This window comes from Adiantum capillus-veneris, chromosome 17, assembly GCF_014529385.1.
Source record: "Adiantum capillus-veneris isolate H3 chromosome 17, ASM1452938v2, whole genome shotgun sequence".
NCBI classification, from domain to species: Eukaryota; Viridiplantae; Streptophyta; class Polypodiopsida; order Polypodiales; family Pteridaceae; genus Adiantum; species Adiantum capillus-veneris.
This window is the reverse complement of record NC_140947.1, coordinates 47,453,396-47,597,574: the sequence shown is the minus strand read 5'-3', so window position 1 is coordinate 47,597,574 and position 144,179 is coordinate 47,453,396. Positions and strand designations below refer to the sequence as shown.

The following is a 144,179-nucleotide window of genomic DNA, read 5'->3' as shown; positions in this document are numbered from 1 at the left end:
TTGGACATGGTATGGCTCCATACAACCTGTTGGAAGACATGCGAGGTAAGGGTCCTGATATCTCATGGCCTCAGTTTCTTGCATTATGCCCACAAGTTAGGAGGGATTTAACAAAGGCAGTTAGCACTAGGAGAAAGGTAAAAGAGAGTTTTCCTATTGTAAAAATTGCACATGCTGAAATGAACGAGGATATTACACCTGTGCTAGATTGTTACATAAAAAGAAGATTGGTTAGGAAAGGTCTAGTGGATGGGGGTGCACAAATTTGCATCATGACAGAAGGGCTCATGCAAAGACTAGGCATGCACATCCATGAGACAACTGGAATCAAAGTGAAAATGGCAAACAATAGCAAGGCTAGGTGCGTAGGCATTTGTAAAAATGTTTTTGTGGAGGCCTTTGGCATTAAGAAGGCAGTGGATTTTTATGTTATGTCGACCAAGGGAAGTGGTTATCCATTTATCCTAGGAAGACCATGGCTAATGAAAATGCGAGCTTTGCAGGATTGGGAGAGTGGGAAATTAATTTGCAGGAATGACAATCATAAGAAGGTTGTCTTTGACATGATGGAGCAACGCCAAGAGGAGCTCCATGAAGAATCATCTCAAAGTGAGACGGAAGAAGGTTGGACCGATAGCACTTCAGAAGAAGAAAGTAGTAGCAGCATTACTGAAGAGGAGTCTTCCATCGAAGTCATGGGGGTAAGGTTTAAGCCAAGCAACCAAGAGACCTCTTGTCGAGGTTTGGAAGAGGTAGGTTCCCAAGAGAACCAAAAGGTGGAAGATGAAGGAATGTTAGAAGGTATGTTGTCTACAACACTTACAAAGGATGAAAGAGAGGAGTTCAAATGTGTGCTAAGGAAATTTCCGAGGCTTTTTGCTAAAGACTACACTGATGTGCGTGGAGTAGATGTTGTTCAACACAAGATTGAGTTGAAGCCAGAGGCCACACCTAAGGCTCAAAAGCTACGAAGGCTAGGAGTCATTAAGGAGTAGGCTCTACTCAAGGAGGTAAGAAAGCTTCTAGCAGCAGGTTTCATTTATCCAGTGGAGAATTCAGAGTGGGTCTCTCCTGTTGTTGTCACTCCTAAGAAAAATGGCAAGTGGAGGGTGTGTGTGGATTACCGTCCCCTCAATGAGGCAACAAAAAGAGATCACTTTCCCCTCTCATTCCAGGATGAGATACTAAATGAGGTAGCTGGTCATGAGAAGTACACTGTGTGCGATGGTTACTCAGGTTACTTTCAAATAGGGATTGCATTGGAGGATCAATTGAAAACAACCTTTATCACTCCTTGGGGTTGTTATGCTTTTAGAGTCATGCCATTTGGTCTGACAAATGCTCCTGCAACATTCCAACGTTTCATGAATATGGTGTTTCAAGCATTCTTTGGAAAGTCAATTAGGGTGTTCATTGATGATTTCTGTATTTATAGCTCAAAATCATTGCATCTACAAAGGGTAGAAGAAGGTTTAAAGAAGCTCTATGACATGGGAGGTCAACTCAACCCCGATAAGTGCCATATAGGTGAGGATGAAGTAATCTTGCTTGGTCATAAAGTTTCTTACAAAGGCATTGAAGTGGATCCTTCAAAGGCAAAGGCTCTTATTGAGCTACCATCGCCCAAGAGTCTTAAGGAGGTCATCTCATTCATTCAAAAGGTGAAGTATATGTCACGCTTCATTCACTTAGCCTCGGAGTTGCTTCATCCTTTGCAAAAGTTGACACAACAAGTAGAATTTGCATGGTCTGATGAGCTTGAAGAGTATTTTTGTAACATTAAAGTCATTTTGTCAGAGCTACCAACACTCATGCCTCCTTGTTGGGAGTACACATTCTTTGTTAGCTCTAGTGTTGGAAGGGAAACAATTGGTGTTGTGTTGCTACAACAAGATCCCCACAGTACAAGGATGCGACCCATCTACTTTGCTAGTAGGGTCATGAATGCTTTGGAGAGAGACTACACAGAAGCAGAACTCATGATGCTTTCTCTCATGTTTGCGGTGAGAAAGTTTAGATCCTACCTGCTACCAAAACCTTTTGTAATTCTCACTGCAGAGAATTTGTTCCCTTGGGTGTCATCTCAAATGAATCTTAGTACTAGGATCTCAAAGTGGATTATGGAGTTGCAAGAGTTTCAATACTCTTTCAAGGTAGAAGATAGTGTGCGTGCACAATTGGCAGGGATTCTCACTTATAGGGTGCATGAAAAGGAGATTAAGGTGCTTGAAGTAAAGACCCTACCATTGCCACCACCAAAAAGTATTCCTAATGCTTTTACCTTGTTCTTTGATGGAGCTTTTCGTCGAGCCACAGGAAAAGCATGGGGAGGGCTAGTGTTGCTCAACCCAAGTGGAGAGGTGGTCATGAAAGAGAAGTTCAATCTACCAAGTTCAGCTAGCAACAATGAAGCAGAATACAACACACTAATTCATGGTTTGAAGATGTGCATTGGCCAAGGGATACAACGCCTCATGGTAAAGGGAGATGCACTTCTCATTGTTAAACAGATTTTAGGTATTTGGGCATGCAAGAATGAAAGCTTACGGACAAAAGTTCATGCCATTCATAGATTGTTTAATCAATTTGAAGAAGTGCAACTATATCATATTCCTAGGAAACAGAATGAAGATGCCGATTTACTTGCACAACAAGTAGTTACATGTGTTGAGAAAGAAGTGCAGGTCATCATGGTGGCAGCAACTGTCAAGCAACAGAGATACTAGGGATTGGAGTCATTGACTCCCATTATTAGCTACATTTTGGAGGGCGAGTTTCCACAAGACTTCACGAAGGCTCAAAAGAGGAGACTCATGAAGAAGGCAAGCGCATATCTCTTCCTAGAAGGCTCCCTCTATCAAAGAGGGAGGGATAAAGTATGCAGAAGAGTACCAACTATTGAGAAAATTCCAGCCATTCTAAAAGGTTTGCATGAAGAAGCATGTGGTGGTCATTTTGCCCAAGAATTAACTGTGAAGAAGATTTTGCTTGCGGGGTATGTTTGGCCAAGTCTGCATGTGGATGTCCAACATTGGTGTAAAAGTTGTCACAATTGTCAGGTAAATGGGAATAGAAGATTGGTGTATGGTCCAAGGCAAATCGTGCTTGCAAATGGACCCTTTGAAAAGTGGGGCATTGATGCTATGGATCCATTGCCTAGGACTAAAAATGGGAAATCGTATATCTTGGTGGCCATAGACTACATGACGAGATGGGTAGAAGCACAAAGTGTGGCAAAGGTAAATGAGAGGACAGTGAGCAAATTTTTCTACACTCACATTTGTTGTATATTTGGCACACCTTTGGAGATTGTTTCTGATAATGGTCCAGGGTTTAGAAAGGTCTTGCTCACAGAAGTATGTGAAGAACTTCACATTCTACATCGTCACAGTACACCCTACTATCCCCAATCAAATGGTTTGGTAGAAAAAGCTAATGGTGTCATTGCAGGCATCATTAGAAAGATGGTGAAAAACAAGACAAAGTTGTGGGATGACTTCTTGGATGGTGCCTTGTGGGCGTATCGAACCACATATAGGGAAGCCATGGAGTTCACACCATTTCACTTGGTCTATGGTCAAGAGGCTTTACAGCCAATTGAGCTAAACATTCCAACAATGCGACTTCATGGCAAATCAGCACAAGATGATCAAGAAGCATGGATGGATCGACTTCTTACCTTAGCTGAGCTTGAGTGGAAAAGAGAAGCAGCATACGAGTGCTATAAGAGGAAAGCCACACAGACAAAGGAGAAGCTTGACAAGAAACTGAAGGACAAAGGCATCAAAGAAGGAGATCTTGTGCTAAGGTATGACAATCGACTCGATAATCGTTTTGATGCCAAATTTGAAACAAAATGGCAAGGGCCATACATAGTCAAGAAGGCTTTCAATTCAAGTTACTATCAGCTTATGGACTTGAATGGTAAAGAGCACTCCAGGAAAGTAAACGGGTATCGCTTGAAGCCCTATTTGAGTCGCCTTCTACCAAAGGATCTACCAAAGATCTGTCAAAAGGCCACTGTCTCATGTAAGTATTGTTACATGAAGCATGAGTGTAACTCTAGCCAAAATTCTGAGGGGCCAAACAATAAAAATCTCGTCAAGGACTCTGAAGCACTCTCTTTGGAAAAGATGCTCTATGATGGTACATGAATATACCATCATCCAGGGGGAGGGCTAATGATAGCCGTTTTTTCGGCTCTTTGTAATTGCCACAGTGAGTTACCTCACCCTACCAAAATCACCCAAACACTGTGGCTATCCCTACCATTTCACTGTACATAGGCGTGCGTGAGTCACGGGACTTTTCCCATATCTTCTTAAAAAACCCTCAATTAGCTAGTCATTGGGCTAGTTGAGCCAAAAAAATAAAATAAAATAAAAAATATAAGTATATTATGGCCCATGCGTATGTAAATATTTTTTTGTATATAGGGCCTAAATAAAAGATTTTTTCATAATTATTTTGGTATTTATTTAAATATTTCTACCTAGGTGTGTGCTATTTATGCTCTGTACATTGCCTCACCATTACCACAATTTTTTCTTACCATTTTTCATACTCTTTATTCCATATAGAAATATTTTCATGTAAGCTTCTCTTATATTTGGTGTAACTCCACCCCAACAAAAATCCAAAAAAACTAGTTTTATTTATGTGTATATTTTTTCACTATTGTGATTTTTCCCTTCCTACATCTATTTTGTTTTTTTCCTAAAAACTTAGAACACCAAAAATATTTAGCTTTTTATGATAGCCTCATAATGAGAGAGATTTCTTTTGACCCCTTTATATTTTTTCCACTTATATTATTTATATTTGACATGTACATATTTTAGACCCCTCAATATTTGATTTTCTTAGTTGTACTATTCACTTATATCATGATCTCAACAATATCTTCAATTATAGACCTACCAAATAAGGTCAAGGGTAGGTGGCATGCATACATGCACTATGGAGGGCTCACTCTTGGAGGTATTCAAAAGAATCATCCAAAGAAGGACCCCACAAGGACCTTGTGCAGTGGAAAAAAACGATCGGTTTTGCTGAATTTTTAAAATTCACTTGCTCTCCGAATTTGAAAAGGTGATACAAACAAAAGTTGTAGCTCGTGGGCTGAACTTTTGCCTCAAATTTTTTCATATTTTTTTGAGCTACGAGCTGTGAGCTATGATTTTATTAGTGGACCCCAGTTTTCCCATGCTATGCAGCCACACTCTCTCTTCCACTTTATCATTTTCCTCTTTCACACACACTTCTCCACTCATCATCCCCACCTCTCTCACCACTCCTCTCTGCACCCTACTCACCTTCTCCTCAACCTTGAAGAATAAGAGAAACCATGGTGAACTCATACCTCCCACACACAATTCCATTCCAAAATTGACCACCTAGTCTCATTTTTCCTCCTCCAATTTACCCATATCTATCAAAAAAACCACAAAATTCAGCCTCTTCTCTTAAAAGACAGCATCATGGTGGTTGATTACTCAGCTTCAATTACCTTGTCTCTCAAGGAAGGTCAAGAGTGGAGAAAAAATGTACCGTCAAAGCTAGTGGACCGTCAACAAGCGTCAAAATTGGCCCTACTCAAGACACTTGGAGCATAAACCTTGTAAGAAATCCACCTTTTCTTACCTCTTAAGATTTTTTCTTCCTTATTTGTATCCTACATGGATACTCCCATTGTAAATATCCAATTCCATTTGTAAATTAATACTAACTCTACTAACACTAACCCACTATGAAAAGTCCTATCACCTCCATTTCTCTCCTCTCTCTTTCCCCACCAACTTCTTGATAATTCCAAGCAAAAGAAATTAGATAAATGGCTGAAAATCTAACCCAACCATGGTTAGAGGAGTAACCCTAGCCTTCAAAATTGCTATAAAAGGAGGGTGTGGCTAGCACAAAAGGGGGAGCCATAAGCAAGAGCACTATGCTATAGCTTGAGAAGCCAAGCTCAACCTCTCTAGAAGGAGCTCTTGAGTGGAAGCTCATTGTCTTATGCATGTGCATGTGTTGTAATAGGGGATTAGCAAGGAAACTCTATGCCATTGTAAGAGAGAGAGTGATCATTCAATTGAGAGTAGGAAATCTATCATTTCTCCTACTAGTGTAAACCCAACATTTGTTGAATCAAGGAGGGTGGATTTGGACTAAGCTTGGATACTTTGTCTCCCTTCCAACGTGAAGTAATGGACAACAATGATGTGTAAGTGTCTTGGTGTTTTTTGTTAAGTTCTTGATAGCTTGTCTCTGGTGTTGTCATCAATCTAGCCATAAATCCCACATACTGTAAGAGGGCGACAGGGTGGAGAGGACTCCCCTGGCTTTAAGACAGTGATTGGGGTGGCTTTTCTTGTGATGTGTTGTGGTGAAATTTATGCAAGCTATGTTGAACAAATACTAATCTCACTTTGATTTGTCATGACAGATTTGTAAGAAGGCATTAGTGCAACAAGCACCCCCTTCCCCCTTCTCTCTCTTTCTTACACATATATATATTTATGTTTTCTTGATCATTAACGATACACTTCAAAGCAGCCCGAGCACCATCTTTCTCTCTCTCTCTCTCTCTCTCTCTCTCTCTCTCTCTCTCTCTCTCTCTCTCTCTCTCTCTCTCTCTCTCTCGTGTTTTAGTGTGTGAGAGTGTTCCATTGGTGTTAGGGTTAGTGTAAATTCCTTGCTTGTTTGTGGGTTGCTCTAACGATTCTCCTCTTTTGCGTCCTAGTTCGCTCTTAAACTAGGTGGTGCCCCTTGTGTAGTTGGGATTTGGCTGGGGGTTTGTTATTTTGGTTTGTGTTGTGTTGTGCCCCAGCCCCATTGAGCAGCACGGGAGCCTTGAAGGGTGTCTAGAGGTTGCTCTTCTTATTGCCCGCCCCGGACCGCTTCACTACCTATCCCAACTAGCTCGTTTAGCCGTTTAGTCCACACCCAGCAGTTAAGGATTCCATAATATTTTATTTTGTCATCTTCTTACTTTGACTTTGTATCAGATTCATCACATTTTAAATTTCTTGTCTTAGTTCTCATAGGTCACTTTGGCCTTTCGAAGACGTTAATATAACATTTCATTTCATTTCTCTCTTTAATTTTTTTTTTTTAGTTTTAATTTTCTAAGCATACATTAATTCTCTCTCTCTCTCTCTCTCTCTCTCTCTCTCTCTCTCTCTCTCTCTCTCTCTCTCTCTTTGATTACCTACACACACACACACACATTTCTCTCTCTCTCTCTCTCTCTCTCTCTCTCTCTCTCTCTCTCTCTCTCTCTTTCCTACACACACACACACACACACGATGTAGAGGTAGAGAGAGAGAGAGAGAGAGAGCAAGAGAGAGGGGTTGGGGAGGTTGGAGATGGACATAATACCTGCACAGCAGGTTTCGGCCAAGATCCGAGCAGGTGAAAATGGCCCCTGCGCGCGGGTTTTGCTTTTTTCCCCCATTTTTTTTGGCATCGATATACGCGTCGCTATACGCGTCGCAAATAAAGCCTTTCCACGCGTATATCGACGCACATTGCGACGCGTATAGCGACACCCACTAATGTCGTCGATATACGCGTGGAAAAGCATGGCCGTTGATATAGGCGCGTCGATATCTTCATTTAGTGTTGTAGTGAAATATGTGATATTTTTGTAGCTAATAGTATTTCCTCAACAACCCATTGAAGTTACTCGGAAAAATTCTTTGATCATGTGGAAAATTTTCTAAAGTCATTTGGACTTGATTGACCTTGCTATTTTGGTGTTTTTGCTAAAATACACAAGTATATCCTTTTTGGAGGCTTGCCATGCCCAAATTGTAAAGAGTTTTATCCATTACTAATTTTGCCCTTATAGAATTGTCTTTCAGCTTTAAGCTCAAGTAAGCAAGATAAAAAGGGACATATTGAGCAAGAGAGTTGAATTTTTTCCCAGGAACTTGAAAGGGAACTTTTGTGTCTGCTAGGTTACCAAACTAATATTAATCATCCTCCATGTTGTTATTATTCCTCCGTGGTTTTCCCCTTCTTGGTCACTTGAAAGTGGTATGTGAAGCATGGCTTCCTTCCTACTTATGGTTGTGTTTGTGATAAGATGTGTTCCCAATTAAATAGATGCATAACCTCACACTAGAGTCATATTCTTATGTATTTTTCTAAAAATTTTGTGTATACACATCCTTTTCGTAACTAACATCCAACTGATTTTGATTGATTCTAGTATTACACCCTTTTTAATTTTTTGTGTACTGCATGAGAGATGGCCCCATCAAGGGAGAGAACACAAAGTTCCAATGCAAGGTGCTTGAAGTTACAGTGAACCCTCAACCTGTGGCATTGATTAATGAACTTATTAATGACCATTCTCAATCGCAAATCATCATCACATCCTCTCCTATCTTGGTAAGTCAAATTGTCACTTTTTGCATTGTTCATATATGAATTAACTCTTAGTACGATAACCTAAGATGTCCCAAAAAGAACCAAGAATGTGATTATCATTATGAGAGGCAAAGCATGTGTTTTCTAAATCAAGTTGAGAGAGTTGTTTGGAAACTATTGTTTGATCTAAGGCAAACCTTTTTTATCACTACAATTTATTCCTTGAAGAGGAAGTTATTGATAAGGCATCTTCTTGCCAAATGGATCCCATGGTTAGCAACAAAGGAAATACCATGCTAAGCAAAGAATAAGCTATGGTTACTAGCACTTGCATCTTGCGAATGAGCAAGTATCCCTAGCGGTTAAGCAAAAGGGAAAGATTTGGCCGTCTTTGTGGTTAGTGAATAAGAAGACCTTTTGCAAAGGCTCTATTGGTTAATCCGAGAAAGTCTCTGGGTAGAGGCAAACTCATAATATTGGATTATTTTTGTTAAACGATATGACTATTTTCTTTAGACCTTGTTTTGAGAAATAATTTTTTGGGTGATATTTGAAGGGTTGCATGAACAATATCATGATCGGAATCAATATTGTAACCCTAATTGTATATGTAAATCGTTGCGGTAGTAATAAAAACAAGAGGAAGGGTGAGTGCAATGTGGAAAGTAGGAGACTAGTATCCAATTGGAACTATGTCTATGAATGGGTGGACCTGATTATTTGGGTACTTTTCACAAGTATGACTCTTATTTAAGGATAAGTCTTATTCCATATCTAGGATTTTATGGATGGCGGCCATGCCTCTTAAATGTGGAGAAGAATGAGTCATTTATAGATTGTAAGTATGCTGAGATTTTAGTCTTGTGAAATAGGATTTAGCTCTCATCATAACCTTTAGATTATTCTAGAAGCTAGGATAGGCTGTACAAGAATAGCTGGAGAAGGGGAAGGCAATGAAGCTTTGCACAGATTACTGGAAAAGAATCAACATAGCCTCTATGTTCGAAAAGTCGACATAGCCAAAATGCTTAAGCTTTACATCTACAAAAAATATATACAAAGTTCTCCAAACAGAAATCTCCCAAAAAGCCCCCAATATTTTCCTCATAGTTCCTTTTTATAGATAATGTCCCATTTCACATTTAGTGTCAAACCATTTTATGCTTTGGCCATCCCATTTATCCCCCTTTTTTTTTCTAAAATAGCTTTTGTCCTTATAAGTTGTCTCATGTGCTTGTTTCCCCGACATCTAGTCTTCTGGAGATTTTGAATTACTAGTCTAATGGTGTCCAGTTACATTTATATGAAGTGTGTGTAGGGTGACGATGCCTAAGGGGGATGATAGTGCAACAACAAAGCCATGGCAGTAAGGGTGTGCAATTGAAGAGAACAAGAGAAGGAGAGTAGAGGAGGATAAGGTTGCACAACTAGATCAAATAAAAGAGAGAGATTCATTTAGGATTTTAATGCCTTATATAGGCTTACATAGTGTTCACACTGACTGGACATTAGAGAGACAAAGTTGTAGGGCAACGATGCCTATGGGGGATGATAGTGTAGCAAAGCCATGGCATGAAGGGCATGCAGTTGAAGAGAATGAGAGAGAGCATACGAGGATAAGGTTGCATAATTGGAGAAAATAGAAGAGAGAGATTCATTTAGGATTTTAATGCCTTATATAGTCTTACATAGTGTTCACACTTACTGGAAATTAGTGATACAAAGCTCACCCAACAATCCTCCCCTTGAGCTTTGTAGCACTCACACAATAGCCTTCCCTCAAACACAAAAGAGGATAGAGGTACACAATTCCCTTTCCCTAGACACAAAAGGGTATGCACACAAAACCATCCCTAGAACAAAGTAGGGCATGCAACAAAGATCCCCTAAACACAAGGTGAGTTCACACAAATGCTCCCCTACAACACAATTCTAGGTTGGCAAATACCTTCCCTACACACACAAGGGTAAGTGCAAACATCTCCCATACACAAGGTGAGACACACATGCTTCCATATACAAATGAGGGTTTGACCAGATGTTGGGATTGTTGATCATATTTTGACTCGATTGGTAACCTGATGCTAATTTGAGTTTGAGGAGATCTCTATAAATGCTACTTTTGAATAGATAGCTAATATGATGATGAATGTGAAGATTGCATGGTGCTTGCAAAGTGCGAGTTTGTGAGAGCACAATAGAGCGCACATGCTTTGGATGGATCACAAAGTGAGGATAACACAACCTCATGCTCCTTATTCTATATTGTGTATTAAAGAATAAGGTTAGAATAGTGATGGGTTAGTAATGGGTCCGGCAAGTTTTCCTGAACCCAAAAAATCTCCCACATGAAGGCCAACGTGGCCTATGTATGTACAACTTGTACAATTGTGAAGCATTCTAGTGGCTTCACCTGCAAACCGCTATAAGGCTAGGCTCTTTGTGAGAGCATCTGGAGGGTTGTCATCCGTATGAACCTTGACTATCTTGATGCATTAGCTAGCCAGTATGTCTCATATCACATTACACCTAACCTTTATATGTTTTGACTTGGAGTGAAACATGGGGTTATTTGCTAATGCAATAGTACTCTGATTATCACAATGCAGCATTGGAGTTTGATAAATACAAAGGTCTCCCACTAGACAAGCTAACAATATAGCTTCCTTGCTAGCACCAAAAACTACAACATACTCTACCTATGTGGTGGAAGATGAAGTGTGATCCTAAAGACATGATCTCCATGCCATGCCTACTCCATCAAATAGGAATACATAGCCAGACATGGATCTTTGACTATCTGCACAACCCACATAGTCCACATTCGTGTAACCCAATATGGATGCATCGAACTTCCCAAAGCATAAGAACTTTCTTTTTGTACCCTTAAGGTATCTCAAAATGTGCTTTAGTGCTTCCCATTGCTTCTTGCTAGGATTTGCCGCATAAATCTGCTAACCACTCCCACTGCAAATGCAATGTCTAGTTTATTGGCTACCATGGTGTACATAAAATTTCATATTGTTGAAGAATATGGCACCTTAGCCATTTTTGCTTTCTCATCATCAAATTAAGATCATAATTCTTGCTAAGTTTTGCATGTGCGTGTACTCAATGTAGCATGCCCCCCTGCATATTGAAACATTGCAAGGCCTTGTGGATATCCTGTGGATATATGTTTCCTCAGATATCTCCAATATTCCACTGTTTCTATCACTCTTGATATGCATACGAACAAAGTGACTTGCATCTCCCAAATCCTTCATAGAAAATTGCAACCTCGTCTTTAGAATTCTTGGAAATGAGCATATCATCGACCTAAAGTATCAAGATAATAAGCAAACCATTGTTCAACTTTTGGGTATACAAGCAATGATCTTCTTGGCTCCACGCATAACCTATGATTACATGTATCAAATTTTTGGTACCACTGCCTTGAGCCTTGCTTTAGGCCATACAATGTCGTATGCAGTCTACCACCAATTCTACCCTTGGTAGGATTTTCAAGTTTGAGTTCAAGTCCCTTTGCTTGTTTCATGTAGACATGATCCCCATGAAGAAAATCCATCTTCACGTCTATATATACAAGTTCCATATCCTCAATGGCTACTAGGCCAAGCGTGTTACCATACATATGTGGTAGTGATGTGTGTGAACACTCTTAGAACCACCGGGGCATTTTTTCCCTCACTAGGAGGTTTTTTCCACGTACATTGTATATACACCCATCACTCTAGGGCTAACTTATCTTTCATTTTGTGCACTAAGAAATATTAATTTCTGTTGCATGCCTTGAGCTCCTTCGTCTTCTCCAAGATGTGTGTGTTTCCTTGCAACCCTATTTCCAACAATTGGTATCAGAGCAGGTTGCATCCTCCAGCACTTAGTTGCCAACATTGCCAGCACACACCTGTTCAATTTCTCAAATATTAGTGAGCTTTGGTGAGGGTCAACAATTTGACACATAGTGCGGGCAAGCTCGTAGAGCTTGATCTCCTCAAAATTTCCATTCCGACTCATTTTCGCCTCTGTTTCCACTACAAGCAATACTGTGTAGGCAATTTTTTCCTTTTGTGCAAATTTTTTGTCAATGCCAATTTCTGCATAAGAGGTCCCTTACAATCTTCTTTGAGTTGTGCTACATGGCGTGTTGGTATCGCTTTGTTTCTCCTCTTTTTGGGCAGTTTTCACATTAAGGTGCAGACACTCGCCATGGCTGACAACAACACAGAGGTCTTCAAGATGTTTGTTGTAGATGATAAATTGGATGGGTATAATTACCCAATGTGGGCTTACGTGATGAAACATGTTTTTGTGTCAAAGGGCATTTGGAATGTTGTGCAAGGCATTAATGTACATCCTGGTTTTGTGAATACACGCAATGTTGAGGATATTGTAGGTTTTGGTGGCAGGGTTGTTGCTGCCAGAGCTGTTTTGCCTATGGTTGAGTAGTTTCGTTGGGATGTTAGAGATGCATAGTCTTATGCATTGATTGTGTTATCTGTGAAGCGCACTATTACTCCTTACATTTTTTCAACTAAATCTACAAAATTGGCTTGGGATATTCTTGTTGGTCTTTATGCAAGCCGTGATGAGGCTAAAATTGCATTGATGCGTAAAGAATTGGAATCAAAAGATTATGCATGAGAAAGATAACATGGAAACTTTCCTTGCTAGTATCAAGGATGTTAATGAGAAACTCATCCCTGCAGGCGAAGTCATTTTTGACAGTTCCCTTGTGCAAACTATTCTTGATGCTTTGCCAAATTCTTATCAGACTTTTGCTAGTACTTCGAGACTTATGACCCAAGGAAATGGTGATGTTTTCAAGTTTGAAGCATTATGCACATTGTTACTGCAAGAGTCACTTTCAAGAAAGAATAGGGCTAAACAACGTGCAATTGAACAATCTTTTGTTGTTGCTCAAAGAAAAAGTGGTAACAGTAATGTGGCCACTTCTCATGGTCCTTCTGTGAGTGGAAAATCACTTGTTTCAAATGCTTCTACTGACAACACCTTGTCTGGGAATTTTGGTGAAAAGGGCAAAAAGAAGATGTGTTGCCATTATTTTAAGGCTAATGATCACTTGATCAAGCAGTGTGCTAAATTGAAGGCAAAAGAGGTCAAGAAGAAATAGGCTAGTTCCACTACAAGTGTATCTATTGTAGAGTCTTCTGTGAAAGGAGATTGTGACGTTGATGAGATGCAGAATGGGCTTTTAATGCAGAGTGCACTTATGATCCTTTTGTCCATGAAGCATGTATGGTCAATTGCTACAGATTCTATACTTTGATAGTGGTGCTACAAAGCACATTACCTTTCATTGTGACTTGTTTATCTCTCTCAAGGGTGTCCCTCATGGGAATACAATCACTTGTGATGATTGCTGTGAATGGCAGTTCTTTCATACTTGTTGATGCACTTTATATACCTGGGATCTGTATCTGCACTTGCTAGACTTAGTCTTGTTGTCAAATTTGTGGATGGCAAATGTACAATTCATTATCTCATTTTTGGTGATAAAATTGTTGCATCTGGCATTTTATGTCATGGGCTAGATAAGCTCACTTTGTATGACAAGTGTGGGCAAAATTTACCAAATGTAGTTGTGAATTCAAGACTATTTTAGATGCAAAACTTTGGCATGCACATTTTGGATATCCGAATTTTGTCAGTTTGTTGCGTATACAAAAATCTGATATGGTTGCTTCTTTGCTGCCTCTTGAAGCACCTGTGAAGCATGTTTGTGAAGGTTGTATTTTGGGTAAGATGCAGTGTTTGAAGTTCCAAAGGATGGTTCATTAAGGGCTACATGCAGATTGCAGCTTGTGCATAGTGATGTTTGTGGGCCTATGCAAAATCCATCCTTAGGCAATTACCTATACTTTGTGACTTTGATTGATGATTACTCCAGGCATGCATGGGTCTATCCACTTAAATCTAAGTATGTGCTTCAAGCATTTTTTGGCTATGGCTGAAAATGTCTCTAAATGTACTATGGGCACCCTCTATTCAGATCGAGGGGAGCAGTATATGTCTCATGAGTTTAATGCATTTTTGGCTAGTCGTGGGATAAAACACCAATGTACAATGCCATATACACCTCAGCAAAATGGTGTTGCTGAAAGGAAAAACAAGTCACTTACAGAGATGGCACGATGCATGGTCAAAAGTCAAGCTTTTCCATATTTGTTTTGGCTTGAGGCCATCATGTGTGCTACTTATTTACTTAACAGGTGTCCTACAAAAGCTTTGCAATCTATGAATCCTTATGAAGCATGGCATGATAGGAAGCCATCTATGGATCACATGCACATTTTTTGTTGTTTGGCTTATGCTTTGGTACCACAAATGCAACACAAAAAATTGGATGTTAAAGTTGTCAAATGCATTTTTGTTGGTTACAGTATTGAAAGCAAAGGTTACAGGTTGTACCATCTGCAAACAAAGCATATCTTGGTTTCACAGGATGTTGTGTTTGTGGAAGATTCTGTTCAGCCTTTGATGTCATGTACTAGAGACAATAATGTAAGATCACAGGACATTTATGACAATTTGTTGCCCCTTTTCAGTAGTGAAAACCTCAGGGGGTGCACTATGTATTCATGTTAATGTATAACGTGAGTTCGAAAGGAGGGTTTTTAAAATGCAAAAGTTTTATGCAATTTAACACAGATACATTTTATTCATTCAGACATGTTAAAAGAGGGATTTTTTTAATATCCCTTGAACGTACGTTATATAGGGGGTACTGAACAGTGAACCCCCCAAGGTGAAAACTTATTGTAAATTCCAATGAGGCAAATGTACAGCCTATGGGGGTTTCCAAAAATTTTATGGATCAACCAATCTATGATGCAGATGTACATGATGTACTTGATGTGGAAAGGACTGAGAATCAGCAGGCTAGAGGTATGCCAAAATGGCTAGCATACTTTGCGTGACAATAAATTGGATGCACCTTTGTCTAGCTATACTTGTTTAGGTTGTTCCTATTCATCTTATGCATCATATTGTTATGCTTTGGTTGTTTCTAGCTTGTGTGATGTAGAGAAACCTCTATCTTTTGATGAAGCACATAATTTTGAAAATTGGATGGCTACCATGCAATCAAAACATGACACACTTATAGAAAATGACACATGGACTTTATGTGATTTTCCTCTTGGAAAAAAGGCCATTGGTACAAAGTGGGTTTACAAGTTGAAACGTATGCCGGATGGTGAGATTGATTGCTATAAGGCTCAGCTTGTTGCAAAGGGTTATGCACAACAGAATGGTATAGATTATGAAGAGACTTTTGCTCCCACTTGTCGTATGACTACTGTGTGTTTTCTATGTGCATTAGCATCCCATTTTATATGGTATGTACACCGCTTTCTTGAAAGGTTATATATTTGAGAAAATTTATGTAACGCAGCCTCGCGGTTTTGTCAAAAAAGGACAAGAGGACAAAGTGTGAAAATGTAAGAAAGGTTGTATGGGTTGAACTAGTCTCCTCATGCTTGGTATGAGAAATCTGGCACTCATTTGGTTAAACAAGGCTTTTGTAAACAGTCCAACGGAAAGCACTTTGTATGTAAAGCATGAGGGTGATGTACTTCTCATATGGTTGTTCTATATGTAGATGATTTGTTGATCACTCGTCTGAATGTGACACATATTGCTGAATTTAAGGCCGATTTGAATGCTACTTTCAAGATGAAAGATTTGTAATTGTTGCATCATTACTTGGGTATACAGTTTAAGTAGTGTGATGGTGGTATTGCCTTGTGTCAAACAAGTTACATAGAATCATTACTATGTAAATTTGGACTTGAGGACTGCAAGCCTATTGCTACTTCCATGGAAACAGGTTTGAAATTGATTTTTCATGTTGCTAGTGATCCTATCAATGTCACTATTTACAAAACTATTGTTGGGTGCCTTATTTGTGTATGCAACATGAGGCATGATATCCAGTTTGTAGTCTCACAGGTCAACAAACTTATGCATAGACCAGGGTCTAAGCATTGGCAAACTATCAAGAGGATTTTTTGCTACTTGAGTGGCTCTTTGTACCTTGGGTTCTTTTATCCCAAGGGGGAATCATTGCTACCAGATTTACATGCTTTTTCGGGCTCATACGGGGCTTGTTATTTTGACACATGAGTGTCCAAAAGTGAATTTTGTTTCAAGCTCGACAGTTCATGCATATCATGGTTGAGCAAGAAGCAACCTATTGTGGACACTTCCAGTTGTGGGGTTGAGTGTAGGGCAATGTTCATAGCTACGGTTAAATGTGTATGGCTTAGACGCCTTATGTTTGATATGGGTATTGGATAGGACACTGCCAACATCATCTACATTGATAGTCAGAGCACATTGGCAGTTGCGAGGAACCCAACTTTTTATGCTTGCACAAATCACATTGAGGTGCATTATCACTATGTCAGGGAGAGACTCTCACCAGGAGAGATCAACTTGTCTTATGTGCCAACATAGGACAACCTTGCATATCTATTCACAAAGGCATTGCCTCGTGAGAAGTTCAAAGCTTTTTTCAAATCTTTGGGCTTACTCCCCTTTGTGGATTGATCATGCACTCAGGGCATGTCACTTCCCTATAAACTATGTGCCACCTCTCGTTCATCGCATCACTCCCAAGGGGGATTTGTTACCATACATATGTGGTAGTGATGTGAGAATCCCCAAAGATTGCACCCTTCTTTCATCAACCATTTTGACCTCAAAAGGTGTTGTCTTCCATTTCATGAGATTCAACTTCTTATAGACTGACTCAGGGAGAATGTTAACTCATGAACCTCCATCTCTACCAGCACATCAGAAAGGTAAACCTTCCCAATGGAAATATTTATTACAGGTGCTTTGTAGTCTACATTCACTGGAGCTACATCTCCATAATCAATCTGGGCCAAATCAATTTGACCGCCTTTTCCCTTCTACTTTCCTTCCTTTCCTTTGATTTGACTTGCCAATTTTCTGATTTTTTAAAAACTAAAATCAGGAACTAATTTCAGTAGTTGCCCCGTCTTCATTGAAATGGGTGCTTCCAACAAAGTTTCCAAAATATCATGTGATAATCAGGTGACTCCTTGGAATTATTTGCCTTTTCTAAGGAATTTACTTTTCCCCCTTTGGGGAATCTCCTGCCTAGATTTTCTGACATTGCCAGCATTGTCCTTGTTGGTCATGCATGGATTTGCAAATTCTTCAGTGTCCTAATTTTACTGAATTTCCTTTAGTACCCCCATTTTGATATTATCCCGGGCTTCCCAATTAATGGGTCCTTCATGACTATTCTCTTGCTCTTCTTGTTTTTCCTTCAATTTGCCTATTGACCTTTTAATTACTAGGCTTTCCACCTCTACATGCTTCTCCAAAACTTTCTCAATCTTGATGCATGCAAAGCAATCACATTGAAAGCAATGTAGGGGGTCACCTTCTGCTTTTTTTGGTTCCACTGAGACCAAGGTGTCTTCAGAATCTAATTTATCATTGTTTTTCCTTCCTTTGCTCTTTTGCTTCTTTAGCTTAGCATCTTTCTTTTTCTTTGAACCCGTTTTCTTCTTTGCACTCCATGTATCTTCTTCATTCTCATTAGTGCTGAATCTTCATCTAAATCAGTACCTGAATCTTCATCCTCATCCTCATTTGAGCCTTTCTCTTTTGAATCTGAATCCTGATTATATTTCTTCTACTTGATTTTCTTTTGTTCACTTGCTCCATGCCTCCTTTCAACTCTCATTGTTGCATCTACTAGATTACCAAAGTCCTATTGTTTTGAGCAAGGGGTAATTACCTACAGCATTACTCTTGAGTTGCTTCCTTAGTCCACTACGAAAATAGTCCCCTAACTACTCCCAAGATGGACTCTGGTTTGCTTGCAATCTGTTTATCGGGTTCTTGAATTGTTGTGCATAGTCTTCTACCAATAAATCCTTTTGTTTGATTTTCCTTATCTTTTTCAAGACATCTTCAGGGGTTTTTTCAACCCTGAATCTTGCCTAGAATCTAGTTTTCAAATTTTCATAATCTGGAAAAGTATTAATACCACAATACATGAACCATGTATGGCCTTTCCCTACAGTGTGCCTGCAAAATGCTCCTTCTTAATTGCATCATTATACAATACATCATATCCACTTACAGACAACCTAGTCTCAAACTCCCCCACATGGATGTCAGCATCTTGGGATTCTTTCCCATTGAATTTTGTTGCCCCTACTTTAGGGTTGGGTGGTGGTTGAGCCATTATTGGTGGTTAAGGGGGTGTTTGACCTTCCAATGTGTTGAATGTCAGTGTTGGTAATGGGGGGTTGTTGAAATGGGTGTGGTTGAAACTTCAATTGCCTCCTTGACCTCAAAAATTGATGGACCACCTGAACTACTTTAGGGATAACATCCCTTGAATACCCACCTGATCTCTGAATTTGAGCTTCAAGACAAGCATCCCACTTCTGTTCTAAAATCTGGTGACATAAGTAGAAACTGGTGGTTGGCCCCTTGAACCACTCATGCATTTCTTCTTCTTGTTGTTGTTCTATGAGATCTCAAATATTTAATAACTTGCCTTTTGTAGTAGAAAGACAGGTACTCAGGAGCATTTTTGCAAACCCCAAAGGGTACCCAAATGACCCTGTACAAATGAATTTTCAGAGCTATAGTAAGTTTCAAGTCATCTGGTAATGAATCAAAATATGTCTCCAAAAAGACTTTGTTATACTCTTCTATTTCTTCCTCTTCTATAACCCAATTAGAGAATTCCCTCAAAAACTCCTCAGGCTCCACCATCATCAGCCCCAATCAGTCCCATTGCCCAATTAGCCCTTTTGAATATGCTCCACAATCATTGGGATTGCCAAGTGTTTGTGGGGCTTCTAACAATTGTCAAAAGATGTACATACATCTTTCACAGCCATCTCATGAATGAAACATACTAACAATCCATTCCCAGTACAGGTACATGAATCATGCAAAGAACATGCCACTACAGGCGTACTGAAAACGGTAAACAGAGAGAAAACAAAGAATAATCATGTCATAAGGCCTCAATTCTCATCTTTTCCTTCATTCCATGTCCAAAACGTTACATTCATTTGGGATTTAACCCGTTTCCTAATCTGAAGAGGTTTTTTAACCCTTTTTACATTACATTACTGCTACTAGTTGAAAATAAGAAACTAGTTAATTTTGGCTTTAACAAAACACACACACACACACATGTCACTTTCGTCCATGGTTTACCCTGGCCACCAGTGTTGCCCCCTCTCGGGAACCGTCGACAAGCAGGCTTCATGATTGTGTGGTAAGGTGTTGACCCCCACTACTTTCACACATGTAGTGAAGTTTTGTTGAAAATTTTAAAAGAATAAAGCATTTGATTCAATTCTTTAAAAAAATTCAAGTAATTATGTTTCCTCACTAGCTACTAGACTTGCTACTAGCCCCAAAAATAGGTAGCTAGTGTACCACCTATTCATGCATGTATCCTCAACTCTCGTGATACACTGAAGTGTTTTGTTTCCCCATAAGATATTTAAGTTTATTTTATGTCGATAGAAAAAAAAAATGAGATTTTGTTCATTATGTAGGTAGGAGATGACATGAATAGCTTGCCCTAAAACCTCTGTTCTCAAAATTATAAAATAAAAGTAGGTCTTACCCTAGAAGAATCTTTTAGCTCTCCTTTGGGGCCTAGCCTCTGCCTACATTAAACCTATGGTTGAACTTACCACTCAACCCTACTATGTGGTCATTCCCAAACTTTGAAACTACTGTTCAAATTTTCCACCCCTATCCTCTAAAGGACTTCCCACTTCATGCTTAAAATCTATATTGAACCTCATAATTTTTTGCTTTATTCCTTTTCCCTCCATTTACCCTCTGGTTACCTAATCTAACTACCTATCCTCAGCCTAACTACTAGCTAAGGGGGGATTTTTTTGTTTTTTCCTTGTATTCTCTGGAAGCTCTAAATTCAACCATATCCATAACCTCGGTGTAAAACCCCAATTGGATTTATACACTTGCCTAAATATTAATGGCGTAAGTGGGACTTCTCCCTTGGAGTTACTTTGGCTTAAGGTCAGTGGCTTTGGTGAAAGTACACCCTAAAACATGTTCTCATTGGAGTTCTTACCCCCTGGCCTATGTGGGTACTGGCCTTTTAATTTTCACGCCCTCCGAGCACGAGGCGCCCATCTGCAAAACTCGTGCCAAGCCTACTACACAATATGGTACTCCCTTCTCTTTCTCTTTCTTCCATGTGCCTCTGCTGTATACCCCTATTAGTTGGACTATGTAGCTATGGTCTTGGTCTCTAAACAGATCCTGTAAGCTAAACCTGGGGGATATTCTGTGCACAACAGACGTGATTAACCTCCATTTGCTACTATATATTGAGGTGAGGGTTGAATCTTTCCCTCACTTAGCCTTGAATCTTGTTATGTCTTGCATTCTGTTGAGTGAGGGTCATGGTGTGTCCATTGGAATGTTGTCTGCAATATGGAAATTATGGAGAAATGTGAAAATTCTCAGGTTGGTGTCGATATATTATTTTTTTGGTTTTGCAACTCTAAGTTGGTACTCTTCCAAACACCGAACTTATGTGGTGATATACTTAGACATGCTAGCTGGTGGCCGAACTGTTTTGCCTTTCTTATTAGCATTATGCTTAGTATAGTGTGCTAGTTATTATTTTTGTTGAAAACTTTGTGTTAAAACCAGTTTTGTCTCCTAAATGTTTATTCCATGAGATTGATTGAGCAATGTTTGGCTCTTTCTCATCGGGGCTATTTTTTCGGGGGTTTTTTTTTTTAAAGTTGAATATGTGTTGGTTCGTAATATCTAGTTGATATGGAGTTGCCTAGCTTTCCTAATTCATAGCCTTTTGATTTTAATTGGTTACATAACCCTGGGGTTTTTTGGGGCCACAGCGGTGTTGGGGATAGATTTGTGCAGTTAGTGAGCCGCGATCAACACTGGGTTGCTTGCTGTGGGATCAAGTGAGAGAAACAACAAAAAATGATATCTCGGAGTTGCAAACGATGGTGCAACCAAAGTTGGTCGACCATAGAAGATGGCATGGGCAGGTATGTGCAGGCTAGCAGAAGCATGGAAAAGGGCTAGAGCAGCTAGAAAGATCATGGTCAGACATGTAGCAGCGGATATGTATGGCTGATGCGGTTAACAAGCCAAGAAAGGCTCCAAAAAGGGTTAATTTGAGGAGCAGGTGAAGGAGTTTCAAGGTGCAATCTTTGGGCATAGAAATGTAGTGCTTGAGGTGCTGAAGGAGCAGGTCTAGACAGCTCGTCAAACAGAGCTAGGGAGCCCAAGATATTGGATTTTGAAGGTGCAGTGCATTGCAGATCCTTGCCGGATAGGGCAGCTGGGGGCACGTGGCCCAAGTGGATGTCATTGTATAGACGCGTAGTACTTGAGTTATAGGGCATACCCGTCTTTTCAGATTGCAGATCAAAGCTATGGATTGTAGGCTATTGCCATTTGAAGTTTATTGGGGGCCAGGTTGGTGCCCACCTCTAACCGCTTGGGGAATCGTGCCATCTGGTGTTTTCAAGGCCTCAATATAGTTTGAGAAGGTGCTATTTAGTATATGGAGCTAACATGAACTGACATCTCATCAAACGGAGGCCGGAGCGGAAAGTTGTAGCAGTTGGAAGTCGGGGTGCAATTGCTCGGAGTTGGCTACACATGATTTTCTCACTTTTGCGGCCTCGGTTTGGGGTCTTGGGGAATCTTGAAGTGCGGAAATTTCGTGAAGAAGAAAATCCAATCATGTGAGCTTTCGCCTGAATTTTGCGGCTCGATAATCGGATCGTTAGGTGACAGTTGGCAGGCAGGGTAAGCAGGGAAAAAATTGGATTATAAGGGGGGTTTTATAAAAGTACTTTTACCTTTTTTGAAGGCTTGATTGGAGCTCACGGGAGGGTGCCACGTGGCACCATAAGTCCCACATGGGGGGCTACAGCTCGTAAATGGAGGATATATAACCCAAAGGGGGTCTTCCATTTGGTATCAAGTAGGAGAGAGCTCCCTTGGTGCTCTTGTGATGGTGGAAAGTCTATAGTCTCTGCGCGGTGGCGCTCAGGGGCTGAGCCCGGTGGTTTTTGGTTGCGCCGGTGGCACGCTAGCGCATGGGAACATCAGGTGGCTCTGGGTGAGCGGCAGTGTGTGATGGCATGGCACCCACAAAGGTTCGATCCCATGGCCCTTTAGGGGTCCCTTTTGGAAGCATAAAGTCAACCTCCCCCCACTAGCAATATTGCTAGTGGTGAGGAGAGAGGATGTGTCCTGGGGCAGTCAAGGAAGAGAGAGGGAGAGAGTGCAAAGGCGGCCTAAGGGGCAGTCTCGCAGTCAAAGATTAGGCAGAGAGGGAGAACGATGGCAGTCCCGCGCCAGTAGAGAGAGAGAGAGAGAGAGAGAGAGAGAGAGAGAGAGAGAGAGAGAGAGAGAGAGAGAGAGAGAGAGAGAGAGAGAGAGAGAGAGAGAGAGAGAGAGAGAGTTCAAAGAGGCCCAAAGGGCAAGTTCAAAAGGCAAGCGGGCGGCCGAGCCGGGTGAACAAAGGGCAAAGGAAGGTGCACCATGCAATTGTTTCCAAAGGAAGTGAACTTAGTGTGTGCAATGCACGGAAGATACTAATGTGAGCTCACGTGGAAGTGTACGAGCTAAAGAAGCTCTCATTTTTTCTTTTTTTGGGTCTCTTAGACACCCCTATAAAAGGATGTAAACATGAATTTTTGCGGGCTTTTGGGCCATTTGAGCTTTTTTGCTCTTGGAGCTTTTGCCAATGCGCCTTTTTGCCATTGTTTTTTTGTCGAGGGTTGTGCTGGCAGAGAATTGGTTGTACATGGTTGTGTATATGCAAGGAAGCCATCATTGATTTCTCTTGGTGTCATTCCCCCTTCCCCCTTTTCTTCTTTGCTTGTGTGCGTGTGTTTCCGGGCATGTGTCGGCGTGTGTGCCCCCCCAAGGTTTGTCATGCAAAGGGAGATAGAGAGAGGTTGTGTGAGTGTGAAAGGCTGTGAATTGGATAGAGCGGAATGGTTGGGTCTGTTTGGTGCATTGCAGAGCATGTGTGCATATGGTCATGTGCAGGCAGTGGTTTGCTTGCGGGTAGTGTCGAGTTTTGAAGGTGAACTCTAGTGGATTGGGGTGTTGTGTATACCCTGGGCTATAGTGAGGCATTGTGGGTGTGTTCCCCTTTCCCCCTCTCCATCTTCTGGTGCCCCCATGGAGGAGCTGTCTGATGCTCCGCTTTGAGGTTTAAAGCGGTGTTTTTTAGCCGACAAAGCGGTTGGCTGATGGTCAAGGTGTTTGGTGGCAGAATTTGAAGGTGGCAGAGATGGTGGAGCCAAGTTTTGGCCCCATATTTACGGGGGTTGAAGATCCCGAGGATTGGTTAGCGATTTCGAGTTACAGATGCTGTCGATGCATATGTTGACGAATGCGGAAAAGCTATAGACGGTGCTGTTGCTGATGCATGGACGAGCCAAGATTTGGTTCGATGGTTTAAAGAGCAGTGATTGAGGATCATGGCAAAGGTTGCAAAGTCATTTTTTGGAGCGGTTTTGAGAGGTGATTACTGTAGAGGAAGCTGGTGCAAAGTTGACGGCGGTACGCCAGGATGTAAGGAATTTCCCATTTTTCTTGAGCAATTTGAAGCTTGTTGGAAGCAGTTAGAGGTTGCTACTCGGGTAAAGATCAATCAATATTTGAAGTTGTCGATGTTGCTAGAGTGCTTGTATCAAAGGATTAGAGAAAAGGTCAAGGACGGTGCAAATACCTATGAAGACATGGTCTATCTGGCCAAGATGAAGAGCACAAAGGTAAAGTGGAAGCTGGAATTGGGCGTGTTGAAGCCAGCAGATTGTGTGCCTGTTGTGGAGGTAGCGAAGTGTTCTTTGGTTCCGACCAAAGGCGGGCGGTTCCAATTGTTCAAAGTGCAGAGCCTCTTGAGGTAAGGCCTATGGTTGGTTATGTTCCTCATAGATTTCCAATTTGTGATGTGCATGTGCCAAGGGTGAACGAGCTTGTCAACATTGAGAAGCTCCATGTTGAAGCGAACCAAGATGTAGAAGTGGTAGCAGATGTGGAGGTTCCAGTGCGGAGTAAAGAGGTAAAGCCTGTTCTTGTGGAAAGTTTGCATGAAAAGTAATAAAATACAATCGGGTTGTAGATACCAAGGGTTCAGAAGCTGATAGAAAAAGCGAGCAAACTTAGCAAGATGACCGAGCATTTGTGGAGCAGCAAGCGGATGAAGATGCAGATACGGAGTCTGTATATGATGCCGGTGATGATGAAGATACAAGCTCGAGTTGTTGGGAGACAAGTGGGAGACAACAGAGGTGGATAGAGTGGATGAGTCCACATCCTATGGCGAGGATATCGAGTGTGTGGCCAAAGAGGATTCTGTGTTGCCAAAGATGGTAGAAATTTTGATGCAATAGACATGTCCACTGGTGGATAAAGGAGAATCCCAGGCAGTGGCTTTGCTTCCATTGAAGGTATGTGAGCTATGGTTGATGAATATGATGGTAGATACAGCTATGTGATGGATGGTTTAGCAAGTGCAGGGGTCTATGGTTGAGGTCTCCACTTTATTTGGTTGGGAGGGAGGGTCAAACATGTGCTCGAGCTTGGTGTCAGGTACATGTTTTTTGGATGGTGATATGCTTGATGCTTCTTGGTATGGAGTGGCTGCTTGTTTGCTGAGGGATGCATGGAGAGTTGAAGGTAGGCTATGGGCAGCCTACACACATGATGGTCTATGTGCTGGGGTACGACACAATGGTGAGCAGTTTACAGATGGGTGGAAGACACCAATGGCAGGTGTTTGATCCAGGCGAAATCTATGTGATGCAGGGGGTGGGGCAACCCACTTGAAGGTTTGGCAGTGGGCAAAATAAGACTATGTATATATAATTTTGGTTTTCTCATAGTGTGTGCCAAGTTTTGCAATTAGAAGTGGAATAAAGCTCTTGTTTGGTTGAGCATAAATGCTCCACTATAGGGGCTAGGCAATGATGGTGCAACCAAAGTTGGTCGACCATAGAAGATGGCATGGACAGGTATGTGCAGGCTAGCAGAAGCATGGAAAAGGGCTAGCGTATCTAGAAAGATCATGGGCAGACAAGTAGCAGCAGGTATGTATGGTTGATGCGGTTTATAGGCCAAGAAGGTCTCCATAAGGGTCTAATTTGAGGAGCAAGTGAAGGAGTTTCAAGGTGCAATCTTTGGGCATAGAAATGTACAGCTTGAGGTGTTGAAGGAGCAGGTCCAGACCGCTCGTCAAATAGAGCTACAGAGCCCAAGATATTGGAGTTTGAAGGTGCAGTGCATTGCAGATACTTGTCGAGAATGGCAGCTGAGGACAGGTGGCCCAAGTGGATGTTAGTGTATGTCGACGCATAGTGCTCAGGTTATGGTGCATACCCATATTTTCAGATTGCAAATCGGAGCTATGGATTGCAGGTTATGGCCATTTGAAGTTTTACCGGGGACCAGGTTGGTGCCCACCTAACCGCTTGGGGAATATGTGCCATCTGGTGTTTTCAGGGCCTTGACAGAGTTTGAGAAGGTGTTATGCAGTGTATGGAGCTAACAAGAACTGACTACTCATCAAATGGAGCCCGAAGCGGAAAGTTCTAGCAATTGGAAGTCGGGGTACAGTTGCTCGGAGTTGGCTACATATGATTTTCTCACTTTTTGTGGCCTCGGTTCCGGGCCTCGGGGAATCTTCAAGTGCGGCAAGGGCGCAAAGAAGCAAAGACAATCATGTGAGATTTCGGCCCGATTTTGCGACCCAACCATCGGATTGTTAAGTGACAGTTGGCAAGCAGAGTAAGCAGGGAAAAAATTGGATTGTATGGGGGGTTTTATAAAAAGTATTTTTGACTTTTTTTGAAGGCTTGGAGGGAGCTCACAGGAGGGTACCACGTGGCAGCTATAAGTCCCACATGGGAAGCTGCAGCTCGTAAATGAAGGATATATAACCCAAAGGGGGTCTCCCATTTGGTATCACATAAGAGAGAGCTCCCTTGGTGCTCTGGCGATAGTGGAAAGTCTACGGTCTCTGCGCTCGAGGGCTGAGCCCGATGGTTTTTGGCTGCGCTGGTGGCGTGCTGGCGCATGGCAGCGTCAGGTGGCTCTGCGTGAGCGTCAGTGTGTGATGATGTGTCAACCACAAGGGTTTGATCCTACGGCACTTTAGGGGTCCCTTTTGGAAACATAAAATCAACCTCCCTACACTAGCGATATCGCTAGTGGTGAGGGGAGGGGATGTGTCCCGCGGCGGTCAAGGAAGAGAGAGGGAGAGAGTTCAAAGGTGGCCTAAAGGGCAGTCCCCATGTAAAGAAGAGGCAGAGAGGGAGAAGGAGGGTAGTCCAAGGCCAGTGGAGAGAGAGAGAGAGAGAGAGAGAGAGAGAGAGAGAGAGAGAGAGAGAGAGAGAGAGAGAGAGAGAGAGAGAGAGAGAGAGAGAGAGAGAGAGAGAGAGAGAGAGTTCAACAAGGCCCAAAGGGCAAACTCAAAAAGCAAGCGGGCGGCTGAGTCGGGCAGACAAAGGGCAAAGGAAGGTGCACCATGCAAAGGAAGTGAACCTAGTGTGTGCAATTCAAGGAAGATACTAATGCAAGGAAGGGCAAAGAAAGGTGCACCATGCAAAGGAAGTGAACCTAGTGTGTGCAATGCAAGGAAGATACTAATGTGAGCTCAAGTGGAAGTGTACGAGCTAGAGAAGCTCTCATTTTTTCTTTTTTTTGGGTCTTTTAGCCACCCCTATAAAAGGATTTAAACGTGAATTTTTGAGGCTTTTGGGCCATTTGAGCTTTTTTGCTCTTGGAGCTTTTGTCAGTGCGGCTTTTTGCCATTGTTTTTTTGCCGAGAGCTGTGCTCGCAGGGAATTGGTTGGAAATGGTTGTGTATATGCAAGGAAGCCATCATTGCTGTCTCTTGGCATCATTCCCGCTTCCCCCTTCTCTTCTCTACTTGTGTGTGTGTGTGTTTTTGGGCATGTGTCAGCGTGTGTGTCCCCTTGAGGTTTGTCATGCAAAGGGAGATAATGATAGCCGGAAATGACATGCCATATGGGGTGGCCTCTACACCACACATAGCCTGAACATCCCAAGCATCATCTCAAGGTAGAAGTAATCCTATAACTAGAGAGGGGACAGCACCTAGCATAAGTGCGGCTAGGACGCACACATACATGACCTAGGGTAGCAAAAGTGAGATACCCTTTAGGTAACCAACATGAAATGGTGATACAGAAAACGTCCACATGTAGAAAATGCCTAGTCAACAGTCAGGAGTGTGTGTACGAGAGAGGTATGTGACAAGGTCGGAATGGAGCATATTGACTGACTGGAGAGGCCGCACATGATGGAGCACAAGCAGAGTGATATACAAGAGATGAAACATCCCGTGAATGTGGGAAAACAAAACTAAGGAGAACAGAGAATGGACCCCAAAGGTCAAAACAACATTGCACACTTTTATTGGTGATGGTGATACTTACAAATGGTGGTCTTGACTGTTACAAACCTGGCTCTTGGCACTAGGGATGCATGATGGAATGCGAGCGCCATATGGTACATGGCGAATTTGGAGTTAGCGGGAGGTTAGTTGAGGGAAAACATCAAGACAATGCAACCACCGACAACGTCAATCAACAGCATCGAGAGCGGCCCGGGGTGGAATGGTGTCGGTGCATTCAATCCTAGCATGCTCATGCTACTTTGCGGGGGAATAGTGACTGCCTTATGTGCATGGAGTGGTCGTGACTAGTAACTCAACCATGGTGTGGTGGAGAGTAGGGGGAATGGTGATGTTGGCAATGCTAAAATGCTCATGCTTGAAACAAAACATGATGCCATGAGCTCCCTAGCTTGGGAGGTGCATTATGTGCTTAGTAGTGCTTAAAATGTAGAGTGCATGGAGCTAGTGTGTTACTCCTTCACTTGTGCCTTCTTTTTTGTGCTTAGCGGAGGCCTCTTTATATAGGCTTGAGAGGTGGTCCTTACCTAATGGTCCTTGCAAATATCCATTGGTTGCTGTAGGGAGCCTAGATGCCTCTCTAGTAAGAGAGATAGAGAGGGAGAGAAGGTAGAGATAGAGAGAGAGGAAAGAGTGAGATGGGGAGAGTTTTTTTACAATCCACTAGCCACTAGCTAGATTATTAGGGAAGAGTGGAGTTCGGGGCATTTACAAGGGTTTTGTTGATGGTTCGGGTGGCCGGTGCAAGGTTTAATGCTGCTAGATTTGGTATTTGTTGTGTGAAGCCAAGATGCTACATGTCACTTCCTCTCGGTGCCGGCCGGGGCGTGCCTTTGACGCCTTTTCTTGTTTCGGTGTCGGCGATGCGCGACTTGGTCTTCTTCTTTTTGTTGATGACGTCGATTCCTTCGGTTTTCTTTTTCTTTGATGTGTGCGTATAGCGTGCGTGTGTTTTTTCGAATATGTGCGTGTGTATGTGGGGTTGTGTGAGTGTGTGTGTTCGGCGGCAAGAGTGTGTGTGTGTGTGTGAACAGTAGCATAATAAGATTTATATTTACATATATATATTTAATGGTGCTCTACGCAGGGAACCAGAGAGAGAGAGAAAACAAGAATGAGAGAGAGGGAGGGAGCAGGCAGGGGAGTGTGTGTGTGTGTGTGTAAGGGGGGTGTGTGTATTTAGAGAGAGAGAGAGTGGCTCTGTGATGGTGCGCCCGCATGGGCCTGCGAGAGAGAGAGGGCGGGATGGTGAGTGAGCCAGGGGAGGGGAGTGTGTGAGGGGGTGTGTGTGTGTGTGGTGTGTGAATAAGAGAGAGAGAGAGAGAGAGAGAATGGCTCTGAGATGTTGCATCGGCATGGTCCGAGAGCGAGAGAGAGAGAGAGAGAGAGAGAGAGAGAGAGAGAGAGAGAGAGAGAGGGGGGGGGGGGGGGGGGGGGGGGGGGGGAGAGATGGGCTCACGGGCTCGCATGGCCAAGTCGACAGAGAGCGAGATGGGGGGTTTGTGGTCAATGGGTGGGGTTTGGGTTATGAGAGAGAGAGAGAGAGAGAGAGAGAGAGAGAGAGAGAGAGAGAGAGAGAGAGAGAGAGAGAGAGAGAGAGAGAGAGAGAGAGAGAGAGTCATGTGGCCCCGTCGATGGAAGGAAAACATGAGGGGAGAGAGGGAGGGGAGAGTGAGGTCGAGGGAGTGTGGACGCGAGGGAAGAGGGAGGGGTGAGGTATGGCTGCCCGCTGGTGGAATATGGACGAGCGAGAGAGGTAAGAGAGAGAGATAGTGTGGAAAATAATGAAAGAGAGAGAGGGAGACTTTGTAAAAGCATGGCAGCCCGTCATGGAAGAAAAGAGATGGCGGTTTGTTTTATGCGCCCTGCAGGGCTTGGTGGAAGAGAAAAAGATGAGAAGGGAATGTGTGGTCCCAAAAGAAGACGCACGGCCTACTTCACACGCGTGGGTTGGTGGCGGCAATAATAATACAAAAAGACTTTTTTTTTTGTTGTTTTTTAACCTCCAACTCCTCGAATGGGTTGATTCATGCGGTATGGATTCGAAAAACCGGCCAACTTTAGTTTCTTTGGCCGGGCTAGAGGGCGGTGCGGCTAAACCAGTATCATTAGCCTTCCCCCTAAGGTTAGGGCATTTATGCCTCTAACTCATTTGTTTGATCAGTGTCATCGGAGGTGGAGGTTGATGGTGTATCCTCATCAGGGATGTCGATAGGTGGAGTCTGATCAAATCGTAGAAAATAAGGTTTGAGCTGCCAATCATTTACTCTGGTTTTATGAAGCTTACCATCAGCTTCCATAAGCTGGTAACTCCCATTGGCATACTTTTTCCTGATGATGAAAGAGCCTTCTTATCTTTGTGTGTGTCGAAGCGATTATCGTAGCGGAGCACCAACATGCCCTTCTTTAGATCTTTGCACCTAAGATGCTAGTTGAAGGCTAAGCCGTCTGTGCTCTGCCTGTGCCGCATAACAATTGATTGCTTCTTCTCTGTCCAGATGTAGTCTTTCCAAGTCGAGGATGTGATCTCTCAAATGCATGTTGGGCCGTGAAGCTGGCTTGCCATCACTCTGAGACTTGCTAGTTGCACCTCAATAGGTAAGATTGCCTCCTTGCCAAATACCAAATGATATGGGGTGAAGCCCAAATATGTACGGAATGAGGTTCTGTAGGCCCACAAAGTTGGGAGTAGATACTTATCCCAATCTCCAGGCTGATTGTTAACTTGCTTGGTGATAATTTTACAAACCATTCCATCACTTTCTCAACTAGGCCATTATATTGAGGGTGATATGGTGAGGACTGCCTCCTTGTAATGCCAAGTTTTTGCATTAACTCTCCTACCAAGTCTGCTCTGAAACCTGGCCCTCTATCAGAGATGATTTCTAATGGTGTGCCAAACCTGCAACATATGTGCTCATAGACAAACTTAGCTACCTCTACAGCTGTGATCCTAGTTGTGGCTGTAACTTCTGCCCATCTAGTCATGTTGTCGACTCCCATGATGATGTAGAACTTCCCTGAGTTGGCCCTAAGCAATGTTCCTATGGCATCTATACCCCATTTTTCAAATGCTCCATATGAAAGGATAGGTGTCTGTGGTTCAGGCATGAGTGACCTGGTGCTGGCCTTTTGACACAACTTGCATGTCTTACACCAATGGTGTACATCACGGTTGAGGCTAGGCCATATAAACCCAGCCTGCAAGATTTTCCTACTTGTTATATCTAGGGCAAAGTGACCACCACAAACACGATCATGACAACTGGCAATTACTCCCGTAATTTCATTAGAGAGAGGTACCTTCCTGAGTATTTGGTCCTTACCCTTACAATACAAACCGTCATCGATAAGCCGATACCTTGTGGCCTTCCTGGTAAGCCATTGCTTGTGTCCTTTTGTTAAATCTAGTGGACATTCCCCTGTTTCCAAAAAATGCATGATGTTGGGTAAGGCGTCACTACCTTGAAATAGAGGGAGCTTTAGCTTTATAGCCCCAACCATCACTTCCTGCAGTCTTTCGCTTGCTAAGGCATCGGCTTCATGGTTTTGAGCCCTTGGGATGTGGTGTAGTTGAACTGCTTCAAACTTACCCAACAGAGTTTTTACACAGCTTAAGTGAGTCCTCAAGCTAGGATTCCTACATGTCCATACTCCATTTACTTGCCTTACCAAAAGTAGAGCATACCCAAATACATTAAGGCGCCTTACCCCTTGTGAAATGCACCATTGTAACCCCTTGGTTAGTGCTGCATACTCAGCTTCATTGTTAGAATGTGATTCCAACAAATGGCCAAGCAAAAATACCTTGATACCTTTGTCATCAAAGACCACTATGCCTACAGGTTGCTTTGTCAGATGCTCGCTTGTAGGCTCCATCAAAGCAGAGAGAGTGTGCTCTTTCTACCACCGGTGGCTCTGGAAGTGATTGAATTCCTTCCCCTTTTGATTGCTTTACCTTCTTCTCAAAGTTTTGGTAGGTCATGAGTCCCCCCAAGCTTGCCCTTGTCGTGCTTTCTACCTGTACCATGTAGTCAAACTCTTGCAGACGAACTAGCCATTTAGTAATCCTAGCAGAAACATCCATGTGTTGTACAACATAGGGAAACATCTCATCCATGGTTAAAATCACAAATTGCCTAGGCAACAAATATGACATAAACTTTGTAGTTGCAAATCTAAGAGCTAGGACTAGGTGTTCCACATGGGTGAAACCTTTCTCTGCCGCTGTCATCATTCGACTGGAGAAGTAGATTGGCCTCATGAAAGATGTTGTTGTATCCTTCTGGAGTAGCACAGCCCCCAAGGAGTCATCGCCCACACTTGAGGTGACATAGAATTTTTCATTCCACTTAGGTGGTGAGATAGTTGGTAGGGTGGCTAAGACCTCCTGTACCTTGTTGTAGTGATGTTTGCTCTCCTTGTCCCAGGTGAAAGTTGATCGTTGAGTGAGTTGTTGCAGTGGTAGAACAAGTTGTGATAGTAGATGTATGAATCTACTCAAGTACCTCACCTTCTGTTAAAAAGAGACCAATTGACGTGTGGTTGTTGGTGAAGGTAGGGCTATGAGTGCGGCAGCTTACTTGGATTGGCGTTGATACCTTTTGCTGAAATTTCATGGCCTAAAAGAATGACTCTACTTTCCCCAATGTGGCACTTGTCTACATTTAATTGCCCACCTAGGCTTTGCAACCTTGTCAAACCCTCAGTTACCTTTTCTAAGTGTGAAATGCGAGGGCTATATATACATAAATCATCAATGAACACTCTTATGGATGTTCCAAAGAACGGTTGAAAGACATATGTGACACATCTTTGGAATGTGGCAGGTGCATTTGTGACTTTGGAATGTGGCAGGTGCATTTGTGAGACCAAATGGCATAACTTTGTATGCAAAACAATCCCATGGCATAATGAAAGTGTTTTTTAGCTGAACTTCCAAGGCTATGCGTATTTGAAAATACCCGGAATAACCATCACACACGGTGTAGCATTCAAAACCTGCCACTTCATTCAGAACTTCATCCAAGAAAGGGAGAAGAAAGTGGTCTCTCTTTGTAGCTGCATTTGGTGGTTTGTAGTCAATGCAGACCCTCCACTTACCATTCTTCTTAGGCGTCACTACTACGGGTGACACCCACTCTAAGTTTCTACAGGATAGATGAACCCTGCTTCTAATATCTTTTTTACCTTGGTAAGGAGTGTCTTTTCTTGTATGACTCCCAGCTGTCGTAGCTTTTGCACAACTTGTTTTACCCATTCCTTCAGCTTAATATGATGTTCCACTACTGTAATACCTGTGATTCTTTCATAGTTGTCAATGAAAAGGTCAGGAAATCCCATCAACATTTGCAAAAATTTATCTTTCTCTTCAATTGTTAACTCCATAGACAGCATACCCTTCAACCTACTTTCTCCTAGGCCAGGTGATTTACTTTCCTCTTCATTGCTTTGCCCTTCTGGTGAGGGTCGCCAGTTGTGCTTACCCTTTGTAGATCCTTCATGATGATACCCATCACATTGATGGAACTATTGCTTTTGTTGGTGGATGTGGTCTCCTCCTCAGAAGTGGAAGACTCACTAGTGGTTTCATCTGTTGATGTCTCTAGGTCCATTTGCTTCTGCTTGCCAGTCTTCATGTCATAGTAGATTGTCTTCCCTTTCTTACCAATCATGTGTAGAAGGCCAGTGCCCCAGTCTTGTTTTGCCTTCATGGCCATCAACCATGGCCTTCCCAAGATTAATGGATAGCCCTCCCCCTTAGTAGGCATCACAAAAACATCTACTTCTACCTCAGTGTTGAAAGCTTTTATCTTCACAGCACTTACCACACCTGCACATTTTACTTTTGCATTGTTTTCCATCTTTGACTTGCATGGAGAAGGCCTGTCAACCTCAAGCCAGAGCCGAAGCATCATAGTTTCACTCATCACACAAATTTGTGCACCTCCATCAATGTAGGTGTTTCCAACCCTCTTACCCTTTATGTTGACATCGACAATTGGAAGGATGTCATCCATGTTGCAACACGAAATTGCACCGGCTACCTTTGCTTTGGAGCACCTTGTACTTACCATTTTGGACCATTGCCGCCTTAACTTTGGTGCAAGATGTAGTAGATGTGGCCATGTAATCTTTGGTCCTTGCTCTGCCACATCAAATGTTAGATCATAGGGCCTAGAACTCTCCCCTAACTGGAAGTCGATGATGCCTATTTTCCGTTGTGGCCTTGATGGCCTCTTGCTAGTCTCTCCTTTCATGCTTCTCTCATCATCAGATTGTGTAGCTTTCTCCCTCCTAGCTCTCTTTATAGTCATGGCTTCAAATGGTTCTACAAAGCTTACCTTCTCCTTACCCTTATCCCTCTCCTTTACTCTGGGTGGATCCACTACTACGGCCTTTCCTTTCTCTTCTAACCTTATGATGTTTACAAGGCGATCAGGTGGTGGTGTCGGTGGAAGAGGTGGAATGGGTGCTTGTGGTGGTGCCTGGGGTGGATGTAGAATTTGTGTTGGTCGGGCTGGTGCTCGGGGTGGGGGTGTTCTCTCTCTCCAAGTCTTTGGAGGAACATAAGCAACATCTCCAGGGGGTGACAATTGGTTTCTCCTACCTCCTCTATTATAGTTTTGTCGCGGTTTGGGATAGTAGTGCATACCGTGACCATCTTCTCCGCAGTTGTAGCAGTGATACTCCCTGTTTTATCGTCGTGCTCTTCCCAGGTCTTGATCTCTTTCTTGGTTCCTTCCTTGTTGTATCAAGTGGACAGACAAATTCTGCAATTGGTCAGTAATGTGGGCCAACATATCTTGTTGGTCATCTCTTACCCCAGGAGCCGGTGGTGATGGAGGAATGGTGGTTGTCATGGTTGTTGGTCGACGTGATGTTTCTGCTTCAGTTGACTCGGTTTCTTTGGTTTTCATCCGTAGCTTCTTGTCCTTAAGGCGAGCAATCTTGATGGGTAACTCGTATGTAGCCGGGAATCTACCCTTCACCTTTTCCTTGAGAAGCGGCCATAAGCCATGCGTGAACCGGTCCTTTTTGAGGAAATCGGGTGCAGCTTCCCCTCTTGCTAGTGACTCAACCCACTGTTCCCACAAATCCACAAACTTGGACTCATAGGTGGCATATTCTAAAAGACCCTCCTGCTTCAAGTCTCTCAACTTGTCCCACAGCTTCTCAGAAGTGGTACCTCCCCCAAAGCGCCTCTTAAAAGTAGTTTTTAAGGGCTCCCAGTCATCCTTAGTTGCTTGTGGAAGTGCGTTGTACCACAACTTAACTTCTAGCTTCATGAGATGCTTAAAGATTCTAATCCGAGATTCATTTGTATCTTTGTTGCTTACTACACATGCTACTTCAAAGTCATCTAGGAAATCTGTTACCAAATCCTCCCTCTTCTTTCCTTTAAATGTTGGAAATGCTACACTGCCATGATTAGTGAGAGAGAGAGCTAGAAAGACACACTGCGTAGCTTGCAACCAAAAGGTTTTTTTTTTTTCTTTACAAGGGGACGTGTATACCCTTTTTATACTAGAACATAGATTAAAATCTCAAATGGTACATTGCCTTGTACCAAAGGTAAGACAAATGGCTGATCTGATGCCAGAACATCAAAGAAGCGCTCCCACCCAACATGGTGTCGATGATGTGCTGGTAGTGAGCCTTCCAATCCAGTATTACCTTGATTGAGCGTACTCGTATCGGAATGTGTGATCTGCCTTGAGGTAAGTTGTATTGATTCATGTGAAGCTTAGAGGTGCTTAGTCACTGTCCAAGCTTGTGGGAGAGGGTGGTGTTCTTTCCTGAAACAAGCTCAGTAGATCCCTAGTCTCTATAGTGAGAGCGTGAGCATGTGCTTCCATTATCTGTGCTGCAGCATCATGTGCGACTTGGAAACTGACTGTGATAATTACCTCGGTGACTTGAGTTACCCGATTCTCGAAGTAGAATAGTGTTGATTCTCTATTGTGTAGAGCTCCCTCCATCTTATTGTTGCAGGTTGGTTGTAGGTTGCAGACATGTTCTCGACTTCCTCCTTCTTCTCCTTGGCACTTGGCCTATGTATATCCACTGAGTCTGGTGTGTTGGTTGACTCTCCCACTGTAAATCGATTACCGTTACGCCTGGCACTCGAGCTTCGATGGAGATGCGAAGTCCGTCTAGTTGTGCTTGGACCTCTTCTTCTTCTATCGTCCAGTTTAGCGAACTCTGCTAACCATTCATGCATCCACAAAAGTTTAGGGGTTTCAGTCCTGTAAACTGGAGGATTTCATGAAAGGATCCTCGGTGGGGGCGCCAAGAAAATGATAGCCGGAAATGACATGCCATATGGGGTGGCCTCTACACCACACATAGCCTGAACATCCCCAAGCATCATCTCAAGGTAGAAGTAATCCTATAACTAGAGAGGGGACACCACCTAGCATAAGTGCGTCTAGGACGCAGACATACATGACCTAGGGTAGCAAAAGTGAGATGCCCTCTAGGTAACCAACATGAAATGGTGATACAGCAAACGTCCACATGCAGAAAATACCTAGTCAATAGTCAGGAGTGTGTGTACGAGAGAGGTATGTGACAAGGTCGGAATGGAGCATACTGACTGACTGGAGTGGCCGCACGTGATGGAGCACAAGCAGAGTGATATACAAAAGATGAAACATGCCATGAATGTGGGAAAACAAAACTAAGGAGAACAGAGAATGGACCCCAAAGATCAAGACAACATTGCAAACTTTTATTGGTGATGATGATACTTACAAATGGTGGTCTTGACTGTTACAAACCTGGCTCTTGGCACTAGGGATGCATGATGGAATGCGAACACCATATGGTGCATGGCGAAGTTGGAGTTAGCGGGAGGTTAGTACGTTAGCGTGAGGTTAGTTGAGGGAAAACATCAAGACGATGCAACCACCGACGACGTCAATCACCAGCATCGAGAGCGGCCAGGGTTGGAATGGTGTTGGTGCATTCAATCCTAGCGTGCTCATGCTGCTTTGCGGGGGAATAGTGACTGCCTTATGTGCATGGAGTAGTCGTGACTAGTAACTCAACCATGGTGTGGTGGAGAGTGGAGGGAATGGTGATGTTGACAATGCTAAAATGCTCATGCTTGCAACAAAACATGATGCCATGAGCTCCCTAGCTTGGGAGGTGCATTATGTGCTTAGTAGTGCTTAAAATGTAGAGTGCATGGAGCTAGTGTGTTCCTCCTTCACTTGTGCCTTCTTTTTTGTGCTTAGCGGAGGCCTCTTTATATAGGCTTGAGAGGTGGTCCTTACCTAATGGTCCTTGCAAATATCCATTGGTCGCTGTAGGGAGCCTAGATGCCTCTCTAGTAAGAGAGATAGAGAGGGAGAGAAGGTAGAGATAGAGAGAGAGGAAAGAGTGGGATGGGGAGGGTTTTGTTGATGGTTCGGGTGGCCGGTGCGAGGTTTAATGCTGCTAGATTTGGTATTTGTTGCGTGAAGCCGAGATGCTACATGTCACTTCCTCTCGATGCCGGCCGGGGTGTGCCTTTGGAGCCTTTTCTTGTTTCGGTGTCGGCGATGCGCAACTTGGTCTTCTTCTTTTTGTTGATGATGTCGATTCCTTCGGTTTTCTTTTTCTTTGATGTGTGCGTATAGCGTGCGTGTGTTTTTTTCGAATATGTGTGTGTGTATGTGGGGTTGTGTGAGTGTGTGTAAGTGTGTGTGTTCGGCGGCAAGAGTGTGTGTGTGTGTGTGTGAACAATAGCATAATAAGATTTATATATATATATATATTTTTTTTTTTTTAATGGTGTTGTACGCAACGAAACAGAGAGCGAGAGAAAACAAGAATGAGAGAGACGGACGGAGCGGGTGCTCGGAGAGGGAAGGGGAGAGTGTGTGTGTGTAAGGGGGGTGTGTGTGTTTAGAGAGAGAGAGAGAGAGAGAGAGAGAGAGAGAGAGAGAGAGCAGCTCTGTGATGCTACACCCGCAAGGGCCTGCAAGAGAGAGAGGGCGGGATGGTGAGCGAGCCAGGGGAGGGGAGTGTGTGCGAGGGTGTGTGTGTGTGTGGTGTGAACAAGAGAGAGAGAGAGAGAGAGAGAGAGAGAGAGAGAGAGAGAGAGAGAGAGAGAGAGAGAGAGAGAGAGAGAGAGAGAGAGAGAGAGAACGGCTCTGAGATGCTGCGCCCGCATGGGCCGAGAGCGCGAGAGAGAGAGAGAGGGAGATAGGCTCACTGGCTCGCTTGGCCAAGTCGACAGAGAGCGAGAGGGGGGGGTTTGTGGTCAACCGGTGGGGTTTGGGTTGAGAGAGAGAGAGAGAGAGAGCGAGAGGGGGGGGTTTGTGGTCAACCGGTGGGGTTTGGGTTGAGAGAGAGAGAGAGAGAGAGAGAGAGAGAGAGAGAGAGAGAGAGAGAGAGAGAGAGAGAGAATGATATCATGCGCCTGCATGGGCTGCACACACACACACACACACAGACTTGGAGAGTGAGAGAGAGAGAGAATGAAAAAAGAGAGAGAGTGTGTCATGTGGCCCACCGGTGGAAGGAAAACAGGAGGGGAGAGAGGGAGGGGAGAGTGAGGTCGAGGGAGTGTGGACGAGAGGGAAGAGGGAGGGGTGAGGTATGGCGGCCCGTCGGTGGAATATGGACAAGCGAGAGAGGTAAGAGAGACAGAGATAGTGTGGAAAATAATGAAAGAGAGAGAGGGAGACTTTGTACAAGCACGGCGGCCCGCCATGGAAGAAAAGAGATGGCGGTTTGTTTTATGCGCCATGTGGGGCTTGCTGGAAGAGAGAGAGGAAATAAAAGATGAGAGGGGAATGTGTGTTGGCAAAAGGAGACGCGGCGGCCTACTTCACGCACATGGGTTGGTGGCGGTAATAATAATACAAAAAAACATTTTTTTGTTGTTTTTTTACCTCCGGCTCCCCGAATGGGTTGATTCATGCGGCTTGGATTGGAAAAACCGGCCAACTTCAGTTTCTTTGGCCGGGCTAGAGGGCGGTGCGGCTAAACCACTATCAATAGAGAAAGGTTGTGTGTGTGTGGAAGGCTGCCAATTGGACAGAGCGGAATGGTTGGGTTTGTTTGGTGCATTGGAGAGCGTGTGTGCGTATGGTCGTGTGAAGGAGGTGGTTTTCTTGCGGGTAGTGTCGAGTTTTGAAGGTGAACTCTAGTGGATTGGGGCGTTGTGTATACCCTGAGCTATAATGAGGCACTAGAAGATGGAGAGGGGGAAAGGGGAACACACTCAGCACACAACACAATGCCTCACTATAGCCCAAGGTATACACATCGCCCCAATCTACTAGAGTTCAGCTTCAAAACTCGACACTACCGACAAGCAAACCATCACTTGCACACGACCATATGCACACACGCTTTGCAATGCACCAAACAAACCCAACCATTCCACTCTGCCCAATTCACAACCTTCCACACACGCACAGCCTCTCTCTATCTCTCTTTGCACGACAAACCTCAGGGGGACACACACGCCCGAAAACACACGCACACAAGCAGAGAAGAGAAGGGGGAATGACGCGAAGAAACAACAATGATGGCTTCCTTGCATATACACAACCATGTACAACCAATTTGTTGTAACCCTCGACAAAAAAACAATGGCCAAAAGCCGCACTGGGAAAAGCTCCAAGAGCAAAAAGCTCAAATGGCCCAAAAGCCCTACAAAATTCACGTTTACATCCTTTTATAGGGGTGGCTAAAAGACCCAAAAAAAGAAAAAATGAGAGCTTCTCTAGCTCGTACACTTCCACTTGAGCTCACATTAGTATCTTCCTTGCATTGCACACACTAGGTTCACTTCCTTTGGAAACAATTGCATGGTGCACCTTCCTTTACCCTTTGTTCGCCCGGTTCGGCCGCCCGCTTTGGGCCTCTTTGAACTCTCTCTCTCTCTCTCTCTCTCTCTCTCTCTCTCTCTCTCTCTCTCTCTCTCTCTCTCTCTCTCTCTCTCTCTCTCTCTCTCTCTCTCTCTCTCTCTACTGGTGTGGGACTGCCCTCCTTCTCCCTCTCTGCCTCTTCTTTGAGTGCGGGACTGCCCCTTAGGCCGCCACCTTTGAACTCTGTCCCTTTCTCTTCCTTGACTGCCGCGGGACACATCCCCTCTCCTCACCACTAGCGATATCGCTAGTGAGGGGAGGTTGACTTTTAAGATTCCAAAAGGGACCCCTAAAGGGCCACGGGATCGAACCCTTGCGGGTGCCACATCCTCACATAGTGCCGCTCACCCAGGCCACCTGACGTCACCATGCGCCAGCGTGCCACCGGCGCAGCCAAAAACTACCGGGCTCAGCCCCCGAGCGCCACCGCGTAGAGACCGCATACTTTCCACCATCTCCAGAGCACCAAGGGAGCTCTCTCCTACGTGATACCAAATGGGAGACCCCCTTTGGGTTATATATCCTTCATTTACGAGCTGCAGCCCCCCATGTGGGACTTATAGCCACCATGTGGCACGCTCCCGTGAGCTCCCTCCAAGCCTTCAAAAAAAGTCAAAAATACTTTTTATAAAACCCCCCATATAATCTAATTTTTTCCCTGCTTACCCTGCCTGCCATTTGTCACCTGACGATCCAATTGCCGGGCCGCAAAATTTGGCGGAAAGCTCACATGATTGGCTTTGCTTCTTCATGACCTTGCCGCACTTCAAGATTCCCCGAGACCCCAAATTGAGGCCACAAAAAGTGAGAAAATCATATGTAGCCAGCTCCGAGCAACTGCACCCCGACTTCCAACTGCTACAACTTTCCTCTCCGGGCTCCGTTTGACGAGCAGACAGTTCTTGTTAGCTCCATACACTACATAGCACCTTCTCAAAATCTGTCGAGGCCCTGAAAACACCAGATGGCACAATTCCCCAAGAGGTCAAGTGGGCACCAACCCGATCCCTGGTAAAACTTCAAATGGCCATAACCTGCAATCCATAGCTCCGATCTGCAATCTGAAAAGACGGATATGCACCATAACTGGAGCACCATGCGTCTATATACTGACATCCACTTGGGCTACCTGTTCCTAGCTGTCCTGCCCGACAAGGGTCTGCAATGCACTGCACCTTCAAACTCTAATATCTTGGGCTCCGTAGCTCTGTTTGACGAGCCGTCTGGACCTACTCCTTCAACACCTCAAGCTCTACATTTATATGCCCAAAGATTGCACCTTGAAACTCCTTCACTTGTTCCTCAAATTAGCCCCTTCTGGAGCCCTTCTTGGCCTGTAAACCGCTTTAGCCATACATATCCGCTGCTACCTGTCTGCCCATGATCTTTCAATGTGCTCTAGCCCTTTGCCATGCTTCTGCTAGCCTACACAAACCTACCCATGCCATCTTCTATGGTCGACCAACTTTGGCTGCACCAACGACACTTTAGAACTCTTTTTTTTATAAAATTACTATCAACTGAAAAACCAGCTAGGTGCAAGCTATAATAAAAAACCAAAGAACCTTGTAGACTGCTTGAACACAAGCAAAAGAACAACAAAAGCAGTGCCCTTTGTTGACAGAGCGCCGGGAACCTGTATCTCGCCTTGCTCCTCCTTCAATGTGGCACTAATTGCTTCTTGTCTTCCCCTGCTCCTTTGTATTCAAGTTTGCATGAAAACTGCTCAACCTAGCAGCCAACGATGACGAGCACAATCTACCCTTGTTAAAAGTGTTTGGAATCCAGTGAGAAAGTTAAATTTTTCCACTACCCCTTGGTAGGTTACGGGCTTCTTTCCTTTAAAGTAAAAATTTGCTAAGCTCAAATCATGAGTCTCAACACCTATGGAGTGATTGTGTATTAGCTAGGTCATACCCCTAAAAATACCACTCCTAGAGACATAATCAATGTTGCAACTAAGCAAAAGATCCCCTGCAGTTGGAATCGTATTCACAACTAAGTCATGAGAGAATCTTCTTCCTCCATGAACAAAGGAGAGATGTGAAATACCCCTAAAGAAAATAGTCATACTAGATTTTCTCAGACATAAGAGATTACCTACGTGAAGGCTCTCTTAATGTATTAATGTCTTCCCATGAATCAATTGCTTGATAGCTAGGTCATGCCTACTTGCTACCCATAGAAGCCGTCCTTGGGATCGACTGCATCTTGTGCATAGAGCCAATGATGTAAAGTGCTCACCACCACTGTATACATATGCAACAATCAGAAGCCCATCTTACTAGCCTCAAACCTTCTTGGACAAAGTAGCTGATGCTATTGCAAAAGCATAAACAATGATGGAATGGATGTACTGTCATCTTATTCGCATGCCATGCATGCATATCAAAAAAATAGATTGATAAGCCCTTGGCTTCAATGGCAGTCTCAACCTTGTGGGCTATGTTATACGTGCCTTGCACGATTACACGGGCATGGATAGATCACATTGTGAAACTTAAACTGTGAGATTATATCCACTTAGTTCCAAATATGTGTGCCATTATCATGCTAGCAAGCGCATTGAAATAGTCAAGGTTCATACATATGACAACCCTAGAGACACTCTCACAAAGAGCCTACCCTCTGAGCGGTTTGCACATTACATGGAGATGATGGGTGTAGGGTAAATCCATAGGATTGCTTCACAATTATATAGATGTACATACAGAGGCCACTTGGGCCACGTTGGCCTTCAAGTGGGAGATTGTTGTGTTCAAGCCAACTAGCCGGACACCAATCTCACACTGATAGTACTAACCTTATATATTCTTTTGATTATATGAAACAATAAGGAGTAGTGAGGAATTCTAATTCTAAACGAGAGCACCATGCACTCTTCACGTTCCCTTACTGAAGGAAAGACTAGAAAGATCAACCAAAAATATATTTTGTATCATACCCTCCATGTGCAATCATGGTGGGTGATAGAGTCTATCTATGACTGCACTTCAAATCTACCACAACATGTCATCATCCTCATGACTAGAAAGAGAGATTAAGAAATTTTATGAAAATATCTCACATAACAGTCAACAAGGTTTGATCCCAATAATGAAATGATTCATGATGTAGGTTCATTTCTTTCAAAGGATTTCAAACTAGGGATTTGAACCAACCAACCCTAGGCACAAAAGGTGAATTTCTCTAAGTGAGGCCGAAATCACATGGTTAAATACATGGCTCATCAACAACATAAACATACAAAACCATTAGAAAATATCTAGACAAGAAAATGGCTTACCCAACGGGGTGGCATGCTCTCCAATTTGGTGTCAACTATACATACATGCACTTGAGTTCAACTACATCAAACACATGCTAGACGATCCTTACAAAAGACACATGGTGTCATAAAATATAATAACTAACTTTAACAAAGGATTTTCTCATATTTAACTGATAATTTAATATGGGAAGATAAAAGGGGAACAAGATTTAGGATATAGATATGTGCTTCTAGACCTATCTCAACAGGGGACCAAAAAGAGAAATGGTTGCATCTCATTAGGGGTCCAAAAGGAGACGGTCTACCAAAGAGCAATGTGCAATAAGTGCTTCTAGATTTACCTCAACAAGGGACCAAGAGGAGAGATGGTTACATCTCAATAGGGGTCCAAAAGGAGGTAGTGTAAAGTGCATCCAATGGAACTTAAAAGACCTTAGGGTTAACTTCATTAAAGACATTTAAAAGTAGTGTTAAAAAATCCGTTGACCTTACGCAAGCTAGGGCTTACCTTGAGGTGGGAATCTTACCCAAGCATGAGGTGCTTGTCGGCTTGCTAACTGAAGTGTTTACAGTGTTTGTGGGAACCTTGCCCAAGCTTGAGGTGATTCTCATGCTTAAATGACTAAGGTTCTTGAAGGGTTCAATTCAAAGATAAACTCTCAAGAGGCATAAACTGTTTCCATGTTTAATTGACTAAGTGCTTGAAGTGTTCAATTCAAACCAAATGACCTAAGAAGCATAAAAGACACATGTCAAAATCCTCCACATGTGGCCCTCATGATGTGCTTGAATCCTACTGGATAGGCTTTAAAAGGGTCCAATGAGAATTTAGATGCATAAAAATAAATAATTAAGTTCTTTCTCTCAAAGAGGAAAAAGAGGACACATGTCCAAATGATATAATTAAATAATACGAGAGAGACAAGGAGAGAGAGAGAGACACACACACACACACACACACACACACACACACACACACACACACACACAGAGAGGTGTGGAACAAGCATGAGAGAGGGGTATACTCTCTCACACACATACACTCTCTCTCTCTCTCTCTCTCTCTCTCTCTCTCTCATTGTGTGGAGTGCAAAGTGCAAGAGCTTCATCTCCTCTCCAAGCTTGTTGAGAAGTGGAGAGCCTACACCAACACTCTTGGCTATGGAATGCAAATCCAACCAAGAGTCATGCTTCAATGCTTAAGCTTGCCATCTTCTTCATCTTCATTACTATGCTATTATGCTATGCTAAGCAAGAAGAGTGATGATGAGTGAGGAACTATTTATTTCTCCTATGAATGATTCTTCTTCCTCTTCCCTACCCTCATTCCCCGCTAGCTCTCTCCACATTCGAAGGTGTTTGAGGCCTTGAGATAGTTAATGCTTTTTGCAAAGTTTATGTTATGCTCGTGATGCATGAAGATTTTCATCTTCATAGCATCACCAAGGTCACAAGGAACACAAAGATTGTGTTGTACCAAGTCTCTCTTGATGGGAGAATCTATAAGACAAACACCTTTTGGAGGGGGGACTGGCTCCAAGTAAATCCGGTGCACAACTATTTTCATGTTCTCTAATACTCTCTCTCTTGAAAAAGTATTGTTCATGCCAAGTTAATTAAGTACTATGTTCATGTTGCTACCATCAATTAAGTTCACCCTCTATGTTTTCAAAGTGATCTCACAAAAATGCTCACTTTAATTCTCTTAATTATGCTATTTTGAAAATTCATAGGCCATTTCCATTACACATGGTACGGCATCTCAAGAACTCCTTTAAAAACTTTGATGTAATTATCTGGATAGACAACAATTGTCTTGATCATTTTCCATTGGAGGAGAAAATATACCCACAAGAACTTTTAATTGAGTCAACAACATGGACAATTGTCAAGTTCCTAAGCTTATAGCTCACATGCAACAAAGGAGAACTCTCCAAATCCTTAGGACAAAGAATCAAACTTACCAACAGGCACATAAGGTTATTCTACCTCAAATAAAACCTATCCTTTTTTGCAACTCATCAACCCACAAAGCCACCAACTACATCAAAACATTAGTTCATCCCTTTTGCCAAAAAGGATTTGAACATGCCTTGCTACGGAGGTTCATTAAAAGATACTCAAGAAGGTTCTATGAATGTAGCTATGCATGTAGTTCCCAAGATATATTAAGGTAGGCAAATATTGGTGGCACTAGGACCCCTATTCAGGGGCCTAGTGCCCCCAATAGTTGGGAAACCCTAGCGTGGGAAGAGTGGTGGGCCACCTACACATGGGGACAATTCCCTCGAAAAAATCACTCTAGCCCACTAGAACTTTGAAAACTACACTAAGAGGGCCCCTCGCTCTCAACTCGTAGCGATTTAGGAAGCATGCATGTTAACCGTCATCATAAAGCATTAAGAAGAAATATATTGTATATCTTACAAAATTGCAAGCCATACAACAAGTAAGGGTTATGATAAAGGTCTCTCCCTAAAAAAGAAAACCCTATCTTGAACCCACCTCGATATTGTGAGAAGGTGAGCATGGAGACTAAAGAATTAGTATTCCAAGAATTCACAAAAGTGGAGCATTACTATTTAAAGGTACTAGCAAAGGATATAAGGACTTGCAAGCTTACAAACAAGCTCTTTGGCTCTACACAACATCATCAAGGTTAGGCATGGAGCAACACACTCAGGTCACTCTTATTCCATGCTTTCCACAGAGGGTGTACATCAAGAACAAGTGGAATTTGTGTAGACACCTCCTCGGCAACAATCTAACATTATTGTGGTTTTTGTGTGATGGTGGCAGGTAAAAGGGACTTTCCTTGCTTGATGGTGAGTGCATGGTCGCTTTGAATCACTTGCTGTATGCTCTTTTGTAAAACCCACAAATGGTTGTAATCATTTGGCAGTAAAGTTCAAAAAGCACCATTGGTCATTTGTATTTTATTTTCACTCTTCCCCTTTGGACCTCCTTGCATATTTCTTCTTTGATTTCCTCCCCCCCCCCCCCCTCTCTCTCTCTCTCTCTCTCTCTTTTCGAGGGGCCTAGGGTAGAGGGGCCAATTGGGAGAACTAGTCTTGCTTGGTGGGCCTTGCTATATAACATCTATAGAATATAACGTGACATATGCAAATTGACTATTAGTAGCTGGCACTACGGCATTGCGTGAAAGGGATATACACTTGAAAAATGCTATAATGTTTATGGGAGGAGAGAAAGTTAAGTGCATCAATTATTAGAGATTATAGGGGTGGGTACAATCGAGATTATATCCAAGCAAGTTTATACTACTATGTCTACATATGAATGTTTTTTCTAGTATACATGCTACATGTAAATTCTTGCAAACGGCATGTATTTCAAAAAGAATTTTTTCATTGAATGGTTGGTAGCTCAACACGTCAGCTCAAATTTTTGAAGGTGGATTTCGAGTGTGTTTTGCCTTTCTTCTTTTATAGTTGTTTGTGTTTTGCCTTTCTTCTTTTGTAGTTATTCCTAGTACAATGAATGAGGAAAATGATACATGTAAGTTCACCTTTTGTGTTCTGTGTTACGACATCGACAATGCATGTTGCACCGTTTTCCGCACCGATTGTCAAGTTGATATTTTTAGTGATCATATAGTTTACGCAAATTGCGATTGAATCCAGCTGTTTGTGTTTTGCCTTTCTTCTTTTGTAGTTATTCCCAGTACAATGAATGAGGAAAATGATACATGTAAGTTCACCTTTTGTGTTCTGTGTTACGGCATCGACAATGCATGTTGCACCATTTTTCGCACCGATTGTCAAGTCGATATTTTCAGTGATCATGTAGTTTACGCAAATTGCGATCGAATCCAGCTCATTGAACTTAGGGTCTAGGAGCCACTACTAAAGGACATTTATGTTACCTGCGTTCGTCTTCATTTTAAGTTTTGTGATGTCAATTTGATTGTATAATTTATTCAAGGCAAGGTTGTTATAGCGTTGGACGCTCGACATGTGAGTACAGATTATCGTAGTAGAGTGTAGTCATGCACATATGCTTCATCTATAGTACATGCACCCAAGGTACAATTGATCTTATCTACGACTGGTTTTCTTTCACAAAAAATGGTGAAGAAGTGAAGCAATTCAGGGTCCGTTGCATGTCTTATAGGCATGACATCTTGTACAAAGTTGCATGTAGCCAGTGGACCGAGCTTGTGATATGGCAAGAAAGGAGCTCCGAAGCAGTAACTGCTATGCGTTGAAATCCACACCACCAACATTCCCAGCTTCGTATGCATCTGTTGAAGAGCAACGCTGCAGTATATTGTTGTTGGCTAATCTCAACTACGGCCGCATTGGCTGCCGCCTGCACGCGGTTTTGAAAGAGAATCTCTTTACAAGCAGCAATATTGGCCATATTGTCTGTAAAATTTCTGCTATCCCACCCAGATGTTGAATGGCTAGCAGTGAACTACTGTTGGAGGCTAATAGGTGCTAACATATTGGTATGCTTGTCTCCAGAAATGCCATTACTCCGTAGTCCTTGTCCTCGACTTCTCCAGCATCAAAGCTCTTTTGTGTGGAAAGAAGAATTAGCTTCTGCTTCTGCTCTTTGACTATTCTTTTGATTCTGGTCAGCAGCGTAGGCATGATTGACTACTTGACTTCCGATGCAATGCTGTTGCATCTCCTTGGAGCTACACATTAACCAACTCCCACGGACACCATATTCTACGTTGAATTGGTCATGAGAGATGTTTCTGTTTGTCTGCAGATAGTTCTGAAATACTTGCCTCATCAAATTTTCAAATAGGCTATCAACAGAGTTGGACGAGGAGTGTGACTGAAGTCAACAACTCATTAGCCCATGACTTGCACTAGTGGCAATATTCCCCAATGCCTTTCCCTCGACATTGAGCTGTCTGCCACTAATCCCTTCTCACTCTCTGCTAAAAGTGCAAGCAGCTAGCACTGAAGCCATTGGCTTAATTACTTGAGGATAACGATCATAAGCTTCGGTGTGGCGATCCAAACTAAGCTTTTCTGCCTTCATGTCCACTTTGACGTTTATTCTTTCCATTTCTTCGGCCTCTTCCGTCTGCATCACCAATGCCCTGATGGCATCGGCAAAAAAATGTGTTGAACGGGCCTGCAAAGGCAATGAGTTTTGGTGGTTCGACTCCAGATTAGGCCAACTGATCATCGATTGAAATCTGATTTATCTTCTGTTTCAGTAGCACTAGAACAGACCTCTGCCATTGGTTGATTGCACAAAATATTTGATCTTTGAGAATGCTCATCACGTAGGCAAGCATCCGAAGTACCCTCCAGCTTGATGATCTACGAAATGTAACCAGGGTTTGAAAGGTCTCTGGTACTCCTCGTTACAATTGCCTCTTCCAGCCAGCCACTCAGACCCGACATCGCATCTTGTCTGTGACAATTTTAACGGCCCACCTCGGCATCACGAGAGAGAGAGAGAGAGAGAGAGAGAGAGAGAGAGAGAGAGAGAGATCAAATCATATTTATTTAAAACGTTGCCTTGCCCCACCGCTTGTTCTTTTTTTATTTTCTAATGCCACCTGGCCTTATGTGGGCTCAAAGAGCTGCAAAAGGACCTTTGGCTCACCAAGTAAAGAGTTCAAAATTGGGACTGTACAACCAAGAGGCTATGTGTTCAAGGCTCACCGTTGAACACATAAGCAAGATGAAAATCTACAACGCCCTTAATCCTCTCACCGTAGATCCCACCCTGTCACTTAGTCTCAAGGGTTTACTAGCCAAAAAGGGTGTGAATTTAAAACGGGGTAAACTCTCATCAGGATGGTGCGAGCGCGGTGCCTGCAGCGATGCCAAATCCCCGCTGGTGTCCTCACTTCACCATCCCCTGCTAGCCTTAACTCCAACCGCCTTGCTGTCCATGTAAGAGAGAGAGAGAGAGAGAGAGAGAGAGAGAGAGAGAGAGGTTTCATTAGTGTCCTTGAATGTCAAATATGACCTATGGGACCAAAAGAAACATATGGGGTGTTGAGAGCTGATGAGTGGCTCTCGATGCTCAAGAACTGTGGGAATGTGCATCACAATTGAGAGTCTAAATTGTGGCTAGGAGAGAAATGTGTGTAGGGAGAGCTCATGGCTGAAAATGTGGGGAAAGCAAGCTCTGATGTGACGAAAATCTGAGTACTTAAGTAGGGTGTGATACTTAGAAGTTAGACTCACAAGCTTTTTGGGACATAAAGTGCATAGTCGATGGAACTCCTCTACAAAATGCCAAATTGGTCTAAGAGAGAAACAAAATGTATCATAGTCCAAGAGACAATCCAATTTGGACAATAGTTTGTGCCTCCAAACGTGATGTGTCCACAAGAGTGGCTGGCATTGTCATCACTCTCTGAATTGTTCCCAATGTAACCAATAGGCATGATATGAGTTATTTGTACCTAGATTGGGAACATACATGGTCGCAATGTAGCCTTTGTCATCATTGCGTCTTTAGTGGACATATGTCCCTATGTCAAAGTGCAGTAGAGGGAAAGGCGACATGGGAGCACAAAAGAGCGCATGAAGAGGAGAGGATGTCAACTTTCTCTTTAGGAATGATATGTAAATTTTGCCATTATGAGGAGTTGTAGACACTGAGAACTCTTTGGAGAGTCTCTAATATTGTTAAGGCCACTCCATAAGGAATCATGAAAGCAAAGCATGTTGAGAAATTCAATGGCCAAGGTTTTCATATTGCCAACCAAGATGAGAGAGGGTTTTCGATAAAGAAGAGTCTTTGGTGAACTGTGAGGCAAGTTAGATCCTACCCAAACTAGGGTGTCACGTGACACATCCAACCCTATGTGTCCGTGGATAAGCTACAGCATGATCAGGGTTCAGTTCAGTCAAGTCGGTCTAGAATAGGAAGTGATCTGACACTTTTGTGAGTCTGTTTGTAGACCGTGCATGTCCAGACACTTAGATTAGATCATAGTTTTTTCATGCGGCAACCATGCGTCTCACTCGAGCGGGTATGGAAGCCCGATATAAGCCCGATTCAAACCCCCCGAAGATTCCATACGTGGAATACCATACGGCACTAAAAAATTAGTGTATATATATATATCTCATAACAAATAGCAATTAAAATTAAAACACTAAACTCTAAAGAGTAGCCCAAAGCCACATAATGCATTAAAACATCATAGAAACTTGAAAATATAGAATCTAGCTAAATCAAGGAGTCAGGAGCCGAGAAACAGATCAAGATCTCTGATCAATAGATACATCAAATGATCAATGAATCATGATCATACTAGATGGCAAAATATGGAGCCTCCAAAACCAACAAGACTGTGTACTGAGTACTCCAAAATTCAAATGACAAAACATAAATAGAGCCTAGAGGGTGGAGTCCAGCCGCTCCATGCTAAATAGTGAATCCAAAACATAAGTAGACTGTAGAGCTAAGAGGAGTCAGGACCGAGGCTAGAGCAAAATGCAATGAGCTCTAACTCTCATCAAAGGCCACCTCCTCATCATCATCCTCATCATCATCATCACCCTCATCATCCTCATCCTCATCCTCATCCTCATCCCAAGCCTCATCCTCAGCAACAGAGCATGAAGTCCCAATATCAGTGGGCATGCTAATCGGAAGAGACTCCATAACATCAGCAGTGCTCTGTGCAATAGCCTCCTGAATCTCCTGCAACTCAAGCAAGCGATCCTCATCCTTCTCTTTGTTAAGCATCTCCAATGTCACCTCCATTCTCTCATAGCCGTGCTCTTTGATCTTGTATAAGAGCCTCAAGTTGGTGTGTATGTAGACAAGCTTCTCGGTATGAGCAGGAAGTAACCTATTTCTTCTCTTGGTGTGAATGAGAGAGAAGGTGCTCCAATTTCTCTCACATGGAGAGGCACATGTCCCTTGAGAAAGCACCTTAAGTGCAAGAGTCTGCAATGTGGGCGTGCAAGCCCCAAAAGTCTCCCACCATTTTACACCCTCTTGCATTCTCTTTGGATCCTTTGCAATAGGATGAGCAAATGACTTTCTTTCAGTGAGGAAAGTGTCCAACTCATCAATGAGGGTACCCTGCATGGTCAAATCACCCTTGGTATACCTATCCAAAAATGTCATCCACCCGTCATGAACCTCACTATCATTGAATTGCCCTCTTCCTCGCCATATAGGATGCAACAAGTATCCCACAGCATGCAATGGTGTGTGCATCATATTCCATCTATCAACGCATAGGTCCTTGATTTCTTGCATCCTTGCCGCATCAATATCTTGCATGTTTTGAATTTGCACAACCATGCGATCCGTAAGCTCATACACAAGCCCCATGGTGGCTCCTTCCCTATCAGCCAAACGAAGTATCTTCAAGATGGGAGCACAAATCTTCAAAATCAACTTGGCCTCTTGCCAAAAGGATGCATTAAACACAATGTCCGAGACCACTATGGCCTTTGCAGTCCTGGATGTCTTCATTTTCACAAATTTTGCATCAATCATAAGCCTACGCATACCTTGCATACATCTCTCATCCACAAGACTAGCCAACATGATGAAGTAGTAGGCAAATCGAGTGGCCGATGGCTTCAACAATTCCTTCTTGCTAAGCATTCGAAACAATGCCAAGACAGTGAACTTCCTTGTGACAAATGTGACAACCTTTTGTTGCATCTTCAAGAATTTTTGCAATCCAAGGGAGCTTCCCAATATCCTCAAACAAGAGGTCCAAGCAATGGCATGCACACCTCGTGAAAAAAATGTGTTTCCATTTCTCTTCCACCATTTGCCCGGCCCCAACACAATTAGTTGCATTGTCCATGCATACCTGCACAACATTGGAGGGCCCTACCCCAATAATCACATCCTTAAGCTGCTTGAAAATAAATTCTGATGTCTTTGTCTCCCCAGATGTGTCCACAGATTTCAAAAACACAGAACCATGTATAAAGCATGCAAGAAAGTTAATGATAGACCTGCGTCTAGTGTCAGACCATCCATCACATACAATTGTGCATCCATGTTTTTTCCATTTCTCGCGCACACCCATGATCTCATGACCAATGCATTTGACCTCATCATTTAACTCTGTGGTGCGCAAAGCATTGTATGTGGGAGGCACATACGATGGACCAACTTGTCCAATTGCCTTGACCATTTCCAAAAAGAAAGGACTCCGCACTTTCCATTCAGGAATGTCCTCTGCATAAAAAAACCTGCGCAAGGCTTGATCTGCTTGCTTGCGTGCTTGCAAGCTAAATGCACTTGCCAAGGGCCCTTGTGCAACCTTCCTCTTCTTGCTCGAGGACCCCACATTTGATTTGGAAGCCGAAGTCCCATTGGCACTTACATGAGCACTCCCTGATGCATGTATACTCATTGAGCCTGAGGCAGAGGCATTAGCTCCCAAATCATCCACCAAGGCATCTACAAATGCATTTGGGTCCTTCCCATCATTCTGTACATCTACATGCAATCTTGTGACCACCTCTTTGACGTCCTCTGGCACCAGTCCACATGGGCCTACACCATAGCCAGAGAGGGACAATAAATGTGCACGAATACGGGAGGGACCGCCGTCCCAAGTATGCCCACAATACTTGCATTTACATGTAAATTGCCCTTTCTTTTGAGGCTTCAATTGTTCTACATACTGCCATTCGGGACGCTTCACTCGGCCCATATGGATTCTGCAAACTTGCAAGGTGCACACTGCAAAGTTGCAAACCTTGACAAAGTGGAGGCCTCACGAGTAACGGACGGCGTAGGTGAAGAATCAGCCGCGCGCAGGAGAGTGTGTGGGCACTGGGTAGGGCTCCCGGCTCGCGATCTCGAGTCCTCTCGGCTCTCAAGCTTTGATGGGGGCTCTCTCTGCACAAACGGGATGGCTGCAGGTTTTTCACAATTCGCGCAGAGGCGTTTTGGGCCACATTTGACAAATCGGGGGTTTTTTTGCCAGCGCGTCAAAAATCCCCTGCTCGCGTCCGAGAAACTGAACCATGCGGCAACCATGCGCGCACGCGTGAGGAAGCCCGATTTGGCAATCGGACGCGCCTGGAAAAAACTATGGATTAGATGCATATCCTATGGTTGCACATAGCATGACCATCAGATTCCAGTCAGATTCCATCAATAGCATTTTTACAGTGCATAGACCTATTTTCCCTATTTTTGACATTTTTCACTTATTATTTTGAAGTGACTTTTGTTGGAAAGTAGGTAGGGCAAATTTACTAAGTTTGTATAAGTAGAAACCTAGCGTTAGCACTTTCTGGCAGAAGAGGCAGCAGGAGCACCTTGCTCAACAGGCAACTTCTCAGCAAGACCAACCCCTGGCGTTTTCTCTCAACAGAAGGCGTAGCGTTTTTGCACCAGATCAGCCAGCATTTTTACACTTGCAGATTCCCGGCGACAGTAGACAGCAGATCAGCCCTAGCGTTAGCAGATTTCTCCGCAAGGTCAGTTTTCACAACCCTAGCGTTTCTGGTTTGCAGATCAACCTCAGCGTTTTTGCAGATCATCGCGACAGAATCAGCCATAGGACCAATGTTTTCAGTTTTCAGCCTTTAGCACTCACAGAACAAGTTCCGAACCTCGCAGATCTCACCTCCCCGCAGTAGTTCCTCGCCGCACGTTGGGATTCATCGAAGTTTACAGTTTCAGCCCGGAAAACGCAGATTTCAGCATCTGCATTTTCAGCGCTTCGTCGTCGCATCGTTGTCATCGACATCGTCCCTGATATAGAGTCAGAATTCAGCAGATAGAGATTTGCAGATTTCAGCCCTTAGCGTTTTCAGATTTCAGCCCGTCTCGTCGTTGTCCTCATCGTCGGCAAGTCAAAGCATTGTAGAGATTTGTGCAATCATAAGTAGACCGCTCTCGCCATAGAGAGTGGGGCCTTCGGAGGAGGATTTTACGTCTTTGGTGTCGTATTCTCTTCTCTATCTCTCAGTCTCATACACTTTCACGCACAGTGTCCATTCACTTTGTTTGTGTCCATTGCACTCTCTCACTAAAGAAATGGAAGGCTCTCCCTTTCGTAAGAACAAAGGAACCTTGAGCACAGTTCGGAGCACTCATCTTGAGCAAGGTTCAACATTCATTTCGCTGCACCTTACATTGGTATCAGAGCTTTGGCAGTGTTCTGTATCACTCAAGGAAAGAACCACAAGAACCACATGATTTTTTTTTTGCTTGTTGAGGTCGCACGAACCCAAGTTCACTTGGGCGTGTCGATTCCTAATCGTGTTTTTGAAGAGTGACAGGAAACCCAAGAAAGAAGGGCTTGTCCAGCCTCCCCTTGTGCCTCTTTTCACTCATTGAGAGCGGATTGTGCACTTAGCGGCCGGCCAATCGACGCGAGGTGGGAAAAAGCAACCTTGGTGTGAGCGCAAGGCCGCCAAGGGATGCGTACGCTGAAAAGAGCAGAACTCGGGTGAAGAGAAGATCCGTCTCTAACACAGATTGCAAGCGAAAGAAGAACCTCAAGACACGCAAGAACCTCAAGAACTCAAGAACCCCAAGAACCAAGACCCCCAAGAACCCAAGTTCCTCGCGAACTTAAGAACCCAAGACCACAAGAACCCATAAGAACCCACGACTTCAGTGGATGGTCATCACTCGTAGCGGAATGGATACTTCGCTTGGAGGTGATGAGCATGAGAGAGGCGAAGAAGAATTTTCCCTACCAGGAGGTTTTTCCGACCCTCCCCCTTCCCCATCTACGCCAAGGATTGCACTAACTCCTATGGAGGAGTTGAAGCAGTTGTTTATGGAAAGAAAGTTAAAACGCGAAGAAAGAAAAGCAGAAAGAGAAGCAGAAAGAAAGGCCTACGAAGAAAGCATGGTAGCCATAGATCGTAACTACGAAGAAAGCGTGGCAGCCATAGAGCGTAAGTACGACTTGGAAGCCAAAGAAAGTCAAGCCAGATTGGATCGCGAGAACCACGAAAGACAAGCAACATTTGATCGCGAGACCAAAGCAAGACAAGAACAGAGCGACCAACACATGAAAGAGTTCTTGCGACTCTTTTCTATTGTGCAGGCACAGTTTGCACAGATTCGGGAAAAGGAGACTCTCTCAGTTTCTTCTTCTCCAAAGCATGACACACATGATTTGCATGATGATGATTTGAATGACAATGATAAGCATGATGATTTGGATGACAAGGACAAGCATGATGATTTGCATGATGATCAAGATGTGATTTCTCACAAGTATGATGATTTGCATAATCAAGATGTGATTTCTCACAAGCATGATGAGTTGCATGAAGATGATGTGATTGTTCACAAGGATGATGTGTTAGTTGATACTTTCTCTAGTGAAGCTAACATCATTGCAGATTCGATTAATCACGAAGAACCGATCTTGGCTCTCGAGCCTAGATCCAAAGAACCCTCACAAGAAGTACTATGTGTCCATATGATTAGTCAGCACGCATTTTACGAGTGTTTCATTCGTTACCGCTTCTTGTATTTTAGTCAGCGTCTTTATGTGGTCCCTTTTCCTAGGCATGACATATTGTACGTTGAGCACGTTTCACTCATGAATGAGCACGGATGTATGCGGATTTTTCATGAAAAGCTGAAAAGTATGCACTCAAGGAAGTCACATTCCATGTCTCTTCCTTGGCACGACACAGTTGTAGAAAGAGCACATGAAAGTATGAGCACCAAGCATGGCCATTCCCATTGTGTTTTGCCACAGTTGATTGATTTAGATCAGCACGATAAGATTCAATCTCATTGTTTGCATGTGTGTGGTGAACGGGTTAGCACTCCGTCTATTTGTTCATCTACATTGCATGCACAGTCTTTGAGGAAGAAGAGATTTTTTCCAGTCACTTTACATGGAATAGGTATGTTCATGGTTTTGTGTTGGAAATGGTTTTAGGAATTTTCAGCCATGGAGATTCTTGAAGAAGAAAGAAGCATGACTCTAGACGAAGTTGAAGCATCGGTATCGCCTGACCCACGCATTAGAGTAGGCCGGCGAAGAATCCTTCCTAGGATTCCGGATGTTATTGGCGATCTTCCTCGACGTGATACAGTTCGGTACCAGTACCTCACTTTGAAAAGGAGGGGATGTCACGTGATACATCAAACCCTATGTGTCCATGGACAAGCTACAGCATGATCAGGGTTCAGTTCAGTCAAGTCAGTCTAGAATAGGAAGTGATCTGGCACTTTGGTGAGTCTGTTCGCAGACCGTGCATGTCCAGACACTTAGATTAGATGCATATCCTCTTGTTGCACACAGCATGACCATCAGATTCCAGTGAGATTCCATCAGTAGCATTTTTACAATGCATAGACCTATTTTCCCTATTTTTGACATTTTTCACTTATTATTTTTAAGTGACTTGTGTTGGAAATTAGGTAGGACAAATTTACTAAGTTTGTATAAGTAGAAACCTAGCGCTAGCAGTTTCTGGCAGAAGAGGCAGCAAGAGCACCTTGCTCAGCAGGCAACTTCTCAGCAAGACCAACCCCCGCGACAACTCTGCCGTTTTCTCTCAACAGAAGGCCTAGCGTTTTTGCACAAGATCAGCCAGCGTTTTTGCACTTGCAGATTCCCAACGACAGTAGACAGCAGATCAGCCCTAGCGTTAGCAGATTTTCCCGCAAGGTCAGTTTTCAGCCCTAGCGTTTTTGGTTTGCAGATCAACTTCAGCGTTTTTGCAGATCATCGCGACAGAATCAGCCATAGGAGACCAACGTTTTCAGTTTTCAGCCTTTAGCACTCGCAGAATAAGTTTCTAACCTCGCAGATCTCACCTTCCTACAGCGCCGCACGTTGGGATCCATCGAAGTTTACAGTTTCAGCCCGGAAAACGCAGATTTCAGCATCTGCGTTTTCAGCGCGTCGTTGTTGCATCGTTGTCATCGACATCGTCCCCGACATAGAGTCAGAATTCAGCAGATAGAGATTTGCAGATTTCAGCCTTTAGCGTTTTCAAATTTCAGCCCGTCTCGTCGTCGTCCTCATCATCGGCAAGTCCAAGCATTGTAGAGATTTGTGCAATCATAAGTAGACCGCTCTCGCCATAGAGAGTAGGGCCTTCGGAGGAGGGTTTTACACCGTCTCTGGTGTCGTATTCTCTTCTCTATCTCTCAGTCTCATACACTTTCACGCACAGTGTCCATTCACTTTGTTTGTGTCCATTGCACTCTCTCACTAAAGAAACGGAAGGCTCTCCCTTCCATAAGAACAAAGGAACCTTGAGCACAGCTCGGAGCACTCATCTTGAGCAAGGTTCAACATTCATTCCGCTGCACCTTACATAGGGCATGTTCATTCTCAATGCCCTTCTAATTGGTTGCAAAGGATGAGCAGGCTTTAGAGATAATTATCACATGATTGCACACAAATTATGTTTGCTTAGTTGATGAATGCACTAGTGCACATGAAGCTTGGGATGTAGAACTTTGGGGCTAAAACTAAATGAAGCAGAGTAAAACTAAAGAAATATCTATACAAATTAACCATGGAGAGTGATGTGGACATTGCTAGCCTTGTCAACAGGCTCAAGAGCATTTACACAACTTGTAAGAGAGGGGAGAGAGACGGTGTTAGTGTGGGTGTGTAGGCGGACTGCATCTTACTTAGGGATTCAACACAAAGATGTGATGAGGTGGATCCATTACATGCTATATAGGACAATGTAGGGGGTGTATAGTCCCATGCGTCAAAGTCGACGATGCGGAAGCGGAGAGAGAGAGAGAGAGAGAGAGAGAGAGAGAGAGAGAGAGAGAGAGAGAGAGAGAGAGAGTCTTCTGAACCAATCAACCTTGGCAATGAATAACTGAATTGTGTATACAATGGAGGCAAGGGGTTGCTTATATAGCAATCCTAGTAAATTGCCCTACCCAAGACTTTGACAAATAAGTAAAATAAATACCTAAAAGCCAAACTAAATAATGGGATCACATTGGGCAATTCACTTGAGATGCCTAACCTTTAACACCCTCTCTGCAGCTCGTAGTGGATATCAATAGTGAGACCAAGTCGATGAAGAAGCTACCATGGACACCCCAGCACCGGCCGGGATACGAGGTGTTGCTCTCCTCAACTTTGTACCTGAAAGTAATGCCATCTTGAGCATCGGTTGCCTTTGTAGAAACTTTGAACCGTAGACCACACTACGTGAACACATCACATCCAAAATATAAAACTCCAAGATAATGAACTGTTGGAACACATCCTGTCCATAATCTGACCAACAACAATGAATTGGCACGCCCATCCATAGTGTTCTAGACGTTTGATTGGTTCCCTGCTAGATGCATGTGCATTGAACTCCGACCTACGGGTCCAAACACCAATAACATGAACTCCAACACAAGGGTTCAAATTAATTATCGGGAGCATTGCTTGCCCCTCTCTGCCACTCACAAGCCTCTCTCTGGCTGAAGCTAGTGGTGACACCTATCATTTGACTAGAAATCTGACATCGTGGCCATTGTGGCCACTGCCACGAGTGCCATGTCGATCTCCTTTGCCAAATCCTTATTACCGTAATCTCTGTCCAGCTTGCCTTTGTCCTCGTCTTCTTGTTAGTTCTTGCTTTTGCCTTTGGCTTCAAACTCTCGAGCCAAACAAAGCATCAAATCACAATTATGACTGTGGTTCATACCTCCCGGTTACCGAGGCAACTAACTGAGTACTGGTATTGCCATCCTTGTCCAATTGACCTTTGCCGATGTCCTCTAGCGAACTCCTCCATTTGCTTTTGACTTCACAAACTCAAGCCAAACATTTTGTCGAGTTTCTTGAGAACTGTGCCGTTGCACATCCGCTAAATGGATTGTTGACGATCTGTTATCCATAGCTTTTGGTTGTCTTTGGTCAATGTCGTCGCGGGTGCTCAAGCAAGGGGAGGCCATTTGAAGTTGTAGAATCTGGAAAATGTATATCCTTCTCGCACTCCAAGAGGGGGCCGTACAAAACTCCACCAAGCCGTTTCGCCAAATTTGCCCTCTCTGGAGCTCCAAGATCCTCGCCTCCAAGGACCGCAAGATGGGCACCAAGCCACTCCCAAAACTGCTCCCAATTTCTCTCCAAAGGAGAACAAAAAACGTTGCATTTTGAAATGCAAGCCGTTGATCTCCTATTGAGCTGGCAGGTACAAAACGCAAGAGACTTCCCTTCTGCCTTCCGCGCTTCAAAACGCACGCAGGGAACTGTCGCCATGGGGAGAGGGCCAGTCAGGGCAGTAGCGTTTCAAAACACTGGAATTGGGGAGGAGGTCGCCTGTCAGAGGGGGCGTTTCAAAACGCGAACGGCAGCAGAGGGAGGGCAAATCCGGCACGCAGGGGAGGGGCCTCCTGAGAGCAGCGTTTTAAAACGCCTGGAGACAACAACAGTGGGATACTTCTCCGGGTTCTTCTCTTCTTTGGGCTTCTCACAAAGGCCTTCAAGGAGCACACATCTCTGATACCATGTCAAAGTCGACGATGCGGAAGCGTAGAGACCAAGGGGAGTGAGCACGAGAGAGAGAGAGAGAGAGAGAGAGAGAGAGAGAGAGAGAGAGAGAGAGAGAGAGAGAGAGAGAGAGAGAGAGAGAGAGAGAGAGAGAGAGAGAGTCAGTCTCCTAAACCAATAAACCTTGGCAATGAATAACTGAATTGTGTATACAATGGAGCCAAGGGGTTGCTTATATAGCAATTTTAGTAAATTGCCCTATCCAAGACTTTGACAAATAAGTAAATAAATACCTAAAAGCCAAACTAAATAATGGGATCACATTGGGCAGTTCACTTGAGATGCCTAAACTTTAACACCATGGAGCTTAGAAGGATGCTTTATAATGGCATGATACTTGGGTGTGGATAGAGCATTTGACAGATTCATGCAGACACCACACAACCAATTGGACTTCATTTGATTGTATCATGGTTATTGTATATCCTATGGTTGTATGTGTATATTTTCCATTGATACCATTGTATATGTTTGAGAGTTTTTCCCATATTTTTGTATTGTGACCTATGGTTGATTCTATGTAATACGAAAGAGTACAAGCCGTATTTTTTCGTAGAGAGTATTTTTTCGTAGAGAGAGAGAGAGAGAGAGAGAGAGAGAGAGAGAGAGAGAGAGAGAGAGAGAGAGAGAGAGAGAGATGTTGCTTGCCTTGCGGCCAATCTCTATCAGAACAAATGCCTCCACAATTTACTAAGGCTTGCCTGCAACGGCGAGCAAACCTCCTCTTGAGACCGGGCAACGAATGGATCTCAGATCTATCGTGATAGATCTGAAGCTTCTAGCATGTACCGCCCATTGAACGGGCACAGGCAGCCAAGCAGGCGTACAACCATGCGTGTAGGAGCTCAAGATGGAGGGGAAGGGAAGCGCTAGAGAGAGATGGAGAGATTGCAAGCCAAAAATGCTAGAGAGAAAGAGATCGTAGGTGATGGAAAAACGCTAGATAGAGAGGTTGCACACCACACAAACGCTAGAGAGAGCATGTGTCGAAATGTTGGAACTCTGCAATGGTCACAACATGCCAGTAATACAAGGGGGGGAGGCTGCCTATATAAGGCAATTGGGAAATTGCCCTACTTGCCTGGCAAAAAATCCCACGACCCCAAAAAGCTTGAAAAATGCTAATAAACATGTCAACTCACTGAAAGTGACCTAGTACACTTATTTAGTAGCCTAATTACGGAGAACTGTAGACTTTGACCTCGAGAAACCCTAGGAATGGGGTCGTGCCTCATGACAGCCTATCGAGGGAGCGACACTGTGGAGTGCACACTGCATCGCTGAGAAAGGTACGTCTACCTCAATATGCCCGGGCATAGCCACAAAACAACCCTCACTCCCTAATCTACGGGAGATACTGGATCCACCATTTGATAGGAATCTGAACTCTAATACCCAATGTACTCTAGTCGAATAGAGCCATCCTTGGTCTTCTCACGAACAAAATGGTACTGTTTCTTTATATGCTTGGTCCGGGCAACACCGGATTCCTCGCGATGTCTATACGACTCTTGTTGTGAGAGTACATGATGGTCGCCTGCTGGGGAAATGCCATATCCGAAAGTAGCCTCCATAACCACACCGACTCACATGTAGCATTGCAAACAACCCTGTACTCTGCCTTTGTGGAAGATATGGTAACTGTAGGCTGTTTCTTTCTTGCTGCTCCATGAAACTGCTCCTGAGCCAAAAGAAAGGTGTAACTTGTAGTTGACCATCGTCCATCTTGATCTCCATCCCAATTTGAATCACTGCATCCTTGTAGAATGACCTTGGAGTTTGTACCTCCAGCCGCATAGTGAATGCGTTATGTCTTGGTCGCCTTTAAATACCGTAGAGTCCAAATGTAAGGTACACAAGGAGGCAGCACCTCAGCAGGAGCCCTAGAGTTTTCTCAAGAAGAAGAAGACCCAGATCAGCCTGGAGTTTTCAGATTTCAGCAGATAGCCCAACGTTTTCAGTTTTCAGCCTTGACGCCGTCGTCGTCGACACCATTGTCGTCGTCGCCATCGTCATCGTCGTCGAAGTCCCTATCTTAACGATGACACCATCGCCATCGTCATCGCGGATCCCTATCTTGACAACGACACCTTCATCATCATCGTCGCAACCCTGAACTTGACGACGATACCATCGTCACAGTCACCATCGTCGTCGTCGTTGACATCATCGTCGTCGACATAGACCAGCAATACCTGTCGTCTCGACATCAGTGGCTTTGACATAGACCCCGTCGTCGACATCACCGTCTCCGACACAGTACCGTTGTCGACTTCGTCATGTCGACAAAGACCCTTAGTACCTCGTCGCCGACTTCATCGTCTTCGACATAGACCTCGTCGTCGACCTCCCCGTCTTCGACATAGAATCCGCAGTACCTGTCGTCGACATCATCGTTTTTGACATAGTCCCCTTCAGTACCTCAGTACCTGTCACAAGACGGGCACCACGTGCCAATAGAAAATAACAGACTGAACAGACTTTTAGCACTTCAATAACGAGAACTGAAAGAGAGACGACACGCGACACGGAGTGGCGGAATTCCACCCCAGAGAGTATTGGCCCCAAACCTTGGCGCCCTTTTGGTATTTCTTTATATTGCATCAACACAGTACAAGCCGATACTCCAGACTCTGCACCTTCTCTAGGAAGCTTACCAGAGAATGAGCCCTAACCTCATATTTAAAGGCACTAGGCTCCAAAAGTAGTTTACAGTGAAAAGCCTTCAAACTCAAAAGCATCTGGTGCAAAAGCAATGCCAAAAAGTTGCCAGCGTAAATCACGTAATTTCCGTACAACAGTCATCGCAAAATGCGGAAATCCGTACAGCCTGCCACGTCATCATGTTAGCGCAATTATTGGAATTTCCGTACAGCTGCCACGTCATCAGTTGCTACGTCAGTCTTCTTTGTGTATGTGGATCCCGCTTTATTTTAATCCTTTATGTCACTTGGGGCCCCATCGGACGGGGTCCCCATAAGTCGGTAGGACTTGTTCTTCTGTTACTTGTTCTTCTTAGGGTTTAGGCCCCTTGACCGGCATCTGTCAGTGGGCTCCATTCTTCAGGCTTTGACATGTCAGCAGTTTGTGACATCTCCCCTTCTTGAAAGAGGGTAATCGTCCGCGATTACAGCATATCTGCAAAACAACTCAAGTTAGCTCAAAAATTTCTGAGGGACATTCCGAGGGACAATCAATTTGCTCTTTCTGTTAAGGGGTTAGCTTCTCCTTTCGGCTCTTTTGATCAAGGAGTTAGCTTCTCCTTTTGGCTCTTTTGATCAAGGAGTTAGCTTCTCTTTTTGTCCAGATCGGAACTCTTGATATTCCAGCGTAGTAAAATTAGCCATCACACCCAGACCATACTGATCTTCCACGGGTGTCTTGATGCACTAAAATTACATACCAAGGCAATCTCATCCAATTAGGAATATTCAGTGGTTGACACATCACAATGCAACACAAATGCTCACATATGCATGTTACAAGACATAGAAACATAAAGCCGCTGATGAACACTCCCCCCGCAAATAACCATCCAGGCCCGGGCCATGAGCTATTCAACACATCACTCCTCCCATAAATAACCTAAAAAGGTCCGGGCCATGAGATATAGAGGCCTTTTACAACCAAACGCCCCCTAGACCGCAGCCTGCGTCGTTTGGAGGTGCTGAGAGTAACCACTGCTCAGACTTCTTAATACCCCCCCTCGTAACTAACCATGCAGGTCCGGGCCATGAGTAACAACAACAATACTCCCCCCGTAAATAACCACAAGGGTCCGGGCCATGAGTAAAAACAACACTTTTCAATCATTCAATACCCCTTCCGCAAATAACCACAAGGGTCCGGGCCATGAGTATGAACAAGCATTCTCAAACATCTTTTCTCACCCTCCACCCGGGAGTATAATCACCAATTGTTGAAACCAGTATTAAAACCGGAGTCAAACATTTCAAATCGGCACCAAGACAGGTTCAAAACAGATACCATCTGTAAGGTGCAACGGAAGTGAATGTTGAACTTTGCTCAAGATGAGTGCTCCGAACTATGCTCAAGGGTTCCTTTTACTTACGGAAGGGAGAGCCTTCCGTTCCTTTAATGAGAGAGTGCAATTGACACAAACAAAGTGGATGAACACTGTGAATGAAGGTGCATGAGACTGAGAGATAGAGAAGAGAATACGACACTAGAGACGTTGTAAAACCCTCCTCCGAAGGCCCCACTGTCACGTGACACATCCAACCCTATGTGTCCATGGACAAGCTACAGCATGATCAGGGTTCAGTCAGTCCAATCAGTCTAGATTAGAAGTGATCTGGCACTTTTTGTGAGTCTATTCGTAGACTGTGCATGCCCAGTCACTTAGTATAGATGCATATCCTCTGGTTCCCACACAACATGATCATCAGTATTTCCATCAGAATCCATTAGAATCAGTTAGGGGATTTTTCCAGTGATTTTAGCCTATTTTCCCTATTTTTGACATTTGTCACTTATTAATTTAAGTGACTTTCCAACAAAAGTAGGTAGGGCAATTTTGCTAAGAAAATATATAAGCAAACCCAAGTTAGCACTCAATGGCAGAAGAGCCAACAGGAGCACCGCTCAACAGACACCTTCTCAGCAGGACCCCAAAGGCTTCTAGCTTTTTTGCTCCACAGCAGATTGGCTAGCGTTTTTGGACAAGACACAACAGATCAGCCAACGTTTTGCCCTTGCAGATCCCTGGCGACAAGACCACAGCAGATCAGCCTAGCGTTTTTGCATCTACAGAACCTCGGCGACAAAAACACCATTTTCAGCCCTAGCGTTTTTGCATCTGCCAGCAACTTCAGCGTTTTGCAGATCTATTGCGACAGAATCAGCCCTAGGACCAGTGTTTTCAGTCTTCAGCAGTTAGACTTCGCAGATCAAGTCCCGAACCTTGCAAATCTCACCTTTCCGTAGCAGTTCCTTGCCGCACGGTCAGTTTCCGCAAGGTTTACAGTTTCAGCCCGGAAAACACAGATTTCAGCATCTGCGTTTTTAGCGCTTCGTCATTGTCATCGCAGTCTTGGACTTGACGACGACACCATCATCGTCGTCATAGTCACCATTGTCGTCGTCGTCGTCGTCGTCGTCATAGACCAGCAGAACTAGTCGTCGACATCATCGTCTTCGACATAGACCCCGTCGTCGACATCACCGTCTTCGACACAGAACCGTCGTCGACATCACCGTCTTCGACACAGCTTTATCGTCGACTTCATCGTCATCGACAAAGACCCTTAGTACCTCGTCGTCGACATAGACCTCGTCATCGACCTCCCCATCTTCGACATAGAACCGGCAGTACCCGTCGTCGACATCATCGTCTTCGGCATAGAACCTCAATACCCCTTGAGTACCTTAGTACCCAATACCCAACATAAGTAGTGTCCGTACCCATTAGCATCAGCATCTCAGCATTTAGTCATTATAGCAGCATTGTGTAAGAATAAAGAAAGTACTTGCTCTGGCAACAGAGCAAGGGGGCCCTTGAGGGTTGGGACCCGACATCCCTGTGTTGTCTCTTTTCTCTCCCTCGTCGTCTCTCTTTCTTTCAGCTTAGTTCAGTTCTTTCAAGTGAAGTAAAGTGTCCCTTGTGGTTGTGTGCGGAGTACTAGATCCGAGCAAAATCCTTATTCTCTTCCGCTGCACGTGACACCCACTCTCTATGGCGAGAGCGGTCTACTTATGATTGCACAAATCTCTACAATGCTTGGACTTGCCAACGATGTCGACGACGATGAGGACGACGACGAGACTGACTGAAATCTGAAAATGCTAAGGGCTGAAATCTGCAAATCTTTATCTGCTGAATTCTGACTCTATGTCGATGGCGACGATGCGACGATGACGCGCTGAAATAGCAGATGCTGAAATCTGCGTTTTCTGGGCTGAAACTGTAAACTTTGCGGAATCTGACCGTGCGGCGAGGATCTGCTGCGCGAAGGTGAGATCTGCGAGGTTCGGGACTTCTTCTGCGATGTCTGACTGCTGAAAACTGAAAACGCTGGTTCTAGGCTGAATCTGTCGCGAAGATCTGCAAAAACACTGAGGTTGATCTGCAAACCAAAAACGCTAGGGCTGAAAACTAACCTTGCGGGGAAATCTGCTAACACTAGGAAATTTGCTGTGTTGTTGTGGGAATCTGCTAACGCTAGGGCTGATCTGTTGTCTACTGTCGTCGGGAATCTGCAAGTGCAAAAACGCTGGCTGATCTGGTGCAAAAACGCTAGGCCTTTTGTTGAGAGAAAACGCCAGAGTTGTCGAGGGGGCTGGTCTTGCTGAGAAGTTGCCTGTTGAGCAAGGTGCTCCTGCTGCCTCTTCTGCCAGAAAGTGCTAGCACTAGGTTTTTATTTATACAAACTTAACAAAATTGCCCTATCTACTTTCCAACAAAAGTCACTTAATAAATAAGTGAAAAATGTCAAAAATAGGGAAAATAGGTCTATGCACTGTAAAAATGCTCTTGATGGGATCTGATGGGAATTTGATGGTCATGCTGTGTGCAACCAGAGGATATACATCTAATCTAAGTGTCTGGACATGCACTGTCTGCGAACAGACTCACAAAAGTGCCAGATCACTTCCTATTCTAACTGACTGACTGAACTGAACCCTGATCATGCTGTAGCTTGTCCATGGACACATAGGGTTGGATGTGTCACGTGACATCCCCTCCTTTTCAAAGTGAGGTACTGGTACCGAACTGTATGGCGTCGAGGGAGATCGCCAATAGCATCCGGAATCCTGGAAGGGACTCTTCGCCCGCCCACTCTGATGTGTGGGTCGTGCGGTACTTGAACTTCATAAAGGTCTACAATTGTCACGTGACACATCCAATCCTATGTGTCCGTGGACAAGCTACAACATGATCAGGGTTCAGTCAGTCAAGTCAGTCTAGATTAGAAGTGATCTCGCACTTTTGTGAGTCTATTCGTAGACCGTGCATGCCCAGTCACTTAGTGTAGATGCATATCCTCTGGTTGCACACAGCATGATCATAAGCATTCCCATCAGAATCCATTAGAATCCTTCAAGGGAATTTTCCAGTGCATTTAGCCTATTTTACCTATTTCTGACATTTTTCACTTATTATTTTTAAGTGACTTTTGTTGGACAATAGGTAGGGCAAATTGAGTAAGTTTGTATATAAGCAAACCTAAACTAGCACTAAATGGCAGAAGAGGCAACAGGAGCCAAGCTCAGTAGGCAACTTCTCCAAGAAGAACTTGGTGGATTTCCTCCAAGCAAGAAGAACCATTAGACCCTTGCCCCTAGCGTTTTCTCATCAGCAGATCATCGCCAGAAGCAAGCTCAGGCCTAGCGTTTTGCATCAGCCTCATCGCCAACAGGAACTCAGACCTAGCGTTTTCTGCAAACTCCCATACCTAGCATTTTTGTAGAGCTTTCCCTAGCGTTTTTGTAGATCATAGCGTTTGCAGTTTTGCAGCGTTTTTAGCCACAACAGTGCAGCGTTTTCAGCAATGAAAGACCTGCAAGTTCAGCCCTAGAAGAGTAGCAGATTCTGCCCGGAAAGACCATCAGTTTTCAGCCTTAAGAACCTCAGTTTTCAACCCTAAACCTGCAGAATTTCAGCGACAAAGACCCACAGAAACAGCCCCCAAAATCAGCGTTTTTGGACTAACCGCAGATTTCAGCCCATAGCGTTTTTGGATAGCAATAGAAAGATTGCAGATTTCAGCCCTTAGGTCGGTCTCGTCATCACTGTCGTCATCGCCGACATAGCCTAGACTTGCATCAGTCCCATGCATTCAGTTTGTACCAGTTTGTGCAATCATAAGTAGACCACTCTCGCCGACGAGAGTGGGGCCTTCGGAGGAGGGTTTTACAACGTCTCTGGTGTCGTATCTCTCATCTCTCTCTATCTCTCAGTCTCATACACTATAAGAACAAAAGGAACCTTGAGCACAGTTCGGAGCACTCATCTTTAGCAAAGCGCAAACATTCATTCCGCTGCACCTAACATTGGTATCAGAGCTTTGGCAGTGTTCTGTATCAATCAAGGAAAGAATCACAAGAATTTTTTTGCTTGTTGCGGTCGCACGAACAAGTTCGCTTGAGCGTGTCGATTCCTAATCGTGTTTTTGAAGAGTGACAGGAATCCCAAGAAGGAAGGGCTTGTCCAGCCTCCCCTTGTGTCTCTTTTCACTCATTGAGAGCGGACCGTGCACTTAGCGGCTGCCCAATCGACGTGAGGTGGGAAAAAGCAACCTTGGTGTGAGCGCAAGGCCGTCAAGGGGTGTGCCCGCAGAAAAGAGCAGAACTCGGGTGAAGAGAAGATTCTTCTCGAACACGGTTTGCAAGCGAAAGAAAACCTCAAGACCCTCAAGAACCCAAGAACCCAAGACCCTCAAGAACCCAAGTCCCTCGTGGACTTAAGAACCAAAGATCATAGTGCATGGTCGTCACCCGAAGCGGAATGGATACTTCACATACAGGTGATGAGCATGAGAGAGGCGACGAAGAGTTTTCCCCACCAAGAGATTTTTCCGACCCTCCTCCTTCGCCATCTACGCCACAAAGTGTACCAAACCCTATGGAGGCAATGGTCAAGTATATAAAAGATTGCAGATTTCAGCCCTAGTGTCGGCCTCGTCATCCCCATCGTCGTCGTCAACATAGCCTAGACTTGCATCAGTCACATGCATTCCCATTGTACCAGATTGTGCAATCATAAGTAGACCACTCTCGCCGACGAGAGGGGTTGGATGGACATGATGGCTAAACAAGAAGAGACGCGCATGAACATGATGGCCCAACAACAAGAAGCGAATCGAATTGCATTGGCACAACAAGAAGCAAATCGCATTGCTTTAGAACGCGAGCGCGATGAACGAAACGAAAGAAAAGCAGAAAGAAAGGCCGAGCGTGAAGCTCAAAGAGTGGCCTTGGAGATCGAGCGTGAGGCTCAAAAAGAACTACGCACTCAAGAATTGGTTCGACAAGTACTTGCCTCAAAGTCCGAACCAGCCAAAGATCGTGGGAGTTCCTCAAGTGGCGCAAGCCACGATACGGATTCCAACCATCCAGTCACAGAGAAGTTGACTTTCAGTAAGTATGATGGTAAGATGGATGCTACGGTTATTTATTCTTGGTTGCATCAATTTAATGCTTATTTTGTGACAACTAAGAAGACAAGAAATAGCAAAGTTTTGACGGCAGCCATGTACCTTGCCGGTGATGCCATCAATTGGTACCACGCATGGCAAGAGGCACAGTTAGCCGCGCACCTAGAGGAAGCCGACGAATTCACGCCCCTTTCTTTCAATTGGGTTGATTTCCAAGACAAGCTCAAGGCGTGGTTTATGCCACCTCAGTACCTCGCACGATTGAAGGACGATTGGCGCGCTCTCAAGCAAAATGGTATGCCGGTTATGTGTTTCTCTAATCGCGTTTTGCAGCTAGGTACTCAATTACGCAAGTCGGATGATTAGCGCAAAGAGACATTTCTTTATGGATCGGACGAGTATATCAAGTACGATGTCGAGGTGCTCGATCCAATCGACCTCAACAAGGCGGTAGCGATTGCTTTCGCACAAGAGATGAATCACAACAAGGGAAAGCCTAAGGAGAACAAGACTTCCACAAGTACCTCGCAGACTTCTCAGAACCCTCAGAACGGTAAGAATGGTAACTCTTCTAACCAATCTTCCAACAGTGTCTCAAAAAAGAATTCTTCCAATGAATCTAAGGATAAAGCTAACACAATTGCTAAACCTAAGCTTACTCCAGATGAAAAGGTAGCTGTCACCAGCGTGTGACTACTATCTATCCTTTTTGTTGATTTCTTTCTTATTATCTATTTACTTTCACTTTTTGGAAACACCCCTCGGGAAATCTAACTGCCCTGCATTGCATAGCTAGTGTGGAACTGTCCAGAGGGAGTCCGGGCCTGAGGGCAAGAGAGCACTAAGGTTGGACAAGGACTATGGTTAGCCAAGTGGGGTCATTGACTAGCCAAAGTGGAATCCTTTGCTACAGAGGCTACATTTCAGTTTTGGATGTGGCCACAGTGTACAAAGAGGGTCGGATGACCTAGAAAGATATAATGGCAGCATCTCCTAAAATTTAGGGAACTGCTATTTTGGGACCTGAAAATGTCTTCGCGTCATTACGTGCAGTTTGACATGGGGATCATTTTGTTACTCTGTGGCCAAGTCAACAGAGGCTGCAGGTGAGATATTTTTAGACCCGAGGGTCTAAAGCGGGAAAATGCACAAATGAGTGACACTTGGCACTTTGAGGCCAGTTTACTACTTATAGAGAAGGCAAAAACGTGATTTATAGTTGGGAGGCTCATTTTGCAAGTCTCTGTCACAGGTTAAGAGCTATGGAGTGCTTGCTTTCCCTCTTATGCACAGTGCGGTGCCAGGAGTGATGCCCTGCACGCTACGCACTGCCCTCTCTCTCCCCTTTGGCAGTATGTTATGCCCCTCTAGTGGGCTTTTCATTTGACCAATGTACAGTTGTGTGGGTTCATGCGCGATTGCCGAGGCAAGAGCCTCTTGCACAGGTACTGGATTAGCTAGCGGCTAATCCCCCCGCAGGTACAGGTGAATTCGGAGAGGTTTCACGCCAGAAATCTCGTCCGATTCAAAGGGCAAGTAGCCCTACAGGTGCGGGAGCTCGAGGACTTGCTAGGGATGCGACCGGCACGCGAAACGGAGCCCGAAACAGTGAATTACAGCCTGCTGTGTATTTTTGCAGGTTTAGGGTTTTGGCCCTAAACGGACCCTAATACCCCCAGGAGGTTCGGGGACGCAAGGGGACCGCTGTACAGGCGATCTGGAGCATTTTCAGGGCTGAAAACAGAGAATTCAGCGTGCTGCAGATTCTCGCCAGGTTTTGCAAAGTGCCCGTATGCGTCGGGAAAGTCAGTCAATGCGTGGGAATACTGACCGTGAAAGGTTCTAGTACAGTTATGTTGCCGAAATCGGGCTGGAACAGTGGAAATTCAGCCGAGTTTGTGCGGGGCAGCTTGTAGGAACCACAGCGTTTATTCCCTCTTTTGAACAATAAAGAAATACCGAAAGGGGCGCCTAAGTTAGGGGCCAATCTGGTGTCCGTCTACTCATACAGGTGCAATCTAGCAGCCTGTATCCCTCTCCCCTTTGTTGTGTCTTGAAAGTACAGGTAAAATAGACGACTAATAATGGGTGAAAGCTAAATCAAGGTTTAAAGTAAAGTCTACCGCCCTTTTTGGATTGAACAGGCCGGTTTCATGGTTCCATCGACGGGATTAAATCACTTTTTCCCATAGAAGTGAGCCTTGGGCAGTTTTGGGCTTGAAGACACAGGGATCATAGACCAGACACAGGGAATTGCAATTATGGCTGACAGACCAGATGATGTGACTGAAGAGGTTTCCTCTTCACAGGGTCAACAGACACATGAAGTGGGTGAGTCCTCAAGACCACCACAGACTGATGATGATATATTCAGGACCCAGTTGGCTACTGCTGTGGCTATGTTCACACAAGTAATGCAGAACCCAAGGTTTTTAGCCTTTCTGCAACCTCCTGTTCCGTCTCAGCAAGTTGGGTCACTGGATCATATTCAAAAGCCTGTTAAGGCTCGAGCACAGGTGATTCATACCGCACAGTCAATGGAAACACCTGTACACTTGACGGAGAACATGCAGTCTCCACAACGTATGCCTAAGGTGCAAGAACAGGTGGCTGAGATGCCAGTTTTTCAAGCTGTACCAATTCAGCCCGCCACCTTTCAGCAGCCTATAGCTGGTTCTAATGGGCAGGGAAGCAACTTACAGGCTATGCAACAGGTCTTCCCACCACCTTCAGTACACCCTGGCTATTTTGGAGGTGGATCGGTATTTCAGAGCATGGCTGGTCATGCACCTGGAAATCAGTTTTATACGCCAGGAACAGTGTTTGCGGGTGCTCAAACGATGATGCCTAACCCCATGTACAGTGTCATGGGTATGCAACCAGGGTTTCAAAGCACTCAGGGACAATTTGGGATGCCACAAGCAAATTTTGGTATGGCTGGAATTACAAATCAGCAGCCAAATATGGCATTTCCAGGTCAAGTTAATAGCGGCCAAGGAACACAGATGAACCCTAATAGTGTTCCCATGTTTCAGTCACTTCCATATGACAATTTAACGCCGCTGGAGAGGCCAACTCCGTACAAAGAAGGTGGCAAAGGAGTGTCATTCACGACCTTTACAGGGTTTGATGACAGGAAGAAGGCTCTTTCATTCCTCCAGCAGTTTGACAAGGCCTATGCAGGGGGAAACTTTACAGAGGCTTCAAAGGTCCGCAAGGCAGCCACTTTCTTGACAGGGAATGCGGGACAATGGTGGACAACTTTATTGCTTCAAGGGCAAGCTCCGTCCACATGGATTTACTTCAAGCAGATTTTTGCAGCAGCATGGTTATCTGATGATTTCGAAGCAGATGTCATGACAGAATGGCACCAGCTAAATGCTGCCACTTGCAGAAATCTGGATGATTACAATCGGAAGTTTTGGAAAGCTCTACTTCCAGTAACTTCCTATAGGTTTGTGCCATTGACAGAACAGATAGAAAAATACTGTTGTGGCCTACCCAAAGGATTGAGAAAATACTGCACAAAGACCAAAGTCACTACTTTGACGCAGCTCATCGAGGTAGCAAACACTGGCAATGGTTTGCTCAAGGGAGAAGATTGTGAATTTAACACTGGCGTCAAGGCAGGATCAGGCAAGAAAAATTCAGCCAAGAAGCACGTTCCCAATGAGGCTCCTAAAGGGACTCAGGAGTCGGCCAACACAGGGAAAGACAAAGCTACGGCTGAATCAGAAAAAGGACCAGCAAAGAAATGGAAAAGACGTTTTCCTCGCAAGTCAGAAGAGCAAAAGAAGGTCCTGAGGACAGAGAACAAATGCTTTATATGTGAGCAGCCTGGCCACATCGCTTACAACTGTCCTACAAAGAAAAGGCCAGCTGATTCTGAAGACAAGGAAGACAAGAAAGGAAAGAAGCCCATGGCTGGTCTAGTGCCAGATATGGTGGGCGACAAGCCAAATTCAGATGCAAGTGAGCTTTGCAGAGCATGGGGAAAGGTTAGGGATCAAACAGTGCTTATCTTCTTTGATCCAGGTGCCAAAGCCAACTTCATTTCCCCAGAATTGGCTTCAAAGTTGGGAATCAGACCTGAAGAGATGGGGTATACAGCAGAGGCAGGTTTGGCATGTCCTGGCCATACAGAGGCTGTGACACCCATCATCGGAAAGTTGCGTCTACATATCCAGTCCTATGTAGATGCTGAAGAATTTTACATCATGCCACTGGACGGATGTGATGTGTTGTTAGGTATTCCTTGGTTATTTCGTGTACAGGGAATCATGGATGCCTACAACAAAAAGATCACTGTACAGAGCAGGGGAAAGACTCACATTCTGGATGTAAAGCTTAAAGGGGAGTCTATTCCTACTGTATCAGCTTCTGCTATTACTTCTGTAATGAAAAAGCATCTTTCTGCGTACTTGGTTTTTGCACGTGAAGTGTCAGATTGTGATGAATCAAATTTATCTGTGCTAGATAAAGAAAGGTCAATGTTTTTACAACAGTATAGTGACTGTTTTTCCGATTCATTACCGTCTCAATTACCGCCAGAGAGACCCGAGGACCATGCGATAGATTTGGTGCCAGGCAGTAGCCCACCAAATAAGCCTCCGTACAGGGTTAGTGCGGCTCAGCAGAAAGAGATAATGGGCCAAGTACAGGAGCTGTTAGAAAAGGGGCTGATTCAGCCCAGTTCATCTCCATTCTGTTCTCCAGTGTTGTTGGTGCAGAAAAAGGATGGCTCATGGCGTATGTGCATCGACTACCGTGCACTGAACAAGAATACCATCAAGAATAGGTTTCCTATACCTAGAATTGATGATATTATGGACAAATTAGAAGGAGCAGCTATGTTTAGCAGGATAGATCTAAAGAGTGGGTATCATCAGATCCGCATTAGATCAGAGGATGTGCACAAGACTGCTTTTAGAACAACGTTTGGCCTTTACGAATTTTTAGTGATGCCCTTTGGTCTCACAAATGCTCCTGCTACGTTTAATAGGATGATGGACAGAATTTTCCGTCCACACCAGCAGTTTGTTGGTACATTCTTTGATGACATGATAGTCTACTCAAAGAATGAAGAGGAGCATAGGCATCACTTGGCCATTGTGTTCAAAGAGCTACGCAGTCATAGGTTGCTCATCAATGCAAAGAAAAGTGAGTTTTTTCTGGAAGAGATTCACTTTCTGGGACACATTGTCTCAAAGGATGGTGTCAGAATGGATCCTGCAAAAGTCGAAGCGATCAAGTCATGGCCAAATTTGAAGACGGTGCATGATGTCCGAAGCTTTTTGGGACTATGCTCCTATTACAGAAGGTTTATTCGAAATTTCGCTGAGATTGCTTCACCTTTACATGCTCTTCAAAAGAAGGCAGTCACCTTCAGATGGACACAGAAAGAGATTTCAGCTTTTAATCTCTTAAAGGAAAAGATGACTTCGGATCCAGTCATTGTGTTGCCAGATCTTAGGAAGTCATTTGTGGTCCAGTGTGATGCCTGCGGTAGTAGCATTGGTGCTGTGCTAATGCAAGATGGCAGGGTAGTAGCCTATGAGAGCAGAATTTTGCAAGGGCCAGAGATGACCATGCAGGTCTATGAGAAAGAATTACTGGCTGTGATTCATGCGCTCTTAAGTTGGAAACACTACCTGCTAGGTGCAGATTTCGTTGTCCAAACGGACCATCAGACCTTGCGATACTTCTTGACACAGACAAAGTTATCTGAGAAGCATATGCGATGGGCAAATATCTTGTCCATGTTCCATTTTCAGATTGTGCATGTGGAAGGCAAGAAGAACGTTGTGGCTGATGCCTTGTCAAGGAAGCCACAAATTTCAGCTGTGTCGATTCCTTATCATCATGAACTTGATGATATGAGAGAACAGTATGCAAATGATGAAGATTTTGCAAGGGTCTTCGAGCAACTAATGGATGGACAACGTCATGAACACTATCTTCTTAAAGACGGGTTCATGATGATGCATGGCAGATTGTGTGTCACAAAGCCATTGCGACGCAAAGTTATGGAAGAGAGTCATGTCCCACCGTATGCAGGGCATCGTGGTATCGATGCTACAGTTAAAGCGGTTGAGACATTCTTCTATTGGCCTACATTGAGAAGGGATGTGGATGCCTTTGTGCGAGAATGCCTAATATGCCAAAAGGTCAAGTTTGACAGGCAATAGGCACCAGGGTTATTGCAACCACTACCTATTCCAGATAAACCATGGGAAAGTATTGCTATGGATTTTATCTTTGATCTTCCAAGAACCCAGACAGGAAATGATGGTATTTGGACCATTATTTGCAGATTCAGCAAACAGGCTCATTTTATTCCTGTCAGGAAGAAGATAAAGCCAGATCAGATGGCACGCTTGTTTATGAGCAATATTTTCAAGTATCATGGCATGCCACAGTCGATTATTAGCGACCGTGATCCACGCATGACTAGTTTGTTCTGGAAAGGCTTGTTTGAGAATATGGGTACCACGCTCAAATTCTCTTCGTCATTTCATCCTCAAACAGATGGGCAGTCAGAAGAGGCAAATTCTACTGTCCTAGATCTGCTGAAGTGCTATGTGTCAGAGCATAAAGGAAAGTGGGAGCAGTATTTGCCATCGGTGGAGTATGCATACAATAATACAGTGCATTCATCAACTGGCAAGGCACCTTTTGAGATAGTTGAAGGTGGCAAGAAAGTTCCTCCCATACTGCATACAAAGGACAAGATATTTGAAGCAGATAAGTATGTTCAGGACATGGATGAAATGTACAAGAAGGTCAAAGTGGCCTTAGAAAGGACTCAGGCAAAGCAAAAGAAAGCAGCTGATCGTCACCGTCGTGAAGTGGTATATTCACTTGGTGATTGGGTGCTTCTACGGTTTGAAAAGGCAAGGTTAAAGAAGATGAAGGGCAAGGAAAGACTGTTTCCAAAGCTCAGCATGCGTTACTATGGGCCTTTTCAAGTGTGCGACATAATCAGTGATGTTGCATATAGGCTGAAATTGCCTGACAGTTGGAAGATTCACAATGCGTTTCATGTGAGTCTTCTCAGACCCTATGTGGGTGATGTGCCAGAAGATATACCAGCTGAAGATCAGCCGGAAGTCGAGGAACTTGACGAAATCTTGGTCCCTGAACAGATTTTGGCACACAAAGAAAGGAAAGTGAAAGGCAAGGTTGCTAGGCGTTACTTGGTAAAGTTCAGAAACTATCCACCAATGGATGCTAAGTGGATGGAAGAAGGTGAACTTGCAGAGTCACCAACTGTGTTATCACTTTACCTGGAAGCCTTCGATTTGCAACCTACCTTGACCCCTTGAGTTTCAAAGCTAAATGGATTGTCAGTGTGACAATGGCTTTTGAAACAAATGATGTACATGGTATTTAAAGTGAGCTCAAATCAAATACCTGTTACATGAATGTTAGAGCTGTACAGATTGTCAGTTTGGCAATTGCTCTTATGGAATGTCCAAAAGTTTGGTTAGTGCTATAGAAGTGAGTATTTCTTGTCAGTCTGTCAAGGATACAGTGATTGCTTCTATTAAAGAGTACATGTGTAACTGCATTCTTAAACTGTCGGTTTGGGTATGCTCGCAAGTGTTACGGGATCCAACGTGTACTATAAGACAGTGGCAAAATGTGCAGCTACCATTTTGTCATTGGAAAGTTCGTGACTCAAAGCAATGGCAGAGTGCGAAGCTACCACTATGTCATTGGGACAGGGTTCACACGCAGGCAATACATGAGTCGACGAGGTGTTGAATACACCAGGGTTGACAATGAGCATGTATGTGTCGTATATGTGTCGACAGGTGTTGAATACATCAGTGTTGACAGTAAGCATGGACGACATAGATGCAAACGAGGACGTTTGAGATTTCAAGAGGGGGGTATGTCACCAGCGTGTGACTACTATCTATCCTTTTTGTTGATTTCTTTCTTATTATCTATTTACTTTCACTTTTTGGAAACACCCCTCGGGAAATCTAACTGCCCTGCATTGCATAGCTAGTGTGGAACTGTCCAGAGGGAGTCCGGGCCTGAGGGCAAGAGAGCACTAAGGTTGGACAAGGACTATGGTTAGCCAAGTGGGGTCATTGACTAGCCAAAGTGGAATCCTTTGCTACAGAGGCTACATTTCAGTTTTGGATGTGGCCACAGTGTACAAAGAGGGTCGGATGACCTAGAAAGATATAATGGCAGCATCTCCTAAAATTTAGGGAACTGCTATTTTGGGACCTGAAAATGTCTTCGCGTCATTACGTGCAGTTTGACATGGGGATCATTTTGTTACTCTGTGGCCAAGTCAACAGAGGCTGCAGGTGAGATATTTTTAGACCCGAGGGTCTAAAGCGGGAAAATGCACAAATGAGTGACACTTGGCACTTTGAGGCCAGTTTACTACTTATAGAGAAGGCAAAAACGTGATTTATAGTTGGGAGGCTCATTTTGCAAGTCTCTGTCACAGGTTAAGAGCTATGGAGTGCTTGCTTTCCCTCTTATGCACAGTGCGGTGCCAGGAGTGATGCCCTGCACGCTACGCACTGCCCTCTCTCTCCCCTTTGGCAGTATGTTATGCCCCTCTAGTGGGCTTTTCATTTGACCAATGTACAGTTGTGTGGGTTCATGCGCGATTGCCGAGGCAAGAGCCTCTTGCACAGGTACTGGATTAGCTAGCGGCTAATCCCCCCGCAGGTACAGGTGAATTCGGAGAGGTTTCACGCCAGAAATCTCGTCCGATTCAAAGGGCAAGTAGCCCTACAGGTGCGGGAGCTCGAGGACTTGCTAGGGATGCGACCGGCACGCGAAACGGAGCCCGAAACAGTGAATTACAGCCTGCTGTGTATTTTTGCAGGTTTAGGGTTTTGGCCCTAAACGGACCCTAATACCCCCAGGAGGTTCGGGGACGCAAGGGGACCGCTGTACAGGCGATCTGGAGCATTTTCAGGGCTGAAAACAGAGAATTCAGCGTGCTGCAGATTCTCGCCAGGTTTTGCAAAGTGCCCGTATGCGTCGGGAAAGTCAGTCAATGCGTGGGAATACTGACCGTGAAAGGTTCTAGTACAGTTATGTTGCCGAAATCGGGCTGGAACAGTGGAAATTCAGCCGAGTTTGTGCGGGGCAGCTTGTAGGAACCACAGCGTTTATTCCCTCTTTTGAACAATAAAGAAATACCGAAAGGGGCGCCTAAGTTAGGGGCCAATCTGGTGTCCGTCTACTCATACAGGTGCAATCTAGCAGCCTGTATCCCTCTCCCCTTTGTTGTGTCTTGAAAGTACAGGTAAAATAGACGACTAATAATGGGTGAAAGCTAAATCAAGGTTTAAAGTAAAGTCTACCGCCCTTTTTGGATTGAACAGGCCGGTTTCAGTAGCACAAGGAATTGTAGGAGGATACATCACGTTGGAAGAGCAAAGCACTTATTCTAAGGAAGGTTGTTGTTTTCATTGTCACATTAAGGGTCACATAAAAAGAACATGTCCTAAGCTTGAATCGAATGAATCTAAAGAATCCACAGAACCCACTTCCTCTGTGAATGCAATTAATGATAACACGAGTGTGCCCCAAGTTTCTCTTGACCCTCCCATTGATGATTCTCTCATTAAATGTTATGGTCAGGTGTCGGGGCAGCGTTTTCTCATATTGTTTGACCCAGGTAGTATGCATGATGTGATCAGTCCCTCTCTTGTTGAGAGAGCCTGCCTAGAAGTTAGTCAGAAATCTCCTCTCGAGGTCTCTGGCTTTGTTCCCGGTATGGACTCTCTCATCACGCAGGAGTGTCATTGTCTTGGTGTTTTGTTTACAATTCAACAACAAGCTGCCTTCACTAGAAGATTTTTTGTCTCTCCTCTCAAGATGTGATATGATTTTGGGCATTCGATGGTTTCGTGATCTTAACCCTCTCATTGATTGGGAGGCTAACACTTTCACTGTCTATGCCAAAAGTGATTCTCCCATTGTCATTCGTGGAGAGGACATTGTTCATTCTCCCTCTCTCATTGCTAATATGCAGGATAAGATTGAAAGAATTCATGAGAAGGAGACTCTCTCAGTCTCTTCTTCTCCCAAGCATGACACACAGGATTTGCATGATTATGAGAAGCATGATGAATTGAATCACAATGATTTGCATGATGATTTGGATGACATTGACAAGCATGACGATTTGCATGATCAAGATGTGATTTCTCACAAGCATGATGAGTTGCATGAAGATGATGTGATTGTTCACAAGGATGATGTGTTAGTGGATGCTTTTTTTAGCGAAGCTAACCTCGTTGTAGATTCGATCAATCACGAAGAACCGATCTTGGCTTTCGAGTCGAGGTCTAAAGAACCCCCACAGGACGATTTGATCAATCAGAATGAACCGATCTTGGCTCTCGAGCCTAGGTCCAAAGAACCATCACAAGAAGTATTATGTGTTCGCATGATTGATACGCACGCATTGTTCGAGTGTTTCATTCGTGATTGTTTCTTGTACCATAGTCAGCGTCTCTATGTGATCTCTTTTCCTAGGCATGACATATTGTACGTTGAGCACGTTTCACTCATGAATGAGCACGAATGTATGCGGATTGTTCATGAAAAGCTGAAAAGTATGCATTCAAGGAAGTCACATTCTATGTCTCTTCCTTGGCATGACTCAGTTGTAGAAAGAGCACATGAAAGTATGAGCACTAAGCATGGGCATTTCCGTTGTGAATTGCCACAGTTGATTGATTTAGATCAGAAAGACAAGATTCGATCTCATGGTTTGCGTGTGCGTGGTGAACGGTTTGGCACTCCGTCTCTTTGTTCATCTACATTGCATGCATAGTCTTTGAGGAAGACAAGATTTTTTCCAAGTCACTTTACATGGAATAGATATGTTCATGTTTTTGTGTTGGAAGTGGTTTCAGGAATTTTCAGCCATGGAGATTCTTGAAAAAGAAAGAAGCAGGACTCTAGACACAGTTGAAGCATCGAAGGAGCCACAGAAGACTTTGTGTCGCATTCGGCGCGGCCCAAAGAAGCAAGCGTTGTAGACCTTTATGAAGTTTAAGTACCGCACGACCCACCCATTAGAGTGGGCCGGCGAAGAGTCCCTTCCAGGATTTCGGATGCTATTGGCGATCTCCCTCGACGCCATACAGTTCGGTACCAGTACCTCACTTTGAAAAGGAGGGGATGTCACGTGACACATCCAACCCTATGTGTCCATGGACAAGCTACAGCATGATCACGGTTCAGTCAGTCCAGTCAGTCTAGATTAGAAGTGATCTGGCACTTTTGTGAGTCTATTCGTAGATCGTGCATGCCCAGTTACTTAGTGTAGATGCATATCCTCTGGTTGCACACAGCATGATCATAAGCATTCCCATCAGAATCCTTCAGGGGAATTTTCCAGTGCATTTAGCCTATTTTACCTATTTTTGACATTTTTCACTTATTAATTTTAAGTGACTTTTGTTGGAAAGTAGGTAGGGCAAATTGAGTAAGTGTGTATATAAGCAAACCTAAACTAGCACTAAATGGCAGAAGAGGCAACAGGAGCCAAGCTCAGCAGGCAACTTCTCCAAGAAGAACTTGGTGGATTTCATCCAAGCAAGAAGAACCATTAGACCCTTCCCCTAGCGTCTTCTCATCAGCAGATCATCGCTAGAAGCAAGCTCAGGCCTAGCGTTTTGCATCAGCATCATCGTCAGCAGGAACTCAGACCTAGCGTTTTCTGCAAACTTTCATACATAGCGTTTTTGCATAGCTTTTCCTAGCGTTTTTGTAGATCATAGCGTTTGCAGTTTTGCAACGTTTTCAGCCACAGCAGTGTAGCGTTTTGAGCAATGAAAGACCTGCAAGTTCAGCCCTAGAAGAGTAGCAGATTCAGCTCGGAAAGACCATCAGTTTTCAGCCTTAAGAACCTCAGTTTTCAGCCCTAAACCAGCAGAATTTCAGCGACAAAGACCCACAGAAACAGCCCCCAAAATCAGCGTTTTTGGACTAGCCGCAGATTTCAGCCCATAGCGTTTTTGGACAGCAGTAGAAAGATTGCAGATTTCAGCCCTTAGGTCGGTCTCGTCATCACTGTCGTCATCGTCGACATAGCCTAGACTTGCATCAGTCCCATGCATTCAGTTTGTACCAGTTTGTGCAATCATAATTAGACCACTCTCGCCGATGAGAGTGGGGCCTTCGGAGGAGGGTTTTACAACGTCTCTGGTGTCGTATCTCTCTTCTCTCTCTATCTCTCAGTCTCATACACTTGCACGCACAATGTGCATTCACTTTGTTTGTGATTATAGCACTCTATCATTAAGAACGGAAGGCTCTACCTTCCATAAGAACAAAAGGAACCTTGAGCACGGTTCGGAGCACTCATCTTGAGCAAAGCGCAAACATTCATTCCGCTGCACCTAATAGCAACGCTTGCTTCTTTGGCCGCGCCGAAAGCGACACAAAGTCTTCTGAGTCTCCTTCAATGTTTCCACTTCTTCTATGGACGTAGGTCCACCTTCTTCAAGAATCGCCGAGGATGAAAATTCTTGAAACCACTTCTAACACAAAAACATGAGCATACCTATTCCATGTAAAGTGATTGGAAAAAATCTCGTCTTCTTCAAAGACTGTGCATGCAATGTAGATTAACAAAGCGACGGAGTGCCAAACCGTTCACCACACACACGCAAACAATGAGATCGAATCTTTCTCTTTTGATCTAAAGCAATCAACTGTGGCAATTCACAACGGAAATGCCCATGCTTGGTGCTCATACTTTCATGTGCTCTTTCTACAAATGTGTCATACCAAGGAAGAGACATGGAATGTGACTTCCTTGAATGCATACTTTTCAGCTTTTCATGAACAATCCGCATACAGTCGTGCTTATTCATGAGTGAAACGTGCTCAACGTACAATATGTCATGCCTAGGAAAAGGGATCACACAAAGACGCTAACGAAAATACAGGAAACGGTCTAGTACTCCGCACACAAACACAAGGGACTCTTTACTTCACTTGAAAGAACTGAACTGAGTTGAAAGAACTGAACTGAGCTGAAAGAAAGAGAGACGACGAGGGAGAGAAAAGAGACGACACAGGGATGTCGGGTCCCAACCCTCAAGGGCCCCCTTGGTCTGTTGCCAGAGCAAGTACTTTCTTTATTCTTGCACAATGCTACTACAATGACTAAATGCTGAGATGCTGATGCTAATGGGTACTGACACTACTGATGCTGGGTACTGGGTACTAAGGTACTGAAGGGGTACTGAGGTTCTATGTCGAAGATGATGATGTCGACGACGGGTTCTGCGGGTTCTATGTCGAAGACGGGGAGGTCGATGACGAGGTCTATGTCGAAGATGATGAAGTCGACGACGAGGTACTAAGGGTCTTTGTCGATGACGATGAAGTCGACGACGGTACTGTGTCGAAGACGGTGAAGTCGATGACGGTTCTGTGTCGAAGACGGTGATGTCGACGAGGGGGTCTATGTCGAAGACGATGATGTCGACGACTGGTTCTGCTGGTCTATGTCGACGACGATGATATCGACGACGACGACGATGGTTACTGTGACGATGACGATGACGATGATGGTGTCGTTGTCAAGTTAGGGACTGCGATGATGATGACGAAGGTGTCGTTGTCAAGCCCTGGATCTGCGATGACGATGACGAAGGTGTCTTCGTCAAGATAGGGATTGCGATGACAATGACGATGTCGATGACGACGATGGTGTCGACGATGACGTTGTCAAGGCTGAAAACTGAAAACGTTGGGCTGTCTGCTGAAAACTGAAAACGAAGGCTGATCTGGGCCTTCTTCTTGAGAAAACGCTAGGGCTCCTGTTGAGGTGTTGCCTGACTGCTGGGTGCCTGCCTCCTTGTGTCCTTGCTTCTTCTGCTTCTTCTGAGTGCCCAATGGGTTTCTTTTATAGATTTTTAGCAATTTGCCCTACCTACTTCTTCTACAAACTTACAAAAAGAATTCCAAAAGTCACTTTTAATAAAATGACTTATAAGAGGTGGTTCGCGCGGTAAAATGCATGCATGATGAAATGATTGTTCTTGTGCAAGAGAGGGTATGCAAGTGTGACTGGCCTGGACATGCACGTCCTGCTAGAGGCTCACAAAGGTGCCAGGCTCAGTCCTAAGCTAAGACTCATGCTGGACTATGGCAGAAGCGTGTCCACGTGGTGCAAGTGAAGTGCGCACGTGACATCCCCCCTGGTTAAAAGTGAGGCACAGCTGCCGAACTTCTTTTTGTACTTCTGATGTTGACTGATGAATGCGTCTGATGCCGTGGATGCACAAACCAATGTAGATTCCTCCGAAACCAAGATCTGATGGTATTGCGGGTGATCTGGGTGCTGTGGGTACTGTTGGCGATGCAAACACAGTGTAAGGGTCACTGTCCAACCTTACTACGTTTGCCGAATATCAGCCTCGGCTCTATACCAGATAGTGCTGACTTTGCCTGCTGTAGCAAGAGCTGTTCCCCAAACACTGATTGTGGTGAAAACATTACCGGTGCTGATGGACTGAGGTGTGGTTCCGGAGTCCTTTCCAAAGGTTCAATGACGAGGGAAATGGATGCACGCTACATGCGAATGCGAATGCAGAAGAGGTTAGGGATCTTGTCTCCAACTCCTTCCATATCCGCATACAAAGCTAGGAGATCTCGGTACTCTAGATCTGGGTTCTCGTGTATCCGATGTCTATCTTCTTTCAAAGACATGGCAATGAAGATGGAATCTGGTAAATCCATGGTCGGGACTCAAAGATACTTCAAGGAAAAAAAATTGGGAGAGGTTCCCTTGGGTTCTTGGGCTCGATGGTTCTTCTTGGGTTCCTTGGGGTTCTTGGTTCTTGAGGTTCTTCTTTAGGTTCTTGATGTTGAGTTTGCGAAGCCGAAACACGCACAGAGCGCTGATACCATCTGTAAGGTGCAGCGGAAGTGAATGTTGAACTTTGCTCAAGATGAGTGCTCCGGACTATGCTCAAGGGTTCCTTTTACTTACAGAAGGGAGAGCCTTCCGTTCCTTTAATGAGAGAGTGCAATTGACACAGACAAAGTGGATGAACACTGTGAATGAAGGTGCATGAGACTGAGAGATAGAGAAGAGAATACGACACCAGAGACGTTGTAAAACCCTCCTCCAAAGGCCCCACTCTCTATGGCGAGAGCGGTCTACTTATGATTGCATAAATCTCTACAATGCTTGGACTTGCCGACGATGTCGACGACGATGAGGACGACGACGAGACTGACTGAAATCTGAAAATGCTAAGGGCTGAAATCTGCAAATCTTTATCTGCTGAATTCTGACTCTATGTCGATGGCGACGATGCGACGATGACGCGCTGAAATAGCAGATGCTGAAATCTGCGTTTTCTGGGCTGAAACTGTAAACTTTGCGGAATCTGACCGTGCGGCGAGGATCTGCTGCGCGAAGGTGAGATCTGCGAGGTTCGGGACTTCTTCTGCGATGTCTGACTGCTGAAAACTGAAAACGCTGGTTCTAGGCTGAATCTGTCGCGAAGATCTGCAAAAACACTGAGGTTGATCTGCAAACCAAAAACGCTAGGGCTGAAAACTAACCTTGCGGGGAAATCTGCTAACACTAGGAAATTTGCTGTGTTGTTGTGGGAATCTGCTAACGCTAGGGCTGATCTGTTGTCTACTGTCGTCGGGAATCTACAAGTGCAAAAACGCTGGCTGATCTGGTGCAAAAACGCTAGGCCTTCTGTTGAGAGAAAACGCCAGAGTTGTCGCGGGGGTTGGTCTTGCTGAGAAGTTGCCTGTTGAGCAAGGTGCTCCTGCTGCCTCTTCTGCCAGAAAGTGCTAGCACTAGGTTTTTATTTATACAAACTTAACAAAATTGCCCTATCTACTTTCCAACAAAAGTCACTTAATAAATAAGTGAAAAATGTCAAAAATAGGGAAAATAGGTCTATGCACTGTAAAAATGCTCTTGATGGGATCTGATGGGAATCTGATGTTCATGCTGTGTGCAACCAGAGGATATACATCTAATCTAAGTGTCTGGACATGCACTGTTTGCGAACAGACTCACAAAAGTGCCAGATCACTTCCTATTCTAGACTGACTTGACTGAACTGAACCCTGATCATGTTGTAGCTTGTCCACAGACACATAGGGTTGGATGTGTCACGTGACATCCACTCCATTTCAAACAAATTTCAAACAAAGCTTCAAACAATAATTTCTCAAACAAAGTTCAAAAGTATCTAACTATAGAACAACTAGAGAGTTCATTTAGGGTTTTGTTCGGACAACGGAACTTTGAGGACGACAGGCTTGCCCTTCTGCATCAAAGTGACGGTTCGGTTCCGAACTTGGAGAGTCGCATCATTCTTGTCATGCCAAGGTATGCCTAATAGAACGTCACAAATTGCCCAACTTCATAATGTGGAAATCGGCTTTTCCATGATAATCTTGGATAGTCACTGGAAGAGCACCAATGAGTGGTACCACTTTCTGAGTTTGCCTTGTGGCTAGCTCAACTTCAATTTCTCCACCCTCTGCTTCATAATCAAAGTCCATCTGCTTTAAGAATTGTGGATGGATGAAGTTCTCTGTAGCTCTTGGGTCAAAGAAAATTAGGGCTTTCAAACCGTTGACTTTGCCATATGCTCGACACAATTCATTTGTACTTTCAAGGCGTATGCCATAGATGTCAGGTACTAATCCAATGGCCGGTTTAGCTCGTTTGACTGGAGGTGGTCCTGGGTTTCTGTCGACCGTCGACGCGGGAGTCGGCTCCGCGGGTCTGTCAGTGCGTTGGGGACAACCAAAATAGTTATGTCCTGTTTGAAAGCATCCAAAACATCGGCCTTCTTGTAGTAAGGTGTCTCGTTGTTGAGGTGTCAAATGAGGCCTTTGTGGTTGACTTTCACGAGACTCTCGAGAATTTGTTCTTTGTTGGCCAGAGTTGTGGTTAGTGGCCGGAGATTCTTCTGTGGTAAACTCTAGCTTTCCCTTCATCAGTTTGTAGCCGACTGCGACATGGTCCATAAGTTCTTGCATGGTGGAGACTTGCTTGGATAGACAATATTCCTACAATGGTGATGGTAGTCCAATGGTGTATCGCTCGCATTGGGCCTCCAAGGGAATAGATGTAAAGAAGGACACCGGAAGGTACACGTCGAGAAACCTTTGGTTATATTCGTCCATGGTTTCGGTGGCAAGCATTTTCAAGTTACCCCACTGCCAAAATCCTGACTTCAAACATAGAAGTCATGTAACTACGTGTAAAAACTGTCTTGAAAGCTTGCCAGGTCCTTGGAGCATGCGGTTGTGTCGCGATTGAACTCCACCATTGCATAGCATTATCTTTAAGAAATCCCGCTGCTCGAGAAATCTTGGATTCTTTTGTATAGTTCTTTAAAGCATAGATGTTGTCGAATTGCTGTAGGAACTGCAATGCTTTCTTGCGATCTTTCATCCCGGAAAAAGTGTAAAATTTGTCTGTCGTGCCGCCATCTTTGAAATCTTTGGGTTGGTTAGGCGCATATCCCAGGTATGGATAATAAGGGTATCCATATGGGCTCCAACCATTGTAGCCTGGTGGCAGTGGCGGTGGTGGTGGGGGCAATGGAGGTTGTACTGGATCAGGGTCAGTGTAACAAACTGCTGATGTGTCAAAGCCCTTAAGAATGGAGTCAACTTGCAGATGTCGGCCGAGGGGCCTAAACCCTAAGAAGAACAAGTAACAGAAGAAGAAGTTTTACCAACTTATGGGGGCTGTCACAAGACGACTGTCACAAGACGGGCACCACATGCCAATAGAAAAGAACAGACTGAACAGACTTTTAGCACTTCAATAAAAGCAGAACTGAGAGAGAGAGAGACGACAGGCTACACGGAGTGGCGAAATTCCACCCCAGAGAGTATTGGCCCCAAACCTTGGCGCCCCTTTCGATATTTCTTTATATTGCATCAACACAGTACACGCCGGTACTCCAGACTCTGCACCTTCTCCAGGAAGCATGCCAGAGAATGAGCCCTAGCCTCATATTTAAAGGCCCTTGGCCTGAAAAGCAGTTATAGTAAGAAGCCTTTAGAGCTCAAAAGCTTCTGGTCCAAAAGCAAAGCCAAAAAGTTGCCAGCGTAAATCACAGAAATCCGTATAGCCTGCCACGTCATCAGCCAACGTAATTTTCAGAAATCTCCCTACTGTCCTTAGGGTTAGGGTTAAGGTTTCCAGAATTAGGGTTTCAGTAGTTAGGGTTTCTGGCAAAAATTAGGGTTAGGGTTTCTGCTCTCTGGTAACCACGTCATCACTTTGTGACACTTCTTCTGTTACTTGTTCTTCTTAGGGTTTAGGCCCCTCGGCTGGTAGCTTCGTTCTTTAGTAGGTCGACACGTCAGCAGTTTGTTACAGGGACCCCGTTCGATGGGGCCCCAAGTGACAAAGTATTAAAATAAAGCAAGACCTGCGCACACACAGAAACTGATGACGTGGCAAAATTTCAAAAATTGCGCTGACATAATGACGTGACAGGCTGTACGGATTTCTGCGTTTTTGATGACGTGGCAAGCTATACGGATTTCCGTGATTTACGCTGGCAGCTTTTTGGCTTTGCTTTTGGACCAGATGCTTTTAAGTTTGAAGGCTTTTTACTGTATACTGCTTTTTAGGCCAAGGGCCTAAAAATATGAGGTTAGGGCTCATTCTCTGGCATGCTTCTTGGAGAAGGTGCAGAGTTTGGAGTACCGGCTTGTATTGTGTTGATGCAATATAAAGAAATATCGAAAGGGACGCCAAGGTTTGGGGCCAATACTCTCTGGGGTGGAATTACGCCACTCCGTGTCGTGTGTCATCTCTCTCTTTCAGTTCAGTTGATATTGAAGTGTTTGAAGTCTGTTCTTTTCTATTGGAATGTGGTGCCCGTCTTGTGATAGTCAGATGGCTGCACCATATTCCTGGAAACTCCCCCGATCGGAACAAACGGCTGAGAAGGTTGCCGGTTAGAAGCTCTCGTACTTTCTGATGCCGGAGGAGGAGGTACCACTTGAGGCATCAGAGGGGGTAACATGTAGTTCAAAAATTGTTAAAAACTTTGCAGCATCGGAAGATGTTGTGAAGCTCGTTGAGCAAAAACTGCAAATATTTTGTTGAATCCATGAATTCCAAGTCTTGGGTTCTTTATGGCTTATGCCCTGTAAGACACAGTGATGAAGACCGGAGCGCGCCCGATGCACGATGAAGTAAGGGTGGGAGTGGCTAACAGGTCCGGGTACCAATAGCACATCTCAAACCATGAGACAGGTGGGAATCCATGTAGCTCGGGCAAATCACAAAACCATCTTCAGATAGCTGTAGGAAGTTTTCTTTGTAGTCGGCCATCTTCGTGCCCAATTCTTGTGTAGGGTCTACCCATGTCCTCTTAGTGTCCAACTGTATAAGATCCTGGCGGATGATTTTATTAATCTCCGTTCGTGTGATTGCCAATGATGGAGCCTCAAGAGAGTATTGGAAGGGGGGTAATCTTTCCATACTGAACCCGTGTCTCTGAAACCACGAGGACAGTTGCGCATACCAGCATGATGTATCTCCTTTCATTGCTAATTGTCGAGAGGATTCGAGGGCCAATCTAGTATATCGACAATTATTTGTATCCCATAAACCATGTATAAAGGACATTGATCTGGTAAGAGCTTAAATTTCTATCGGAGGGGCAGCTAGTTCCGCTCGGGTAATTGCGTGTGGTACGGAGGCCTTGGCTCTAATCATTCGGGAAATCATAGATACCAAAGGTCTCTCCATTGACTTCCAATTATCTTGATCCACAGATGGTCCCCAAATCTGGACCCCATAAAGCATAGCCGAAGCCACCATAGTATCAAAGAGCCAAAGTTTTGTTCGTGGTTCCTGAAACTGCACTTGTGAACACATCCTCTCCAACCCTCCCAAGGCCGCAGAGGCTTTGGACAATCTAGTATCCGTTGCTTAATTAAGAGTAAACTTCGGTCCTGTAAATACCACACCAAGGTATGTGTATGCATCTGTGTACTCTACTGTATCATGGCCATATGCAAATGTAGGTGTCGATCTCCTAACTCACTGCGGTGTGGTGTTAAACACCATAACTTTGGTTTTACCCAAATTTACCGACAGTCTGTTGTCCTCCGCGAATTTATGTAATGTATCTAAGTGCCTCTGCATTCCATTTGGTGATTCTGCTATCAATACAATATCATCTGCATACAACAACAAAGGGATCCATGACCCTGCAAGTTGAGCACCTCTGTCACCCTCTCTATCAATTTAAACTAATACCTCATCTATATACATACCAAATAAAGTAGGGGACAATGGGCATCCCTGCTTTACTCCAACGGTGGAATGAACAATGTTGTAATCCCCTTCTGGAGTACGTACATAACCAGTTACTGACCCGTATAAGGCCATGATCCCCTAGATAATCTCTTTGGGGACCCCTAACTCTTGCATTCTGCACATCAATCTGGCCCTTGGTACTGTATCAAAAGCTTTTCGAAAATCCACAAAGCAACAATACATCCTTCTCCCGCTTGCTCTTCCTTCCTCAATAATGGCTCTGAGCGTAAGAATATGATCTAAAGTGGAATAACCCCTCTTGAATCCAGCTTGTCCTGTTGCCCTTATGCCCTCATTCTCTGCCCATCTACTCAATTTTTATTCCAGAATGGGTGCGTACGGTAGTTCCCGGGTATCATAGGATCCTGCGACTTGAAAATAGGTACGATAGTAGATAATTTCTAAGATTTAGGTAATACTTCACACATGACCCGATTAAACAGACGAGCAAGGACTTCTGAAAGTAGATCCCTTGCATTAATCAGATGTTCTGCTACTAAACCCTCATGATCATATGCTCTTCTTGTCTTCATCTTATCAATGGCTTTTTCCACCATTTTCGTAGTAAAGAAAGTACTAGTAGCAGGGCATGGCTCTAGCGGATCTGGTAATGGAGGCTGTCCAGATACCGTATATAATGATGTTACATATTGACCCCAAATCTCATGGGAAGTAATTGTCGGAGGCGATGAGTGCTCGTGAAATAAACGCCAGGCCTCATGTGAGTCCTGACTCAAGAAGAGTTGATATAAATCCTTCTCCAGTTTGGCTTGCGACGTACTATACGCCGAAGAGCAATCCGAGACTGCTTATATGTGATGATCCCAAGTGTAAGCTCTTTCTGGACCTGAGTTCTCGTCTCTCTGCATTCCTCGTCGTACCAACTGTTTTGAGGCATGTTCCTAGATCCTCTCTTCTGATCAGGCTGAGTATGTGGGTATGCCTCTTGTGCTGCTCCATGTAGTATCTGTGTTAGCTGAGAAGTAATCTCCTCTACAGTATATACTGGCTCGGCTGCCCACATCCTATTATAGATCTTTTCCACATAGACTGAATCAGTCTCTGGCGTGAAAGTATATCTTGTGTGTGTCTTCTTCCTTTGTACTTGAGAGGCATTGTATTGGAAGGAGATTGATAAGGTCAAGAGAGCATGATCCACTGCAATCCCAACCGGTCTGGGTCCCACCTTAAAGTCCTCGATACTAGAAATAAAGCTTGGTGAAGTCATGACATAATCCACTGTACTGGCCCCATGCCTGTGCGGGAAGCATGTGAATCCCCCAGATAAAGGGAAATTCTCTAGACCATTAAGTATGGCCAAACCATGTGTAGTTGCCATTTCCATGAGATGTCTCCCATATTCAGTGTGTTCTTTATCCTGTGAGTTTCTAGTAAGCCCCTCCTGTGATAAATCCACTTCTCTGAGCATTTCCTCAGAAGTATCATAGAATACTCCTTGAGAGTTGGCCGTTTTGGCATTAAAGTCTCCTAAGAGAACAATGTCTCCATTTCTAGAGAACTCCCATATGTCATTATTCAATATGGAGAAAGGGGACTATCCTTTAGGTGAGGAGTAGACTGATGTACTTGGAGGGAAGTAGCATATAGCGATACATAGAAATCTACCTGTCTCGGCTCTCATTCTCACCCACATATACCTTGCTTGTTCATCTTTCTTGATAATCTGTAGTAGTGGTTTCAGCTCCTCTTTAAATAAGACTGCTACTCCTCCTGAACCCCAGCTACCTCGCAGAGATCTCGTCTGGTCGACCAGCTGTTTCCTTCAATGTATGAAACGAGTAGCGCAGGAACGGAACCGTTAGTCATCTTACAAACATCAAGTTAGAATAATAAGATACAGGTTTCATAGGTAAGAAACATTTGGAAGTGTTTCTTTAGTTTCGGATGGGTACGAAGCGTGTTTCAAAGCAATAGTGGCTGGTACCATCCAAGTAGGTGTACAAGAGATAAGTGTAACAAGACAAGCACAAAGAAGCCCTTTGTCCCTAATAAAATCTTAGCAGATGACTCGAAACCCTAAATCCCCTCTCAGATGGTAGGTAAATAGAAATTCTAGGGATCTAGAGCCCATAGAGTGTGATGAAGGAATATGACAAGTCGGTTCGCCAATAACAAAGACGGCCACGACATCAAATGCACCCCTTAAGAGAAACTTGCGAGGCACTAGGATAGACAATCCTATCCACCAGTGGAAATTATGTAGACCTTGGAATTAGAACTGCCATTAGTGTCCGCTAAGCTTTGGAAGCCCATGTCAGCCGTAGAGGCTAGAGGTCCACCCCTTGTACACCATGTCGGGATAGCATGTGGCTGTGCCTCTCTTGGTAATGAGTCAAGCCAAACTGCTCCATAAAGCTCTCGATGCCAGAAGCCAACATAAAAGTGTTCCGTGACCAAGGTTCCCAAAGATGAACAACCTTTGCCTTGTTTGCAATACCACCCCACAAATCTGCACATTTGCTGTAGGTTCTTACAAGGAAGTTGAAGCAACTGCATGAGCTTGGTGTGAGTATGAAATTAGACGAGTGCTATACGTCCACATGTCTATGAGTGTATCCAATGAAGATGTATATTGGTGAAACAGGTGTATGAAGGCCGCAACTTAGTGAAAACAACTGCTTCAACAGAAACTAAATTTGATACAACACTAAAGGACTCAATCTTCTTCAAGCAATCCCTCCGAGTATGGCTTGATTCACCACACCTTTGAGGCAAATTGCCTTTTCTTGGAAGCTCACTAGATAGGATTGTTCTTTGCTCAGTACAACGTCCTTCTTCTCTAGATAATAAAGTCGATATCCCTCTCGGAAAGACTATTGTAGCCGACAAAAATAATCCTGTTAGACGTGGAGTCAAACTTCCCGCGTTGCTTCTTCGGTACACAGATGTAGGCATCGCTTTCAAAAATCCAAAATGAGAGACATTAGACTTTCTAGCAAAGTAAGCCTCAATGGAGTCTTCCTTGGAAACGAAGCTGTAGGAGACCGGCTGAGAGTATGAACTGTCGTCGCTACTGCCTCCGCCCACAAAGACTTCACCAGGTCTTTATGCTCGAGCATTGTCCTCACCATCTCCACCATAGTCCGGGTAAGAGGATATTGTATAGATTGATTGGAAGTCCTAAAGCTAAGCCCCTATCCATCTCATCTAGGTAAACAAAATGATCCTTAGTGAGGCCGTAGGCTTCCTTAATGTCATCTTCATCTTCTTGTGCATATAGTCATTTGTGCCAAGGGGTAAGCTTGTGCAAGTGGGATAGTATCTTCTACTGTGAAAGGAGTGGTCACTAAACATAGTAGACGTTCTAATTCCTCATAGTTCTTCTTACACACTAGGTCGATGGCAATATCCCACTCGATGAATAGAAGAGGAAAACACATTTGGCATACTTGAGAAAAGTCAAGAGAACATTGATCACCAAGTATAAAAGTGGATGACTCTGGTGAACTAGCTATATCTGTGAATATAAATAGATTTTAATTAGGTTCCTAATAATTCTAAGGTTGTTCAATATGTGTGATGTGACATTGTGAATCTTGTGGTCTTACTCTCGTTGCTAAATGGCTCTTGCTCTTTTGCTTTTTTGTTTTTTTGCTAGTGTAAGTATAAGGATATATATACATTCCTTGAGATTTGGAGGTTAAAAGGATAGGGAAGGAAGGTTGAGAGGGAATTCATAGGAAGATATATGCTAAGTTGCATTTGCCATTCCCCCCTTCCTTGGGTAGATTATACCTTTTAAAAAGATGTCATCATCCTTTGAAACCAGTTATTCTAGTTGGTAATAGGTGAGAACTTGAGCCAATAGTTTTCCACCACCTTAGGGGCCTCATCGAGTTGCAAGGGTGGTAAGGTACTCTCTCATGAACAAACTCGTAGTGTTTCATGAGGCAATAAATTTATGATGGGAGGCGTAGATTCTTTTGTAGCTTCGTGGGGATTGAGGGTGGTAGGTGGAGGTTGTGTGGAAGCTTCTAGTATCTACGTCGATGGATGAATTACATGAGGAGCTAGAAGCTGCATGTGACTCCCCCCTTCCTGAGCTAGGTGGAATAAATTGATCTCGCTTTGGAACCCAAACTAGCTCCAGAACAGGTGTGAATACTCTTTGATCTTTCCCTTCCATGGTCCTCAATCGGCTATGGAGTTAGAGGATTTGACTTACATGGTTCTGTAGGCGAGAGGAGACCGAAAAAGAGCCAATATGGGGTCAAGACAGGAGTTTAATAGAGCTCCTACAGCTGTGTTTGGACTTGAGAGCAGCTCAAAGGAAGTGGTTCTCTTATCTCACAAAGGATTGTAAATGTACTCCATTGCAGTACAGGTAGGCTACATTTTCAGTTAATGTCTCTGAACATCTTGTTGCTAATTTGTATCAATCTGCATAGCTTTACTGAATATGAGAGTGTCTGGTCCAAAGTAATGCATTTGTCAGAGGCATTTGCTAACTGACCTCATGCGCTTATTTCTATTCAATGGTATGGATAAAGACATGCCTTGTTGTGTTTCCTAATTAATGTACCGTATTTTCTGTTTGATGTCTGTTCCATTCACTATAATGTGTAATTTACAGCCACTCTATTGTGAAAAAGTTAACAACCCTTTCTTGTGCAGGCCTTTGATAACAAGTCTTGCTGCGTCTTCTTTGCATCAGGAACTCACGTCTACCAAGCAAAGGTATGACATGGCTATGTGAATTATTGAAGAAGGTTCAAGGTGCAAGGGAAGTTTACTTTTGATTTAACATAGTCAAGGTGTACATGACAAGTGCAAACTTTTGGTGTCTTAATTTCTTTTGTGTTTTACAAAGTAAATTCGCTAAGCATCTTTTCACACAGCAGTTAGAGTTGAATGATGGAGTTCTACAAGGAAAAGATAGTCTTGTGATACCAACAGATTTGCAGGTCATTTGAACCTAAAGTTTCTCTCTTGTGTGCTGTAAGTGGGTAAAATTGTCATTCTTGTTGTCTGAAATGAAGTGCAGATGGCCGAGGTGAATCAGCTCAAATTCTCCCCACATCGCTCAGAAATCCAATCAGTCTCTATCTCAGAGCCAATTTGTGAGTTTGAAGCCTTGTTTTGCAATCACACATTGCATGCATGTGTGATTGTGTATTTTGTGGTGCTTTGGTAGAGATAGTTGCTTTTCTCTCTTTGGAGCTGGAGGATTGTGCTACTCATCAAAATTCATTGAGCGAAGTTTTGTAGGTGATGGCAGTGTTCTTTTGGGAACAGTGGATTCATTTGGTCGAATTGTGGTCTCTTGTGTGGGCTTGGTGGACAGAAGTAGGTTACCTTCAAGCCAATCAAAGTGCTTTCATGGAAAACAAGTTCTTTCGTTCTGAAACTTGCTGAGGATAGATTTACGTACATGGATAGTTCCTTTTGACATTATCAGGAATTTGCACGAGATTCATGAGTCTAAATCTGTTTTTGGGAGATTCATGAGTCTAAATCTGTTGATCAAACTTGACATTTATTCTCCTCATAGTTTTGGCTAGAGTAGGAGCCCAGACCGATCATCATCAGTGAAAGCAGTTATATCAAATGAGCAACCGAGCTAGGCTGGGACAGAAATGAAGAAGCTTCATGTCTGTGATGATCAGAGAACTTCTATTAGAGTGCCAAGATTGGGTAGTTGAAGCTATGAAATCTTTGAATGTTATACAAAGAAGAAAACTGCTCGGGGTTCTTGCTTTAAAGTAAGCAATTGCTATGTTGTACCTACCACACTTAGGGTTTTTGCCTGAGCTCCCGTAGGACTATTTTGAAGCTCGTAAGGCCTACAGAAGCCTTCATGAGGAAGACCAAGGGAGTGAAATTGATCCCCCTGTTACTTGGGGTCGCTGAGATGTCATATCACTGCATGAGGGTATAAATATATCATGATCTTGGTCTTTTTATTGTGAGGTGTCAATTTTCATGGGAGAGCTAGGGTGACTATATGAAAACTGTGAAGTGCTGTCACACCGTCACTTTCTAGACGTGTGTCCTTTCCTTTGCTATGTGACATAAGCTATATCACTGCAGCAGGGACCTGTTCGCAGTAGAGAGAGAGAGAGAGAGGACTGCTGCCCTGCGCGTCGTCCACAGCTAGAGGAGCTACCTGTTGTCCTGCGCGTCGTGCACAACCAGAGAGAGAGAGAGAACCTCGATTGCAACCCGCTTCGCACACAAGCCCTCTCCCTCTACGACTTCCTACGCGTAGCAAGTCCCCGACACCCTTCCTTCATCTACGCGTAGAAAGACAAAGATCTCCTACGTTAATGTTTAAAGGTTTTTAAGCTTTGAAATAAACTTTTAAAGCTTAAAGGTTTTTAAGCTTTAAAATAAAGCTTTAAGTTTGCCTCACTCTGAGTCCTTCACCCTAGCACCCTACCCCACGTTTGTGGCTCGGGTTCGATGGATCCGCCTACCGAAGGGGAAGGGCCGGGTGTAGATAGCTACACCACCCCAAAAAAAACGACGGCTACTTTCAAACGGAGAAACAGAGATACTGTACTATCACCAGGATCCTTACAAGTTGGGAAAACCTCGAGGAGACATGATGAGCTACTGATGGAGAAGGTCCAGGTGATGCTCAAATCAGAGCTAAACTATATGAGGGATGACATCAGGAAGGAAATGCACGCGAACGCTGAGAGCTATAGGAACTCCATGTATGGAGACATGATGAGAGAACTAAGGAGAGAGATCCGGGGGATACAGAATGAGGAAATTCAGATCTTGAAAACGGAATTACGAAACCTAATCAAGGCTGAAGTAAATGTAACAGAATGCGTTATGCAAAAGAAACTCGATGAGGTAGTAGCAAGTTTTGAAGCATGGAGAACAAATATGGAAAAGCACATGGGGGAAAAAGATGCAATAATCGAAGAGCTAAAAGGAGAACTTGCGGCGTGCAAATCTGCAACTAAGGAGAAGGGAGACGACCAACCTTCGGTGCTGAAGGAGCTCGAGGACATGAAGGATCAGATGAAAGCTCTACGGGAAGGAGATGAACAAAAATCGAAAACGGCATCTTCATGGGCGGAACGACTTGTTAAGACACAAGAAAAGGTTGAGGAAGCAGAGAAATGGATTGAGGATGCGAAGATAGGAAAGGCCCAGATGCCTGAGACCACACCTACCTCCACCATTATTAATATGACCATTGAGGAAGAGCAGAAAAGGAAGAATCGGGCTCTGCATGTGCGGGTCACAAGAGTCAAAGACAAAGAGAATGTAGATGAAGAAGTGAGGGACTGCTACAACGCATGGGCATCACAGAGCCTACTCACACAAGTGCATGGAGAGTAGGCAAGAAAGGAATCGACGAGAAGGGAAACGTAAAGGATAGGGCACTTATTCTCCACTTCCCGAATATAGAAATAAGGAAAGAATTTCTAAAGAAGAGGCCAACTCTTAAGAAAACCGGTATTTTCCTAGGAGATGACCTTACAGTGGCACAAGTGGCACACATGCAAGAGTTGATGCCAGAGATCAGGGCAGCAAGAGAAAAGGGAAAAATGGCCTTTTATAGAGGAGGGAAAGTAGTGGTTCTGGAAAAGCGCTCATCATGACGGTGCGAGACCTATGGGGCGACGCTCCGGATAGCGGCGTGGAATTGTAATGGATCATATAGGCTAGATGTAGGTGCCTTTGAAGACAGTTTTAGGGACAGAGACATAGTTTTCTACTCAGAGACACACCAGATACCGGGACAGATTATGCCACATGTGAAGGGGTATTTATGGGAAACAGCTGGTCGACCAGACAAGAGATCTCTGCGAGGTAGCCGGGGTTCAGGAGGAGTAGCAGTCTTATTTAAAGAGGAGCTGAAACCACTACTACAGATTATCAGGAAAGATGAACAAGCAAGGTATATGTGGGTGAGAATGAGAGCCGAGACAGGTAGATTTCTATATATCGCTATATGCTACTTCCCTCCAAGTACATCAGTCTACTCCTCACCTAAAGGACAATCCCCTTTCTCCATATTGAATAATGACATATGGGAGTTCTCTAGGGATGGAGACATCGTTCTCTTAGGAGACTTTAATGCCAGAACGGCCAACTCTCAAGTAGTATTCTATGATACTTCTGAGGAAATGCTCAGAGAAGTGGATTTATCACAGGAGGGGCTTACTAGAAACTCACAGGATAAAGAACACACTGAATATGGGAGACATCTCATGGAAATGGCAACTACACATGGTTTGGCCATACTTAATGGTCTAGAGAATTTCCCTTTATCTGGGGGATTCACATGCTTCCCGCACAGGCATGGGGCCAGGCATGGGGCCAGTACAGTGGATTATGTCATGACTTCACCAAGCTTTATTTCTAGTATCGAGGACTTTAAGGTGGGACCCAGACCGGTTGGGATTGCAGTGGATCATGCTCTCTTGACCTTATCAATCTCCTTCCAATACAATGCCTCTCAAGTACAAAGGAAGAAGACACACACAAGATATACTTTCACACCAGAGACCGATTCAGTCTATGTGGAAAAGATCTATAATAGGATGTGGGCAGTGGAGCCAGTATATACTGTAGAGGAGATTACTTCTCAGCTAACAGAGATACTACATGGAGCAGCACAAGAGGCATACCCACATACTCAGCCTGATCAGAAGAGAGGATCTGGGAACATGCCTCAAAACAGTTGGTACGACGAGGAATGCAGAGAGACGAGAACCCAGGTCCAAAAAGAGCTTACACTTGGGATCATCACATATAAGCAGTCTCGGATTGCTCTTCGGCGTATAGTACGTCGCAAGAAAAGGGCATTTTTAGCCAAACTGGAGAAGGATTTATATCAGCTCTTCTTGAGTCAGGACTCACATGAGGCCTGGCGTTTATTTCACGAGCACTCATCGCCTCCGACAATTACCTCTCCTGAGATTTGGGGTCAATATGTAACATCATTATATACGGTATCTGGACAGCCTCCATTACCAGATCCGCTAGAGCCATGCCCTGCTACTAGTACTTTCTTTACTACGGAAATGGTGGAAAAAGCCATTGATAAGATGAAGACAAGCAGAGCATATGATCATGAGGGTTTAGTAGCAGAACATCTGATCCATGCAAGGGATCTACTTTCAGAAGTCCTTGCTCGTCTGTTTAATCGGGTCATGTGTGAAGGTTTACCTGAATCTTGGAAATTATCTACTATCGTACCTATTTTCAAGTCAGGGGATCCTATGATACCCGGGAACTACCGTACCATTATGGTGGGTCACACATTGACTCGACTATACGCATCCATTCTGGAACAAAAATTGAGTAGATGGGCAGAGAATGAGGGCATAAGGGCAACAGGACAAGCTGGATTCAGGAGGGGTTATTCCACTTTAGATCATATTCTTACGCTCAGAGCCATTATTGAGGAAGGAAGAGCAAGCGGGAGAAGGATGTATTGTTGCTTTGTGGATTTTCGGAAAGCTTTTGATACAGTACCAAGGGCCAGATTGATGCGCAGAATGCAAGAGTTAGGGGTCCCCAAAGAGATTATCTGGGGGATCATGGCCTTATACGGGTCAGTAACTGGTTATGTACATACTCCAGAAGGGGATTCCGACATTGTTCATTCCACCGTTGGAGTAAAGCAGGGATGCCCATTGTCCCCTACTTTATTTGGTATGTATATAGATGAGGTATCAGATTACATTGATAGAGAGGGTGATAGAGGTGCTCAACTTGCAAGGTCATGGATCCCTTTGTTGTTATATGCAGATGATATTGTATTGATAGCAGAATCACCAGATGGAATGCAGAGGCAGTTAGATGCATTACATAAATTCGCGGAGGACAGCGGACTGTCGGTAAATTTGGGTAAAACCAAAGTTATGGTGTTTAACACCACACCGCAGTGGGTTAGGAGATCGACACCTACATTTGCATATGGCCAAGATATAGTAGGGTATACAGATGCATACACATACCTTGGTGTGGTATTTACAGGACCGAAGTTTACTCTTAAGAAAGCAGCGGATGCTAGATTGTCCAGAGCCTCTGCGGCCTTGGGAGGGTTGGAGAGGATGTGTTCACAAGTGCAGTTTGAGGAACCACGAACACAACTTTGGCTCTTTGATACTGTGGTGGCTTCGGCTATGCTTTATGGGGTCCAGATTTGGGGACCATCTGTGGATCAGGATAATTGGAAGTCAATGGAGAGACCTTTGGTTTCTATGATTTCCCGAATGATTAGAGCCAAGGCCTCCGTACCACACGCGATTACCCGAGCGGAACTAGCTGCCCCTCCGATAGAAATTTAAGCTCTTACCAGATCAGTGTCCTTTATACATGGTTTATGGGATACAAATAATTGCCGATATACTAGATTGGCCCTCGAATCCTCTCGACAATTAGCAATGAAAGGAGATACATCATGCTGGTATGCGCAACTGTCCTCGTGGTTTCAGAGACACGGGTTCAGTATGGAAAGATTACCCCCCTTCCAATACTCTCTTGAGGCTCCATCACTGGCAATCACACGAACGGAGATTAATAAAATCATCCGCCAGGATCTTATACAGTTAGACACTAAGAGGACTTGGGTAGATCCTACACAAGAATTGGGCACGAAGATGGCCGACTACAAAGAAAACTTCCTACAGCTATCTGAAGATGGTTTTGTGATTCGCCCAAGCTACATGGATACCCACCTGTCTCATGGTTTGAGATGTGCTATTGGTCAGATTCGTACATCCTCACACCAGCTGGAAATTGAATTTGGCAGATTTAGGGGAATCCCACCCGAGAGCAGAATTTGCAAGTTATGCGGAATGGAGCCGGAGACAGAATTACACTACATATGCCATTGCACCGTATACTATGAGATACGTGGGCGTTTCCATTGCCTATTCAAAGAAGGCTTTGGATCTCTAGATAGAGTCATGCAATACCAAGATCAAAGGTGCTTAGGCCTGTACCTACTGGAACTACATCGGCACAGGGATAATCTAATGAGAAGACAAAGAGCACTACAGCCTCAGAGGCAGATCACAGATTTCTTCGGATCGAGAGAAGCAGGAATGGAAGGAGAAGCAAGAGGCCAGCAGCGAGCACAAAGGAGTACCCACATTCATACCAAAGGCACCCTCATTGACAGGGCGATTGAGCTTAGGACATCGAGACGACCACGACCGAGATGCAGAAGCACATTTCACCGGAGGAGACTACAACAAAGGATTAGAAGCATTCTAGCCAGACACCCAGAATGCTCCTAAGAAGTCTATCTAATACTTTGTATTTAGTTTTTCGCATTTATTTTCACACTTTCTCACTTTTCAGACATTGTAATAGATTCACCACTTTTGTATCAGTTTGGTCTCATAGGTCACTCTGGCCTTTTTGAAGACGTTAATATAACATTTCATTTCATTTCTCTCTCTCTCTCTTTCGCTCCCCCTCTTTATCGCGTGCACATGAGCTTCTCTCACTTTTGGCCTTTCGCCTTCATCTTGCAGACTTTGACACGTGTAAAGGGCACTCCCCTCCGCCATAGTATGTTAAATAGATGCCTCCAGTGAACTCCTTCCTCTTATGACCTGTTGGTGCCAGGTGGTGTTCATTCACACATGCATGTGGGTTTTCTAGCTCCCATGAAAACTATTAACTGTTTTCTTCATTATTTGTTTTCTTGTGTGCCTTGATTTTGTGTTTTGTTTAAGTGTTTAGCCCCTCTTATAATTCATAAGTTTAGATTTTTCTCACCTTATCAAGGTATATATAGCATATTTATAAAGATCACTTTTCACTTTATCTGAATTCTCCAGGGTAACCTCTCCTATTCCATCGCCCAAACGATAGTTATGCTTTACTGCATGGTAACCTTCATACTTTATGGCATGCCACTTTGGTTGCTTAGTATTAAAGCGAACAAATCATGATAGATTAATCAGAGTGTAAGAATGAACCCCAGACAAAGATTAACACCAATTCTTTTGGCATATAGCAATGATACTTAATCTGGTTGTCGTGATGATAATTTTTGAAACATGAAAAGTATGGGGGAGAGTTTCATTAACTGTTAGCTTGTTTTTAGGCATCCTGTCAGGGTCCACCTTCAGTGCGTGCCCTCGAGATGCTGGTGTGGGTGAAGGAGGATGGGCTGGACTTGCTTTTGTTCCATCACAACCTTCCTTGGTATTAACAGGTTTGCCTATTGGTTTTGTTAATGGGCTGCATGTAGTCTGAATTTATTAGCTGCCAAACCTTTGCAAAATACTAATTTGTGGGAGTACTGGAATCAGTTAAGATCACGCTCCTTTTTTGTGGTTAACAGATAGCAATTGCTCGCGGTCTGGCCAAGAGCATTGACCTTTATGATAAGGACTTGCATGTACGAAGTATGCACACGTAAGTCAAAGGTCCTTTTCTTGCGGTCCCAAAACACAAGCCATTGCAACAATTTCAAGCACATGCACGCCATGCCCAGGCTATCAATTTACTGTGTAATTGCTGAAATGCTGTGTCACTTGCATGTTATGGGGAAGTCTCACTTGTATTGCAAAGACATGAATGAAAAATTTTGTATGCTTATGATGGTTTTATCTTGTCATCAATTGCAGCACAAGATGATTTCCATGGATAGAGAATATAGTCGAGCAGTATCAATCTCTCTAGAGAAGCCGATCTGGGTGGGAATGTAGGTGTTGTAACACATTAACATTGAGATAAGGTAAAAGAAAGAAAGAAAGTTATGTTAATGTGCCTTCAGGGCAAAAATGGCCCAATCAAGTTACGGCTGATGATGATATCTCTCATTATAAAGTTTCACAAAAGTGAAGCATCATCTAATAGGAAAAGAGGAGCTCCTGAATGATTTTGGAGTTGTAGGCTCCTCTGTGAAGATAAATGTACAATTGGCATGTTGTAATCTTTGCTCAGCACAAAATTTCGATCAGCAAGTGCCTTGAGAGGGAGAGACCATTGAGTCATCATGCATTGCGCCTCCCATGGCAGGCAATGATTGCTCCAATCTGCTGATTGTGAGGAAGCTGATGGTACTCTATGGATGGCAATGACCCTGTCCGATGACGCTTCTTTAGAGAGACGTTGATAGAAACCAGACTCAATACAACCAAGGCAGCATAAACAGTTGCAGACTATGGCGAAACTCTTTATACAGGATGATATCTTCCTCATCACACAGTTCAATATGCCTTACAAAATTTGGTAGGTTGCTAGGTAGATAGAATTCTGATCACTCATCTGCATTAACTTTTAGCAATAGGTTCCACTCATCTCCACTAACAATAGAGTTTGTTATACTAAGAAGGAACTAGATGCCTCCTCAGAACTGCTTTTTACTGGATCAGAATTGCAACATTAGAATTATAAGGCTGGAGGTGCAGAGAATAGACGAAGGTTGCACTTCAGAAATCTTTGTAGAACTCTTTCAAATAGTTTGCAATTTGAAACAGACTCATCACTTGTTATTCTCAAAGCATGTCAGTCAATAAGAAAACACTTCTTCTCAAGCTGCACAAGAACAATCGTCATCCGAGACCTTATTAAAGAGTACACACAAAGAAAATTTGAAAAGAGTGCCTTATGCCTTCACGTAATGCATAATGCATTTATTGCAAGCAAAAGATGTATGTACACGCTGTACACGAAAGAGAAACCGGTTGGCATTATTGTATGCATACAATATTAGTGTATAACCGTCATAGTGTATAACTATCATTAGACATGCCCTCAACAATTGCATCTGACACATGTTTAGTTCATAAGTGAAGTGTCATGTACTTCAATTAAAAGTTACTGCATAGAAAACTTCTAGCAATAGAACTCTAATTCAGTGTGAATCTTTCAATGTATTTGTCTCTTCCATGTTGAATTCTTTATTTGTTTTGTGTGTTTGGCATTGTGACCTCTGTGTGGAGATCAAAATATAATGACCCAAAGGGTTGCATGTAGAATATTTCCACATTGGCGGCAAAATTTCAGATTTTTAGAAAGGTCAGCCTTCAGCCTTGTTTCAAGGCATCATGAGGAAACTATGTAGAGAGTAGCACGATGTGGAGATTTCCCTTCTCAAAGAGTATGCTCTTAGTGATTGAAGCAATGCCTGGAAGTAGCGACACTCTAATGAGTGTACTCCACAGTTAGAGCATCACTATCGAACTTCTGCTTGAAAACACATTTGTTATGGTATACAGCACATTCTTACCTTGTTGGCTCGCTTGGAAATGTACTGGGTTATATGCCCATACTATGGAAGTCAGAAGGTGCAAAATTTTACTCCTCATTGTTCTTTCCTACATCTAGAAACCTTCTGTGCAAAAATGATGGCACTAAAGTCTGTGAGAAGCTAGATGGGTGTAATGCAAGAAAGATGGAGATGGTTGAACTGAATTGTATATTGTAGTGGTCAGTCTCTTGCTCATATTAATTTTAAGCTTTTGTTACCTTTCGAATTGTGCCGATGCCAGGCTGCAACATCCTACAGCCATCACTTTCCTTGACATGCACATGCTTGGAAATGGGATGTACTCTTTGCTGGCTATCACGGAAGGTGCTCAGGTAGTAGTCAAACTAGAAGCTGGATATTGTTGTTCTCAAAGTGATTATCATGCTAATGTATTGTGGTGATGGTGCAGGTTAGTATCTGGGACCTAAGGGCACATGAAAGGGGTGGTTGTGTGCAACGCATACTAGGATCGGCCACACTGGACCCATTGTATGCACTGTGCACTTCAAAGGACAACATGCTCGTTGGTACCGGTGGAGCTGATCGCACTGCTGCTGTTTTTGATAAGAGAAAGTTAATATCAACTTTATGCCTAATGCCTATTCTTGTAGTTTTTGTTTGCAATCATGTTGTATATTGCTCGGCATCTCAAGCCATCAAAACTGATTGTTACTTCTTGAAAGATTTGTCTGAAGGTTTTGTATGTTTGGGTTTCAGGTGGACAGCTTTATCAAGGTGGACAAATTGTTTGAAGTACGAGGTATGCTGTGGGTATGGTGGTATTTTACTGCAGTTTACTCCCTTTGCAATAAGCTTAAAGCAGTCGTCCTTGTAACCATCTTTTCAATATTCAGATCACAGGGATGTCTTTCTCAGCTTTGGATTCAGATGTTCTTTATGTACATGGGCTAGACTATGAGGTCCAAAGTTTTACCCAAAAGTTTTCATCATAATGTGTTTTATAGGTGATTGAATTTAATCAGCCAAGTGTGTTTATTGATTTACAGGTAATTTGTGGGAGTTGGATACATGGATTAGCAGAGCATGAAAGGCGACATTTTGCTTTTCGTGGTGATTCAAGGTGGCTTGGATTGAGCAAGGTATTACTTGTGTACCACATGAGATGAGTTGGGGAAATGGAATCTTTGTTTATATGTTTTTTTGCAATCAGTGCTTTAATTCAGACATTCTAGCTGGATGGTGCGAGTCTGGGAGCATTTTTGTGGGAGAAGCAATAGCGTGAAAAAATATACTGCCTTTTCAATGTCGCAAGATTTCCTGTCACACGGATGCGGAAATTGAAGTTGGGGAAAGATTGAATGCTTCAAAAGCATCTGCTAAGTATGAACTTCTTTTGTACTTAAAAGCATCTATACTGTTCGATGTAAGCCACACTACATGTGCAGCATATCACAGCTCTTTGACCTGAAGAAAATGAAGCGAATTTGTTGTGGTGTGTGGTATTATATGTGTGTTTGGTGTTATCATTGGAAAATGTCTTTCCACAGCACCTTCAAATTCTTCATATTCAAAGCTCATTGTCTGGAATTATTGTAATAGACTTGGACACTCAAAGCCAAAGATCTAGTGCAAAACATGCGAAATTTAAAGAACTGAACAAAATTGAGAGAGATGACACAGCACGGTGGAGTTCCACGTCCAGGAGAATTGCTCTTAAGACTGGTGCCCCTCCTCGGTATTTTTTTATTATTATGCTTCACAAGATACAATGCTTGAGGGTCCTTGCTCTCTCCCTGCAGCGCTCCTACGCAAATCTACTAGAGAAGAAGGCCTTGGTGCACTTCTAAAGGTGCCTAGCCAAAAGCAATACTTGAAAAGCATGGAGTTTAATAGCATCATGTCCCAAAAGCTAGTGCCCTCTTGGGCTGTCCGTAGTCTATGACATGTCAGCATGTCAACGCGATTTGTGCCACAGTTCACAGAAGTCCGTACAGCTTCCCCTACCTTCCCTACAAGATGCACATGAGCATGAGTACACATACAATGAGATACATAAATTGCAATGTATGTGTTACACCGTTAGCCATGAAGGCTACATCCTTGCAAGAACGGACCAACAAAAATCAAGAAAAAGCACAAATGACGACAACGAGATGAAGATGACGACAACACCACCAAACGACGACGACAATGAAATGAACACACTCTTGAAGAGGACACACATGATGACCTCTTCACACTTAAATGAATGAACATAATTTTTGTACTACCTAGGACTACGAGTGAGTCTATATTAGAGGCTTTTCACTAATCAATCAATCGCACTTTGAGTTTACCATCATTGTGTCTGTGCTCCAGCTAAACTTTCGCTCTAAGCACCAAAGCTAACCCTAATTCTAATTGCTCTAACCCTAACCCTACCACCATGTTGAGCTCGAGGCTTCACCCTCCATAGCCAAGCTCACATTGTGGGGTCCAAGGTAGAGCACCCATTCTTACACGAGGCAGGGACATGAAGATTCTTTGATTAACAAGTAAATCTAACTGCTCTACGTGCTCTTGAAGGACTTGTATGCCTTCAGAAAAGCACACGCCTAAAACTCTAATACCACTGTTACACGCTTGGATGCTCCAAGTGAGAAATCAATAGCAGCAACATATGAATAGAAACTACAAAATCACTGAAAAGAGAGAGAGAGAGAGAGAGAGAGAGAGAGAGAGAGAGAGAGTCGATGCAACATGGTGAAGTTTCGTGCTTAGATGCAGTGGCCCTAAAGATTGGTGTCCCTTTTTTGTATTTCTTTATTATTATGATTCAATGGTACAACTCTTGAGGGTCCTCTGCTCTCAGACTCTGTGTCCATAGATGCTCTGTAGAGTGAGGCCGTCCTTTTAAACTTACAAGGGATGCCCAAAAGCAGAGCCCCAAAAGCATCAGATTCGAAAGCACTTCTTCCCAAAAGCAACTGTCCTCAAAAGCTAGTGCTAGAAGTTGCAAAATGCAACCAATAAAAATTGCAAAAATCCGTACAGCTTGCCACATTAGCACTGCAACGCAAATTGTGGAATTTCGTACAGCTTTGCCACGTCAAGAATCCGTACACCTGTCACATTAGTAGTCAACGCGTTTTATGAAAATCTACCTTAGAGTTCAAGCTATTGAATTTTTAGGGTTAGGCCCGCCCCTCGGTCGGTGCTCGAAAGTTCTTCTAGGTTTAGTTCTTCAGTTTCTCTTGTCCACTTGGCCATTCCTATTTCAATTGGATATGCCACATCATCACTTTGTAACATCATGGGCATGGTTTGCTTGAATTGTGAAAAGAAAGGATATGAATATGATAGTAACAAAATTTAGTAGATCAAGACATTCGTGAAAAGATCAGTGCGGTCTTGATCTGATTACTAAATAGGTTACAATGATCATGATTTGCATCTCAAACCCTTGACGAAAACGTGATTGATCAATGACTAGTGTCTTGGTTATAGTAATAGGGAACACCCGTTCCGGGCCCTCAACATTCCGAAATGGTGGTTCTAAACCCTCAACATTTTGGAAATGCGTTCTGGAATGGGACATGTTCCAAAATCGGATCATGACCGGGAACACATGTTCTGGGAATTTGGGAATGCTGTTCCGGTTCACGTTCCAATTCATGGTTCAAGTTTGGCTCTTATCATTTTGTGTGGAGAAGTATCCCAATCTATGTCTACAACTGCCAACGTGGACAAATGTCACCCTAAAACACCCTTACATTGGAATATTGGACCTTAGTACGTTACTTTATAGTTGTCTCTCAACATATAAGCTAAAACAAGGCTAATTTAAGGATTTTAAACCCCCCATTCCGAAGCCCATTCTGTAATCCTCGTTGCGCACCCCTCCTGTTCCAAACGCGTTCCAAGGGTGTGCCGTTCTTATTCTCGGTTTTTGTTCTAGGTAACCAATAAATAAAGTGCTAGATTTATGGAGTCTGCTATGTGAGTACATAGAAGTAGTGTCTACTGAAGAAAGATTTCGTCCTTTGACTATTTTGCATGCATAATCAAGGGCGATTACAATTTTTTTAGGAGGGGGGATGTCACAAGCTGATGATGTGGCAATGCCCAACTAAAAGGAGCAGGTGAGAGGACAAATGATTAAACTGAAAAGATGGGCCGAGGGGCCTACGGGTTAAGAATTAAAAATCCTAACCCCTACCAACTTATGGAGCACCGGCATAGGGGCCTAAACTCAAAAACTCAAAAGCTTGAACTCTGCCCCTCATTTTCGTAAACTGCATTGACATGCTCTTGTGGAAGGTTGTACGGATTTTTACGTTTTGCATTGGCAGATTTTGGCAAATTTTTGCGTGGATTTTGAGAGAAAATGCTTTTGGGTGCGAGTGTTTTTGGATCAGATGCTTTTGGGCATCCCTTGTAAGTTTGTAAGTGCCTAGGGAGCAATTCTTCAGAGGGCATCTCGACATAAAGTCTCGGAGAGAGTTGGACCCTCAGGAGTTGTATCTTTGTGAAGCAATAATAAAGAAATACCAAAAGGGATGCCAGTCTTTGGGACAAGTGCATTTGGGATGGAACTGCGCCACCATTTCATGTCGATTCTCTCTCTCTCTCTCTCTCTCTCTCTCTCTCTCTCTCTCTCTCTCTCTCTGTCTCTCTCTCTCTCGTCAAGTTCAATTATTTGCAGATTTTGTTCGTGTGTTGCTAGTGATTTCTCAGTTGGAGTGCCCAAGCTGTAACGCTAAGGCTTTGTTCCGGATACTACACGGTAGCATACTGATCTGTGGCCTGGCTATCTATGGCCACCCTAAGGTTGTGATTCCAAAGAAACTAGTAGCGGGCAACCATTCATTTTTACGGAGCTCTTGGTGAAGTGAAGGTTAACTAAGAAGTAACCATAATAGTTGACTATCTCATGCTAATGTGTAGACAACCTGTTATTGTTTCCAACATAAAACATCCTCAAGTTGTCAGTTTTCAGTTACCAACAATTTTTCAGGCACCTGAATTTTCAAAGCCTGAATCTGATTTTTCAGCACCTGAAGTTTCTCAACCTGATTTTGATGTTCTTGATGATCTGGGATTAAATTTGTAGATATACAGATTACTGAAGAGAAGAAGTTGGTTGAAGAAGGAGATATTGTTCAAAGCAAGGGAGAATGTGCTTGGTGAAGTGAAGGTTAACTAAGAAGTAGCCATAATAGTTGACTATCTCATGCTAGTGTGTAGACAATTGGCTTCTAGCATGTCAGGACATGTTAAAGATCAGGACATTGGTTTTTCGAGGTTTACAGTCACTTTGTATACAAAACGAGTCCCAAGCGCAAAGGCTGTAGACCACTTTGCATACAAAAGTCATCCAAAGCCCAAAGCCTGAATCTTGAAGGTCCTCTTGTGACTCAAGGACCGAGGTAGTGTTATTGACATACAATTTTATGCATTGGCATACATGAGATACACGAGATATCCACACTCCTCACCACATGCTTTGAGGTTGTACCATCCTCATCTACACCTTTGTCTGATCAATCAAGCAACATAGTGTGAAAATGTGGTCAATGGTGGAGAAAGCTCATTGAAAGCTGGCGTGTGCAAGGGAACATAGCCATCTTACTATGCACATTTACTAAGCTCTCAGACCAATTCAGCCCATTGTGGCAACCCCACTGTCGCCCCCCCCCCCCCCCCCCCCCCCCCCCCCCCCCCCCAAAAAAAAAAAAACAACACACACACACACGAACAAAAAAATAAAAATAGAAAAGAGAAAAGGAGAATCATCCTCAATACCATTGAAACTTGTTGGTTCTTCTAGAACAAGGGGAAAAACTTGATAACATAAATAGAGAGAACTCAAAGTAACAAACACTCAGACACCTGCACAAAGTAGAAATTTAGAGGAATCCAAAGAGAGAGAAACAATTTCTTTGAATTGTAGCTAAGTCCTTGGTGCTTGGCCATACATAATAGCATATACCACTATTGTTGAGCATTCCCCTTTTAAAAAGAGACGCTTTCTGAACGTAACCTTCTATCAAAGTGCCTCCTAACTAGGTTGCATCCAATTGCTAAGGTTTTGTCCTTATCGTGAGATCCATGAAAAATGTAAAATTTAACACTTCAGCCACCCTTATTATCATTCTTTTGTGCTCCCATAGATTTAAATTGGGGATTGGAAGTGGCCTTCCGTAAAGTTTCCCTCGTCCCCCAAAAGTAGTGTCAAAAGAGGGGGACAATCTTTCAATGATCCCTGACATGCCTCCAAAGAAATCTCTAGTAGGGCTGTAGTGCATGTCATTGATGCCTCCATAACTTCCATTTCCTCCATAGGACATTTGTGTCTTTCCTTTCCTATCATCCTTGCAAATGTAAGCAATCCGCCCATGTATTCAAGAAAATGTGTATTGATATTTCCCCCATGTATTGATGATTTGTTGTTGCTGCCACCACCCCAAAGGTTGTATCTTTGGGAGATTTCACCTTCCTAATTGTGGTCTTGAAATGTGGGCTTCAAACTAGTTTAAAAAGAGATTTTGTTGAATCACGAGATTTCTTAGTAGCACCATTACAAAACACAAATTTAATTTTGGGTATGCATTGAAGACATCATTTTAATCCAAAGGTTGATTATAATAAACATATATTCATTGTCACACATAATGAAAAATCTTTCACATTAGAGGCTAACCAAAAGCCAGAACTAGAACTCCTTCTTAGTCACATTCATGCTAAAAGGTCAGTTCGAAAAGATAACAAACAATTTTTAGTTCTAATCAATGAAATTGAAACATATGAAGATTAATTGCCTTCTTTTGAATTTTTTTTTGATGGTGTATAAATTTTTTTGGGCTAAAGATTTACCTTCAGAATTATCTCCTTCAAGAGTGGAAGATTACACAATAGAGTTGATTCCAGGGAGTGTACCAGCTTTTTGAACACCATATCATCAAAATCAAATTGAACAAAGAGAAATTCAATATCAAATTAAAAAATGATTAAATTTGGTTCAATTAAGCTAAGTAGTTCATCTTTTGGTGCATCAATTCTCTTTGTAAAAAACAAATGGTACTTATCGTTTGTGTATTCACTATAGAGTACTTAATAAAATTATGATGAAGAATCGTTTTCCTATTCTTCATGTTGATGACATACTTGATAAATTAAGTGGTGCATCCATTTTTAGTAAGATAGATCTTACATCTCGATATCATTAAGTGTTTATGATGAAACATGATGTTCATAAAACTATATTTCAAACAGAATTGATCATTATGAATTCTTTGTAATGCCTGTTGGTTTGACAAATGCTCCTGCTACATTTTCACGCATAATGAATCGCATCTTTTTGAAGTATCAAAATTGTGTTGTGGTTTTCTCTAATGATATTTTGGTTTTTAGTGAGATTGAAAAAGACAATTATGCACATTTGGATTTGATTTTGAAATTGTTGCATGAAAACCAACTTTTCTTGAATCTTGAGAAAAGCTCATTCTTCAAAACTGTGATTGAATACTTAAGTCACATTGTCTCTGGTGTGAAGGAATCCATGTGGATCTTAAGAAGGATCAATGTATCAAGGAATGATCTACACCTCAATCTATTCACGAGATTCGTTCTTTTCTTGGTTTGTGTGGTTATTATAGAAAATTCATTTGAAATTTTTTATACATGGTTTTACCATTCACAAACCTTTTGAAAAAGAACACATCTTTCACTTGGCATGACCAACATCAAAAATATTTTGAGGCACTTAAATATGCATTCACACATGTCTTTGTCTTACAAATTTCTCATTTCAAAAGACCTTTTTTGGTTACGACGACTGATACTAGTGGGCGTTGTATTGGTGCTGTATTAATGCAAGATACTAATCCCATTGTATATGAAAGTAGAAAGTTGAAACCCAATGAGCTCAATTATAGCTTTTATGATAAAAAGTTGCTAGCTGTTGTGCATTCTTTGAAATTGTGGGAACATTATTTTATAGGATATGAATTTTTGATTAAAATTGATCAACAAAGCATTTGTCATTTACTTTCACAACCAACTATCTCTGATCGTCACATTAAGTAGGCATCATTTATTCAAAATTTTCATCCACTCATTCACTACCAAGCAGGGCATGAAAATAAGGTTCCAGATGTACTAAGCTGCATGTCGTCGATTAATAAAATTTATGTTGTGTCTGCTGAACTAGTCTTGCTTGGTGGACCTTTGCTGTACATAATCTGACAAATTTTGGAGCGTAGCTGGTTACTTGGGTAGTTGGTTGTGATTGTTTTTGCCTTTGGTTTTGTTGTGGTGACACGAGAAAATGAGTAGAACCTATTGATAGGCACCAATATTAGCTCAGTTTGGGGCTTAATGAGCATTGAAAAGAAGCAATTTGTGTCCCATAGTGCTCCATATATGACAAAGAGCTACTAAAGAGGGTAATTGAATCGAGCAAAAAGGGTTGCAATTTAACCTACTTTGGTAGTTATTTGTAGATTGCACCATTCAACCTAGTAATATCGACCATTTAGTCTCTAAATCGTGCAACCATCTTTGAGACACCCATCTTATTCTCAATCAAGCATAGTCAATTAATAGACTATAAGAAATGAACTACACTATCGACTTGATAATCGTGTACAAATGTCATCCAATTGTGCAAGCCGGCGGACAAAGTTTGAGTCAAGCTACAAAAAAGCAATGTGAATATTAAACATACCGTCTTGGAATGAAATGTCACAGACTGAAACTGCAAAGTATACAGTGTACGTCATGCAGAGGTGCCATACAAAAGTATGGTGGAAAACTGGCACTGTGGTTTCTCCAAAAATTATAAGAAACGAAAGCCGTGCCCTACCCCGTAGCGTTTATGTGTTGCACCAAGCAAACGCATAGTCATGGGGTGCTGGATACAGATAACGAACCTTGTAGTGTTGTCGAGTTGAAGTCGCGCTTGTGCAATTGAAACATTTACTGTTGTGAATATATGTCCTCCTTGTCAGACATAAAATACACGTTAAGACAAATAGAAAAGATGCAGGATATAGATTAAACTTAAAGAGAAGGAGAGAAGAAGTGGGTGAATCCAAGAGGGAAGAATTGGGTGAATCAATGGCCCATCGTACGTTCTCTCTTTCGTATATATTGTCCAATCCAAGAGGGAAGAAGTGGGTGAATCGATGGCCCATCGTACGTTCTCTCTTTCGAGTGCTTCAAGCAAAAGCATGTCAAAAGCATAATGTGGAGGGCCTTCTTTGCATATTTGGAGTATGGGGCAATGTCTTCTATTGCAACCTTACCCCCACCCCCATCCCCACCCCCAATAGAGCCTCTTGGAAAGTCCTGCATGTGAAAAAGCAGACGAGCTCTCTCCTTAGATGACATTGTCGGAGCACATCACCTGCCACTCTAGGTGAAGCTTTTCTAAGGTTGACGAGATCTTAATTTGAAAGGTGCTCGAACCAGATATGATCATCCAGCATATGAAGATGATCTTGATCAAAAGTATGCGTGTCTGTTTGAGAAGGGGGAGCACCCTGTAGATCCACATGCCCCACCACTTCCTCATCGCTTGGATCATTGTTTACAAGAAATACTAATGTTCTTCGTAATTGCATAGATACTCACTGGTAGAATCCGCACCGCCCACAAAAAAAGTTTGAAAGCCCGAGAACAATGGTGTAGTGTCTTTGGAGCCCGCCATAATCCTACTCGACTTGGGCTATCTACATTGTTCATAAATAGATATCAAACACAAAATCGTAGGGAAGAGTACTTGTACAGAGAGAAGAGGTAGGTCCGGACCGCTCCATCTTACCACATCTCCATGAGGAGCTATGTTCTTTGCCTACGGCCAAGAGCGCATAATAGGTCTTGAAAAGCAGAGAATGACACAATTGTATGTCCACTAGTCTAACCATCGCTTAAATTTGACTTTAAGCTGCGAGAGCAGGCTGCAAAACTTATGCCATAGCTAGTGCTCCTCTAATTGCTGAGGAGATCAGTAGTTGTCGTCCACCACCCCTTCGCTACTCTAGAATTCCTGCACAACAGGTGAAAGCTCCTCCTTGTACTGTATGTCAGATGCCCCAACTAGTTGTTCACGCCACTAGATGGGTTGCCTTGCTTACAGTTATGCTCACACAGCATCCCCCCTCCTGTGCTTTATCTCTAATTATCTCGCTGCAGGCTTTTCTTCTCCTTTAAGGCTCCCAAATCGTTAGTCTTGAATTGTGGTGGCCAACTCTGTGCAGACCTCATAATAAGTGAAAAGCATCGACGCAAGCTCATAATAATAATAAAAAGCAACACTTTCTTGGTGAGGCTCTAGGCCATGCAATTTGAGCTGTGGGCGATGGATTCGATCATGCTAAGTGGCCAGATGTGAGCTCAAAGATCTTAAACACGACCTTTGGCTTACAAAGTAAATAAATAAATAAAAAGAGACAACCCATGGAATTCAAAGAGGGAAATTTTTGTGATGCTTCCAATTGAAGCAAGACGTCTTAAGAGCATAGAGACTAGCCCTGTTGTCAAGCTATCACTACAATATTATGGTCCCTTTAAAATAACTCATTGTATTAATGCTAATTCCTTTCGATTAGCTCTCCTTGACTCTTGAAAAATTCACAATACGTTTCACATAAGCCTTCTTCCTCCTTTCAAAGGTTCTCTACCATCACTCCCTATTATTGATGATCCACCTTTTTCAAAAGAAGATTTTGAAATCCTTGTCCCTGAGACCATCATAGACCATCTTGACACACATTGGTATATTGCGTCACAAATATTTGTTTAAATATAAGAATCATGGGCTTGAAAGCGCAAAGTGGATGCCAGAGAGGTTTTGCGCTCTCATCCTAGTATCTTGAAAGCATATCAAGCTTCTAAAAGCTGAAAGTTTTTATTTCTCAACTGAGATTTGTCCTTTGGATGATGAATGTGGTATTTCATACATGAGGTTTTCCCTTTGATAGTTCATTCAGTGGTAATTTTATGTTGAGGTTTGCCCTTTGGTTGTTAGTCTGTGGTATTTGATACATGAGGTTTGCACTTTGAAAGCTATTCAGTGCATCATTTAGAGCAATACTGGAATGAGACCCTTTGAACATTATAAAAGGTGATTCCTTTTCACTATTGGCATGCTCTTTTTGTCTTTGTTAGAGGGCCTGCTAACAAAGATCTCTTTCAATTTTGTAGATATTTTGCTATGTGGATTGCACTTACCTTTCTGGTTTCCTCTTTTCAAGATATTATGATGAGCAGTGGAAAGTTCTCTCTGAGTTCTATACTTGATTCGACATATATTGTATATGAAAATCTGCCTTGTCTCCACATGAATTTTGAAGATTCTCATTTTTTAAATTTTTCACAGCCGAGGACAGTTGCTTCCCTATGGGGGAGAACTATTATAACTATTTTTGGGACATTTCTCAATTTTACTTATGTTTTATTCTAACAAGTTTGTGTTCTTTGTGAACCACCAAGCTTTTTTGTACTTGGTCAACAAGCCATGCAGCACAGGAAGAATAGTGAGATGGTTCATCATTCTTCTGGAGTTTGATTTCACTGTGGTTGTAAAAAAGGGTACTACACATCAAAGAGTAGATCATTTGTCGAGGATTGTTTCAGGAGAATCACATAAAAGGGTAGACAATGATCTACCAAATGCCTATTTGTTCTCCGTGGAAATGATACCTCAATGGTCAGAAAAATGGTATTGTTGATGACCATAGCTCAAGTGGATTCGCAAATACTACTTTCTATTAATTGAGCAATCGGCTATGTATCAATTACTAGCTGGTAGGCTATACAAAAGAAAATGAGATGGAATATTGCTCTTATGCATTAATCCTAAAGAGAAAAACCAATGCCTAAGTCAAGCACATGTTACCATAGTGAAACTTTGTTAACCAACAAGTCAAACAGTGAGTCAACACTAGGCGAATAGGAAGCTTGGCGACTGCCTTGGATGCATATATGAAGAGAAAAAGGGAATCCTAAAATTGCGTCTTCACACGCATCGTACTTTTTCAGCATGAATCAACTTTTTGACTCTTCATGAGGAAGACGAATGCTCTAAGAGCATCTTGACTGGGTGACCTGGGGTTTTATCCCTCTTTTGAAGCCAATGAAGCCATCAAACTCTCCATCAAAGCAAAGCTATAGAAGATACACTTTTGCCTTCTTTTATGATAATTTTCTCTCTTAATCATGGCATACACTCTCTGGATTGCATAGCTGCTCTCTTCTCTTTCATATATTCATACTATTGTAATTCATGCTCCATGAGATGAATGAAGAGAGGCGAAAGAAAAAATACTTAATCATCTTGATTAAAGGGGATGGCTGGTACTCAATATAGTGTCTTGTGTTTTGATTTGTGTTTATGTTTCTCTCTTTATGTGCTGTGATTATTCAATCAATCGTTCTGCTCAATTTATCTTAGATTTAATCAATCAAAGTTGTGTTGAGAGTGTTGAAAAGATTTCAGGAAGCCAACAAAATAGGTGCTCGTAGAGGTATTTTTATTTTGTGTTCATCGTTAATCAAGTACAAAGGCTCTCTTTAATTAAACAACTAGGGCACTTATTGATCCACAAAAAGAAACTTCTATACTCGCTTGATCAGAAGGTGAGGAAGGTTTTTACAAAAACAATGCATCAAATTCTCTAAGAAGTCTTGTGACTCTTCAACATTAGACCATGCAATTTTTTACCAATTAAAATTAGACCTCTTCATAATAGAGCATATTAGTTTGCTCCAATTAAGAGTTTCAAACCGTTAGAGACATCCTCTCGTTTTCTCTTCCATGTTCACTTTTAAAAGCAATGCATCAAATTCTCTAAGAAGTCTTGTGACTCTTCAACATTAGACCATGCAAGTTTTTTGACCAATTAAATTCAAACCTCTTCATAATAGAACATATTAGTTTGCTCTAGTTAAGACTTTCAAACCATTGATGACATCCTCTCATGTTCTCTTTCATCCAAAGAGTGTAGTAGTTCACACTTCTCAAAGTCACAGGCCTTCCAATGCCTACTCTATGTCCTATCGTTGAAGTCTCGACTTCTCCTAGGCTAGAGTACTCTAAATTCCCTAGTAGCCCTATCTTGTAATAGGTTCTCTCTAGGTTCTCATACATCTTTTGAAGGAGCTATAAATCTAGGACCTATTACCTGCTCCAATTACCAGTCTCCATGGTTGTGTCCATAAATAATTATCCACTTTAGTTATGAACAACCATGTGTATAACTATATGCATTGTCTCATAGACCGTAAGTCCCTTTTCAACAACTTCAACATCAATGATAACTTGGCTGTCATGACATTTGGCTTACTTCACATTAGGCCTATAGAACTAGCATGCATGATCCTGTGTGTTGTGTCAACATCTCTGGGTGGTCTCTCTCTCTCTCTCTCTCTCTCTCTCTCTCTCTCTCACACACACACACACACACACACACACACACACACACACACACACACACACACACACACACACACACACACACACACACACACACACACACACACACACACACACACACACACACATTGATAGATACAAACATATATGTTTGTGTGTTTTTGAGCGGTCACTCACACACACCTTTTTTTTGTTTGTTTTGTAAATCTTGGTGATGGAACTTACAAGAGGGAATTCGCAAAGCAAGGAAAACCCACGAAAAATAAGAGATAGAAAAAGTGGAGCACCATGAGGCTCCGAGGGCTAGACACAGTCAAAAGTAAATCCTATAGGCATTAAGAGTGATAGCCCCAACATCATAAGCAAAATGCAACGCTTGACCAAGTGACAATTTGAAATAGGGAAACGGGTCAACATTAGTGTCTTGAAACATTAATGAGTTTTGGTGGTGCCAAATGGCCCACAAAATCCAAAATCTGACCCAATTAAAAAATATCGTAAACTGAGACTGGAGCACTCGAAAAAGCCAAAACCATTTGTGAAAAGTGTGGGAAGGAAAATCCCAGGAAAATACAACCAACACTGAAGGATCTAAAGCAGCAACACAATATTTGTGGCACAATCTCCTTAGCTTCATGGAATTTGAGGCAACAAGAAGGCGCAATATGCCGTGCATTCAATAAGATCCCAATAGGTAGAGCTCCCACAAAGCAGCACCACAAAAAATTACGTTTCTTCAGAGCTAGATGACTCTGCCAAATGCTCCACAAGGATGACTTGGAGAGCGACCAAAAACCGATTACCATGACGCACAATCCACACATCAGATTGCAAGAGGGCTAAAAGGGTGGTGATAATGCATGTGCTAGTCTCCACCCAACCGTGCTATCTTATAGCCTCCCCCTAGCTTACACAATGTCGGGCCGTGCCGGTGGCCTTGTCCGTAGGACCCATGTCCTTACATTACCCCCCCCCCCCCCCCCCCCCCCTTGGAGAATCATTTTTGTTCTCGAAAACAAACGTAGAAAAATGTTTCTTAAGTGCAGAGACATTCTCCCATGTAGAACCTTCTTCAGGTCTATCTAGCCATTTTACCAACACTTATCGTTTGACATGATGTCTGGTGCAAAGATCACGAGAATCCAAAATCTTTTCAGGCTCATGAGGGATGCTTGGCGGTTCAATAAGGTCAACTAACACACCTGTGTCAATGACATTATCATTTTGTCCTAGCTGTTTTTGTAAATGGCTAACATGAAAAACAGGATGAGCTCGTGAGTGCTCTAGAAGATCTAACCTATAGGCCACTTGACCTATACGTTTGAGAATGGTAAACGGTCCACAATAGCGTGGTGAAAGTTTAGCAACTTTTTCCGTCTTCAAAATTTCTGAATGCTCCGGAACCTTGAGGAAAACCTTGTCTCCTTCTTTGAAAGTAGCAAGACGACGATGCTCATCTGCGTACTTCTTATATCGATCTTGAGCTTGCTTAACATTCTGTCTAGCAACTCGAAGCATGTCAAAATGATCTTGGAGAAAATCCTTCGCTTGTTGTATCTTCTCCTTAGCCAACCCCACCGTAACGGGTGATCTAGGTTGAAATCCATATAAAAGCATAAATGGACTAAACCCTGTAGTCACATGCTAATTGAACTATAATAAACAAATTCCAATATAGGTAAGTAGTCTTCCCAATTGGTTTGCTTCTTGCTAACGTACACTTGTAGCATATCCTCTAGCACTTGATTAACTCTTTTGGTTTGACCATCTGTTTCTGGATGATCAACCGTACTTAGATTAAGTTTAGTTTCCAACTTTTGAAACACAACTCTCCAGAAGTGATTATCAAACTTTCAATCTGTGTCACTAATGATACTAGTTGGAAGACCGTAGAGTTTATATATATGCTCTACAAATAGCCATGCTAATTTTGGTGTCTTAACCGTAGTCTTAGTGGAAATGAATCGACCCATCTTTGTGAGACGGTCTACAATTACCCATATGGCATCATAGCCACAATTTGTAGTAGGTAGTCCTACTACAAAATCCATAGAGATACTCTCCCACTTACCTTGTGGAATCTCTAAAGGATGTAAAAGACCACCTACCTTGAGGCACTCTGCCTTATTAACTTGGCACTGTTGGCAGTTTAGTACGTACTCTTGAACATCATGATGTAAGCCTGGCCAATAAAATTGCCGTCGAACTAAGGCATACATCTTACGAATACCTGGATGACCAGCACTTGGACTATCGTGACACTCATATAAGATTTTGGCACCTAGTCTCTGAGTCCTTTGGCACACATACTCTACCCTTGTGGAGTAAGTAACCATCATCAATGGAAAAATTCTTCCATCGCTTAAGCTCTCCTTGAGTAGGGGTGGAGCTCTGTGTGTTGGAGTTTTTATCTGCGCGTGCAGAGACATGTTGATTTGACTGTACATAGACATGTGAGTTTGAGGGATCCCTTTTTAAAACTGCACTCCACATTTTAGCATATGATTAATCTTGTGCACACGTGCCCGTAATGACTCCAAAAATCCACTCTTTATTTTTGTGAAAGCAAGTGAATTAATTTGAGACATCCGACTTAGTGCATCTGCTACTACATTATATCGCCCCTTACGATATCGTAGCTTACAATCATAATCTTGAAGGAGTTTTGCCCATGTAGCTTTACGGCCCTTCAAGTCCGTTTAAGTAGTAAACCATTTGATACTCTCATGGTCAAAAACTACTTCAAACTCGGCACCATATAAATAGTGTGGCCACTTTCGTAAAGCGTGAATTATGGCATAGAGCTCTCTCTCATAGACATAATAATTCTGTTGAGCTCTATCTAATTTTTCACTTTCAAAGGCTATAGGTCTTCCCTCCTGGAGGAGTACCGCACCGATTGCTTTATCACTAGCATCAATCTCTACCACAAACGCTTAAGTGGGTCAACAATTGCTAGGATGGGAGCAGTGGCTATGGCTACCTTGAGCCGTTTAAAACTGCATTTTTGGGCTTCTTCCCAAGAAAAGGACTTACCTTTTGCTTTAAGTTGATCCATCATAGGAACAACGATTTGGGCATAATCACGGATATACTGTCGATAAAATCCAGCCATGCCTAAGAATATTTGAAGCTCCTCAACCGTGTTGGGATGTGGCCATCAAAGAATGGCAGTGACCTTGTCAGTGTCCATCTTGATGCCAGAATAAGAATTCACATGACCGAGGTAATGTATCTCTGTTTTAAAGAAATCGCACTTGCTTTGCTTAGCATACAGAGCGTGAGTTCGTAGCTATTCAAATACTAATCGTAAGTGTTCTATGTGTTCATCTTCAGTCTTACTGTAAATGAGAATGTCATCAAGGAAAACCACAAAAAATTTTCCAAGATAGGGACGTAAGACACTATCCATGAGTGTCATAAATGTAGTTGGAGCATTGTTAAACCAAAAGGCATAACCAAAAATTCAAAATGCCCAAACCGTGTTCAAAAGATAGTTTTTGAGATATCTTGCCCTTCTTGGATTCTTCACCAAAACACGTCGTTTTTGTGAAGGCTTTTGTTCATTTTGAAGCTACCTCCTTGAGAAAAAAAGAATTTTTGGAGGAAAACTTACTTCCTCCAAGAAGTGAAAAGGAAGGGTGAAATTACTTCCTTGAAGTTTGAAGCTTTCCCTTTCCTTCTAGCTCTCTTGCGTCAACACAAGTATGCTATCTTTTCTTGTTATACACAACAAGGCTCAATAGCTTGATGCTAACGTGTTGGCCTCTTATCCTCATGGGGTGGGTTCAAGCCTCCTTCATGCAAGGTTTAAGCGGGTCTTCCTAGTGTGCATCCAATGTCGTCAATGAAAGCCTTCGAAGCCTCGATGCCGTAGAGTTGCTGGTCAAGTTTGCCTTAGTCACCTGTTGTTATGGAGGACGTAGTGGAGAGCGGCTATTGTTGTTTGTCTTTGCACGTTGCACACAAAAACATGTGCCTGCCTTCTTTTTGCTGTACAACGGAGACGTCACTGTCTGCAAAACGTGGGTGGGAAGCAGCAGGTCGCATGCACATGCAACCCGCTTTTCTCCTTTCCCAAAAATAGCTTGCATACCAGTGAAAGGGTGGTGGTAATGTGTGTTGTTAACCCTCATGGCTCACGGACACCCTATCACCTACGAGACGGACATTGTAACCTACGACGGACATTGTATTATTTACTTGTAGAGTCAGGTACCGGGCTTGTCGGTCCAATAGGAAAAGGATAAGAGTGATCGCCGATGAGAGGCGCACTCTAACTGGAACATTCAAGGGATTAGTTGGCTAAGCATGGGCGCCCAAGTGTGAATGGGGCGAGCTCATATAAAAGTCAACTAAACCTAAAATTCACGCATTCTCTCATTTGTGCAATTGAAGAGTGCTCTTGCTCCATCTTCTTCTTCTTCTTCTTCTTCATCTCTTTGTGTGTGAGAGAGAGAGAGAGTGAGAGAGGGAGAGAGAGGGAGTGTGTGGGCGATCGAGCATTACGAAGGCACGACGGCGGTGAAGCGGTTGAGCGCGGCGTAGCGGCGTCTCCTTCTTCTTCGCGGCGAGGAATCCTCCACGAAGCAAGCATAGAGCGGTGAGTGACACACCATCGCCTTCTTTGAGCTTACTAGTTTAGGCTTGTTGTGTGCTTGGAGCCATTTGTGGCTCGCACACGGTGTATCGGCAAGTTCCTTGTATTGACACGTGCGACATACGCGCACATTTTTGGCGCCGTTGCCGGGGAATGCCATACACCAAGCTCGAGTAGCACTCTGTGCTTCTCCGTGGTGCAATTTCTATTGTAGGAAAGGTAAGGAAGGAGTGTGTGTGTGTTGAGAAGAGGGATTTGGTGTTATACTGTGTGTTTTTTTTATTAATGGAGTTTTCAAAGGTTCTGTGTTTATTCTCTGTGTATTAAGGTAGTTAGTTTTCTTTGTTAATAGAGATTTCAAAGGTTCTGTGTTTATTCTCTGTGTATAAGGTAGTTAGTTTTTTGTGTACAGTAAGTAGGAAGTAGATTAGTGAGAGTTAATAGAGTGTGTTAGTGTGTAAGAGTAGGTGTATTAGTTAGAAGTAGGTAGAGAGAGTGTGTGTGTGCTCTCGTGCAGGCCGCAGAGGCCTTATCCTTAAAAAAAAAAAATTAAAAAAAATATTATTTTTTTAAAAAAAATAAAAAATTTTAAAGGTAGGACCGGGATCGGGAATATCTCCCAGATCCAAGCCCGAACCCAAGCCCAAGCTCACGCTCAGGCCTAGGCCTCAGTCGTCCTTTAAAAAAAACGAATTTTAGCTTCACACGTAGCTAAAAATTGATTTTTGAGGACCAACGGAAAGTCGGATGCCCGAAAATTGTGCTGTAAAGCACACATCGACCCTCTAAGTGATACGCTCGTTTCGAGCTATCACACACTTTTTTTTTTTAAAATCAAACATTAAAAAACATTCAAAAAACATCAAAAACAAGAAAAAATCAAGTAGAAAACGGGGTGCAAAACATCCACAAAACAAAGCAAGTAACCTTTGAGGGTACTTGTCGACACTTGTAGGGCACCCAAAGCACATGTATCTACGCTCTGGTCGTGTGCTAGAGTCCGAACAACTAGCTAGTGCTTCGATTTACGGGGGTACTCACTATCCTTCCACGCTAAGGTCTACACCCTCGACGGGGACCCAAGGTAGTGCAACCCAAGACCCAAATATAGCGGCTAGCGACTCTTCCTCTGACTACGATATTATGAAAGAGCATCTTACACAAAGCCCCAGGGGAACAAATGAAACCGTGCCTAGCTGGGCCCAACAACCTGGAACTAGTGTTTTTAGCTGTTTGATGGAAACTTTTAGTAGAGCTACGTGCTCTGAACCTACGGCTAGTGAAGTAAACAAAGGGGGTGGGGAAGTAGAATCACCATTCACATCTCTTGTAGACCCCACACTCGCTCAGAGTGTCCATGTGAACATTCTACCTACCTCATTTAATGAGGGCCCTACCGAGCCACCACCTTCCAAAGTCGCCTCTAAGGTAGCGGTGACTAAAAGTCAAAACACGGGAAGTAACATTGCATCCACCTCACGGCAACCCTCTAGTACACCAAGTTTGGACGGGGTATTTCTCAATGAAAATTGGGAATATGACCTACACACGGAGACTTTGACTGACCTATACATGGGCTACACATACCATGTGGGTTGGTTAGAAGTTGTACAATCCACATCTAGTGCCACTAGTCTAGAGGAACAACAACACATGATCTGCAATGTCATCCATAGGATTATCCAATCCGAGAGACAAAATCGAGGAATAAACGTACCTTCGACCGGTCCTATGCAATTTTTAGACACGGGCAAAGGGAAACAACCCACTCTATCACAAATGGAGACTCTCCTAGTGAGTCCCATCGATCCCCCATATGTTGTTTCGCCAGGGGTCTCAATGCAATCTGAGCCCACAAGTGATAACTTTACTTTTCCAAGTCTAGCTCATCTTTCCCTTGATGACACCACAGATACCATGCCTACCCCAATGATGGGCATGCCAAGAAACACACCATGGACCTCGTTTGTTAGTAAAGCACCGCTACATGGTAGCTCAATGCCTGCAACAGTACCTACAAGTGTGTACCAATCGTATGCACCTATGGCTCACACTCATGTAGTCCCTACCCCTCCAATTGTTTCAACTACCTATGCCCCACAACCACAACACCCAAGTTCTTATTTCCATGGGACTATACCGGCTAGCATTAGCATGTCACATCCGACGTCTGCTATGCCTAGGGCCACTCATATGAACTATGGACCACCACATGGAACAACATCGTACCCAACGTGGAACCCAAGGGCTTCCTATGCGCCAAGCCCAATGCCAATACCTACTCCACATGTAGTCTCTGGAGCGCCTTCACCCACAGTGCCTGCTCACTTAGGTGACTTGGTAACATTTGATCAAGCTATTGGTCGATCTATTGCTGAGAATATGCGTAACGCTCCTGATAGAGAGCCTAGAAGTAAGGCAGTTCAAATAGCCAAGCTCACACAAAAATTTAGTGGAGACGGGGATGTGAGAAAGCATATCGAAGTGTTTGAACAAATATGCGATTCTCTAGGAGAACACAATGACCTACATAAGAGCAATGCTTTAAGCCTAACCTTAAGTGGAAAGGCTGGGGATTGGTATAGAACCCTAAGGGTGGAAGAAAAAACGATTTACCCTACTCTTAGGAGACTGTTCTTAAAGAGGAAGGAGAGTCGGTGAGAGACTTTATAAGTCGCTTGAAGCATTTGAATTCTTGTTGTAATCCAAATGAGCGCTTCAACAATAACCAATTGCTTGATAGATTCATTAGGGGATTACGACATGAGGATATCTACAATGGCCTAGTCATTAGAGGTATCACCACTTGGGAAGCAGTCACCACCAATGAGATCCAATTGGAGGATAATTTAATGATTCAAGGAGAAAGAGTGTCTGTTGAGCCTAAATCTATTAGCTCGCAAGCATCAGCCAATGACCCTAAAGACTATTGCTAAGGAGCCAAAGATATCTGAGATGACTTTAGCAGATCTCACCAAGGCTATTCAAGAGAGTCTTAGAGACAATCGTGCTCTGCAAAACAATCATATGTATCCAAGAAGAGAGCAGCAATGGTGCTCAATATGCTATGGACCGCATAGTACCAGTGAATGCCCTACTTTTAGAGTAAAATTCAATGGGAAGTGCAATGCATGTGGGAGGTATGGTCATCAAGCTAAGGATTGCATAGTATTTAAGCGTGCGATGGCCAATAGACCAACCTTAGCATGGACAGACACACCTCGAGTGCCTGCCTTGATGATGGCCCCACCTCTTGAACAAAGAGCACAACACATGGTCCCTAGGGCCCAAAATGTTGTTCAAACAACACCCTTACCACCTCTAGTGCTAGGAACGCAACCACCACATCCGAGAATCACTTCTGTGAATCAAGTGGGTTGTGAGTCATCTATTTCTTGTTTGGAAGGCTATGAGGAAGATATAGATCCTAATATCGCCTATGGGATGGATGTGCTTGAAGAAATTCCACAATACTACATGGAGGACTATTGGGGACAAGTCAAACCTGTCTATCAAGTAGCTGCTCTTGCGGCAAGAGGCCAAAATATCAATTACACTGCTAGGAGACCACCTCTTCAATGCTATGCGTGTGGAGGTCCACATCGTGTAGCCGAGTGTCTACCATGCCGATACTCATGTGTAATCGATGTGGCATAGATCATTTGATTGCCCAATGTCCAAATAATCCAAATGCACCGAAGATCACGCCATTAAACTTGATTGAAGTTACCGAGGAGCCATCACCAAGTACACCCGTGGTACCAGTAAATGTACTCACCCAATTGATGCTCCAAAAACAAAATTATATTCTTGAGGAAAGAGACACGGCATCAATTGCCCAATCTCAGAAAAAGAAGAAAACACGAAGGAAGAGATCGCAAAAAGCAGCGAAGTCAGACCCCAGTTCAAAGACCAACATAGGGACTGGTGACGACCCCGTATATATGAACGGCGCTGAAGAAGATTCTGATTCAGGTGAAACCATGGAGACCAAAACGACCACTAACATAGAAACCAACAAGGAAGATCTTCATTAGCCACAATGGCCAGGATCCAAAAAGAAGATAGGAACTTACCCAAACACTACAGAGGAGATTGAGCGAGTCAAGTAGTTAAGGAGTTTGGTAGAAGATACGCAAAGGGATCTAGAACCAGCACCTAGGAAGATCCAGATTATAGACACCGTCTTCCCTACGCAACAACAACCTCACCAAGTCCATAGACCCTTGGACATACCTAGTGTCATCCAAGAAGAAAGTGACTTAAAGTCATGGGAAAGTGGGCGTACTCACTTCTTGATGGAAAGAATGTTTACAGAGGGACTACCTGATCCTATCGAAGAAATGGAGATCCCATCTTCCCCACGTCAAGGGACTCAAGGCCAAAAGGTGGGTCAAACATTGCCAAATTGATGGATTTCATGTCTTCAGAAGTTAGAACCACCATCATGTCCAAACTATATAAAGACCCCGAGCTAGTCTCAGCTCTTCGAGCCTTCCTCAATGGAGAACTGAAGTTTGGGCTACCACAATTTTCACACATGGATGGAGCTGGGGAGATGCCAATAGAGGAGGAACACTTAGATCCACAACCCAACCTAGATGAGAACCTTGTTATAGAAATACCCGTTAACAAGTTGGGGCAATACTTTGAGGGTGATGAATCCAATGCGACCATACCAATCACTACTAAGGGCTTAATTGTGAAGGGAATCCTTGATGGTGACGCTAGGGTTAGCATTGTGACTAAAAATTGCTGGGAAACTATGGGAAGACCTCACCTTGCGACCACAACCATAGTAGTGAAGATGGCCAATGGGTCTATTGTTAAACCTATTGGGATGCTAGAAGATCTCAAGATCAAGGTCTTTGGACATAAAATAAGAGTTACCTTCATTGTTATGGATTTCTCCAAGCACAATATGGCATCGGAGATGATCTTAGGACGTCCTTTCATGAGGGAAGAAAAAATGGTGCATGACTGGTCTAAAAACCATGTCTACTTGCAGTTCCAAGATTCTGTCATGCGAGTGGATCTTGTAACTGGTCGAGCACATCCTCTAGGAAAGAGGTTTATAATTGATCATAGATCTGACACCACAGTTCACTCGGCCCCGTTGCAGTATTGTTACACGTGTAAAGCGGACACTGATATTGGGGAAGATTCTTCTTATATGGATGTACTACCTGGGATGACTGAGTCAGACAATGTGGATTGGGTTCACCTAGCAGCAACCATAGACACTTGGGGAAACAGGGGGACAACCTGGGTAACACCTGAGGGGGATGAAATGCCCGTACCCTCAAACATGCTACAAGCAATGCATATAGATTCTGACAAGACTCATCCTAATATAACGAAGAAAACATACAAGTGGGTCCCTAAATCTTCTTTAGCGACCATGGCTGATGCTAAAAAACGGAAGCCTTGAAAGAAATGTACCGCTCGCTCCAAGAAAAGTAAGAAAACGTGGCGTTGGATTCCTAAACGACTATTGGCAACCCAAGGCTACTATCAAGGAAATGATCAAATCTCGGTGCCAAAACGTAGATTGTGTTCTTACCTGTCACCTGACCCATGCGAGCCCAATCATGTAGCTCCAAAACGAATCAACGATCGCGGAAAGAAAAAAATCACAGAATGCTACACACCCGCTCCAGAGCTAGTTTGGGTACCGAAGAAAGGACGATTTGTTCCACCTAGCTTAGGAAGGGGGGAGTCCCATGAAGCTTCTAGCTCCTCATATAATGCATCCATAGAGGTAAAAGCTTCTCCACATCGTCGACCGACAATAGTGGACCTCCATAAAGCTACAAAGGAATCCACACCTTCCAGTGTTCAAGAATCACCTGATGAACCAATTCAAGTTCGATCCTGGGAGAGTACCTTACCACCCTTGCAACTCGATGAGGCACCTAAGGTAAGAGAAAAATAATGGCAAAAATCCTCACCTATTACCAACTGGAACAATTGGTTTCAAAGGGTGACGAGCACATTTCAAACGATATGATCTACCCAAGGAAGGGGGGAATGTTTGATGACAGTCATCATTCACTCACTCCCCTCTCAACCTTGTTTTCCTGACCTCTCAATAACCAATCTTAGGGAATGTATATACATAAAGCCTTATACTCACAAAAAACAAAAATAATAAAGAGCAAGAGCAATTAGCAAACGAGTATGCACAATAAAATTCAAAACATTGACTCAGACCTACACATTCACATCCGGTACATTGAAACAGAAACATATGTCATAAAATACCTTTGATCCCCATCACTCGAGTGATGGAGGGTAGGTAGGATTAATACAATAGGAGTGTTTCTGTTTTAGAGTTGAGTGATTAGCAAAGTTCTTTTTTCCCACTGATGTGCATCCTAGAGGTATTCCTTGTGTGTACAGGAACGTGTTGTTGTTGTTAGGATTTGGACCTTCATGGAATCTTTATCTCATCCACTTTTCATATCAAGTGCGACCATCAACACAAACAGGTGTTTCTTGTCCATTAGCATTGCCCCTTATCTTTTTTGCATCTATGATTGTCTGCTTTGATTGTGATTGGTAGCATAATATCCAGCACATTTTCTTAGTAACAAACATTTAATTCAATGTAATTTTTTGTCATAATCACTTGTCTAGGTTTAAAAATCAAGCAGTCCGACTAAGCTAGTTTGACCAAGTTATGTGTTAGAGATCTTCTCTTAATACCATGGGGAATGCCTTCCTAATAATCAATGGTTACTTAGGTTCTTCATCCGATTTAGGAAGCATTGTGTGAAATGTACTAGGGCTTTCTAGTGGGCTTGACCCTATTGACCTATAGCTTAAGTATTATAAAGGGAGTTTACTTGTGTGATGAGCCTGGGGAGGTGTATCAGTGTTATATGACCCCCCAAAGTTACAAAATTAAAATGTTGAAAACGAACAAACAAAAAATCAAAGTGCCACAATGTAAAATCTTAAGCTGGAAGAGAAATCTCAGCTTGATTGGGTACTTCACTCACATGTATCGCCTATGGTACTAGAGCCCTAGAGGTTCCCAGTGTGGGCGCTTTTCCTTGAAAAGCAAAAAACCCAAGGCATACAAAATAAGCACACACATCAAAATTGAATCACTGTGAAAAGACTTTGGGGGGTCAAAGAAAAGGTAATCAGTCAGGCGATGATTTCATGAGAAATTCCTTTTATCATAGCTTAACTACAAGGTCTTCTAGGTATAGCCTCTAGTCAGCCCTCGAACATGAAATACTTGGCTCTCGCGATTAAACAACTTAATTGACTAGAGAAAATAAAGAAGCTTACCCATGGTATTAATAGTCGATCTCTAGTGCCTTTCGACCATTAAATTAGCGACCCAGACTTGTTTAATTTTTTACCTTTACATCTGTTTATGCATTTGATTATATTGCAATTTCATGTTTATTGCTGACAAATTGCTTAAAATTCTGTTACCAATCAATTTGTTTGCCTAAAACTGCATATGCTTTTTAATCGCTTATGAGAATGCAATTACTGTGCCAATGTTGTTTGATTTGGCAGTGACTGAAGAAGGCTAAGGACATTCATCTCAAATGCTCTTCCACCTCGATGAACGAGCTTCAACTCAATAGCTTCCGAGGACGGAATCTACATCAGGAAGGGGGGCATGTTAACCCTCACGGCTCACGGACACCCTATCACCTACGAGACGGATGTTGTAACCTACGGCGGACATTGTATTATTTACTTGTAGAGTCAAGTACCGGGCTTGTCGGTCCAATAGGAAAAGGGTAAGAGTGATCGCCGATGAGAGGCACACTCTAACTGGAACATTCAAGGGATTAGTTGACTAAGGATGGGCGCCCAAGTGTGAATGGGGCGAGCTCATATAAAAGTCAACTAAACCTAAAATTCACGCATTCTCTCATTTGTGCAATTGAAGAGTGCTCTTGCTCCATCTTCTTCTTCTTCTTCTTCATCTCTTTGTGTGTGTGTGTGAGAGAGAGAGAGAGTGAGAGAGGGAGAGAGAGGGAGTGTGTGGGCGGTGAAGCGGTTGAGCGCGGCGTAGTGGCGTCTCCTTCTTCTTCGCGGCGAGGAATCCTCCACGAAGCAAGCATAGAGCGGTGAGTGACACACCATCGCCTTATTTGAGCTTACTAGTTTAGGCTTGTTGTGTGCTTGGAGCCATTTGTGGCTCGCACACGGTGTATCGGCAAGTTCCTTGCATTGACACGTGCGACATACACGCACATGTGTGCTAGTCTCCACCCAACCGTGCTATCTTATAGCCTCCCCCTCGCTTACACAATGTCCGGCTATGCCAATGGCCTTGCCCGTAGGACCCATGTCTATTGCCATAGAGAAGATAACCATCTTGTAAAGTAAATGGTTCTTCTTTCTTCCCTAATGCAAGGGCTGAAATCACATCTCTAAAATCGGGATCAATAGCATACTCATCTATCATTGAAGATAGATCATTGTGAGTTGCTATGGAAATCGCATTCACTCTCGGTCGTCTTGAGAGTGCATCGGCTACTTGATTATGCTTGCCAGCAATGTGAGCAATATGAAAATGAAATTGCGAAAGGAAATTTGCCCACCTCATTTGTTTGTCGGAAAGCTTGGTCTGCGTCATGAAGTACTTAAGACTTTGGTGATCCGTTCGCAGAATGAAAGGAGTCCCCAATAAATAGTGCTTCCATGAGTCTAAGGCATGTAGAACTGCAAGGAGTTCTTTTTCGTATATGCCTAGAGCTTGCTCAACAGGGTCGAGCCTTCGACTCTCATAGCCTATGGCATGCCCTTCTTGGAGCAGAACAGCCCCAAGGCAATCACCACAAGCATCACATTGGACCTCAAATGGTTTTGAGAGATCCGGTAGTGTAAGCACAGGTTGAGAGATAAGCTTTTCTTTAAGCTTTTCGAAAGCATTGTTCTCCTTAGCAGACCACGTATACCTAACATTTTTCTTTGTTGGGTCATGTAATGGCCCCGCAATTTGTCAGAACTTTTCTATGAAGCGTCTATAGTATGCACACATACCTATGAAGCTTCTTAGTTCATGAAGATTCCTTGGTTTAGGCCATCCTTTTATTACCTCTAACTTGGATGGATCCATTTGGATGCCATCTTGAGAGATAATGTGACCTAAATATTGAATCTCTTGCAAGAAAAATTCACTTTTCTTTCGATTAACATAAAGTTTATTCTCTCTTAAAACTTGAAATATTACCTGGAGGTGTTGCTTGTGTTCCTCCAATGAATTAGAGTAGATGATAATATCATCAAAGAAAACTCCAGTGAAGGTTCGATGAGGCCTGAACAGCTTCTCCATCAAGCGGTTGATGTGGCTGGTGCATTAGTCAAGCCAAAAGGCATGACAATGTATTCGTAAAGACCAAATGTAGTACGAAATGCGGTCTTTACAATGTCTTGATCAACTATCCTTATTTGATGATAGCCACTTTTTAGGTCAATCCTACTGAAGTAGGTCGATCCTTGTAGCTTATCAAATAGGTCTTCTACCCGTGGAACGGGAAACCTATTCTTGATAGTGATCCTATTTAGTGCTCTATAGTCGACACACATACGATATGTGCCGTCTTTCTTTTGCACTAATAGCACAGGTGAGCAAAATGGAGATGAGCTAGGCCTAACCATGCCCTTCTCAATTAACTCATGCACTTGCCGCATAATCTCCTCTTGTTGAGCTTGAGAAACTCTATAAGGAGGTTTGTTAGGCGGTGAACTTCCTGGAAGAAGTTCAATTGCATGGTCGTCATTACCTCGTTTAGGAGGTAGCTCACAAGGGATGTCGTCAATAAAGACATCTTGAAACCCCTTGAGAAAATTGGATAACTCTAATTCCTTTTGGTTGCTTTTATTTTCTTTTGCTAAAGCATTAGGTTCATTTTGAGAATCTTTAACAAAAATCATGTACACGGAAATAGAGCTCTTTATTGACTTGTTGAAAGCTGGTGTATGTACAATGGGGATGGTGTTACCCATCTCCTTAGCATCTATATACATGTCCTTTTCCCTGAACTTAAAGGAGATTCTCCTTTCAGGAAATTTAACATGGGCAGCCAGGCGGTCAAACCATGGTGCCCCTAGGATTACATCCTCATGCTTGAGAGGAGAGATAAAGAAGTCCTCTTTGTCCACATAGCCTTGGACATGAAGCCTCAATTTCCCGATTAAGGGAGTGACTGAAGCTTCTTGCCCCTTGAAGGCACTGTCTGCGGGTAGGATATCTCCCATCTCGTAGGATTGTATGCCTAGCTTGGTGGCTAACTCCATAGATATGAAATTGTGAGTAGAACCAGGGTCAAAGAGAATAAAAGCATCATGTTCTCTTACCTTTCCCCAAGCATGGCATAGAGGAGATCCTTTGTGGTGAGTTTGGTGAATCTCCTCCTCTTGGATTTCAACCAAAGAAGCTCTAGGAGGATCTTGGCGGTTGTTCTTTTGGGGACAAGCGCGGTACGCATGCCCTTGTTCGCCGCACTTGAAACACCGGTTATCTTTACGATAACGCTCAAGCTCTTCAGGAGAGAGTTTATTCTTTCCTTTGTAAACTCCCTTCTCTTTAGCTTTGTTGGAATTGCCCTTAGGAGACTTTTGGACATTGTCCTTCCCCTTAGGCTCATTGGAACCCTTGTTTTCCGGGGGCTTATTATTTCTTTTACCCCCCGTTTGGAAATTGATTCGCGAGGCCACCATAGTATGGTGTATTACCGCCGATATGGTACGTGGCCTTTGGGAGTTGACATACTCCGCCATTTCTTCGGTTAAGCCCGCACAAAATTGTTGCTTTTGCTCTCCAAAATCCAACTTTTTGAAGACAGTGGCTTTGAGTTGTAGGTCCCAAAACTTGTCTACATATTTGTGGATGGATTCATTGGGAGAGAGCTTTAAGCTTCGCCATTCGGTGAGTACTTTGTCTTTGGCATCGGTGGCCAAAAACTGCTTCATAATGGAAGCTCTTAAAGCCTTCCATGTTCGTGGAGCTTCACCGTTGGCTCGTAGGCTAGACCACCATTGTCTGGCGGACTTTTGAAAGTGCATAGCTACATGGCGTAGCTTAGAGGACTCCGTGAAGCCCTCATCTCCAAACGCCGCATCGAATTGCTGGATAAAGGCCAAAACTTTGTCTGTAGCACCGAAGGTGCCATCATAGGTAAGGAAAGAGATGCTCTTCCCTCCCTCTTTGAATTTCTTCAGCTTGGACGACCTCTTCCATGCGGCATAGGATTTCCTATGGCCTCTTCTTTTTGATGGTTCAAAAGTTGCACCATCACTTTCTTCAGAAGATGAAGAATTTGAAGAAGGTGGAGAAGAGGGTGACCTCTTTCTCGCCTTTTTCTTGTCTTGATCTTTGTCGTCTTCACCATAGCTTTCATAAGAGGAAGAGGATGAAGAAGATGGAGAAGAGGGTGTCCTCTTTCTCGCCTTTTTCTTCTCTTGCTTTTTATCATCCCTCTTTGAATTATGGCGTGGAGAAGAGTGTGATGGTCTTCTCCGCTTTGGTGGTGATGGAGAGCGTTTAGCCCGCCGTCTTCGTGGAGCCATCTCCGCCGAGGTGGCGGGAGACTCGCTTCTTTCTCGTTCCTTCGGTGGAGGCTCTTGAGTTCTCCTTTGGGAAGGAGATGCATCATCAAGAAGTAAGTTCTTGAGCCCTTCATATGGATTCTCTTCTTCTTCCCGAATCGGAGAGAGACCTCTTTTGGTAGTCTCACAAGGAGGCTTCCTAGGTGTTCTCTCGTCATGGTGATGAGCTTGGAGAATCCCGTGAGCACGGAGCTGCCGTTGCACTTCACTTTGGAGAGATGGATTGCCCATGGCTTGTTGAAGCCTAGAAACAAGATAGTTAACAAGCATTGAAGCATCATTAGTAGCTTGCTCATGAGCAAAATCAAAGTTATCAACATTAATTTCACTCTCTTTACTATTGTCAGCCATTCTAACAACTTTTAGGTGTAAACTTTTTAGGTGTACTTTGGCACTTCAAGCCCTAGTTGCTACTCCTCTTTACCCCTTTAGAAAAAGCACTCAAGCTACTGTACCCGCGGCTCGAATACCATTAATTGCAAGGAATAGAAGAGAGGGTCTTTCGACACCAAAACAGCACCGGCTCCTGTCAAGCTTCTAATAGCTCAATAGTGGTTAAGCCGTAGGCAAGCCCCGTAGGACTCCACTATTAAGACCATAGCTCTCGACGGTGATGCCCCGTTAACTGCACAAAGGCAGGCGCACTGCAAGGCTGAAAAATCCCTATTCTACTTACTCACAGGCAATTAATAATACCAACCATTTGTAGCTAGCTTGAGGACCTCCCTTCTTGAGCAAGAAAAGAGAAACCTTGAGCTCTGATACCAATGTAACATTTAATGGCCTAAAATCTTATGTGTAGCGGAAATTAGCATGAACATAGTGGGCATTTCATTAGAATAGATTCCTAATGAGAATTACAAGAGTGCTTGGGTGGAGAGAGCAACAAAAAGCATAACACCTAGTTAGATAGCATCGACAATACTTTCAAAAGAGAGAGCAATTAAGCTATTGACAACAGTTGAGGACCGGATTTGCATGGAGCCGGTCCCCCCTCCAAAAGGCTTTGTATTATGGTTTCTCCCATCAAGAGAGACATTGTACAATACAATTCTTTGTGTTCCTTCAAGACTAGCTAGTGCAATGAAGATGGAAGCTTCATACACCAAGCAAAACACTTAATCAAACACAACTTGAATTATCCCCGTTCTCAGACCCAAGACCTCACACACCTTCGAAGATGGTGAGAGCTAGCAGGGTATGAGAGTAGATTGAGAGGAAAAAGAAGTATCTTACGAGAAAGAAGTACATCTCCTCACATAATCACTCATATTAGCATAGCTTAGCTTAGTAATTAGCTTGGTAGAGAAGATGAGCATGCATTGAAGCTTGGCTCTTGGTTGGATTTGCATCCACATGCCAAGAGAGTGTTGATGTAGGCTTCTATCTCACAAGCTTGGAGTAGGTGATGAGCTCTCCATTAAAGCTTGGGAGGAGATAGAGTATTTTCCCTTCACACATGGTCAAGTGTGAGAGTGTGTGTGTCAATGCCAAGCAAAAATCAGCCCCCCCTCTCTCTTGGGCGAGCCCTAGCTGCTAAATAAGTCTGGCCTTTGCCTCATTGGACCTCCCCAGGTCAAGCCAATAGGAATTAAGCAGCATAAGTGATAGCCTTTAGACATGTGTCCCCCTTTCCCCTTTTGTGAGAGCTTTAGGTAATTAAATAATTAAACTAAACTCTCATTGGACCCCTTTGCCTCCTGGCCAATAGGAATCAGGCAAGCCATGGGGCTCCTGAATGCTCATTGGACCCCTTGGGAGACTGCCCAATAGTCTTCTAGGAGACTTAATTCTCATTGGTTTCTTTTATTAAATGTTTTTAAATTAATTAAACTAGATTTACTCTAGCTTAATTCTCATTGGTCCACTTCAAGGGTCTTCCAATAGGAATTGGGCACACCTTGTGGGCATCTGGCCTAGGGAGCTGACATGTGTCCCTCATTCCCTTTGTGTAAAGGGAGCCTGTGTGTGTGTGTGTGGCTTTCTCTCTCATCCCCTAGCTTTGGGGCTCGCCCCCTCCCATGTAGGGATGTAGAAAGACTTTTTGGGCACACACTAAGCATCCAATTTTCCCTAGGGTTGACCTTTGGACACAACCTTTGAATTTTGGAACCTTAGCATTTTGGAAGTCTTAATGGGCTGAACCTTAGGGTCTTTTTGGCCCATTGTTTCACATGGTTCTTTTGCAGATGGCCCCCCCTTTGGATCCCTATTTTCCCTCCTTTGGATCCCTACTGTGGCCGGTCTGCTAACTTAACCAATATTCTAGCTTTTTCTCCCTTGGCACTTCCCCACATTAAATGATCAGTTTAATATGAGAAAATCATTTAGGAGAATTAGATATTGATTATTATGACATTACCTCTCTCTCTCTCTCTCTCTCTCTCTCTCTCTCTTTCAATTCAATGTTATTTGAAGTGCTAAAAGTTGTTCAGCTTTTTGTTTTTTGCGAACACATGGTGCTCGTCCTACTACAATGGTATCAAAGGTTTAGGCGTGTGCTTTTTTGAAAGCATACCGGTCCTACCAAAGAGCAGACAGAGCAAGATGGCACTTCCAAGTTTTACAAGAAATTTTATGAAAGAATCTTTGTGTCTCAACCCCAGACTTATTAGCCACTCCCTGCCTAGTACATTGCGCATCGGGCGCGCTCTTGTCTTCATCACCCTGTCTTACAAGACATACGCCATTGTTTTTCCCAAAAGCAGTGCCATGCAATGGTGGAAGTCTATAGCTACCAAGCCGCACACTCCAAGGACTTGGCAAGATTTTAAGAAAAGTTTTGCCAAAGTTACTATCTTTAGACATCTTTCCTTTGGAGTGTAGCTTCTGGCAAAGTGGTATATCCTGAAATGCTTTCCACAAAAACCCTGGTAGATGACAACTTGAAATTTCTCGACAGATGTCTCCCCTCAATATCTAATTGATGACCTTGGAGGCCTAGTGTGGTTGATATATCTTGGGACTACCATCATTGCTACAGGAACACTCTCTGTCCAAGAGCTTATGGACCATGTTGCAATGGGCTATAACCTTATGGAAGGAATCTAACCCTAATTTTTGGTGCAAGGTTTAGAACGAAAGGCGTGTCAAATTTTGATCTTGGTTGATGTTGAGAATGATTTTATAGTTTGATTTAGCAGTTTCCTAAAATTTATTTGAGAACTTGTTTGATAATCTTGTTTAGAATTTGTTTGAAATGGATGGTATCTGTTTTAAACCTCTCTTGGTGCCAATTTGAATTGTTTAGCACTGGTTTCAATGATTGGTGATATTACTTCCGAGAGGAGTATTGAAGAAAGTTGATTCTTGCACATACTCATGGCTCAGACCCTTGTGGTTATTTATGGGAGGAGTATTGAATGTTTGAAAAGTGCCGTTTTTCAACTCATAGAGCTGACCTAGATGGTTATTTACATGGGGAGTATTAAGAAGTTTGAGTAGTGCTTACTCTCAATGCCTCCAAACAACTCCAAACGGTATAGGTTTTGGTATGGGGGGAATTTTTTTGTAAAAGGCCTCTATATCTCATGGCCCAGATCTTTTCAGGTCATTTAGGGGAGGAGTGATGAGCGAGTGGTTGAAGAGCTCATGGCCCAGACCAAGATGCTTATTTGGGGGGGGGGGGGGGGGGTTTCAATCAACGACTATATGTTTCCATGTCTTGTAACATGTATATGTGAGCATTGTTGGGCTTGTGGGAGAAAGAAAGAGTTCTTGTGGAGGCTTGAATTGTCAAATAGACATGGCTACACACACTAGAGAGAGAGTTTTTCACACTTTCCCATACTCAATATACAAAAATGTATAATGCAATACCTTTACAACATAGCATAACTCATATACAAAAAAAGGAGGGGTATATATACAAAAGGTTTGACAACCAATATCCGACAGCTCTCATCTCCAGGCATCTTTCAAAGTAGCCAAACACACATATATATTATGTGTCACTTCAAAGCTTGCACTAGGTGTAGAAGGAGTTCCCATGCCCACATTTCAATCCTCGCCTTGGGCATGCAATACATAATGAAAGACCCATTTATCCACACAGGATGACGCTATCCACTAAGGATGACAAGAACTATCCACACAGGATGACAAATAACACCTCCCCTTGAAATAGAGAAGGTAGAAATGGATCTTCAAAGTAAATATGTAACAAAACAAACCTTCCATTCTTACCTTGCTTCTTCTTCTTTGACTACATGAACTGATCCTTTCATTGGATTCTTGCCTTTATTGTTGTTGTTGTTGTTGCTGCTACCTTGATCCTTTGAATATCAATCACCTTGAAGGAGGATGCCCTTTCTTACCCCAATTGCTACAAAATTAATTTATGTAGAAATCCTTAGCTACATGTCCCATTTTACCACATTTGTAACCCTTTTTCAACGTTGGAAGATGATGTAAAATCTATGGACGATTCACCTCACCTTGCCAAAAAATCTCGTTTGTTGGTGTAGTTGAATTTTTTTTGCTGCTTTTCCTTTGCCCGAAGTGAGATTACCACATCCTGAAGTGTTGGAGTTGGCTCCTTTTCTTCAAGAATAGTGACTATTTGGTCATAGTTGGAAGAAAGTGTACTAAGGAGGACTGCAACTTTGTCGTCTTCTTCTACTCTGCATTGGATGTAGGTCAATTGTGTGATCATGCTTTTAATCCTATTGACCAAACTGGCTATATCTTCCCCCTTGAGCATGGTGAGTTTGTAAAGTTGCCTTTTTAGGCTAACTTTACCCCGTTTGGCTCTAGCTCCAAAATTCTTCTCCAAAACTTGCCAGGCCTCGTATGCATGCATGCACTCATCTATAAAATGTACATAATTATCATGGAGTGCGATAATTATGATGCCAAGTGCCTGTTCATCTTTTTCTTGATTGAGTGCAGTAAATGGCCTAGTTTCTGTGCCTTCGTGATCACTAAGAGGTGTTTTTACTACACCCAATAATGTTTTCTTCATTAAATAACCCCTTAGCATAGTTTGCCAAGTATCGAAGCCCTCTCCATTAAATATTATAATTCCGTTTTCTTCCATGATGCAAGTGCTCTTGAAAAATGCCAGGGACTGAAACAGAAGAAGAAGTCTTTACCAACTTATGGGATCCCTTCTGATGGGGCCTATAATAAAGCTAAACTGGACCCAAAAAGGCCTAGCGTAAATAACTGATGACATAGTAGGCATTGTACAGACTATAGTAGTTCACGCTGACATGCTGACATGGTAATCATATGGATGGTCGCATTTTAGCTTATTACGTGGCATATGTACGATTTTATGTGAAACGTGATGGCAACTTTGGGTGTTAGCTTTTGGGACCATATGCTTTTAGATTTTTAAGCTTTTTATGTAAAATACATTTAGAGGCCAATGGCCTTTAAATATGACCCATGGGCTCTCACTGTGGCAATCTACCCGCGAGAGATGCATAGCAGAGCATGTGAATTGTACTAAGTTGAAGCAATATAAAGAAACACCAAAATGGGCACCAACGTTTGGGTCCACTGCTCTCTTGGGGTTTATTCTTTTCCGTTGGCATGTTACACACCAGTTATTATACATGGTATATTCTTTTTTGAGAAAAAAATATGCTTGGTGATGAGGAGACCGCTGCACCACAGAATGCCATTCCCTAATAGAGATTCTCCAATCAACGGGAGTTGCCTAGAAAGGATTGTCAACCATGCATGCCAAATGCAATGTGACAACCTTCCAATCAACAATGAGAGAAGAAATAAAGGGACATATTGTAAGGTGTCCTCCAAGCTTCTCAGAAATGATGTCCCAATATGTTGGCTGCAAATGACCAAAGGATGGCGTGACAATATGCGTGCAAAATTGTGATACCATGAGTGTTGAAGATTGTTGCTGCTCCGCCAAGGATGTCAATAGCATAGCTTTCCGAGCCAGAATATGACTTTGCAAAACCAAAATATTCAGCCTTCCAAGGTGTTTGGGAGAACACAACTTGTCCATAGATAAAAGACAAAGACCCTTTCTCTAAGACAACATGCACTAGAAATTCTCCAAAATACTAGACATAAGGGACTACAAGCGCAATTGAGACTAGGATAATAGAGGTAATTAAAATTTCACATAAGCCATGAAAATGCACTTTACAATCTTGAGACGCACATGTAGTGGCCAAGTAGATAGTTTCCAATAATTAAACTTTGAATGCAAACATTGGAGTACCCAGTCAAGTTTCTGTGCAGCTCATACACCCCAAGCTAGCGGATAACCCAAATGGTGAACTATGATGCGTGGAGGAACAATATCCCCTGGCCATAATAGCTTATGCCAATCATACTTCAGAGGTAATAACTTGGACTTATGAAAATTAACTTTGAGGCCTTTGGCCAATCCAAACAAGTGAAGAGTATGCATAATTTGCTCCACACCATCATAGTAGTTGCAAGGCCTAAATAAAGAGTCATCCACATAGGCCTTTCCGATAAAGTGCTGCTCAGATGGTAATGCCAGGCCATGCAATCTATTAGTGGAGGTCAAGGAATCTAAATACATAAGCAAGGGGTGAGTAGAATTTTCATAAAGCAAAGAACTGAGAGGACATCCTTGCCTTATTGAGAATGTCCTAGAGGCTAAGAGCCAGTGAGAAATCCATCCAACAAACGTGCAAAACTGTGTGCATACAAGAAAATACCATGCAGGATAGCTTAGGCCCAAATCCCAACCATTGCATAGTATTTACAATGTAGTCCCAAAGAACAGTATCAAAGGCCTTTTCAATGTCAACTTGCATGACAAAGACATCTTGTCAAGTTTATTTTATATATTCAATTCCAATGATGACATTCACCAGGCTATCAATAATTTGACATCGTGGAATAAAGCCATAGTGAGATTGATGTAAGCCTTCATCCAAAAAAGCACTTGAGTCAATTAACAAGCATTTTGGCCATCAATTTATATACCGCAAACATGAGCATAATTCGTTGTCAAAATGCGAGAATTCTTTACATAGTGCATGGTTGGGGGTCAACTTGAGTAAGCCTTCTAGTGAAGGGCATTTCCTACTACTTCTAGGCCGTATTCATCATTATCAACAGTGGTATCTTTAGGTAATCCCAAAAAGGCAAGAAAAATTCCATAGTAAGACCATCCCAACCAAGAGATTTCCAACAACCCAAATCACGCAAGATGGTATATAATTCCGTCTCAGAGTGAGAACAGCTTCCAAGTCTTGAGCCTACGGCATCAAAAAGTAACATGCGATAGAAATAAATGATGCGCTTGGTGAGCTTCTTGTGTGGGAGGTAAAGGAGCCTCAAAGATCTTTCCCATAATGAGAGTGTAGGGCTTGTGCCAGCTCGTAAGGAGGAGGTCTACTCCCCTTATGAAAGTTTATTTTTTTGGAGAGCTTGAGACTGCCTAGAATGATGCAAATGCGAGCTCGTAAGGAGGAGGTCTACTCCCCTTATGAAAGTTTACTTTTTTTTTTTGGAGAGGTTGAGGCTGCCTATAATGACGCAAATGCTAGAAGAATTGTTTAGAAGCACAACCTTTTTTTTGTAAAAACCTATTGAAGAGCTCGACTTTGGCATTTGGCCAATTTTCTCTCATCGTTATGTCGTAACATATGCAAGCAGAGAGTAACTCAACCAACTGAGTGTTACCATACATATGTGGTAGTGATGTGTGTGAACACACTTAGGATCACCGGGGCATATTTTTTACGCACTAGGAGGTCCCCCCCCCCCCCCCCCCCCCCCCGTGCATTATATATACATCCATCACTCTAGGACTAACTTATATTTCCATTGTGCACTATGAAATACTACTCTTTTTTGTGTGCCTTGAGCTTCTTCATCTTCTCTAACCTATGTGTGTTTCCTTGCAACCTTATGTCCAACAATTGGTCTTAGATCAGGTTGTGTCCTCTCGAGTATAGTTGCCAGCATCACCAGTACACGCCTACACACTTTTTGAGATTTAGGTGAGCTCAATTCAACAAATACTTTAGACAAGCTCGTAGAACTTGGTCTGCTCAGAATTGTGATTTGGGCTCATTTTGGCCTCTGTTTCCACTACAAGCAGTATTGTGCATGTAATTTTTTCCTTTTGTGAAAAAATTCTATTAGTGCTATTTTCTGTATATCAGGTCTCTTAAAGTATTATTTGGGTTGTGCTATGCAGCAGGTGTTAGTATTGCTTTGTTTCTCCCCTTTTCAGACAAATTTCACATCAAGTGCAACCACTTGCCATGGCTGACAACAACACAGATGTGTTCAATATGTTTGTTGCTGAGGATAAATTGAAGGGGGACAATGACCCAATGTGATCTTACATGATGCTACACATTCTTCTGTCAAAGGGAGTTTGGAATGTTGTGCAAGGCATGGATGCATGTCCTGATCTGTGGATGCAGGCACTATTTTGTTTTGGCTTCAAATCTATTTCTCTTGATCCTTGTAGATACTTGTAGCATCCTCTTTTTCTCTCCTTAGGGTTGTTTGGAGTCTCTCCTTATCTTCTTGCAGGCTACTGACTTGCTATTTGAGCCGCTCTATCTGCGGGTTTGCCTTTTGAGTGTTCGCTTTTGCATATTCTGCATCTTGTATCCACAATTGTGTTATTACTTTCTAACATTTGAATTGTAGTTCAATCATCTGAAGATGCTCTTTAAGATCAAAGTCTTCAAGAATTCTCAGTGTCGTCACCTCATCTACATGGTTCGGAGGTGGGACATCCCTTTTGACTCCATCCTCTCTTCTTTGGAAGGTCTCTAAAATTTGATCAGTCTTTGGAGGAGTTATTTCATGTTGCTCCTTAAGAGGTTTTTGCCCTTCCTTAGTGCGGTTCTGGTCTTCCTTTTTAGCTTGAGACTCTCTTTTCTCTTGTTGATTTGCATGAGGTGGAGATGGTTGCTTTGGAGAGATTTGCTGCTCCATTTCCTGTACATCCTTTGTTGTTGTCGTATCTTTAGCTGACTCCTCATGATAAGATTGATGACTTTGAGGAGAGTCCAATGGTGAGTCTAAGTTTGTTGCTTTCTATTGTTTAGACTCCTCCTCAGCTCTCTCTTCATCTTTTCTCTTCAAGACTTCGTGGATTATTTGGTGGGTGGAGCTTGCCAGCTTGATCTCTGCTAGAGGGAGATGAGTCTTGTTGTGCTTCTTCTATTTTATTTTTCACCTAAGCTTTCTTTGCTGTCACTCATCTTTGAGCCACTGAGCTTCCTTGATTGATCTTTGTGCTTGAGACTTGGGGATTTGTTCAGTATATTGTGGTCTCTTTTTCATCAAAGGAACTTCTATTTTATCCTCCTCTAAGGACTGATCCTGTGATGGAACATCCTCTTTTTCTGTGAAGCTCAAAATCTGATTGAGTAGCCTTGCTATCAGTAGTCAGTGCGTTAGAGCTCTGACCACGTGTACTTCTCTTTATAGGTGTTGTAAGCAAGCTACCCACCACCTTACTGCATGATTTACTCCATGTAGGAGGTTCATTGGGATTCAATTTTGGTAAATCATCTATCATCCTATTGCGTGCTAAGAAATCCTTGTAAGCAATGGTCCTGCATTCATGCATGCTTTGTTCTTGTCGCTGCTCTTCTGATCATATTCTACTAGATGTGGGCTCTCTAAGAGTTAGTCCCCCATGGCAGTAGTTTGAAAAATTTGTCTGACTAGGTAAAAGAATGTTAAAGTGACACGCTTTTTGTGCTAGTTACCATATTCAAGTTAGCATATAAAAAAACTTGGGTGCATGGTAAAATTTTCACAAATAATATCAAAATTTGTCAGAGTTTGTACATTTGGATTCCTTGTTTGAGGAGATTTTTATTGATATATCATACGTCATAGATCTTAGAGATCTAGCTTGTGTTATTGTACTAGTTAGCATGTGTCAAAATTGTGCTAGCTAGCACTATCCGGGATAGCAAAAAGAATGACGAGTTAACATGCTTTCACCCAACTATAGACACCTTGCACTATCTAGCACTTCTAGTTTTTGGTGGAGTGTCAGGAGCTCCTTTGGGAGATGGTAGCTTTAGCTTAAGTGCTATCAACCACCTGAAATTTTCCTATGAAGATGTTGGTAGATATATGTTTGAGCTCTTCATTTGTTGCCTTTTTGTTTGATGAGATATCATAGGGAGCTGCTTCTCGCTCCTTTTGAGCATGTATGTGAGGCATCCTGCTACCAAAATTTTAGCTATTTAGTATCCAGAAGTTAATCAAAATGTTGTCAAAAAAGTCAATATAATGCAAACTTGGTCATAAAATGAAAAATGAGCATAACTTGAGCAAATAAGTTCCAAATTTGACAAAACTTCACCAGTGTGTCTAAGACATCTACAAGCGCTAGGTCAAATCGGTTCTTGTCACTTCTGGGTTAGAGGTACATGGATCACGATCCATGTTGGAACACATTTTGGAGTGATCTTTGCACCATCTAGTTTAACATGTTCAAGGGATGCTATGGGTGAAAACTTTGGTGATTTTGGATCACTAGTTGGGTTTCTAAGCCAAATTTTATAAATATTTTGTAGACTTGGAGAATTTTGGCATTCTCACAAGTTCAAATGGCTTGAAACTTGGGATTAGGCATGTGGGGTCCTGGTCCTGAAATTTGAAAAAGATACACGGATCACGATCCATGTTGGATCACATTTTGGGCTAAGACTCGGTGGGTATGTTCCTATTGCATATCCTAGTATGCTGGTGAAATCTTTTCAAATTCAGATCTTCATTCGCTAAGTTTATCCCATTTGCAGTTTATGGCCCTAATTTTTTTGACTTGTTTGGAATCCCACTTTGATTGACTCTTGTGGCTAATGGGTGTTGGTTTTTATTGCTTTGATGATTGGCTCTACTGATTAACACCTTCATGTCTATTTGTCCATCAATTTTCACTGCCATTTGACTTTGATTGACCTTCCTGGGGCTTGCTGTCAAATTTACACTTTTTCAAGGCATTGTTTGCTTACTCTTTGACATTCTGAGCTTATAATTTCCCAAGTTTATCACTTATACATAGGTCTTATACAATGTCCTTATACATGATCATTGGCTACTTCCATAGAAGAAAGACATGGATTACATTTCAATATCCTCTTTCATTGAACATGCTTGGTTGCAAACATACCTTTTATCTTGGAGGTAGAGTTTGTACAAGTGGATTGAGACACTACTTGCTCCTCAAAATTCACTCTTGTTAAATCATAAATGTGAAAGGTAAAAGTAGCCTTTGGTGAAAGTCCAAATCAACATCCTAAACAGGAGGAACCAACCTACAATTAGAGAAGCCATTTTTTTCCCATATAGAAAATATATGTAGTCACACACATGATGTCACGAGAGTAATATCTCAAAAGGAGATTGAGCATTGTAGTGTGTTAATTCAAGCTTATCAACCTTCATGTTAGTTCATATTTTTAAAATTTAATATGATTAGTTGTAATTAAACATGCATATTTTACTCTCGCAACTAG

General features: G+C 43.2%; 1 protein-coding gene and 1 pseudogene across 2 annotated transcripts; one reads left to right on the top strand and one right to left on the bottom strand.

Annotated features, from left to right (window-relative positions):
• The first annotated feature begins 48,755 nt into the window (after positions 1–48,755).
• On the top strand, positions 48,756–104,673 carry LOC147437190 (uncharacterized). Of its 2 annotated transcripts, XM_086486788.1 has the most exons (13): positions 48,757–48,916; positions 93,580–93,642; positions 93,807–93,869; positions 93,950–94,025; positions 94,174–94,251; positions 101,000–101,100; positions 101,240–101,313; positions 103,395–103,485; positions 103,563–103,726; positions 103,871–103,913; positions 104,008–104,073; positions 104,161–104,253; positions 104,325–104,673. In XM_086486788.1, exons 1-13 carry the CDS (start codon positions 48,818–48,820, stop codon positions 104,394–104,396), a joined length of 1,083 nt encoding a protein of 360 aa, XP_086342914.1. In that variant the 5' UTR covers positions 48,757–48,817; the 3' UTR covers positions 104,397–104,673. The 2 variants fall into 2 exon arrangements, with proteins under 2 accessions (XP_086342915.1, XP_086342914.1); XM_086486789.1 differs by lacking the exon at positions 94,174–94,251 and having other exon boundaries at positions 48,756–48,916.
• Positions 50,240–53,078, bottom strand: LOC147437191 (uncharacterized; annotated as a pseudogene).
• Positions 104,674–144,179: the final 39,506 nt, after the last annotated feature.

Bases quoted from the DNA above. Each gene is read 5' to 3' on its own strand.
- LOC147437190 (XM_086486788.1), top strand. From the start codon at position 48,818: ATGGTGCGAGCGCGGTGCCTGCAGCGATGCCAAATCCCCGCTGGTGTC. The intron at 48,917-93,579 runs GTAAGAGAGAGA...TTTCTTGTGCAG, and splicing joins CCAACCGCCTTGCTGTCCAT to GCCTTTGATAACAAGTCTTG. The intron at 94,252-100,999 runs GTAGGTTACCTT...GCTTGTTTTTAG, and splicing joins TGTGGGCTTGGTGGACAGAA to GCATCCTGTCAGGGTCCACC.